The sequence below is a fragment of the Rosa rugosa genome, chromosome 1 (assembly GCF_958449725.1).
Source record: "Rosa rugosa chromosome 1, drRosRugo1.1, whole genome shotgun sequence".
In the NCBI taxonomy this organism is placed as follows: Eukaryota; Viridiplantae; Streptophyta; class Magnoliopsida; order Rosales; family Rosaceae; genus Rosa; species Rosa rugosa.
In genome coordinates this window covers 18,678,025-18,798,021 of record NC_084820.1, presented here as the reverse complement: position 1 = coordinate 18,798,021, position 119,997 = coordinate 18,678,025, and the positions used below count along the sequence as shown (strand labels likewise).

At 37.9% G+C, this 119,997-nt stretch overlaps 7 protein-coding genes and 5 long non-coding RNA genes across 17 annotated transcripts; 7 read left to right on the top strand and 5 right to left on the bottom strand.

Moving 5' to 3' along the window:
• Positions 1 to 13,045: 13,045 nt before the first annotated feature.
• LOC133722415 (uncharacterized) lies at positions 13,046 to 19,685 on the top strand. Its single transcript, XR_009852725.1, has 6 exons — positions 13,046 to 13,387; positions 13,912 to 13,972; positions 15,017 to 16,358; positions 16,641 to 16,712; positions 19,041 to 19,088; positions 19,218 to 19,685. It is a non-coding gene; the product is annotated as an uncharacterized LOC133722415 (long non-coding RNA).
• A 549-nt stretch (positions 19,686 to 20,234) lies between these two features.
• On the bottom strand, positions 20,235 to 20,703 carry LOC133718474 (uncharacterized). Its single transcript, XM_062145354.1, has 2 exons — positions 20,459 to 20,703; positions 20,235 to 20,394 (listed from the first exon to the last, which is right to left on the bottom strand). Exons 1-2 carry the CDS (start codon positions 20,701 to 20,703, stop codon positions 20,235 to 20,237), a joined length of 405 nt encoding a protein of 134 aa, XP_062001338.1.
• A 2,374-nt stretch (positions 20,704 to 23,077) lies between these two features.
• LOC133727483 (EPIDERMAL PATTERNING FACTOR-like protein 2) lies at positions 23,078 to 24,226 on the bottom strand. Its single transcript, XM_062155060.1, has 2 exons — positions 23,828 to 24,226; positions 23,078 to 23,568 (listed from the first exon to the last, which is right to left on the bottom strand). The coding sequence occupies exons 1-2, from the start codon at positions 23,939 to 23,941 to the stop codon at positions 23,314 to 23,316; spliced, it is 369 nt and encodes a 122-aa protein (XP_062011044.1). The 5' UTR covers positions 23,942 to 24,226; the 3' UTR covers positions 23,078 to 23,313.
• A 23,859-nt stretch (positions 24,227 to 48,085) lies between these two features.
• Positions 48,086 to 50,953, top strand: LOC133722412 (ubiquitin-conjugating enzyme E2 1-like). Its single transcript, XM_062149311.1, has 6 exons — positions 48,086 to 48,508; positions 48,591 to 48,675; positions 48,760 to 48,852; positions 50,388 to 50,476; positions 50,549 to 50,634; positions 50,739 to 50,953. Exons 1-6 carry the CDS (start codon positions 48,440 to 48,442, stop codon positions 50,776 to 50,778), a joined length of 462 nt encoding a protein of 153 aa, XP_062005295.1. The 5' UTR covers positions 48,086 to 48,439; the 3' UTR covers positions 50,779 to 50,953.
• A 2,618-nt stretch (positions 50,954 to 53,571) lies between these two features.
• LOC133715090 (uncharacterized) lies at positions 53,572 to 54,630 on the bottom strand. Its single transcript, XR_009848941.1, has 3 exons — positions 54,546 to 54,630; positions 54,354 to 54,381; positions 53,572 to 54,252 (listed from the first exon to the last, which is right to left on the bottom strand). It is a non-coding gene; the product is annotated as an uncharacterized LOC133715090 (long non-coding RNA).
• Positions 54,631 to 56,911: 2,281 nt separating this feature from the next.
• LOC133727482 (uncharacterized) lies at positions 56,912 to 61,900 on the top strand. The gene is made up of 2 exons (XM_062155059.1): positions 56,912 to 59,461; positions 59,552 to 61,900. The coding sequence occupies exons 1-2, from the start codon at positions 57,801 to 57,803 to the stop codon at positions 59,877 to 59,879; spliced, it is 1,989 nt and encodes a 662-aa protein (XP_062011043.1). The 5' UTR covers positions 56,912 to 57,800; the 3' UTR covers positions 59,880 to 61,900.
• Positions 61,901 to 63,537: 1,637 nt separating this feature from the next.
• LOC133727481 (uncharacterized) lies at positions 63,538 to 67,173 on the top strand. The gene is made up of 5 exons (XR_009855201.1): positions 63,538 to 64,123; positions 64,281 to 64,410; positions 64,547 to 64,590; positions 66,430 to 66,489; positions 66,585 to 67,173. It is a non-coding gene; the product is annotated as an uncharacterized LOC133727481 (long non-coding RNA).
• Positions 67,174 to 77,366: 10,193 nt separating this feature from the next.
• On the top strand, positions 77,367 to 79,101 carry LOC133722404 (probable xyloglucan endotransglucosylase/hydrolase protein 6). Its single transcript, XM_062149301.1, has 4 exons — positions 77,367 to 77,637; positions 77,718 to 77,818; positions 77,924 to 78,120; positions 78,317 to 79,101. The coding sequence occupies exons 1-4, from the start codon at positions 77,451 to 77,453 to the stop codon at positions 78,705 to 78,707; spliced, it is 876 nt and encodes a 291-aa protein (XP_062005285.1). The 5' UTR covers positions 77,367 to 77,450; the 3' UTR covers positions 78,708 to 79,101.
• A 1,627-nt stretch (positions 79,102 to 80,728) lies between these two features.
• LOC133727480 (uncharacterized) lies at positions 80,729 to 84,933 on the bottom strand. 5 transcript variants are annotated; one of them, XM_062155058.1, is made up of 12 exons: positions 84,799 to 84,871; positions 84,575 to 84,649; positions 84,407 to 84,478; positions 83,925 to 83,995; positions 82,992 to 83,070; positions 82,835 to 82,909; positions 82,628 to 82,742; positions 82,488 to 82,545; positions 82,329 to 82,400; positions 81,719 to 81,849; positions 81,485 to 81,647; positions 80,729 to 81,032 (listed from the first exon to the last, which is right to left on the bottom strand). In XM_062155058.1, the coding sequence occupies exons 5-12, from the start codon at positions 83,043 to 83,045 to the stop codon at positions 80,954 to 80,956; spliced, it is 747 nt and encodes a 248-aa protein (XP_062011042.1). In that variant the 5' UTR covers positions 83,046 to 83,070; positions 83,925 to 83,995; positions 84,407 to 84,478; positions 84,575 to 84,649; positions 84,799 to 84,871; the 3' UTR covers positions 80,729 to 80,953. The 5 variants fall into 5 exon arrangements, with proteins under 5 accessions (XP_062011042.1, XP_062011038.1, XP_062011040.1 ...); XM_062155054.1 differs by lacking the exon at positions 84,575 to 84,649 and having other exon boundaries at positions 84,799 to 84,933; XM_062155056.1 differs by lacking the exon at positions 84,575 to 84,649 and having other exon boundaries at positions 81,524 to 81,647; positions 84,799 to 84,933.
• A 10,728-nt stretch (positions 84,934 to 95,661) lies between these two features.
• On the top strand, positions 95,662 to 98,341 carry LOC133727478 (uncharacterized). 2 transcript variants are annotated; one of them, XR_009855199.1, is made up of 6 exons: positions 95,662 to 95,950; positions 96,044 to 96,085; positions 96,330 to 96,407; positions 96,884 to 96,992; positions 97,105 to 97,163; positions 97,358 to 98,341. It is a non-coding gene; the product is annotated as an uncharacterized LOC133727478 (long non-coding RNA). The 2 variants fall into 2 exon arrangements; XR_009855198.1 differs by having other exon boundaries at positions 95,664 to 96,085.
• A 160-nt stretch (positions 98,342 to 98,501) lies between these two features.
• Positions 98,502 to 100,027, top strand: LOC133737831 (uncharacterized). The gene is made up of 4 exons (XR_009859897.1): positions 98,502 to 98,601; positions 99,126 to 99,281; positions 99,525 to 99,605; positions 99,844 to 100,027. It is a non-coding gene; the product is annotated as an uncharacterized LOC133737831 (long non-coding RNA).
• A 17,948-nt stretch (positions 100,028 to 117,975) lies between these two features.
• On the bottom strand, positions 117,976 to 119,649 carry LOC133727476 (homeobox-leucine zipper protein HAT22-like). The gene is made up of 3 exons (XM_062155053.1): positions 119,035 to 119,649; positions 118,854 to 118,933; positions 117,976 to 118,551 (listed from the first exon to the last, which is right to left on the bottom strand). Exons 1-3 carry the CDS (start codon positions 119,488 to 119,490, stop codon positions 118,254 to 118,256), a joined length of 834 nt encoding a protein of 277 aa, XP_062011037.1. The 5' UTR covers positions 119,491 to 119,649; the 3' UTR covers positions 117,976 to 118,253.
• Between the last annotated feature and the right edge of the window lie 348 nt (positions 119,650 to 119,997).

The following is a 119,997-nucleotide window of genomic DNA, read 5'->3' as shown; positions in this document are numbered from 1 at the left end:
ATGCATTTATGAAGATAATGCAGCTTGTATTGAGCAAATGAAATTAGGTTTCATCAAGGGCGACAACACCAAGCATATATCGCCTAAGTTCTTTTACAATCAGCAACAACATGCACTTCTAAATATTGAAGTGAACCAAATCCTATCAGAGGATAATGTAGCGGACTTATTTACTAAATTGTTACCTAAATCCACTTTCGAGAAACATGTGAAGAGCATCGGATTAAGAAAGTTCTCTGAACTCCAATGATTGTTGCAATTAGGGGGAGATATTGACATCAAGGGGAGTTATGATGTCTACATGTTTGATCTCGAAGAGTGAATGACGTGTTGTGCTCTTTTTGTCCTTCGATCAGGGTTATTTTTGTCCCACAGGGTTTTTGTTACCTGGCAAGGTTTTTAGTGAGGCAACGATCAAAGCGTCATCACCAAGTTTGAGCGGCACAAGGGGGAGTGTTGAAGGATGTCGACATTATGTGTGCCTCTACAAACTAGGGTTTAGAGTTGTAATGGAAAAGGTTCTAGGTATTCAATTGTATTCGGATTCTATTACCTTTTGTGTACCTTGTAACTCCCTATATAAAGGGCTCCTATTATCAATAATATACACACAATTACAATTCTCTACAACAGAAGGGAATATGTTCATTTATCTAAATTTGAGCTACATTAACGCCATTTACCCAAACCTTATAAGATTGCCCACTTACCCAACAAATTACATATTTTTTCTCTTAATACCCAATTGAGTTATTTTTTATAGAAAATTACTCATAAGTGTCATTTTGAAACTTTAATTAGCCATAAGGACACCTTATTTTTCTTGTACATATAAGGCCACTTGCATCTTCAAAATAATTTGTTCTCTGACGATTTTGCCCTTCTACCTAAGAAAACCAATCGATGATATCTCAGTTTACTTAATTTCTCCATCTTCTCTCTCTCTCTCTCTCTGCGACTCTCCCAGGGAAGCGCTCTTTCTTCCTCTTCGTCCTCTGATGAACCATTCGTCACTTTTGTTTCTCTAGCTTCCGACAACGGCGGTCAAGATGACTACGGCCTTCATCAACCCTAGCTATGACCTGAACGGCGAGAGATCTCGGCGTTCCAAGCACGACGACCACTTGTCTAATTGAAGCATCTCGAGGTCCCTCTCACGTCGCCGTCGATCGATTTTCCAATCAATTGCATCGACGCGTTACATGATCGGCCGAAACCATCACCGCAGCGTTTTCGTCTTCAAGGCCCCGACCTTGACTGCTTCGTCTTTGATGCGTTTCTCTTTTTTTATTTTGTTTGAAATTAATTTTGTTTCAATTCAAAACATGAGCTTTGGAACTAATATAGAATTTAGATTGGATTCATTTCATTAAAAGTGCAATTGGATGTGTTGTAAAGTTGATATGGATCATCATAAAGCCAATTGATTATGTTTAAATTGCGACTCATTCCCCTGTGTTTGGTTTGTGATTTTCATTTTGGTTCTGCTGCTTTGGTCATAGAGTTATTTTGTGATTTTTGTTTGGGTTATTATCACAAATGGTACCTGAACTATACCTCAAGTTTATTGATGGTACCTGAACTTCAATTTTGATCACAACCAGTACCCGAACTTTTCTATTTCAATTTAAATGGTACCTAGAGCCACCTCCGGTCACTATTCCAACTAAAAACGGCATGGGAGGCGATCATAGTGATGATTTTTAATGATTTCAAGGGTTGCGATCATATATAGTGATGATTTTTTGGTAATAGACTTGCCTTGAACTTGTTTTTTTTGTTTTTTATTTTTTTAGATTTGGGTTTTTTGGCCGGAATAGTGACCGAAGGTGGCCTTAGGTACCATTTAAAATGAAATCGAAAAGTTCAGGTACTGGTTGTGATCAAAATTGAAGTTCAGGTACCATCGATAAAATAGAGGAAAAGTTCATGTATCATTTGTGATAATAACCCTTTTCGTTTTGATATCCTGCAGAAAAAGATACTGATCCTCTCTAAAAATGTTACTGGAATAGTTCTGATAAGCTACTATTACTATAAGACGAACCTATTATGCATTATTTGTTGGTTTATCTGTTTTTTTTTTCTTCTGGATAATTGATATACTACAAAATATCTACTGCTACAGTTTTGAAATGCTGCTGTCATGCTTTCCACAAGCTACTATCATTAGCAAACAAAGCTATTGTGCATTACTTATCAGTTACACTGTGTTTTCATTCATATCAAAACTAAAAGCTATCTGATTGATAGAGATAGGTGTTGCTGTCTTCATTCCTCATTATAATACTAATCTTTATCATATCTTTGTTCTTCCATTATTTCTTCGTTGTTGAATGCACTTAGTAGCTTTGTATAACTATCATAGTGACTTTATTCTGTTCTGCTAGTTTTTTTCCAATATGATTCCAGTAGCTTTTGTTTATTCTCTTAAGCTTCTATTGTGAAGTCTCCATTGATTAGAAGGCCATCTGCCAGGTCAAAATTTGTTCGGATGAAGTCTATTGCAGAAGGTGGCAAGACGAGGCCTATCAAGGGTGGTCGGTGTGGTGAGTAGGGGCTCCACAACAAGGCAACATGTCTGGTGCAAATCTGAAAGCTGACACTAGTACATGAACAGATGCGTAGCTTGCTAAAACATTGAGAGTGGCTTTTGACAATATTGGGAGTTTTTTTTTTTTTTTTTGAAATAGGACCAATACGGCTGCCCTCAAGCCTTGATCATTAATGAAACCACAGAATACATGGGGGGGGACATTATGCCTGAACCCCGATATACAATAAGCATCAAGAGAAAATCCTGAGATAATAACCGGTATCTCAACTAAACATATGTATTCTAACAAGCGCCAACTAGCGAAGAGTGCACTGCTGGCTACTCTATTCGCTTTACAATTGTGGCGACACACCAGAAAGATAATGCTCACGCGGAGCCATAATTTACTAATACTATCAGCTTTCCCACTATGTTGCCACCGGAAAAACAATCCAGTAGCACTTAGTTTCATCCTGCCATTGGGAGGTTGCGACCATTTCACAATGCAAGGAACTCACCGCCTAACCAGAGCAGACAAGGCACACAAAGTGCGCAGTCCGGGACAAAGCCCACGTCGCCCTACCACAATAGGGTAGGGACTTATTGCCGGCATAAAGCCACAATCTACTAAAAGTAAAAACCAAAATACATAAAAAACAGTAAAATAACTAACAGCCCAATTTGGGCCTGATAGGAGCATAATTATGCGATATTAATAGCGTTAATCTCTATAATTTCTTTGTTAGTTTAGTGTATTTTCTCGTTATTTACGTTGTTTATTTGTTTTATAGGTATTTTGGAGCAAAGAAGGAGAAAAGAAGTAAAAGAGGGATTGAAAGGCAAAATCGGGAAATCTGCCTGTGCAGATCAGTTAACTTCGACAGAGCACTGAGACCAGATCAGAACGATCCAGATGATGATCTTTATATTTATAGAAAGCCCCGGATGTCTAGTTTCCAGATCTTTTTACGGTTCGTCAATATCATTTTTCTAGAGGAAGTTATGACCGATTTAGTACAAGAAGGTCAGGCTGCGCGTGAATCTGAGGTTGGACGGGAATTTATGTTTCGAAGCCCAAATCACACCGAAAAGCCCGAGGACGAGTTTGTGCTTCATATATCAGCTCAATATAGACAAATGGCATGATTTGAATGGTTGGAATGAGTCATCAAGTTCAAGAGCCAATAGGAAAACTCCACCTAAGCACGCTAACCCTAATTCTTTTAAGTTTTGGATTTCCTACACAACAAGAAAGATGGAGGCAACCTCTAACCATATAAAAGGAGATGAGTCTGCAGCAGCTCTCGCTCTCTCTCTTCCTCCCCCTTCTTTAGTTTGTTTTATTTCTTCCATGTTTAATTAGTTTTTATTAGTTAGGGGGTTGCTTGAAGCCCCTAGACATGAACTACAAGATGATTTGACTTTTGATTTTATTTTCTTTTAATTCAAGATGAGACTTTTGTTTACTGCTTTTCCATTGATGAATTTTTGCTTGTATGCTTTGAGTGCACGCTTAGTATGCATGTTAGGGTTCTACCGCTTTGATTGTTTGATGCCTGTGTCAATAGTTGGACTCCTCAAACCTTCTAGAGAAGCAGTTGTTAGTTTTCACTATCAAGTAAACTAAGTCCTAGGTTTAGCAAGGCGCTAAGTTTATTGCGATGCCTAGTGATGTCTCAAACTCTTTAGACCTTAATGATCTCTGCATGTTTAATCTAATAAGCGTACCTTTAGGTTGCATTGCTTGGGAATAGTCTAGGTGTAGAGCACTTCCTGCCTAGCGTACGAAGTAAGAAAGGGTAATAGGTTGTGTTCAAGCGTACCGAGCCAACCTGAGCATCTTCATCTAGATTAATTGAATTAGGATTGAACAAATTATCTTGTGTGTGATTGTCCGGGGTGGATGCATCTTCCCTAACTATCTTTATCATATTGTTTTCAAACCATCTTAAAATCTGTTTTCGTTACTTTCTGTCCTCTATATTTTTATAATTATTTTATATAGTAAACGATATCCGAATAATACCAAATTTTGTGTGCAAGACGCCCTGTGTGTCTAGTGTATCTCTGTAAATTTTCGTAATTTTCTGAGTAGTTTAGATTAGGTTTTTAATTAGGTTTTCGACTGCTGTTCGCTAGGAACAGTGGTCACTTTTGTGACATTGTTTTGAGTAGTTATAACCTTAGTCCTCTGCGGGAAAGACCCTTGTTTACCCTTGCTACAATTGACAATCTTAAGTGTGAATAAGGAAAATCAATAGCTTATAAATTCAGCTATCAATTTTTGGCGCCGTGTCGCCGGGGACTTTTGTGTTTTAATTACTTGTGTTTTTGTTTTCTGTTTTTGATTGTTTTTGTATCTTACTAATTTTTATTTTTTTATTTTTTTATTTTTTTATTTTCTTTGTTTCAGATGTGGCATCGAGATTATGAAGCATGTTCCATATGCTCCCTGGTTGGGCATTCAACGGAGACATGTCCAAACATGCAATATCAAAGTTGCTTTGATCAAAGTAGCATGTTTGGAGGATATCAAGCGAACCAAGGGCATTGGAATGATCAATATGCGCCTCCATATAATCCGGCATGGAATTATCCTCCATACTTTGAGTGGAATGGCTACTCAAATATCCAACAAGGATCCTTTAATGATTTTGAAGCTTCTTCATTATCATACCATGTTATCAATCGCCAACACCTCAAGGTGACTCTCTTGAAGATTTAGTTACTTCTATGACTAAAAATGTTTCTTCCTTTTCGCAGAATGTTTCTTCCTTTTCCCAGATTGTGGATTCTTGTATCCAAGACATGAAAACTTGTAGGCAGAATATTAACGAATCTGTTGAGAACATTGGGCAACATGTGGAGACAATTTTGGCATGCTTGAATCAAGAGCCAAAGGAGCAAGAACCAAGTCAAGAAGTTTCCACGAATGAGGATGATGATTGGCCGGCAGTTGATGAGATTTTAGAGACCATGGTACCGCAAGAGCACCCTCCTACACCTATGACAACTCTATGGGAGCCCCCTACAGCTACAACCTTGCTTCAACCTCATGATGCACCACTTGAATTAATATTTGATGAGGATGAAAGCTTGGATTTGGATGAGCCCCATGAAGAGAAACTCAAGGCCACGACTTGTGAGGATTATGCAGTACGGTATACAATTGAGCTTGAAGCCTGTGCCTATAGTGATGATGATGAGGATTCTTTCAATGAGGAACTTCAAATTGAGTTTAATGACAATGTGTTCCACATGCCGGAAGCAATCACAATACATCATGAGGTTCAAGAAAATTACAAGGATGACATAGGTGATTGCTTAGAGAAGGAGACCATCAAAGCTCCTACATTTAGGCCTCTACTTCTAGCACCTGGTAGACCACCTGATTATTCCTTGCCACATTCAATCTCTACGCATGTTCCTTCTCTCCACAGCGCTCTTGCCTTTGTCGATCATGTGGAGATGGTGATCTATGAGCATCTGAAATCTAATGAGGAGATCCTTCTATCCATGCTTGGTGGATTTAAGAAGAGAAGGAGACAATGGAAGAAGAGAAAGAAAAAGAAGAGCATCAAATCATATCTTTCCATTGCTCCTAAGATACCCAAGTTGCTGTCAAGAGACCATGAAACGTCGCTAAAGAGAGTAAAGCATTTGGTGGAACCAAGACCTAAACCTCCTGATTACTCTTGATGAAGAGTTGCTATGTCAGGCTGAAGACGTTAAACCAAGCGCTTCTTGGGAGGCAACCCAATTAATGGAGGAAGAAGATTGCGGCATTCAAAACTTCTAATCATAAGAGACGCTCTCTTTATTCCTTTTCTTCTCAATCTTTGCTTCATATTTGTTCGTTTTTATGCTTTTGATTTGTGTGCAGGTCATATAGTTGAGGAAAGTTTGAGGAAAATCACTTTTGAGCAAAACAGTTTTTCTGCCTCGCGGATCAGTTCACTTTGAACGGCTGCCGTTTTTAGTTCCGATGGAACCAGGAGACGTGCCATATATTCATCGAAAGCTCTCTGAGTCTAGTTTCTGTACGATTTTACAGAACTGGATTCGGAGTTCTGCTGCGTTCCCAGTTCCACTTTGAGTACCGAAAGGTCAGTCCAGCAAAACAGGGACCTGCGCAAATTTGCGACCTTTTGGAGTCCATATAGCACGGAGCTTCCATTGTGGAAGTCAAGGCCTTGTGCCTTGCAGATGGTGTCTAACTTTGGTCTTCTCCAAAGGTCGTGAGCAGCTGGAGGTCTACAAGGGGGAGCTTTTCTATAACCTTTCTTATCTTCCTACTTGCCCTCTTTTGGATTTTCTTTCTCTATGCTTACCTGGTGCATTGTGCGTTATATTGCCATACATTGAGGACAATGTCTAGTTTCAGTGTGGGGGAGGGAAATACAAATTTGTCAATTTGTTTTTGAGTCATTCTTTGTTTAAAAAAATAAAAAATAAAAAAAATAAAAAATAAAATAAAAAAAGAGTCTAGTTTTAGGTTTTATTTTTCTTTGAGTCTTAGGAGTCTTCCAACTCTATGATGAGCATGAACTTTCGGATTTATATTTTGGTCACAAAAGGATTGCAGGCATGTGTTAGATTCTTGATTTCAAATAATTGTTAATAGATTTTGATGATTATTGTGCTTGATTTTTATACATTGATGGTTGGATTAATGTAACACTTGAGAATTGATGGATGCATGCTATGACAGGTTAAACTTGATTTAAACCCTTGTGAGCTTTTGAGCCTGTTTATGTGCTATTTCTTTTCTGAGTGCTTAGTATAGAATCATCTTATTTTCTTGACGAGGATTTTGCATGATCTCATCTTTTATTCATCTTGGTTGAGACTCGGATTCGACTTGCATATTTTATAAGGACAAATGCTAGAACTTGCCCCAAAGCCTCTTGAAGCGTATGGTTGAATTGCATGATGGATGGGAAGGGATAAAGGCACTAGGATTACCACCATAGCCAAATTAACCTGTGTCCCTTTTATGCACACAAGATGTGCAATCCCCTAGTTAACCCCCTTGAGCCTACATTAAGCCTTTTTGTTTCATCACCCATGAATTCCTTAACCCTAAGCTTAGTATAGATATATCCTTACCCTATCCTAAGGAAGTAGTGGAGCAAATATTTTGAGAGATGTACTTATGTTCAAGGTACTTTTGTAAGCAAGCGTGGGGGAGTTCATTGTACATCGATCCAAGGAAAAAAAAAGTATGTGTTTATGGCTGTTGAAAAAAAAAACAGAGAAAAAAATATGTGATAGCCGAAAAAGAAAAAGAAAGAGAAAGAATGCTTGAAAAGAAAAATCAAAAGAATCGAAAAGCAAAATACTTCCTTGGATTTGATACATTCATGTTGTATCTGTTGAGGTTATAATGAAGCAAAGGCCCAAAAAGATGACATCTGGCCTTGGAAAAAAAAATTCTTGCTTCATGTTCGAAGATTGATTACCTTGAAGAGTTTCAAGATTCTTTTATCTCTTATGTTCTTCTAGTGCTCCACTAGGTTCTTTAGGATCTTTGAATTTCCTATCCTTTCTTTCTTCTAACCTTAACCCTTGGCCCCATTACAACCCTGAATAAAGACCTTGTTGATCTTTGAAGTTGTGCATTCGATTTGTGGAGACTTGTGTGGAGGGGTGAGCATATGGTGTCACTGGCCTTTCGTCCGAGTTTTGGCATTCCAATCATGGGATCATATGTAAAAAAAAAAAAAAATCAGAAAAAGCCTTTCTTTCTTGTTATCATATGTGAGCTATTTGTTTGTCTTATTACATCATTCCTCTCACATATAACTTGAGTGAAATATATGCTAATACATCAAGTCAGAAAATCATGAGTGAAAAGAAATTGAGAGCATCTTTGTGAGAAATTGAGTTGACGCTTGTTTGACACATGAATAAGTTGGTTCTCCTTTGTTGCACTAGTTTGATTGCCCATGTATTATAACTTTAGCACTATCGTTATCAAAATAAATTAGCTTTTAAGTGAGGTTATGAATTCTGACATGTGAGTGTGTGAATTTTGTTGACCATACTTGTGGGCATTATAAGTTCTCTGAGATGTTTGGAAGACATTAGGTCCGTGTCTTTTGTTCTAGTTAGTTCTTTGTTTGCTAGGGACTAGCAAAGCTTAAGTGTGGGGGTATTTGATAGGAGCATAATTATGCGATATTAATAGCGTTAATCTCTATACTTTCTTTGTTAGTTTAGTGTATTTTCTCGTTATTTACGTTGTTTATTTGTTTTATAGGTATTTTGGAGCAAAGAAGGAGAAAAGAAGTAAAAGAGGGATTGAAAGGCAAAATCGGGAAATCTGCCTGTGCAGATCAGTTAACTTCGACAGAGCACTGAGACCAGCTCAGAACGATCCAGATGATGATCTTTATATTTATAGAAAGCCCCGGATGTCTAGTTTCCAGATCTTTTTACGGTTCGTCAATATCATTTTTCTAGAGGAAGTTATGACCGATTTAGTACAAGAAGGTCAGGCTGCGCGTGAATCTGAGGTTGGACGGGAATTTATGTTTCGAAGCCCAAATCACACCGAAAAGCCCGAGGACGAGTTTGTGCTTCATATATCAGCTCAATATAGACAAATGGCATGATTTGAATGGTTGGAATGAGTCATCAAGTTCAAGAGCCAATAGGAAAACTCCACCTAAGCACGCTAACCCTAATTCTTTTAAGTTTTGGATTTCCTACACAACAAGAAAGATGGAGGCAACCTCTAACCATATAAAAGGAGATGAGTCTGCAGCAGCTCTCGCTCTCTCTCTTCCTCCCCCTTCTTTAGTTTGTTTTATTTCTTCCATGTTTAATTAGTTTTTATTAGTTAGGGGGTTGCTTGAAGCCCCTAGACATGAACTACAAGATGATTTGACTTTTGATTTTATTTTCTTTTAATTCAAGATGAGACTTTTGTTTACTGCTTTTCCATTGATGAATTTTTGCTTGTATGCTTTGAGTGCACGCTTAGTATGCATGTTAGGGTTCTACCGCTTTGATTGTTTGATGCCTGTGTCAATAGTTGGACTCCTCAAACCTTCTAGAGAAGCAGTTGTTAGTTTTCACTATCAAGTAAACTAAGTCCTAGGTTTAGCAAGGCGCTAAGTTTATTGCGATGCCTAGTGATGTCTCAAACTCTTTAGACCTTAATGATCTCTGCATGTTTAATCTAATAAGCGTACCTTTAGGTTGCATTGCTTGGGAATAGTCTAGGTGTAGAGCACTTCCTGCCTAGCGTACGAAGTAAGAAAGGGTAATAGGTTGTGTTCAAGCGTACCGAGCCAACCTGAGCATCTTCATCTAGATTAATTGAATTAGGATTGAACAAATTATCTTGTGTGTGATTGTCCGGGGTGGATGCATCTTCCCTAACTATCTTTATCATATTGTTTTCAAACCATCTTAAAATCTGTTTTCGTTACTTTCTGTCCTCTATATTTTTATAATTATTTTATATAGTAAACGATATCCGAATAATACCAAATTTTGTGTGCAAGACGCCCTGTGTGTCTAGTGTATCTCTGTAAATTTTCGTAATTTTCTGAGTAGTTTAGATTAGGTTTTTAATTAGGTTTTCGACTGCTGTTCGCTAGGAACAGTGGTCACTTTTGTGACATTGTTTTGAGTAGTTATAACCTTAGTCCTCTGCGGGAAAGACCCTTGTTTACCCTTGCTACAATTGACAATCTTAAGTGTGAATAAGGAAAATCAATAGCTTATAAATTCAGCTATCAATTTTTGAAAATCTGAGTCCAGGTCCACAGTCTAACCAAAAGAGTGAGGAGGGAACAACCCATTGGCCCAGCCCATATTGATGTCGTCACCACTACAAAACACCTACACCGTTGTCGGACAACCACCTCCAGCGCACCACCACCAACATAGCGCACCCAATCAGATATGCAGCATCCCACTCCAACCATAGCCACTGGCGAATCAACAACCAGAACCATAGCCACAGTATTACAATCTCCATACCAGATCAAGTTGGAAACCAGATCCGAATCCAGTGGCCTTAGCAAAACTAACGTGAGTGCAACGCGGTCACGCTGCCCTTCCGCCGTCATGCCTACACCGCACGACCATCGAGAACATCAAGTCTGATACCAGACTCCACCCCCCACCTCGAACCGATCTGATACAACCACCAACGCACGCCCACAAACGCCATTGTGGCGAGTTAACGGTGAACCGATACGGCTACGCCATGCCGCCCCGAAACCCACAACATCCAGTTTAGATCCATGAACCTATCAAGCAGATCCCGAGAACCACACCAGGCTAAGAGAGCAACGAACTGACGACAGCCCGTCCGACGACGACATCCAAGGGATGCGCAGCCGGACAGAAGAAGGGGGGAAATTAAGGCTTTCAGGCGCGTGTAGGCGCGTTCTCTAGACTAAGGTTTTCTAGGGAAATTTTTTGGTATGGGGAGTATTTTTGTTTACAGCAATGGGAGTAGTTTTTACATCAGTAATAGCTTTTACTATATTGGAATTTTTTTACAATGGAAACAGCTTCTGCAATAACTTTCAAGATTGATGTTGAACTTTGGTGTTTAACTTTGTCAGAATTCCAGTAGTTTCAATTTGTTGAGAATCTTATTGGATGTCTAAGCTTTTTTTTTTTTTTTTTTTTTTAAATAGCAGAGGCACCAATCTAGCTAGGTGCCTCGTTTATATTATTAATAGGGATGTCTAAGCTTTTAAGTTCATTACATTTTTACAATTTTTGCTTTACCTATTTTTATTATGTTTTTAAGTTACACAATGGTTATGTAAGATTGGAGTTGCATTTTGCCCTTTTCATTAGTCTGATTCATGGAAATAGCAGACATAAATGTGCCAAACTGCCCATAGCAAGAACAGTTACAAAATGAAGTTGGAAAATGACATTCATGTTAAAGATGAAAATTAATGCTGAAAATATCAAAATAGACATCATTTTCCATCAAATATCAAAGCTGAGAATTAAACATAAAGCTACTATCAAAACTTCATCCATAAAGCTACTATCAAAACTTCATCAAGCCACTGTCAATACTTCAAAATACTATTGTCACCAGTAAATTTTTCATCAAATATCAAAGCTGGAAATAAAACAATCATAAAGCTACGATCAACACATGATCGAAAATGCTACTTTCATAGACTAAAAAATCTACTGTCACCGCTACATGAAGCTACCGGTCTAATTATCATCTAATGCCTCTTGCCGCTCCTTGTTCTTTTACTGGCATAAATGAACTCCTTGTCTTCAGTAGACTTGCTTTTTTATGCTTGATTCGATTGATAGAGAAATTCAGTCTTCCAGCTTGCTTCCTCCCTTTCCTCTTCAAGGTCTTCTTCTTCAAGGAATTGGAAAACTACTGCCAATTAATATAAAAGCTATTGTTAATGAGCACTAAAGCTACTGACATATTCAGCATTAATTAGGAATGCTGCTCCTATGAAACACAAAAGTTACTCCTATATATTAAGAATGCTACTCTCAAAGGCTCAGAAAAGTACTACCAAACTAATCATATCAACTATTAGAAAAGCATAACAACAATTAAATGCATGTCATGCAACTAAAGTACTAAGAAGTATGAATGCTGCAAGAATAACAATTATGTAGTACACTAGTACTCATCATAAGCATTTGTATCCAACAATATCTTCCCAAGCATTCGTGCTACAGTAATAGCAAACAATGAAAAGCATGATGACCGAAGCTTTGCGGCAACCAAGGAACACAAGCTACTCCCTGGGATTAACAAAGCTATTCCAACGATTGAGAAAGCTGCTACTATGAAACAGAAGTTGAAAGCTACTCCTAGAGACTGACAAACCTAGCACCAAACAACATGAAAGCTACTCCCAAACTGAGAATGCTACTCCATATGAGTAAGGAAGCTACTGCCCAGCAACACAAAAGCTACTCCTAGAGACATGGAAGGCTACTACGAATAACTCAAAAAGATACTAGCAACAAGCATGAAAGCTACTGCTGATATGAAAGTGAAAAATTTGAAAGCTCTACAAAACATTAAAGCGACTACGAAACAGAAAGATATTGTAGATGAAGCATAAATCTATTGTTAGAGAACACTAAAGGTACTAATACAAAACTATAAACCTCTTGCTAAACACAAAAGCTGGTAATCGTTTTAAAAGGTGTAAAAGTTACTGTTGTAACGTCCCGTATCTCAATTTACCTGTTTACTAGTCATTTGGACGGTAAACGACCTTTACTTTCACTTTTACTTTCGGTTTAGTGCTTTTAGTGGCCCTAAAAATTGACTTTTTGTTCGGGTCAAAATTTGAGAAAATGTTCTTCATGAAAGTTGTAGGGGACGTTAAACCGAGCGCGTACATATGTGGTACGTAAAAATCGGAGCTCGTATGCAAAAGTTATAAGCGAAAATGTGAAAATTACTGTTCATGGTAAGTAGTATATATTTGAATTTTTCACTGTGGCCGGTAACTTTTTCTTTTTTTCTTTCTCTTCCCCCGCGTGTTCTCTCTCTCGTCCCCGAGCTCTTGCTCTCTCTCTCTCACCTCTGCAACTCCGGTTGCTTTCTCTTTCCGGCCACCAAAAAGCGTAAAACCGGTGGCTACGGACTCGTCTCGACCTCCTCTTGGTGCCTGCGGTGATGGCTCATGGCGGCTTGGCCGGAAAATGACGCATCGAGCTGTGGAAGTTTCACTGTAGCAGAAGTGGTCAACGCGAGTTTCTCCCGATTCCGGCCACCTCCGGCGACTAACCATAATCATTTGGAAGCGCCTTGCGATGTAGATGATGCTCCCCAAATATTTTGCAGCGATTTGAAGCGTGGAGGAAGAATTGAAGGTTTGAAATTCTTGCACTATTCACGGTTTCGGGTTCAATGTTTACCTTAATTGTTGAACTAGTTCTAGACGTTTTCTGGCTTAGTGGTAGTTGAATAAAACGTTGGGTCCGTTGAGTAGGTGCTGCTGCCAAAGTTTGGTGGCCAACGGAGCTGGTGGCGGTGGCGGCGGCGCCGCCACTGTGGGCGGCGGTAGCGGCGGCTAGGGTAGCTTTTTAATTTCTTTTTCTGGCTAGTTAAATTCTATAATTATCATAGAGCTTGTATGTGAAGTTTGGTGAATTTTGGAGGAGTTTGGAATTGTTTGTGAATTTCCGAAGTTTGAAGTTTTGTGATGGAATTGTGGGAAATCCGGCCGTTGGATTTCCCTCGTTTTCATTGTGGAATATGTAGATTGAGGAATTGGTGTTGTGGAAGAGATTTGGGTGGAATTTGAGAAGTATTGGAGATAGAGATTTTCGGGTTTCGTTTAGGTTCGTATTTATTTTATTCGAATTGCCGTTTACGGAAATATAATTGTGTACAGGGCAATGTTGCGAGCTACGGCTAGATGAATGAACTCGTTTGCGTGGTCGCCCATTAGTACTGTGAGTGGACTTTTATTTTCAAATAAGTGATGCATGCATTTATTTATTAAAGTATGCTTTATTTAATTAACATATTATTTTCCGAGCATCTGAATTGATTTTGGAATTTGATTTCAATTTATCTCGTGGATTTGCTTTCAATAATGATTTTCATGAAGTAATTATGATTTATACCGGTTGTGAATTTTGATTATTAATTTGTTATGCTCGGATTCGAATTTATAATTGATGTTGAATTTGGACGAATTATTTTTCCGAGGTGATTTCCGGAATTAATTATATTTCTATTCGTTGTTTTGAGATTTCTGGAAAGCTTTTCGAAATGGGATTTCGATGCAGTTATTTCTTATTTATCTATAGACTTTCGGTTTTGGCATTGGGAATGCCTTGTTGATGATCTAATTATTTTCTTAGCGTGTGGGACACGCTGTTGATTTATACGACGTTTTACGAGAATTTCCGGGTACGGTTGGGAATCGTACCCGTGTTTTCTTTATTCGTGGGACATGGGGAAGCCTTAAGGATTTATTGGATTTTATTAGTTTTTACCCGCCATACCTGGGTCGTCATATTTATTGCTAGCTAGCCTATTAGTACTCCTCCCTGCTTACTATGTGTTTGTGGGTGAGTAAGAGCAGAGCATGGGATGCTCCAAAGTGTGGGACACTCCGACCCGAGCCTGGGAGGCTCCCTTCTTTCGTATGGTGAAACTTCTTCCCCATATTTTATCGTTGCTTGACTAGCAGGGCTAGTCCGATTTTCACTGTAGCCAGCGGGGCTGGTCTTATCTTTTTGAGAAACGAGATTTCGGTTTTACGATATATTTTTCGAATGTTGTGACTAGCGAGGCTAGTCGGTTTATCGTTTTGAAATTCTTGGTTTTAAAGCTAAATGTGTTTTACCATTTGTGCATGCATCGAGTTTTTAAAGGAATAAATGTGGGAAAGTATGAAATCCTTCTTATTTTAAATTGTTTATTTTTGTCCACTCACGCTAACGTTTTTCGTCTACTTTCCCCTGGGCCTTTCGGTTTCTAATGCCCAGTTTGCAGGCGCTATTAGTTGAGGTCGGGCGTACATGGATCGAGGCATAGTTGACGAATAGCTTCCGCGCTTCTTTGTTTGGCTCTGATCTATTGTGGGTTACTATTTTGGGTAGTCCTCTTTAGGGGTGACTCAACCAGTTCTCGGTAGAGTTATCTCTAAGGTGGGCCCCGCAGGGCCACCTCGGATTTCAGGGTGAAATTCGGGGCGGGTCCTGTCAACTGTACACATATGAAAGCTATTACCAAGCAATCTTAAAGCTACTACAAAGCATGAATGAAAAGCTATTACCAAAATCAACTGACACATATGTAAATGCTACTATAATACTATTTAGAACTTTTTTAGACAAATATATAGCAATAGAATTGCATATTTCAGTGTCAAGGACGCTTACGAAGCCGAATTAATATAAGAGAGGTGTTGATTCAAAAATGCTCAACTGATTCTTCGACTGATTTCTTTGATTCTTCATTCCTGCTTCTTCGCTACTAAGACACGGGCCGACCGTCGACGAGTCTTCGAAATCATCGTCGGAGACTCGCCTCTTCTGCGAGGCTCGGTAGCGACTCGATTGTCGGCAACGCCGAGGTCCTATCAAATTTCCATTCTAGAGAGAGAGAGAGAGAGGCGGTTTCTCATTCAAAATGACCTAGAACGTGAAATTGGGTTTGTTTAAAGACCAGTGGCATAGTTGTAATTTCTTTTATTTTTAATGTTTAAAATTTAACCCTATTCTGTATCTGGTGGCCTTATGAAGGAAGAAAATATTTGGTGGCCCTTAGGCTAAAATAACTCCTCAAAATGCACTTATATGTAATATTTTTGTTTATTGGTGTCCTATAGCCAAATTTGTAGTAGTGCGTGTATTAGTTGGCCTTTTTTTTTTTGTGCCTATATTGCGTTTTAGGCGGAATGTTTTTTCAAAAACCATCTTCATGTCCGATCTTCGAGAGAAAAATCTCTTTATAGAGACCATGGTTCGAGCACAAGTAAGCCATATGCTTCCGAATCCCGATTTGCTCATTTAAAAATGTCCTTTTCGTGGTTCATCCTAAACCATTTATAGAGGTATCCAATTGGGTTACAAACGATACATCCAGCCGGGGCACAGGCCAAGTAGATCCCCTAATGATTCTGGTAGGGCAAGCCCAAGCCGGAGCAACGTCAGAGACGTAGAAAAAAGCAAGAAAGTAGAAATAGATCCATTGAAACTGATCCTTTGTTTTTTGTTTTCATCTTAGGGTCTTAATGCATCTTTTCTTTTTAAAACCCAATAAATTTTATTGGAGGGCAATAAAACCGGATGCACCGAATATCGTGAGGCGGATGAACCAACCCAGGTAAATCTTCTGGGATTTTTGTCAATTATCCTCCTTTTCTGGGTCTTGATTTCTTCTTTGTTTTGATTTGGCTTCAGTTTCTTTTTTTAACTTTTGAATTAGTTTTTCGAATCTGGAATTTTACATGTTCCTATTTGTGCAATTGAACAATCATTAGTTGTTTCTTTGATTATGAAAGTAGAGATATTAGTTTGTGTATGTATTTGTTTCTAAGATATTCCTCAGCTCCCTCTCACTATCTTCCCTAAATGGGTAAGAATTGTTTTAAATTTATATTTTCAGTGTTCAACGGGATTGACCATGATGGCAACAAAATCAGAGACAAGGTCGGCATCAAGTACGTACAAATTATAGGTACTTGAACAGATTGTTCTAATGTTTACTGTCAAGTAGTCAAAGGGTTGTAGTGTCTTGCTTTGAAGATGAAATCATACTCTTTTGTTAAGCCAAATTATTTTAAGGCCAGTTGAGTATTGCTTCTTGGGTACATTTATATCCCACGTAAAACTCAATTTACTTGAAAGCTCCGATATGTACCCAATGATGAGTTATGCTTTTGATTTGTTGGAAGATGCATGGATCCTTCAATCATGTTCTAAACCCTGTTTTACGGATTTTGTAGCTATGGATTTTATGTGGATATTTTTGCCTAGATTTTATCATTGATCTGTTGGTTTAAAGTTGCATTGATATGAAAGGGAGGAAACAATTTAATTGTCATTGTGTTATTGTGAAATTGTGGAGAAGCACATTTTAGTTTATTACATGCTTAGCTTTTGGTTCTAATTTATTTAAGCAACAGAAAAAAGCGTGGAAGTAGGATTCTTTTGGAGTTGATTGATTAACATAGTTGCAGATACAAGGATTGGCATGGCCGGACTCCTTTTTGTGTCATTGTTATATGAGTTTAGGGTTGGCCAAATTATTTTAAGGCCAGTTGAGTATTGCTTCTTGGGTACATTTATATCCATTTGTTTTTGTGACAGCATGACCAATTACATGTGTTCATCAAAATAACTATAAATTTACAATGTCAAATGCTCAAATGTTTGAATCAAAACACTCTGATTTCAACCAAACAAACCAACAATTAGACAAAAATTCAGCCAAAATTGTCTGAAACCAAGAACTAGTCAATCCCACAGCTCAAGAATGTTGCATTTGCCTCTTCAATGCGTAATCTGCCGCCTATATGGCTTATCCTCCACCGTCTTCACAAAAAAAAGTCAATTCCTCCGTGAATCACCAAGGCAAATCATCAAACCATTTTGAATAACTTGCACAGCCACACTAACAAAACTAAAAATGTCAAGTACTGGCATATTTTACAAATAATCCTATTATATTCAAGCATTTCCTTGATTTCAATAATCCATTTAGGACTCTATGAATATGAATAATAAATTAACAGTACCTTCTCCTTTTATTGTTGAGCGGCGATCCATCAGTGTTATCCTTCTCCGACTCAGTGCAGCCGTTTGAATTCGAATCCACGTAGGCCGGAGATTCCGTCGAAGGCGAGTCCATGAGTACATCCGCCAAAAAAACTCTCATAGTACTCCTTAGGTGGCTCCTCCGAAGCCACCTTGCTTCCGTCATCGTCTTTCATCAGCATCTCCTCAACCTCGCCGATCCACGTGTCAATCGATCCCGTCTCCGGGTTGGCCAGAGCATCCTCCACTGTTGATGACGACAATGAAGAAGGCGAAGCCCTAGTTGCCGCCGTGACGGCCGGGTTCTCCAACTCTTGCAACAATTCTAACCCATTCGCATCGTCGAATACGAAATCCCAATCGATCTGGCCTACCTATATGGCTCCATTGAGACCGAATTGAGATTTGAATTCGAGAGAGAGAGAGAGAGAGAGAGAGAGAGAGAGAGAGAGAGAGAGAGAGAGAGAGAGAGAGAGAGAGAGAGAGAGAGAGAGAGAGAGAGAGAGAGAGAGAGAGAGAGAGAGAGAGAGATCGAATCTTTGTCAGAGTTCGGGTTGGTGAAGGCTGGGTCCGATCTGAGAGACAGCGGCGAGGCTGGTGGTCGCCGGAATTGGAGGCGAAGACCAAGACCTGAAGATCTGTGATCGAGGAGAAGGATAGAGAGAGAGAGAGAGACTGTGATCGAGGAGAGAGATAGATCGCGATCGATGTAAGGCTGATGGACTTTGGGTTTATTAGGTAGAAGGGTAAAATTGTGAAGAACGAAATAATTTGTGAATGCAGGTGGCCTTATTTGTACAAGAAAATTTAGGTGGCCTTGTGGCTAATATAATTCTCAAAATGACACTTATGTGTAATTTTCTATTGTTATATATATATATATATATATATATATATATATATATATAACTATATTTATATTTGAATTACATAAGTCTTTGCATTATATTCTCCTTTCTCTGTTATTGTTAGCTTCAGGACTCTTCCTATGCAGACTTCTCCTTCTATTGCAAGTGTACAAGGTATAAGTGATATGTCTTAACTGATAACAATATAATGAATATATTGTACGTCATCTTTACGTAATTGTATAGATAGAGTTGATCAGTTATATAGATAGACTTTAGAGTTTGATTGTATCTGCTGCTATATGTAATATATATATAATTCTTTTACTTCACAAATTCTTCAGTTATGAAGTACAGAAAAAATGGTGTATGAAGTTATTGGTTCATTGTACTTGTTACAGGGTAAGAGACCAATGAAGGAGGAGATCTGCCATTGCTTTATGTTGAAGGTATTACTCCTCCCTGCTCCAAATGTGTGTTTTCTATTACAATTGAACTGAGTACATACTACATAATAGTTTGCTTGAAGAAAATGTTGTAGGAATGTCATAACATGTTTTGTGGTTTGTTCATTTCAGTTAATGACCAGGTGGCCTTGTCAGAAATGGATTCTGTTTTGAAGCAGACTCTGAACCGGGAATGATCATTCACCCAAACAAATGGAATGCACAATCTCAAATTAAAAGGTAGGAATGTCAATTTTTTGATAACTAGGTTATTGCAAGTTACTATGTTTGTTCATTGATATGTATTTGAGTATGAAATTGTTGAATTGGCAAGGGACCAACCGAAGCCTAGTGACTATCTAATGAAACTGTGAAGAAGTTGAGAAGTTTCACGAAGTAACTGCTGAAGACCTTGACACAAAAATATCTTGCAGATTTTCTTTATTGAGTTGATACTAGTGAAAGAAATGCAGGTATAGGCTTGTAAGTTGCAATAGGTTTCTTTATTAGGTAATGCAATATGTTGTAGAAGTAATTGTAACAAATTGTAGATTTTGATTGAATGCGATGATGTATACATTTGTAGACAGCATTCATATATTCAGCTATTTGATGGTTTTTATTAATATTATTATAATTTTTTTTTAATAATGTGGTATTCGAAGACACAGTTCTAATGGATGGTTAGTAATTGGTGTATAACTAAAGTTGGCAGCTGTCATATCAGCTGACATGACAACATTTTGTCTATGTTGAAAACTTGGGCACTGTTTGTATTTTGGTGCTCTATGCTGCAAAGGAAACCCCAGCAATCACCACTGTCATGCTATTGGTGGCTGCATAGTGGCTAATGAAGATTTTGGTGGCCTTTGTGAACAATAAGCACCTTTATTGGAGGGTGTCCTATAAGCATAATTCTAGTAGTGACGCGGGAGCATGTGTTAAGAGGGCTAGGCTAGTATATATATATAAGAGATTATGTAATTACCTTTGCAGGTTGATTTGCGGGTTACTAGTTTACTACTGCATGCAAGGCTGTGACACCTTTGACCCCCTCGAAAGAAAGAGATGCTGGAGACTACAAGAACCAATTTTTGGAAACCCCTTGCTAACAGCTAAGAACAAAGGAGATTGTTTGGCGTTATTGTTTTAACAGCTCAATTCAGGATCAGCATCCATTAACAGAATGACAACACCATGGTGCCCGCTTTTAACAGCAACATGCAAAGCTGTATCTTTTTCCGAATTAGTCATTCGAAGTAACTCTTTATAAGCTTCAGCATCGGCTGGTCTGGTCTCCTGCTGCATCCTGCATCAGTCTGTAACCTTCTTGCGTGATCGATGAGGAACCCAACTAGTTTAACACAACATACCCTAGCAGCAATATGTGCATGGGAGTATCACCTCTGGTGTTGGTGGCCCAAAACAACGGAGATTGAATCTGATTTGGGAATTCCTTGAAGAACTGTGTTTGCTTGAACTGAGCAGCTATGTGAAGAACATTGTTGTTTTTAGGGGTCTTCTGAAAGAGAATATCAACTGATCTATCCCCATCTCTAACTTCTTTGAGAAAACAAAGATCACCAGATTTCACTGCCTCATACAGCGAAGGATCCATGGCATTGAACTCTATATCTCAACTTCAGTGGAGGACTGTGTGAACAATTTTCAATTGTTGATCTCGAATTTGAATAATTTCTCTGAGGTTAAGGGGGGAAGTGTACGCATCACATAGGTTTGCCGTTTGTGTATATTAACATTTTTTGCAATTAGAGCCTTCTTCAACTTACTTAATAAGGTTGCACTTCATATTCGAAACTTGCGATGTTCATGTACTATCACATACATTTAAGACTAGTTTTGAATTTATTCTGGTGATGCTCACTCAATACCTTACTGAATTGGCAAGCATCACCTTGTTAGTAGCTCTTATTTCACATTGTTGCTATAGTTGATCGAGCTATCTCTTTAAAAAATAAAATCAAAAACAAAGTAAATTGAAGGGAGATTTTTATTGATCAAATTATTCGTCGGTGTCCTTTTTTTATATTTTTGTAGGAGAATTTTACCAACAAATAATTATGCGGCAAACACGTTTTTCTTTTTAATTGATTTTTTTATGAGAAGTCAACGAACTGCGATGTGACTTTTCTCATTTTACTTCTTGAAAAACTCTTCTATGTATGGATGGTACAAGTGAACCAGAAAATTTAACAGATCTCAACTATTGATATTTATATGCAATCTTTTTTTAATAATAATAAAATGTACTTAATGTTATCCAACTGTCCATTCTAATTTGTGCAAATGCACGTTGGTGCACTGAATACTCTCTCTTAATTCTTTACTAGATTTTTAATGACAAAAATTCTTCGCCATGTATTGATATTGTAGGGTCTTCGCACAAAAATTAATATATTGAACTAAGTAATTGGAGGGAGCCCTTCTAATGAGGACCATTAAAATGTAAACTAGTTGACTTTCTAATCAACGGTTTGGAGACCCACTTTTCGATTACATTACAGCAAATCAACCGTTGGATGTTTATCTATACATAAGTAGATCACTTCTAAAAATTTTCTTCCAAATTGCTAATCGTTAAGGTACCGAACTAGATCAAATTAATATACTAACCAAATCTGTCAAACATGAACCGTTCATGTTCATAACTAATAAATCACGATTATGAATGTCTTAATGATTTTCAATTTGATTAAAAAATTACATAAACAATATATACATAAACATATAAACATCTAACAGTTGATTTATGAAAATGTAATCGAAAAGTGAGTCTAACACAAAAGTTCTCATTTTAGTAGTTCTCATTAGAATAGCATATTAGTTGGATTTTGCTCTAGATTGCTTGCACATTAATATCTGGGAAGTATAAAAACTACTAAACTAGGATGGGTAAAGACATTGCTTATTGAAAATAGGCATATAATAGCTTTGCTTAATTTAGCAAACCTTTGATTGATAAGAATAATCAGTCACCAGGTTCAATAACATCAAACCACAGTGTTAGTGACAACTGACAACATTGACGTCTGTTACTGAATACACTGCTTTTTACACAAAGTTGCTTTGGATTTGATCACTCAGCTGGTGCAAACTTCGAGCAGACCTTAACGGTGGCTGTTAACCCTGTACTCTATCAGATTCCGGTTCACAGACTCTCCCCATCTCTGTCAAACAGCACCCATACAAACCAGTACTGTTTGTCCTTGGCCAAGGGATGGAGAAGTTTCAATGCTATTTGTTATTTGTGGCTGAGGAAAAAAAAAATAGAATGCACAAAAAACTGGAGAGAAATAGGCATGGAGAATCAGAATCTGTTGCTTTCACTGTCCCCAGCCTCTGCTCATTTCAGTTTTGCAGGTCCTGGACTTTCGAACCAACATTCCCATTTTAGACTCAGGAATTTAGCTTCACTCCCGCACGTGACTTCTTTACTCAAGTGAGAAAGCGGAGCCTCTGTAATGGTTTAGAGTGGTGTAAAATTCAATCGTTATCCAGTTATATACTAATAGTTATCAAAACGGTTCACATCGAGCTTCATTGAAGGCTTGAAGCGCTTATAGAATTCTAAAGATTTCCAGGGCTATCAATTCAACAGAAAGCTTATTCGCCGCCCAAAATTTGTATTGAACATGATGAAAAACTTGAGCAGTGACGTAAAAGTCGTTAAGATAAAGAAGGGATAAAGTAGCTAGCTAGCCTACTATTGGTAACTGTAAAATGGTTATTTGGTTACGTTATCTATCTTTCTCAATGGGATTCTTGTCTTGGGAAAACGGAACGGTGGCGTGGTGAACAGGTTATAAGTCTCACAGACTACAAGATTTCATACCAAGTATTGTCCGTCATCTACTTTCTCAGTGAGCTGTGAAATCCCTTCATCACAAAAACAAAGGCTAATAATTGTCACTTTCCAAAACACACAAATCAAGAAATAGATGACATCAAAAAGGAATCCAAACAAAATCAGGTTCCAAGCAAATAAGCAATAATATTTGCTCTAGTATATTATACATGATAATCACTAATATTACAGAAGAAGCATTAGAGGTTAATAGGCTAGCTAGCTGGATTGCATGGATTCAAGAACCAAAATTTAATTAATCTTTGCTACTAGTATCAACCATTTACAATATCCAATAATGGGTATGCTCCAAATCCACCAAAAAATCAAGTGGTAATAGTGAAGATGATGAATCAATCTTGATCAGGGGTTGAAGATGATGGTGCCACATTTGCATTTCCAACTCATGGGCTTGTAGTTGCTTGAATACTCGCCTCCTCTGGCATATGCAATGTTGGTTACAACTGATGAAGAGTTCCTTTTACCTGGTTTGGCTTGAAAATTGTTAGGAACTTGAATTGCCTCACAAGGGCCACATGAGCTGCACCTTCCTTCACACCTTGGAGGCCTTGAACCAATTTGTGCTCTCAGTCTTGCCTTATTGTCTTCATTCACTGTCTATTGAAAACATACAAACACAAAATAAATACACATTATCCGAAAAGTTTGCCAATTCCATGATGTTGTTGAATATGAGTGTTAAACGCATTTTCAATCTCGATTTGGTTTCGGTATTCAAGTGATTTCCAATTATATGGTTTATAAATGCATTCAACACCGATGTTTGCATAACATAGTAGACAAAGTCTAGAAGTTGAATGCAAAACAGAAACTAAAGAGTAGAGTAGTAGGAAGATTGACATTAATAAACACACACCTGGGAAGTGTCATCCTTCTTGAGAAGTACTCTGCTTTCAGCCATGAATCTTATCTGGGTAGAGCTCAAAATCATCAGAAAGATGATAGAACTGGTGGTGTAGCGAAAACCCATTTGAGAGAATTGAGAGATGGACTAAATGGAAGTGTGTCTGTGTTGCCAAATATAACTGGGGATTGAATTATATTGTAAAGAAACCAAGAGAGGGAGTCAAATCAGTAACAGAATGATTGACATATATATACAGTATGATTTTTCTTCAGTGGGATTTTTGAGGTGATGGAACGTGGACAAATGAGAAATGCAGAGGCAAAAGCAAAAGCAAAAGGAGGGAGGTATTTTCAAAAAGGGAACAACTCGAACCTCGATTAGAGAATTAGAGAGAGAGTAGAGTCCCAAACAGCAAAACAAGAGATGGGATAAAAAGGACAAGGAACCCAAACAGCAAAAGGCCACAGAGGAAAATTAACCCCACAAGATATGGGGATGATGATGGGGATCAGTGCCAAGGCTAAAAGACATGCATTTACAGCTGTGGAGTTTTGGGTTTTCGCTTTCCCTTTGAGATCTTTATAATTTCTGGAAAAATATTTGAATTTGGTGTTTTGGGATTTCTTGTGGAGTTTGGTCTGAGCAGTCCTGCATAATCAGACGCCATATCCATATGTCTATATGGTCGGTGAGGAAAAAGAGAGGACATGCATTGTACTCTCAATCATGATAGTGTAATCACATTCACATGTCATGCAACCAGATCGAAAAAAGAGTTGTGTTTTCATTCGTATCATGTAATTATTGTTATAGAATACTTCCTGACTAGGGCAATTTTTGGGATTGTTTTGTTTTTGGCCACTAAAAATAATAACATCATCACATACTAAATCTCGTATTAAAAGTTACTCACATTTCATCAACTTTGTGAATTAGGTGTTGCGTATTTTATATGGAAAATATAAACATTAGAGTGAGGGTTATACAAAAATTAAGTATAATTCTGAGAGAGAAGATAATCCACGATGCTTAACAAAAGAAGGAAAATTGATATTCAGAAAAGCAAACATAGATAAAGGACACAAGAGTAAGTCTCATGTATACTATTCATGAGCCTTGATTTAGAATTGAGACATTTGCTTTTAAAAATGGTAATATTTAAACACCCTTTTGTCTTTGCAGTCTCATGATGCACTTTAAGCCTTTTAGATTAGGCTAAGTGGTGAGGGACGGTGGAGAGCAAGTTGAGCTAATTAGTGAATCGATCACCTCTATTGTAACCAAAAAAATTCTTACAAACTAATGTACACACTACACATAATGGTTGCAGTAAATTTAAATTTTTCTATCAAATTTATAGTGCAAAAAGTTTATTCCTACATCCAATCATAATTACGATTGAAAAAATTTTTAAATTCGATATAATTATGAACACTATACATTTATAGAATTTTTTTTTTTTCTTAAGGTGCATATATGCATGAGTTAAATGTAAAGACAGTGATAATATATATTATATATAGAATATATAAAATATATATTAGAAAAAAAGTTAGGTGCTCAAAGGAATAATAGGGATTATGTTCCATTAATTCTTACGAGCATAATAGGAAAATGATTGTTGGCCCAATAAGGCCTAAGATTTGTGGCCTCAATCCTAAGTGTCATGCTATGTTACCTACATACATCACATATTTGCCAAATCATGTAATTCTTAAGAAAAAGACTATCTTATCATTCCAAAATCTAATGGCTCTAAATTATTTTGGCTTTCTTCTAAAAAAAAAAAAATTTATTTTGGCTTTTTTTTTCTTCTCATTTTTCCTTTTAATTAATTAATTTATTTTTTAAATGAAAATTGATAGCATTAAGATCAATAGCCGGCAAACTGCCAATGTCTAGAGTTTAACTGTACTTATAATTAGATAGCCGGCAAGAAAATCTGGAAACTCTATTCTAAGCAAAACAGACTCATTACAACTCGATAATAAGCTCGCTAAAATTAGCGACTTTATAAACAAAATCATTTACTAGCATCCCCATTGGCCAAGCGCGCAATTGCGGTACCAACAAAAAGCCACTTCCTAGCAAACAAATAGGAGCACCTCCTTATTCATAAGCCACTATAAAATACAACGTTAATCTTATTTCAGATAATTACCAACTTCCGTAGCAGCCATGATCCGAAATTGATTGGTTCTGGACCATATACCGACCAAATTACCCAATAAGGTCCACATCTTAGGCTAGGCCCTCCCTCATCATTAAGTGATTTATGAGGGTGGCAAGACACCCTCCTTGAAGGCCCACAAAATAGAGCCCATCAGCCCAAGTTGGAGCCTAGGCCCAAAGTCTCAAGCCCAAACCCAAGCAAAGTGGGCAGAAGCCCTAAACATCTTCTGCCATGCCATCGCCGCCACCGGCAAGCTTTCTGGCGGCCGACCATTCCAGCTGGATATCAGGTCGTCAATGCCGCCTTTTTGCTCACCAATCACTGAAGCCCACCGGCCAAAGCCTTACAAACCAGAACCTCGACTCAAACAAAGCACCCGGAGAACACCGCCGCCGACGCTTCAAACAAAACCCAATTCACAGCCGGCTAGACCAAGGAGTCAAGCCTAGCCCCGCCTCCAAACCTGCTGCAGCTTCTATTCCAGGTCCTATTCGAGAAAACCAACAGCGCCACGAAAAGGATGCACCTGCACCTGTTCCACTTCCCGATCTATCAATCTCTCTCCACCAACCGAAAAACTACTCTAATCCAGCTTCTGCTACCAGGATACCCGCAACGACATGAATCTCACCGCACTAGATCCTTTGGTCTGGCAAGGGTCGCCGCCGCACTCTTCTCTTCTCAAACCTTAGAGCGGGTTTGCTCCTATTTTTATTGTTATCTGGGATGAAAATTTAATTTTTTCTTTTCATTGCACTCATGCTTAGATTTAAACAACAATTTTTTTTTTCTTCAATCAAGAATAGAAACATTTTCATGTAATTCAGTCAATAGATTTGCACATATATTCGATCGATAGATTTGAATAAGACATGTACGTACGTATATGAATTCGAACTTTCTTGGGTTCCTATAAATTTTGAATATATAATTTGAAAAGGGCTTGTTATTCACATACCCATTCTCTATTCACACACCCCTTTTATTTTTCTATTACTTTAATTCAATTTTTTTTTTTACAAATTACCTTGACTACCCTCCCTTGCAATTATGTTTCCTTTTCTTTTTTCTATTTGGCAAGTCAATCATCCTCAAATCCTAAACCCTAATTTTCCCTCATAGGACTTCAAAACTCTTTTTGATTCCCTATTTTCTTTTCCATCAAAATCTTCTGTAGCATAGTCATTATATCTCTCTCTAATGTGATGCTTTGAAGTTTAATCATGGCAAAACAAGCAAACTTAGACCCATGTTTCGAGAAAATGTTAAATCTGATTTGCAATGGAGACATGAAATGAACTATAGTCTTATTTAATTATTTTGTATTTGCAAGATTGTTGTACGGTTTTGCAGTCAACAATAATCTGTATTATTTTTCCGTGTTCTTTTAAGATTGGAAACAAAGGTTCCAAAGTCTTTTTTTAGATTCCTCAGGATATCGCAAACTATAGTAACTATAGTGTTGTAGTATAAAGTACTGGTGCTATCATGAAATTTTGCTGATGTTATCATTCTACATGATTTAGAAAATGTTGACTAACATTGTTGACAATTGTATGTTCTATCTTTTTTTTTTTTTTTGAGGGAAATGGAATCAGGTTCCAATATATTACGACGTCACTGCGTCAAGCTAGAGGGTTTCAAGAAACCACTCATAATACAAGTACCAGCACAATACAAATTGCAAAAAGCAGCCCAAAACTCCTAACCAAAAACTAAAAACCTAAAGGAACTGCAAGGGAAAAACTTCCTAATCTTACACCATCCAAGAATGAGAACATTCAAGAAACAGATATAGGACTAGGAAATGAAACCAAACCAAACTACAAAAGAAAAAAGCAAAAAAATAAATCACCCTACACCTATCCAACCCAAAATCAGAGCAACCAACTTGACAAGCGTTGACGCCTAAGACCTTCGTGGTGTACATCGTCACTCATCAAACAGCAACCAGCAACGATTAAGGGTAGAATAGGGTAAAAGCCGAGCAAAGCTCAATTATTCAAAACAAAAAAAGAGCCATGCCATCCTCCACCAGCCCAAACCAAATCGGCCCAAAAGAAAAGGAAAGGAACAAGGTTAGCCCAGCTAGGCAACAGCCCAGCCAGACATAGGCCCACGACCCATAACCCATCTTCCTCCCTTCTTCCTTCAGTGGGATCAGATTGGAGCCACCAGGGGGTGGCGCTCCATCACTTCTCAGGCGGCCTGCCTCGGCTCTCCACCATCGTGATCTGGAGAGAAACTCCTGACCTGATCCGCTGCTCCTCTACGGCTCGCCTCAGAACCACCGATCACAAATCAGAAACCGGACGACGCTCCTGGACCCCGACCTAGAACGCCACCGCCGACCACCTTAGAGGAACACAGTCCCCTCTGCAAACCTCGTCAGAGCCTTATGAAGCCGCCGCCGAATCCCAAGATCAAGCTTTGGCACCTAGACGACTCTGAACAGATCCACCACCGTGATCAACCACGTCTTCGTCACTTATTGCAACTCTCGCTGCCCTCGTTCGTCGCCGCGCCGTCACCTAGCTGCCCTCACGCTAGCTGGAGCCTCACCGATGCTTGGTCTGGGGAACCTGCGTTCGCCGCCGCCAACGTGCAATACCCTAGGTTTTGAGCTACGAGGTCGCTCTGAAGACTTTGGAGGCCTCCCTCTCTCTCTTCTATCATATTTTGATTATTCTGGCCTTTGCATAATACATTCTTATTATTTTTGATTGCAAGATTAGCAATCACATACACATCACTATGACACTGTATATATGGCTATGAATTTTTGGCTAGTTGACTATAAGATGCATTGATTTCACTACCAGCAAAATGAGCAACCCACACTGATTTTATACACACTGACCTTCACACTGATAAAACATCCGTGGGATTTGATTTGTACATACAGATATCAGTGTGAATTGATTAACTGGACCCTACATAAGCACATGTTCACACTATTACCTACCGAAATCTGTGTGAAATAAATTTCTCACAGATATCTGTGCACATGTTCACACTATTACCTACCGAAATCTGTGTGAAATAAATTTCTCACAGATAGCTGTGTGTCCCACGTATTCATTAGATACTGACATCTGTGAGAAATGTATTACACACGGATAATTGTGAGTGATAACAAAAATATAATTTATTAAATAATTTTATATTCACAGACATCAGTGATAAAAGTTTTATACACGGATATTTGTGACTAGTAATAAAAATATAATTTATTTACTAATTTTAGACTCATAGATATCTGTGACTAAGGTTTTTACACACAGATATTTGTGAATAATAAATTAGTTTTTATATTCTGATTTCAATTAGCCACAAAAATCTGTGATTTAGAATACTCACAAATATCCGTATGTTCTTCTCAAAAAAAAAAAAATATATCCGTATGTAAAATTTTATCGATATATGTGAAAACATAGATGCACACAGACATCTGTATAAATTAGAATTTATTTATAGTACAAGAAATATAATATAGTATAAAATAAAATGTAGACTCACAAATATCTGTGACAATAACTACCTCACACATATATCTGTGTATGCAGTGTTTGTATGTCATACAGTCATCTGTGTGAGTTAGAGTTAATAAAATGTTTATCTCGAAAAAGAAGATGCATATTTCATTATTGTTTGTTTACTATAATTTCACTACATCATTGTTTTTTACGGAAGACCCATAAGACCAGAAGACCACCAGCTTCCTTCTCGGAAGAAACCTCTAGAAAAACTTGAAAATTAGATCCACTTCACTCCCTTTCTTTGCTAAGCTCCTCAAGGTCATCATCCTCGGCAACAGCGGGGTTGGGAAGACTTCTGTGATGAATCAATATGTTAATAAGAAGTTCAGCAATCAATACAAGGCGACTATTGGAGCCGATTTCTTGACGAAAGAAGTGCAGTTCGAAGATAGGCTCTTCACCTTACAGATCTGGGATACCGCTGGTCAAGAACGGTTTCAAAGCCTTGGTGTAGCATTTTTTCGCGGTGCTGATTGCTGTGTTCTTGTTTATGACATTAATTCAATGAAATCTTTTGATAACCTGATTTCAATCAACAACAAGAGAGCATTTTGAATCTCAGATTTTCTTTTTAGTTTCAAGGATGGCTTATGATGACCGCTCAGATCTAGTCCATCTGCGTTCTGCCAACCTGCCATAGCTCAAGGAAAAGGTGCGTTCCTCTCGCTCTCTCTAATTCTCTGTAATTTGTCTCTAATTTTGACTAATAATATTTGGGTATTGGATTTTGGTTACTTAAAAGAGATTCTGGCTTTTGGGTTTTGTTGCAGAAAGTTGAGATTGAAGAGGGTTGTGAGAGTTCCAGCAAATAAGCGTTGCTTTTTGAAGAAGTTGAGACAGAAATCCCAAAGGTATAACTGTATAAGTTTGGTCCCTTTCAATAGAAATTGATAATCGCATTACAGAAACTCCCAAAGGTATAAGTGTTATGGTTTGTGACTCTGTTTTGTTATATTCAACAGGTGCCCAGTTCATTAATGGCTTTATCTTTGAGCTTTCTACATGGAAATCGTTTCCATCAATGGCAGAACCCACCGAACGCAGAATGAAATATTATCACTAAAATAATTTTGCAATTAAAAATTACAAAAGCTAAAATAATACAAGAATTAAAAATAACTTAATTCTGTTATATGAATGTGGTGGGCCCCCCGTAACAATTCACACGGATTCTAATTTCTTTACGGAGAGACCAGTATTTTGCCTACAGTAATGGGTCCCACATAAAAATCCACACTGATTTTTCTATCAGTGGGGAGAGACCAAATGCCACCCCCCTCAAATGGGACAGAAATTAAATCTGTGAGTGTAGGGTGGCTATTGGCCTTCTCACACGGATTTCAGTGACTTTTGGAGGTTATATTCACTGATTCTAATCAGTGTATAGTTAATTTTGCTAGTAGTGTTTCATGCTGATTAGTGCTATTTTGCAACATTTGAGATATAATTGCCTATGATCTACTTATTACATATTGGAAGTAATGTTCCAAAGTTTAGTGTGTTTTTTTTTTTTTTTCAGCTTAATGTTAAAAAAAATGCACGGGAGGGTAGTTAGGGTAATTTGTAAAGAAAAATTGAATTAAAGTATTAAAAAAGTAAATGGGGTGTGTGAATACATGCATGTGAAAAATACATTTTCATATGATTATAAATATTCTTTTGTTCATTTTTTTCTCCTTCTGTTTATTATTATTTTTGTTTGTTTTTTCCCCTTATATTTAGATTATAGATGATAAGTAATGGCTGCTACTAACATGAAATATTTTCTTACCTCTTAATTTGGACATATGAATTTTTCATATTCAATTTATTAGTGCTATTTATTTGGATGACATTAATCAATATTTGGAAGGAAAAGTTAATGCCTATTTCTTGACACACCTAATTCAATATATTAATTCTATTTGGAATGAAAAATTATAGTAAAGAATTTAATCAAATGAAGAAAAATATTGGTCAAAGAATCTGTAGACATATCCCTTAAATTAATACATAACTAGCATTTCTCCACACATGCTTTGCATGTGCAAGTTATTAAGAAAAAAAAATAGTTGGTTATTGCAGAGAAAAGTGGGTAGTGGGTACTTTTTTAAAATTTTTTTTAATAAAAATACATTTTGTAAATGTCTTAATTATCCTTGTGATTTAATTAATTCTCAAAGTTTATTAATATTCTAGGGTCAATTCTGTCAAGATTTTAGATTTCGACTAACGAAGCCTCTTCTCTTAATAATAGTATAGATTAATAGCTGATATTTTTTCTCGTCAACTAAATTTAATTAATGTCAATGATTCACCCCCTAACATCTAAAATGAAATATAAAATAATAAAGTCGGTGTTGCCATGGTATGATGTGACAAGATATATTATGTGGAATTGAAAATAAAATTTGTATTTGCTTACATGACATGACGCCTAGAATTTGATACCACAAATCTTAGGCCTCATTGAGACCCCTTATCATTTCCCGGGAATCATAAAACTATATGTTGCTTGAAAGTGAAATGAAATGAGGAGTTCAACAAAGAAGCATTTGGGAAACTAACCAAAACTAGATCTGGTCCACATGGATAATATGATTTGTGATTCATATTGCAATCCACTTTTGGAAATGAAGAACTAATTAGTCTAATCATTTGTTTTCTGCAATGGAATATTTAAGTATCCAACAAATTCATTGAAAGAAACAGCTGATAGGACTTGCGGCTTCCAATGCCATACAATAGAGGAGAAACCATAATGGGAGTGGCTCAGAACAGATTTTATGTTCACAAAATTGATCTTTAATCCTGATTTTGTACACATTCAGATACCCAAACTGGAGCTTGCTTCCAATTTTCTCTCTCTTTGAAACTCACTCCGTGCCCTTGAGAGTCGGTGGCACTGCTCACCCTTTATGGGTGCTTCCCTGAGCTATGTCTCAGTTTCCCTAAGCTATGTCTCAAATCTGGGGCTTCTGCCTCTTGTTTCTTCTCTTTTTTTCTCCTTCGGTCTCCCTCCCTTCTCCTTCCATCTTGCCCCAATTTTCTTTCTGAACTTTAGCCCCAAATTTGCTTTAACCCATTCCTCACCACCCATCACTTTCTTTTACCCACCATCTCTCATCTCCAGATCTTGTTGCCTGGATTTCTTCTATTCCATTTCAAATCGGTACCATGGCTTGATTCTTGCAGTGGCTTCTCTCAAACGCGATTTCTCGCGTCTCAATCGGAAGATAGGTAGAGCTTTGGCTCGGGTGCATGCACCACCTCCTTCTATGTTCTATTTTCGGGGTCTCTTGGCTCCTCCTGATCTAGGTTTCGTTTGCCTAGATTTGTTCTCTAAGTTGTGGCTGCAAATCTCATGTTATGGTTCAAATTTGTACTGTGGGGAAGAGGATATATCTGTGTTTAGATCCTCTTTTTTCTTATGTTTTTCCATTTTCAGGGTTATTTTGATCGGCCTTTGGTGTAGGGGTCTCCTTACAAGCTGCAATTTTGGAGTTCCATGTACGAATTCAGCTACGACGGCCATGGTGGACGTTGGTGGAGCTGGATTTGTGGCGGCTGAAGAAGATCTGGGCTTTGTTTCTTTATTTCCTTCTTTTTTTCTTTTGCTTTAGGTTTTCAACTGTTCTTTCTTTTCTTTTGATTTCTCTAGTCTTGCTTGTTATGGCAGTTGACTATGTGAATCATGCTTTGCAGACTTCGTCTGTATTGGGCTGTGTCCCTTGTACTGTTGTTTGGCCTTGGCCGGGCCTTGTTAATTGATGCTACCTTCGACCAAAAAAAAAAAAATCCTGATTTTGTACCGAACGCAGCCATTGATGTGGCATTAGTTTGTTCACTATTGAAACAAAGTGATTTTTATGCATAAATTGGGGACAATATACTTTAATTTGAATTTCTTAATCTTTTACATATGAAATAAATGCCAACACACCAAATCCAAACTGAAGCCTAATCGTTCAGTTGTTTATACATAATGGACCTTATGGAATCCCAAAGAGCCCCAGATTTGTTCTTTTGGGAGATGAGCTCAACCTGCAGGGCTTGAGACCTAATAACATCGTTTCTAATAGCCACCAGTTGATCTTATAAAGGGTCTAGCTGTTTGAGGTTGTCGTCCAGCTCTTGATCCAACTTAGCTTTAGCCTCTTCTTCAAGCAACAGTTCTTGCCTGAGCAACATAATCCTCTCTGCATGTTGATGTGAACTTTGTGCTTGCTGAACACATATCTTGGCAAGAGACTCAAATGAGTTGGCAATAGAGGCTTCTTGATCATGTTTATCTTTCTGTGCAGCCAAATCTGCAGTTATGGTACAACAACGCTGATTAGAGCCACAAAGCTCTACCAATAGCGCATCAAGTCCCTGGACAACCCCAGCAGAAAGCACTTGCTGCTTGACTAAGAGTGTACATGCAGAATGAAATCTGGACTCTAGATCATGATCATGGTCAACCACTTCATCTATAGGCTTTTTGATCAATTCCAGGAGGGTGGCCTTAGCTGCTGCAACCTCTGGTGAGTGTGGACTAGAACTAGAAGGGGACCTGAGCAGCTCAAGTGCAGCTTGCAGCCTTTGTTGAGCAGCGGTCAGAGGAAGTACTGCCTGAATTGCAAAACAAGAAGCGATTAAGGATTGATCGGAAATGGCAAGTGGTACAGAACTTTTGATAGTGGATTATTTTTTAATGCGGCAAACTCACTTTCGGAAGAACAGTAATGGGATTTGAGGGTTCTTGCAAGTCTCCCTCTTTCTAAAATCTCTCTCTTTGCTGAAATGCAACATTTGGCTCCATCTGAGGAACCGCGAGTGGAAATTTACTCTGCAGAAAAATAAGGAGGTGGTTAACTGGTTCATAAATGCATAGAGGACAATGAACTTGGAGATGCTGAAAATTACCAGACCAAACTTAACTTCATTCTCCTTCTCTTTCTCCTCTGGATCTTTAGCCTCTTCCTCATGGATGGGACTGCCTGGAAAATCATCTCTAATCTCTGAAGCCTGATCCTCTCTCAGTTCTGAAATTTGAATTTCAGGAGCAGTAGTTTCAGTGATTTGAGGTTCATAGGCATCCTCTGGATACTTTTGCTTTCCCTGCATGAAAAGGAAAAGGATGCGTGATTGTTAGTAATAAATATAAAATAAATAATATAAAAAAGAAAGCCGTTAATGGAATAGAAGTTATCTCAGCCTCCTTCTGAGGCTCAGAGGGGTCTGCTTCTGTGTCTCTGGCCTGACTCTACAAAGTATCAAAATTGGGCCTGCTAAACGGAAAAGGAAAAATAAGAGTGGAGGTGCAAAGTGCGAACTATTACCTGATCTGTTTCAACTAGCTCAAAACGCTCAGGAGGAGGCATGTCCACAAAAGTAGCAGACTGCCAGAAGTAGTAGTAGGTAAGTAACAGGTGGTAGGTATATAAGTTTAAATCTGAACGTATGCATATATATGATCATTGTGCTCAATATAAGAATACATAAATTTACCTGGAGCTGCAGCCATTAATTGTTGAAGACAATAGTTTGAACTTGTGAGCTGGTGTACTTGGTTTGTTCTCCTCTGAGCTATCCTTTAGTGAGAGTCTCCAATGGGCAGAGATTATTAATTCTCAATTGATGGTTGTTTTTTTGATAGCTAGAGCAGGGACCAAGTAGTCCTATATATAAGCTTTGGTTTAGGCTCCTTCCCATAAAGGTTTTCCTAAATCTATTAGCAATAGGACATTATTCCTGATTCATGTACAGATTCTTTATTGAACCTAATGTATTGAGGAATGGCCAATTATGTAAGTTTCTCTCAATAAGCTAGGAATCCTAATTGAAAGATCACTGTCAAGTCCAATTGCTTATTCTGCACTTAAGAGCAACAAGTTGTTGTGACTTCAGCTAACATTGACAAGTCCACTGAATCTTACAGTCTCCCACTTGGACTATCAATGTTCAATACAACAAGAATGTTACTAAAATCAGATATAGCAATTTATGAAGTGCGCGCTGGACTAACCATGAACTCCAATTTATTCCTAAGCTCAGTCAACCTGCAATTGACTTCAACAGACTATGAGAAAACTAATGCTTAATCCAAGCATTAGCACCTCAAAATCATGAAGAAGCAATCACAGATCACAGGAGCTATCTTTACGTACATGAAAATATATTTGAATGAAACTATGACAATATGAATGAGGTCCTTCTGTAGGATTCAATAGCAGAATCAAAAGCATAAAATTTTGCTTACTGATATAAAATTAAGTTCCTGTTGTCTGTAGATCTGCAACTGATATTCAATCATTCTTGAAATATTTCTGAATTTCAAGCTCAATAATGTATGCAGACTTGCTTATGATGAGAACTTTAAACAAACAAACTTCAAAATAAATTTTACTTGGAGCAAATTTAAGTTTTCAGCTACTAAAACATAAATTCAAAACTGTGTTTAAAATACTCCCACTCATTCTGCCAAGTCTAGACTTTCCAGGACACCCATATTTTTGACATGTACCTGAAAAGGTGCTACTGCAATGGCCTTTGTGAGAGGGTCTGCAAGCTGAGCTAGAGTGCCAATTTTAATTACCTCAATTTCATTGTTCCTTACACTCTCTCTGACTGCATAGTACTTCACATCTATATTCCTTGAGGCTGTAGACCTTTTATTGTTTTTAGCAAAGAACACTGCAGCTGCATTGTCACAGTAAAGCTTTAGTGGCCTTTCAACTGAATCTACCACCTTTATTTCATTCATAAAATTTCTCAACCATAGAGCTTGACCAGTAGCATCATGAATAGCCACATATTCAGCCTGCATAGTTGAAGTGGCTGTTAGAGACTGTTTAACACTTCTCCAAGATATTGCACCTCCTGCCAACATATAGATATACCCTGAGGAAGATTTCAAGTCATCGATGCAACCTTTGTAATCAGAATCTGTGTATCCAATGACCTCAAGGTCCTGATCTTCAATTCTTCTATATACCAGCATATAATCCTTTGTTTTCTGTAAATACCTGAGTACCTTCTTGCCAGCAACCCAATGATCATTCCCAGGATTGGACTGATATCTTGCCAATACCCCAACTGAAAAGGCAATGTCTGGCCTTGTGCACACTTGAGCATACATTAAGCTCCCAACCAGTCTTGCATATGGTCTCTTGTCCATCTCTTTTCTTTCTAATGAGTTTTTAGGACATTGCCCTGAGTGTAATCTATCCCCTTTTGACATTGGCGATTCACCAACTTTACATGTTTCCATTGCAAACCTCTTAAGCACTCTGTCAATGTAGTTTCTTTGACATAATCCCAAGGCTTTTCTGTTTCTATCTCTCTTAATCTCTATACCAAGTACAAATGCAGCTTCACCCATATCTTTCATATCAAAATTTTTCAAAAGAAAATTCTTTGTTTCTTTTAACATATTCACATCACTACTTGCCAACAAGATATCATCAACGTATAAGATCAAGAAAGTGAACCTGCTCCCACTGATTTTCATATATATGCATTCATCTACTTTATTTTCCTCAAAACCAAATGAAGTAATTACTGAATCAAATTTGAGGTACCACTGTCTAGAAGCCTGTTTTAAACCATAAATAGATTTCTTAAGTTTACATACCTTGTCAGTATCTTCCTCAGCAACAAAACCCTCGGGCTGCACCATGTATATCTCTTCATCAAGATTTCCATTCAGAAAAGCTGTCTTGACGTCCATTTGATGCAGCTCAAGATCAAAGTGAGCTACTAAGGCCATTAATATCCTGAAGGCATCTTTAGTTGACACTGGTGAGAATGTCTCTGTGTAGTCAATTCCTTCTTTTTGAGTGAAACCTTTGGCAACCAGCCTTGCCTTGTGTCTTTCTATGTTTCCTTTTGAATCTTTTTTGGTCTTGAATACCCATTTGCATCCCACTGGTTTGTATCCTTCTGGCTTGTCAACCAAATCCCACACTTTGTTTACTTCCATTGACTTCAACTCAGCTTTCATAGCCTCTATCCATTTATCTGCATATGATGACTGCAATGCTTGAGAATAAGTGACTGGATCTTCTTCTTCTCCAAAATCAAAGTCTGTCTCCGTCAGAAAAGTTGTTTCATAATAATCTGGAATAGCCGATCTTCTTTCCCTTTGTGATCTTCTTAACTGTATTGGTTCCACTTCCTGAGGTTGCTGAACAATAACATTATTTTGTTGAGGCTCATCTTGTTGTTCTTGATGTTGTGCAGCTTCATTATGTTCAAATTGTGGTTGAATGTCATCATGCTGAATTGTAGGTGTTTCTGCTGGAGGCACAACATTATGCATAGCTGGTATTTCAATATGATCTGCCACTTCAGTGCTTATTCCTTCATTGCTGCTGTAAACTAACCACTCAAAGGTATCATTAGTACTAGTTTCATCAGTTTCTTCAAATTCAATGATATCTGCAGTGTCTGAACCATCTAATTCTCCAATAAAAATAGCTCTATTGGTTTCTAAGATCCTTGTGCTGCCATGAGGACTATAAAACCTGTACCCTTTAGATTTGTTCAAGTAACCAATAAAATAAACACTCGAGGTTCTGGAATCCAATTTTTGTTGCTGAGGGTTGTAGATCCTTGCTTCTGCTCTGCAGCCCCATACATGGAAGTGATGCAGACTAGGCTTCTTGTTGAACCATAACTCAAAAGGTGTTTTATTCTCGACTGATTTGCTAGGGGTTCTATTACAGACATAGTTAGCCGTCTTCAGTGCTTCCCCCCATAAATATCTCGGCAAACCAGACTTACAGATCATACTCCTCACCATATTTATCAAAGTTCTATTCCTCCTCTCTGCGACTCCATTCTGCTGTGGGGTTCCTGGTGTGGTGTACTGAGCCTTGATTCCACATTCTTGAAGATAGAGAGCAAAGGGACCCTTGTTTTGCCCTGATTCAGTGTACCTGCCATAGAATTCTCCACCTCTATCTGATCTAACAACTTTAATAACCTTGTTCAGCTGTTTCTCTACCTCTGCTTTAAAAATTTTAAAAACTTCTAGAGCTTTTGATTTTTCAGAAATAAGAAAAATTTGACAGTATCTCGAGAAGTCATCAATAAAAGTAATGAAGTATTGATTGCCACAGATGGTTTTATGAGGAAAAGGACCACAAATGTCAGTGTGAATAAGTTCTAATAGCTCTTGACTTCTAATTGACCCTTTCTTCCTAAGATTGGTGGTTTTACCCTTAAGACATTCTATACAAACTCCAAAATCAGAAAAGTCTAAAGAAGGTAAAACATTTTGTTTGATTAAAATTTTCAGCCTTTCTTCCGAAATATGTCCCAAACGTTTATGCCAAAGAAAAGCAGATTTTTCATTCAGTCTAGGCCTTTTAAAACCAACAGATTTTTCAGTCAAAAATACTTCAACAGAATTTCTGCAATTCATATGCCAATAACCATCAATTAAAGAAGCATCACCAATAAACTCAGAATTTTTGAAGAAATCTAAACCTTTATTATTGCCTGTAAAAGTACAACCATTGTTTTTGACTAAAAGAGAGCCTGAAATAAGGTTTCTTTGCATAGAAGGAATGCAAAACACATTTTCCAAATCTAAAGAAAAACCAGTAGTAAAAACAAGTCTAACAACTCCTATGGCCTTGACTGCTACTCTGTTCCCATTCCCCGAGCTAATCCTAGCTTCATCCTTGTTTGGAATCCTCTTTCTTAGAAAACCCTGCATAGATGTAATAACATGAATTGGAGATGCAGTATCAAACCACCAAGAGCTACTAGACACACTGACAGTTTTTGACTCTAAATGAAAAACAGTTTTATTTTGAAAACTGAAATTATTACCTTTCTTACTCATCCAGTCCTTAAAACCTCTGCAATCTTTCTTAACATGCCCTAGCTTACGGCAGAAGAAACACTTAACTGAACTTGACTTATGATTCTTAAAGTTGTTAGATCCCTGAGTTGCTTCACTTTGTGTTTTTGAGGTAGATGGTGCAGAATATCGAGGCTTGAAGGCTTTCTTCTTGAACTGTGGCTTGTTGACCAGATTGACAACCACCCCTTTTCTCTTCTTAATCCTATCTTCCTCTTGCACACACATTGAAATTAATTCATTCACACTCCATTTTTCTTTCTGTGTGTTGTAACTGCATTCTAGCTGAGAATATTGAGAGGGTAAGGAGTTCAGGATTAGGTGAACTAAAAAAGGATCATCAATGGTGACACCTAAAGCCTTAAGTTTTGCTGCAGTTTCTGTACCCTTCAGAATGTATTCCTTGATACTTCCTACTCCATCAAACTTCATACCAGTAAGAGCATTCATTAATGCCCCAGTTTCAGCCTTATCAGACACTTGATATTTCTCTTCAATATTTTTAAAATACTCCCTTGCTAGCTTCGCATCTGGGATACCTCCCTTTACAGCTTCTGACATGGACCTTTTCATGATAACTAGGGCCATTCTGTTATGTTTATGCCACTGAGCATATTTATCTTTTGTTTCCCTAGTACTGGTAGGTGTTAACTCAGCTGGGGGGTCTTCATGCAGGACATGCTCATAGTCACTGTATCCTAGGCATAATTCTAGGTCTTGTTTCCATCTCTTAAAGTTTGAACCATTAAGAGTTTCCATTTGGTTGCAATTAAAAAGCATGTTCATAGCTGAAAATTTCAGAGGTTACATTAGTAAGCAATGCATTTAGTTAACTGGAGAGGCAATGAATGAAGTGCCTATATGAATGCTGAACGTGTCATGCTTTACCTAGAGTGGCAAAAAGACTTTTGACACTTATTTTGCCTTAATCATATACCCAAAATCTAAGAAACTCAGCTGTGTAGGTATCTTGAACATGTTAACACCTAGAGTGGCAAGAAAACAGTTCATGTTACCTTCTTAAGGCAAGTTTTTAGACTTTGTTATATGCTGACATTGATCTCAGAAGCTCTACTCATTTATACCTCCTGTATGGAGCAAGGATTCAAGCTACTAAAATCAATGTCACAAGCTGTTGATCCAATACTAATGTTTTAGTATAAGTCTTTCACAAGGGACTGCTATCGACAATACTATCTGCAAAAGACTTAAACCAAAACTGAATCAAGACATTTTAAGTGTTTTGATTAAGTTTTATGCGTTGTGCTTTATAGTATTTTCAGAACATAAGGGAGACAAAATACTCACAGCAAAACAATATCAATGTTAACACATCAAAACACAAAAAACACAAAAACACAACCAAAACACAATTCAAATAGCATCCTGCAAACATTCATATTTATGGGCCTCAACAAGGCTATTTGAATTTAAATTTCTGCAAGAAAACAAAATTGGAGCATATGTGAGGAACACGTACCTGGGATTGAGAATTTATATGAAGGTTTGATCACTGATTCAATCCGAAAGCAAAATAGAAGATGCAAAAGCTCCTTGATTAAGAATTCAACAAGCTGTAGAGAAATATAGGCGGAATTCTCTTGTTGAAGGTTTAATCGAGCAACTCTAGCATCTGGAGAAATACCCAGATTTGGGGCTGACCGTTGAAGAAGCAACGGTATGTTTGTCTATTTTCTATTTATATGCAAGCTTTCGGGTTGTAGGAATGGGCTGGGTTCATGTATTGGCCCTGGATCAAAATAATCCAAATTCTCTCCCCCTTTGGTGTGTGGTTTTAAAACAAAACGCATTCCTCTTTTTTTTTTTTTTTTTTTTTTTTTTTTTGAGAAAAATTCCTTAGGCTCCGATTTTGTAAATGTTGTGTCAAATAAGTTTTTGCAAAAGTTGATTCTTACTTGAGCACAAAGGCTCTGATACCAAATATAAGTTTAAATCTGAACGTATGCATATATATGATCATTGTGCTCAATATAAGAATACATAAATTTACCTGGAGCTGCAGCCATTGTTGAAGACAATAGTTTGAACTTGTGAGCTGGTGTACTTGGTTTGTTCTCCTCTGAGCTATCCTTTAGTGAGAGTCTCCAATGGGCAGAGATTATTAATTCTCAATTGATGGTTGTTTTTTTGATAGCTAGAGCAGGGACCAAGTAGTCCTATATATAAGCTTTGGTTTAGGCTCCTTCCCATAAAGGTTTTCCTAAATCTATTAGCAATAGGACATTATTCCTGATTCATGTACAGATTCTTTATTGAACCTAATGTATTGAGGAATGGCCAATTATGTAAGTTTCTCTCAATAAGCTAGGAATCCTAATTGAAAGATCACTGTCAAGTCCAATTGCTTATTCTGCACTTAAGAGCAACAAGTTGTTGTGACTTCAGCTAACATTGACAAGTCCACTGAATCTTACAAGGTATACATGAAAACTCAAAAGATTGGGGATTAAGAGAGATTTTTGGTCAATCTAGAACTTACTCAACTTACCATTCCATCATGGTTGTTGTCATCATCATCATCATCTTCACCCTCCTCCTTGACTTCTATTGTAACTACGATCTCTCTGGTTTTGATTCGCTTCGGAGTACCCCATCAGGAGAAATCTTCAACTCGACAGGGCAGTCACTTACTATTATAGTTTCTAGGACTGGGAATTTGGCAATGCAATGGGCTGAGCAAAAGCCTTACAGACTTGGTAGAGAAGAAAGTTCCAAATATAGCATCCCACCGAAATTAATTTCATTTTCTGCACCATGATCTCCATTGCTTACCACGATCACTATCAGTCTTTCGCAGTTCTTAACTTCCATTCTTCTAAGTTGCAGTGAACTTTCTGCTACTGAGTAAGTTGTCAAATATTTCAGTTCATGACAGCCAATCACTTGCTGAGTTGTAAGCTTCCCGAAGGACACTGCAGATAACCCTATGTCTTTAACCTGCCACAGTCCACCACCTCTATAATTTCCAATTTTGGGAAAACCAGGCCAGCTGGTTCAGCGCCAGCTGTTGATACTATCTCTTCCACAGTTTCACATCTGGATATCTGAAGATGTTTGAGTTGTAGAAGAGATCTAGCCATTGATGAAGATAATAAGAATCTTGAACCACCACATTGATACAGGGACAAGCTCCTTAAGTTGGGCAACATAACCTGCATGCACAATCCATCTTTAGGAATTTAATATTAATGTAAGTGTTAATATTAGACTAGTTAGCTATATATGTTCCAAATATAGCCATTATTTCATTTAATTGTGGTGGAAATCACCAAATAAGTTGTAGATCAATTAAGGAATGCACACTTATAAGCATTGATATGCCTGTTTAGACAGAACAACTAAATATATTTCACTGATCAGTAGGATCTCATAACATACACAACCAATGACTCGAATGAATTCTACAGAAACTATTAACTATGGGTAACAATTTATGATGACATAAAAGCAAGTCAAAAGTAAACCGAAGAACATACCTTCCCATTCATGAAATGTTGCACCACACTATCCACCTGGTTCTCCAAAATGATTTCCTTGGACCCGGCATAAGCACTGTTTTGGACATGCAGATGTTTGAGTTGTTGAAAATCCTCATTATCAAAATGATTGACAATATCACCAACACCCTCCAACAAATCCAAGTGGCAATCGTCAGATCTCTTCAGCAGTATTTCTAGATCCTGGTGCAATTGGTCATTGTTTGGAGTGAGCTTGAGTTTCAAAGTATTGAAGGTTTCATCCACATTGTGCCATGTCCACTCATCACCAATTATTATGTGGTACCTTTTTAACTTACTGGACAAGATGTTCGCTGGAAGCATGTTGCCATCTGGAATATGTATGTCCAATGCTGTCAACAAATTAGAGAAGAAACAGAGAAGGACATCACTCTTGGAAAAACTACTATTACTTGCCTTTTTCGATCGACGGAAGCAGATTTAGACTAAGCATGGCTGCTGTGGCATTATGACAACCTTAACACACAAGTAATTGTAGTCTTAAATGTAGAAAGTAATATATATGAAAAACCCTGTTTGTATTATAAAGCAAAATTAGGACAAAAGAACTAAAGAAAAAACCCCATGAACTTGGATAAACAATCTCAAATTCACAGTTACGAATCTTTCAAGGAGAAAATGAGAACTAGAAAACGAGGGATCTATATCTAAAACATAAACTCAAATGGGAACTAATTACTCCCAAGTGCAAACCCCAAAAATCACTTCTGTGATCCTCAATCACGTCTTCTAGGGTCTTCAAAGTCTCAGCATTACCAGAAGTCACTATAGGAGACTCTGTAATTTTGGCTCTCTCATTTTTGAAGCGACCAATCTTCAAATCATGATCCTTTAGCTGCGAATCAACTTGATATATCTCCCCCTCCAGCAATTGTTGCTCTCTTTTCAGTTTAAAGAGACCAAAAACAAAATGAACAAGTGCAATAACATTGCATGTCTTTTAAATTTGAAGGATTTTGGTGTGAAAATAGAACATGACAGTTGAATTTGTATTAGATAATAGGAAAGAAAATTGCAAGAGAATGTTAGTAAGACATTTTACCAAAATAAATGTGAATTTAAAGAATAAAAATGGAAAAGGGTGTGTGAATAAAGATTTAAGGTGTGTTAATAACAACATTCTTATGACTTATCCATTTGTAATTTGACTCGATGCAAATTTGCTAATTATAATAGTGCCTCTTAACTTTCCTAATTAATTTTTTGGCATCACCAATTTACCTTTCAATATGTAATGGAAGTATTCATAGGACAATTGGACAAAACAAAACCCGATAAACTTGTTTTATTATTATTATTTTTTTTTGAATAATGGGTATTTGGACCAAGGAGGCAATCTACCGGTCCAGGAACATTATGAAAATGAATCATTTGTGGCATGCAGGAATCCAACTAACATATGGGTCTCCGAATGCCAGTTACAACGTGAGAGCAGTTAAACCTCGCAGGCCCAAGATTTTTCACCTTGAATGCCCATAGGCATCTGGCAATCGGGGTTCATGATGATCCAGACTCTCAGGAAACTTACACCTTCACTAACGTCACATGAGTCCCTCAAGACCCCTATACTCAGCAACCTACCAATGAAAAACTTGTGAATGTTGGAGCTCAAACTTGAGTGAGGGTTTCTGTAACGCCCCGATTTTTTAAACAACATTAAAAATCAATATATAATTATACATGCGTGATGGTTCAGCTATCAATACAAAATACCTGGAAAACTTTTTCTTTTTAAACCAAGTACATCCTGATGCCCTGAACCTACTATGTCAATATATACTCGCTCTGCAGAGTCTCGCTCCGCAGAGTCATATATTACACAAGTTTACGAATTAAATTGTCACAACAAAATAATAAGTAAATGCTCCTCAGAGCTTACTACAAAACGGAAGTCTTAACAACGGTAAAGTCACAAAATTGGCTTTCTACCGTAAAACTGTCAATCCAATGTTTCAACTTCAGCCACGATTTCCCTGACCTGCAGGATTAACCCATACACCATCAAATAGTGTACCGAGTTGTCACACAACAAATCCGATAAGCTTAAGAAAGTTTGTATGAGTAAACTCAAAAACCGCAAAGCAGAAACATATTCTTAAGTCACCTCAACCTAAACAATAATAAGCACCGCTCACAACTACAACCCTCAATTTCATAACCTTCCATATCATGCTTACGTAAGTCAACTCGTGACTAAAACCACATGCTCATATTCTCAACCTAGCTTCCAATTACACAAATTTCAGTTAAACAAAACCTCCTTAAGTAATGTTTGGAACCATTTTATCGTACTACGGCGAATTACAAAATCACATTCCATTCCTCCCTACCGAAAGCCTTTGTCGTCAACGTGACATCAAAGGTGAAAACAATGAAATCACCTTCCTATCCTCCCCACAGGGAACACTCGTCACCACTATGGCTCCTCAAATCATTCAAACCCTCAACGGTAAAACCAAGAAGAAACAAGGCAATCACAAATCAAACAAAGGTAAATCAATTCATAGTAACTCATGCGTATAGTTTTAGTTCAGGAGGTTACATTAAAACAAACAATTCAAATCATAGAAATCATCACACAGATTTCACCAGTCATCACTCAGATATTTCCACATTCTTCACACAAAAATCATCACAAAGATCATCACACTGATTTCACCAAATCATTACACAGATATTCCTACACAAGCTTTACACAAAAATCATGATTTTTGTGTAAAGCTTGTGTAGGAATATCTGTGTAATGATTTGGTGAAATCAGTGTGATGATCTTTGTGATGATTTCTGTGTGAAGAATGATTCATCACACTGATTTTTTGATCATCAGAATGATTCATCACACTGATTTCACCGATCATTACACATATATTCCTACACAAGCTTTACACAACAATCATCACAAGGATTCATCACACTGATTTCACCGATCATTACATAGATATTCCTACATAAGCTTTACATGACAATCTTCACAAAGATTCATCATACTGATTTCACCGATCATTACACAGATATTCCTACACAAGCTACCATATCTTAAATCACAATTTAAGATAGTCATACTATAGCTAGACCCATGGTATCTCAACAAATGAATTTCTATTATCACAACTCAATACACAATTTCACTATTTCCAAACGATAATGAACTCAATACGTTATATGTTGCCCATATCACAACAATTGCACCAATACATATATATTTCACGTAAATATATAAATATATATATATATATATACGTAGTCATCCACTCAGGAGTGTCACTAATACCAACTATAGTCACAGTTAAACCATAATTCCAAGACAATATGGTAACTTATTCATAACGAATATTGTGAGATTTACTCACCTCTGAATCCTGCTGTGCCTTCACACGCTAACCAAGACAAGCACAATCACTGCAATGTGCTCAACACAAGTCTGATAAGTACCTAAACACATACGATCTCGATTCAATGCACGAATCACAAAGTGATTAAAGTTCGAAACCCCCGTTTTGAACTAAAATCCCCAAAAGTAACGCCAATCGAGGCGAAACCTCATCCAAAACCACCCAAAGTCTCTGGAACACTTCTACAATCGCTATATCAAAACCAGAAGTCGATCGAACAACCAAATCCACACGGATCAAAAACTAAACAATCTGAAATCACAAAAACCTTAACACAAGAAATTACATATTATATATCGAAATGCTCATATCGACGAGTAGATGATAAATAACACAAGAAACTGCTCCTTACATGGCCGAAACGCCATCATAGCACCGCCACAGGCGGTTGCACAACCACCACCGGCCAAAACTTAAAACCACATTAATCCAACAGTCTAAAATGTCAAGAATACCAAGTAGATCAACTTTAATACCTGGGTTCAAGCCAACTAAGCCTAGATAGCCGCTGATCACCGTCACAAGCTCCCACGCACTGTTCATCGTGAGTTGACTTTGCTCCGGTGTGAATCGTCCAAAACCACCACCAAAGGTCGAAAGAGGAAGCTCCTACGAGAAGAACAAGCCTAGTTTGAAGCTCTGCCGTCCCCGGAGTTGGGATTTTCGGTCGGGTCCGATCTATCCTAACTTTGCCGCTTCGATCTGCCGTGCACGATGCAAATCGTCGTAAGCGACCACCGTAGGGAGGACCGGGATGAGGAGGCGAAAAGGTCTGTGCTAGTGGAGATCGCCGGAAAAATCGAGTCTGGTTTACAGGTTTGGGTCGGGTCGGCCGGAAGTTGAGAGAGAATAGGTTTAAAGAAATTTTCTGGAAACAGACGAAAATGGAAAGTGATTTCTATTTCCGGAAATCCTCTATTTATAGTAATTTCCAAAATTAGTAGAAAGTTCTATTGACCATAACTTTCTCGTATGAACTCCGATTTCTGCGTTCCACATGTCTACGAAAGTCGTAGAGACTCGTATAGATGCGCTCTACGACTTTCGTGAAGGAAGTTTTTGGAGAACCCAACGTATAAAAAGTCAACCTTCACGCCCCCCCTAAATGACGCTTCCTGAATAATTATTCATTTGAAAATAATTCCACTCCATTCCTGAACCACGTACTTGTACCAACAACCACAGAATTAATTCCGAAAAATTCTCGGAAAATAATTACGAATTTTTGAGGTATTACAGTTTCATTCAAGCAAGTACCTTATCACTCTGCCAACTTTCATTAATTGGCACCCCTTAAACTTGTTAAAATCAACTAATTGAGTCTACTTGCAATAAGGTTTTAAAAAGAACTTTCAATTCATTCATATGGTTTGATTTTATTACAAGCTAAGAGTAAATGGAAACAGATACAAACAGAGTCTTGCTAAGGAACAATATTATGCAATTGTGAGGCTAAATTTCATTTCAGCCATATGTACTAAATTTAAACAAAGAGTAGGTCTTTACGAAAACATATACAAAGTGGGAATTCATGATATTTGACCTTATTGGTCAACAAAATGTATTTTCTTTCTTCAGCAAACGGGTATCGAATCGAATTCGTGGTTAGATAACCGGGTTGTCAGCCAGCCCAACTTAAATTATTAGGCCCAAACCCAGTAAATTCAGATGGTAATACTAGCCCAAATGTCCATACTCCAGTTCTGTACCGACACTATGAATTCTTTTACCGCCAAAACCGCAAGCATTTACCCACCAAAAACCCAAACCAGGGGGCTCAAAACACAAAGAGCCCACCGCTAAGGTTGACTCCACCAGCAAACAAATCTGGAAGAGGAATAGAATTTTACAGGTAGCAAAAGAAACACAGAGACAAACAGAGTCGGGTTTCCATTCCTTCCTTTCTTCTTTGTCAGATTTCCGCCAAAACGGGTTTAAGATTCCAAACCCCTTTCGTTCTCATCCACCACCACCTCCACTCACCCATCCCCACCTTTTAAACTATAAACCAAAAAGAAAAAGGCCAAAATCCAAATCCGCGTTTTCTTCGCTCTTTGGCTTTATTATATATACTCCGCCAGATTGGTTTTGGGTTTCCAGAACAACAAGATCAACAACCCATCAAGCCTCCCTCTCTGCTATTATGGGATCGTCCTCTGCTCAGCTCCGGCTCATGTCCGATCTCAAAACCATCATAAACGAGCCTCCGGAGGTAAATAAGCAAATACCCTTTTCGTATCGGATTCAAATTCACGAGAAACTCCGATCTGAAGTTTAATTGATTTGGTTATTAGGGTTGCAGCGCAAGTCCTACGTCCGATGATAACCTGTTCGTGTGGAGCGCGACCATATTTGGGCCCGATGAGACCCCTTGGGAAGGTAGATCTGTTCCATGTTTTGTTCTTTCTTTAACTATAACTGAAAAGATTTGGTTTTTGATGTGGGATTGGAAATTCAATTCAGGTGGTGTTTTCAGTTTGCGGTTGACCTTCAGTGAGCGCTATCCGGAAAAGCCGCCGCGTGTCCGGTTCACGTCCGAGATATTCCATCCAAATGGTAAGTTTCGTTTGATCACTCATCTATTAACGAGTTCTTTGCTGTCTGTGTGTTTCCAGTTTCCAGTTGAGTTTGAGATTTGATGCGGATGGAATTGTGTTAGTGTTGTTAGTTTTAGAGTTCACCATTAGCAACTTAGCAGCATATGATTATCGGAGAATCTATCTGCCTCTAGAGTTTGAAGTGGTGAAGTGTTAGTGTTGCTAGTTAACTGATGTGTGGGAATGGGTATCGAAGGCTTCATATGAGTATTAACCTAGAGTCTCTTACAAACAAAGCTTTGATATCATGTTAGGTAAACCATCATATCCCAAAAACACTTAGAGCTGTATGGGTACGAGCCAAATATATTTTGAACTAACACTAGTTAGGAACCTAGTTTGATTGAATTGGAGTCGATTAAAGTTGAAATCATAGTCCTTTTCAGGAGACAAGCTATTCTTCAAGGCATTTCAAGTACTCGTTTTGAAATTACATGTTATAAAACAGGATCTTGATTTACATATCCGTGTTCTCAGTGTTGAAAATGCATTTAAATATGTATGCTTAATGTAGGCTGAGATCATATCATCAGTTCATCACCAGTCCAATTGTCCAAAGACCATTGGAATTTGTTATCCTTGATTTCCTATGAAGTCCTTGGAGGTGCTGTTAAAATTAGTGTACTTAGTATTGCTAAGATGAAGTATACGGCTAGTCTTTACAGTTTTAATCTAGATTTGATATACAGCTTCTACTGCATTAATATCATTTCCACCCTCTTATTTAGTTATGTACATTTTCATAGATGCTTAGGGAGATGAGGCCTAATTTTATGAATTGAAACTGCATAACTTCCTAAAAATGGGCATAATGATGTTGCTGTTTGAGTCGTTCGCAGTATATACCCACGCATTTCTATCAGTAAATTGTGATAAGTACATTCTGTAGGCAGTATTTTTAGTTAGTTTGTGGCAAAGTATTGCTCGTGTCATTGTAGCAAGCAGAATGGTTGTAGTAGGTTAGAAATATGATATATAGCTGTATTTTTTAACAATTCAATCTATACTTTAGAATTTGTTTTTGGTTGTAAATGGGGAAGGTGTGGACTGAGTGGAAAAAGGTGTTGTTCCGACTGTCCTGCTGCAGTTCATTCTATTGCAAACTTTTCATCTGAAAAGAAGGGATTCAGGGTTTTGTGCTGTAAATGTGATGGGAATGGGGGTTGGAAGAGAAAAGGATTGGAGTGATTGAGACGACAGTGGGTTGATTGTGAGTGGAAAGGTAAGAGAAAATAATAAACCAATTTGCAGTTCAACTATTGAACTATGATGTGTGTAATGACCACATCATCTTGGCTTTTCAAAATTTTGTTAAACATGGTTACAAATAGTTGAAAGTCTTTCTAATAAATTTGTCCATGTAGTATGAAGTCTCGACTTCAAAGTTTGTACTCTGCTTGCAGTTGTGGCTGACAGAAATACTTCTCATTTTTTTCTTTTATTTGTTCCAAAAACAGAAGAAACAATTACTCATCACTTATGTGGCTTGTGCAGTTTACCATGATGGTGCACTGTGCATGGATATAATTCAGGATGCATGGTCACCCTGCCACAACGTATCGACAATTTTAACATCTGTTCAAGTAATTTTCTAACCTCAAACCCCTTTTCTCCACCATTCATTGTTGATTTGCTGAGTTAACAAATTGCTGCAGTCACTTCTCACTGATCCAAATCCTTCAAGTCCTGCAAACCCTGAGGCTGCTCAAATGTATCAGCATGACATAAAAGCTTACAACAAGTGTGTACACTAATTAATATCATTAGGCCTTTTTATTTGTTTTTCTGAAAGTATTATCTCTCCACTTTTGTCTATTAAGCTGACTTCTCTGTGGGAATTTGTAGGAGGGTACGCCGCTGTGCTCGTGATTCCATCGAGTCTTAGTATCTGTTTGCAATTTGCCTATGATATTTTATTATTTTTTAACTTCTGGTTTAGGAGAAGGCTTTAGTTTGGCTTTATGCCCATCTGCAGCTAAGTGTATCTCCCTCTTCTTCTGAAATGTAATCACATAGACAAGTTATGTCAATATTACACACAAAAACATGATTCGATTTCATTTGTGGAACTCAAAAGAGTTCCAGAGATAATAATGCAATCACCAAATGTTGGGGTACGAAGAAAGTACATCTCAGCTTATAAATCGTACCAGGACCAAACTTCTGATTTGCATGATACCACAAATCAGTAATTACTAATTTATAGAAAGGTTTATTCTACTGGGATAATTACACCCTTGTAGTTTGTAATGATAGGATGCGCTGTCCTTTTAGATCTATAAGAGTGGAAATAATGAACGTCTGGAGCATCTGCTACTGTGAGATTCAAATATGAACGTCTCGTTGGATTCTGTCGTGTCTGTGGGATGATGGAGCATCCACGGTCTGGTTGTACTGGAGCCCCAGAGGCAGTGGTGGTCTCAGTCGGCCATAACCCTAACCCTAACTTGGCTAGGGTTTCATCATCTGATAGTCAGCAAGCTCCGAGCCTTGCAGAGGCGTTGGCTCAATCTCCAGCACTAAATTTGTTCTCTGCTATGCATAGATCACTTCATATTCCGGGTATCTCTGGATCGGCCTTCGCTGCTCAGTTGGCCAAGCTTCCAGCTCCAGTCACTGTACCTAGCATGAGGCCCATGCAGGTTGATGATCAAGCCGATAATTCCATCACAGGGAAGAAAAGATCTGCAGCGGTGACTTTGGTACAATATTCAAAGCGCAAGCGGACTGATGTTGTGCCCCCTCCAACTGCTTCGGTTGTGTTGGATTTTGAGCCGGAACTAGCTCTGAAGACCACTAATGGCATTATTCTGGTGTCCCCTGCTAAGAAGGCAAAGGTTGGGCGCCCCCCCCCCCCCCCCCCCCCCCCGGGCCGGAAGAACAACCCTAAACCTGCTAGCTTGAAGCCCTGGAAACTGATAACTGAGGCATCCAAACCTCGGCGGAAGAGGACTTTCAAGGCAATTGAACTCTCTCCTTCATTCGGAGAAGGTCGAATGGAAGCGGTCCCTGAAGCAACTCCAAAAAATGTGGAGGTGATGCCGTCCTCCAGCAACGCTCCTGAGCCTAAGGACAGCACTCTCAAGAGTGCCCTAAAGTAGGGTGTTTTTGGGAACATGAATAAATTGGGATGACTTCTTGATGTTTTGTCGGAGGTCTTCCTAGTAGTGTCGGATTTTTCTGCAGCATTTGAGCTTCATCTCATGGTTACATTATGTTTGTGTAGTCTAGGGCTTTAGATTACTCATTCATGGCTCTTTTCTGTCGTTGCCCGGAGTCCGGGTGAGTCATATTTGTAATGTTTCCTACTTTACTATTAATGGACTGACACCCCACGCGTTCAAAAAAAAAAAAGAGTGGAAATAATGAAGCTACTTGCATAATTATTCTCCACCATTCGATTTGAATCTATAGTCGGTTGAGTATAATTGAATGAGAAGTCAATCAGTACCTGAATTGGACTACATAGTTGAGCACATATAATGATTTTCAATTAAGCTAAAATATGTGGAAGCCTAAACTTGAGTAATTTGTTACTCTATCTGTCAAAATAGGATCGCAAAGTGAAAGGGCCCTTGCTATCTAAGGCTATCTCCAATAGAAGGTTCAAAGTCCATGTTTTAGACCATGGTTGAGCAAAACTCATCTCCAATCATAGATTGGGTCTATTACAAAAATGCTTCATGTAGGTCTAAAGTCCATTTCTTGGTCTAAATATAGACCACTATTTAGACCACCAAAGCTGGCCCACTTCAAGTTTCAAGTTGCATGATTGCATAATTGATCGAAAACTCAATTTGAGTTTTTCCAACCCGCCAACAGTTTTTTAGGCAACATTTCTTAGTGACTCTTGCTTGGTATTCCATGCTTCATTGCTTGGTATTCCATGCTTGATCACTTAGTGACTCTTTAGGCAACATTTCACTAGATGTTCCCAAACCTGCAAACAGAATAAGCAAAATTCAAGGTTATGAAGGATTTAATCAGGTAAAATAAATGTCTGGTCATGGGGAGAGGATCTGAAAACCTAGTTTTTCACTCATTTCTAAGTAATCAAAATTGCAAAAGCATTAAGATATGTCAACCAAAAAAATTGAAAACCCAGAAAACAAAAAGTTAGGGAAGTGTCATAACTAGCTGCTATCTTATCAAAGTTGGGATCCTCTCTTGAGGGAATAATACCATATCTAGCTCGAGTAGGAAAATATCTGAAGTAAGGAAAATATATTACAACTAAGCATTAACTGAAAACATATACTTTACTTCACCAAAAGAACATAATTCAACCCAGAAAAAGTTCACACTTGACAGCAGCAAAAATGGTATCAGAAGCTCCTAACAAGGCATTATTATAATGCTTCTGGGTGAAAAGACCTCCTAGCAAAATTTACAAGTCTACAACTCATTTATTAATACTCAGAACCTAGGACCTAAACCTTTACCTGCCCTCCCCACCAACTACCCACAACTCACCATCAGACCCACTAAACTATCTACCAAAGCCTTGATCAACCAAAAGTACCTAAGCAACCAAAATTAATAGAATCTAGTTCGATGTTATCAAATTCAATTTTCTCTATTGAATTATAATAACCAGCTGTTTGAAATTGCTCATCTAGAAATGTAATTACCAGGTGCAAAGTTAAAAGACTCCAACCACAGACAAAATCACAACCAAAGAATGTCAAATATGAGTACACTGCAAACTCACCCTGTAACAAGCTGAAAGTAAAGAGTTTATCTTTGATACTGTTGGGTCCATGGATTGCATGTCAACTATGTATCTTATATGCAGATGACTCACTGCTACTCTTGATTTCTCCAATGCTTCTGAGTTAGTACTACATTTCTTTAGCTTGCTCAGCAAGGCGACCTTCTTTTGGTACTCAAATTTCATGAGCTCACCTGCCTACCCAATAATAGTCAATCCCAAATAAGATCGAGTACACAGCTAGCTGATATATAGTAAAATAAATAACACACTAATCTGAAGTGTCAAAATGGTATATCTAGTTCTGTAATCTGAGGTTGCTGTGTATGACATTGATACTAGTATGACAAGAGACCGCAATCAACAAGAGCAAACAATTACGGAGACAATTTGACAAGTTAGAGTCATTTAATTATATGAAAGTGCAAATGAATTCCTCTAACCAATTTGACTACCGTACCTTGCTTCCAAGTTCTGCAACCAACCGATAGAAGGTAAGATAACTAAAAGAAAGTATACACCAAGAGATCTTTCCTCACCTTCTGTATATGAATTCTTTGTAATTCTTCTCCACAGATGTTCTGCAACCATATCACAAATCTGCATTCTAAATCTCATTCAATCAGATATCCCTGAATCTCCACCCATCTATAATTCAATTTTCGATCAATTACCAAACCCTTAAAATTGAAGACCCAAAATTCACAGGACCCAAACAGAAAACAAAGAATTTAGTCACAGTGACTCACCATTAACGCCATTAACTGAGAAGGAAGCCTGTTGTAAGCATATAAACCAAGATCAGAAACCTTGAAAACCAAGATCAACTTGCCCACCATTCACATGCTCTCAAATCTCAATCCCCAAGACCCAAGATTGAAATTAATCTAATCTCTGTTGACCAATTCATAATATACAGAGAAACAAATGAAGTTACTGACCTGCTTCAAGCTACAGAAACCTTCATCGGCAGAGAACAAAGAATCGAATGTCTTGACCAGCGCGAAAACAAGCATGAAGTCTCCTTTGCAAAACCCAAAACCTAAAACTCAACACAAGCCCAAAACCTTCCAAATCAATCACAAAACAATGAGAAGAATCGAGAGAGAGCAAACTAGAGATGGAGAATGCCTAGAAAGCTCAGAACATGAATGGCAATTACATGGTCACAAACCCAGCAAGCTCGAACTTGCCCAGAAAGCTCAATGAATGAAGAATGCTTGTTTCTCGAAAACCCTTGAAAGAAAACTAAGCAGATCGGTGAATTAAGAACTCGCAAATCCTTCGAAGCCATGATTTGAACACATTCGTGAATTACCTATGACACAAAAGCTCACAAATCCCTCGAACTCCGATTCCGTTCACCATCTTCGAGCAGAGGAGCTAGTACGAGGCGGAGAAGGAGGAGGAGGAGGATCGAGTTTTGGTCGGAGGCAGAGAATGAAGAGGATGAGGGTTCTGGTCGGAGGCGGAGGAGGAGAGGAAAGGGAGGTTGGGTGCTAGTCGAATAGTTGGGGCCTCAGAAGTCAATTTTAGCCGTCCAAATATGTCGAAGTGTGGGAAACAAATTTTCATGTCCCGCATTTCTTGAAATTTTTTAAACTTAGCCGCTCTACGTTTTCACAAAAATTTGAATAAAAGTTTAGTCACCGGCTATTTTAAAAATCGATGTCAGTTATATGCATACAAATCAGAATTTAAGGAATTGATGTTAATGATATTTTTTTACATCGCGTGAATTCCTCACCGATGTAATTGTCGTGATGTCTAAGAGTAAAATTCTAGTAGTGTACGAGCATTTGGTTGTTTTTATTTTGTATTCATTCATGAATTAGACAACACATAAATAAAGTTGTGTTGTTTGTTTTGGTACGTATTAAATTTGAGCTGAGCGAGTAAGGAGGGAAAGTTCCAGCCTATATGCAAATACTTTGACAATTTTGGCTCTAGGTTAGGCATTACTCATTCATACAACACAAATAAGTCATTTGGTTGTGGGATCATCAATTACCAGATATATTTCAATCAAAAGTTATAGGTCTTGAGGGGGAATGAGTGCTATTTTGGGGCAAATATAGGCACGTCCAAACATTTCCCTCTTGATCGTACAACACAAAGTCAAAAACTGTTGTATGATATTTTGCACTCTACTCTCATACAACAGATATAACTATTCTGTTGTACTATGTAGTATCAATTTAAAGCTAAATTTGAGTCAAGCTAGGAGGAAAATCTGCCGCTATTTTTTTTTTCATTCACACAACAAATTATTCTTGTAAGTGATATGCAATGATCTTCTAGCTAAAAACTTCATAATTTTAACAGCCTTATACAACGTAAGTTTTGTAAACGTGTTGTATGATTCACTTTCCCTCATCACACAACAATTTTTTTTTTTTTGTGTAAAAAGTGTTGTATGTTAAGGTTATTGGCCTAGTGTGGAAAAATTATAGACCTTACTATTTATATGAATAGTAACTTTCAAAGGTCTAAAATTTTAGACCTGCACGATTGGAGATGGCCTAAGGAGCCGTATTAGTCTTATACAATTTCTCCTTTCAAGAAAAGTGAAGATGTTCTCGCCTCAACCCACTTGCAATATGAATTTATCATCAAAATCTGCATCTTTAGGTTTCATATGATTATTTTTGCAAAATATCAGCTAAATTAGAAATCATTTTGTCCAAAACTAGGATTAAAATGAAGATTATAATAATCAAATGACTAAACAATCTCCAATTTGAATAATCTTTTATAGTAAAAAATGATCCCAGAACGATTTGATATGACCTCAAAGATACACACACACGTGTGTGTGTGTGTGTGTTAGACATGTCTATCTCGATTCTCGAATGGGTGATTTCATGATTCGGCTAGCTAATCTGGTTTGAGGCTTAGACCACTCTCATGAGTTAGGCTAGCTTTAGGGCAAGTGCAAGTACATACAGCTAATACTGGTGATTAATATGGAGAGCATGAACCTAACAATCCCAGTATCAAAGCCCTATTAGAGTTAGGGTGGTTATCCCATGCACATCATAATAATTAATGGAAAATTAATTAGAACATGTAGCTAGCTGCAGCTGTTTCTTTAAGGAAATGTTGATGATCGAGCTAGCTAGCGACTTGTTGCTAGCTTTCAAGTCGCTAGCTTTCTTATGATCTTATCCATATTTGTACGAACAGATGATCTAATATTAAATAGCAGACAATTAACAGAGAATATTAAGCTGCAGCCTCACAAAGCACAAATGGCTCATATCGTTCTTATCCGTGACTATATTATATGTGGGGTGTCCTTGCATGCTCTTCAAAAATATCGAAAGATTTAATGAATTAGAGAGTCGTCTCTAGATATTATATGGATATACTGTAGGTACAACTCTTGTACCTGTCGTATTGGCATTCCCATACAAAGAGTCCCTTTATGTGGAGTCAGTTTTTAGGAAGTGGTTTTGGGCTTTATGGAATTATATTCTTAAAAGATTTTATCTGATAAATAAAAGGGTAGTTTTTAAGTCCTAGGTATTCTAGGATTTTGTGGATATCTTGGAATAAAAGCTCTTTCCTAATACAAGTCGAATTAGGGTAAATATTGGCTTTATTGAGTAGTTGCCACAGGCCTATTAGATGAGCTGAAGAAATACACGGTCTAAAGCATACATTCAAAAACGCAAGAATTTGTGATAGGGTCTTGCATGTTTGTTTGAGTTTGTGCCTTCACAAAGAGTCAAAACACTTGGTCCATGTATAAGTGTTTGTGATCATAGTTTCATATGCATAATACTCTCTCGAGATCAGTAGAGCGACTGTGAAGAAAGAAGAACAAGATTTGAAGATCGTTCAAGTGAAGGAGTTCTTGAAGGAAGACAAACTTTGTATTAGATTTTGTGTGAATCTTATAGCCGAGCTAGTGCTATTCAAAGTTTGTAAAAGAACATATCCTTTTCAATATGATGATCTTTATTTTGGGTTCTCAAGAGTAAGAGCCCCGCAGTGTTTTTAATCTCATACTTGAGGTTTTCACTGCGTAACCAAAATCTGGTGTTTAGTTTGTTATTTTGGTTTCTGCTGCCCAGTAAGGATTGATCAGTGTACTGCAATCCTCGTTTTCCAGAAAATCATATTCTGTCCTTGTATTTTCACTTGGCATCATAGCAGGTTCTAAAGCTTTTTTAGTTGATCCGTGGTCAAGGATGGAACGTGAATATAACAGAGCCTCTAGTTCTATAAATTGGCCGCCTTTGTTTGATGGTGAAGACTATTCACAATGGAAGATTATGATGGGGGCTTTTCTCTACTCTCAAGATGAAAACATGTGGAATATAGTTGAGAATGGATGGGAACATCCAACCAAGGCAGAAGATTCAAAGAAAGTAGAAGGGTCCTCTGCAAGGGTTCTCAAACCTAGGAAGGAATGGACAGAAGAAGAAGTTCGTGATAGAACTTGTGACTTTAAGGCAAGGAATTCACTATTCACAGCTTTGTCCAAGAAGGAGAGGATGAGAATTAGCCACTGTGACACAGCCAAACAAGCTTGGGATCTACTTCAGGTTACTTATGAGGGAAACAAGAAGGTTAGAGGTCAGAAGCTTCAAAGACTCGTATTGGAATTTGAGAACATGACCATGGGGGAAGATGAATCAATTGATGATTTTCACGCTCGACTTCTCAATGTGACAAACCAATGCCGTAGCCTTGATGATCCATTTGAGGAGCATCGAATAGTCAAGAAATTTCTCAGAGCTCTTCCTTCAAAATTTCAAGCCAAGCAAATTGCCATAGAGGAGACTCAAGACCTGGACACCTATTCTCTTGACGAACTGATAGGTAATCTCAAAACCTTTGAGATGAGGATCAAGCCCGAGAAAAAGGTAAAAAATATTGCTTTCTCTTCTGTTAAAAAGAAAGATTATATTGTTGATGATTCTGTGGATTTAGCTTTGTTGACAAAAGAGTTCAAAATTTTTTTTAAAAACAAATCATTTGGAAACTCTTCGAAAATTTTGCCTAACAAACCTAAATGCTTTGAGTGTGGTGGAATTGGTCACCTTGCTGCCGATTGTGGCAATAAAAGGTATAATTTGCGTGGAAACAAGGCTCTAAAATCTACTTGGAGTGATAGTGATGAAGGCTCTCAATCTGAGAATGAAGAGGTAAATCTTGCTCTTACTTCTTCACTTAATATTGATTTTTCTGATGGTTCTGACTTGGAAGATGATACTCTTGATGAAGAAACAAATGAAAAGTGTAAGCAATTGTATAATGCTTCCAAAATTGTTCTTCGAAAAAATAAAAAACTTGAAGAAAAAATTGAATCTTTAAGAGAAGAAAAAGAAAAAATTGAGCTACAATTTGAAACTTCTGTAAAAGAATGGAATGTTGAGCGTACTAACCTTGTTGATAAGATAAAAGTTTTGCAGGATGAGGTTAAATCTGAAGTTGGGGACAAGGAACATGGTGATGTCGTTAATAAAATTAAAGTTTTGCAGGTTGAAGTCAAGGCTCAATCCACTTTGAATGTTTCACTAACCCTTGAAAATGAGAAATTGCAGGATGAGTTGTTTAAAGTCAAGGAAAGCTTCAACAAATTCTCCATAGGGTCTGAAAAGGTCTCCAAGATGATAGGATTTGGTAAAACTCACGGCAACAAAGAAGGGTTAGGGTTTGAAGGTGAGTCGTGCAAGCCTTTGACCTTTGTAAAAGGTGTGGAAGGTGAAAATCCGCTGCGTCAATCACATGCTTCAGAAGACATTGATTCTGGTCCCAAATTGCCCAAAAGACCAGAATGTAAATTGGACCTTCAAACCTATAAAAAGGTTGCTCAAGTAAGTCCTGACAAACTTTGTCAGCCCAGGTATATTCATAACTCCAAAAACTTTGTTCCTACTTGTCATTATTGTGGAAAATTAGGACACATACGTCCTAGGTGCAATATGCTTCGCAGGGTTACTCAAAATCAGAGGAAAACGATGGGTATTAACTCACATGCCTCGCTGCAAGCTGAGTTGAAAGAGGGTCTGAATCTGATCGCCAGGATTGCAAAGCTGGCTTCAATCCCCGTGAATCTGGAACCAAAAATGAAGCAGAAGCAAATATGGATTAAAAAAGGTTCAAATAATCGTTTTTCTACTCATATGGATAATCTTGATAATATGTTTGAGCATGCTTTTGTTCCTACTGATCACAAATTGGCTAATTTGTTTACTAGGCCTTTAGACATACCTCAATTTGAATCACTTAGAAGCACCGTTGGTGGATGCTCTAAGTATTGATACTCTCACTTCATTTGATCCATTTTGCATGCATTCATGGTGTATGTCTTCATGATAGTATAGGTGCATTTTCTTTATGTCTCTGCATTGTTAGGTTCAGTTTCTGGAAATTTAGAATTGAAAAATAGTGGTTTGTATCCCCGAGTGTTTGACAGATTATTTTGAACTTAGATTGACAAGGGCCATACTCTTTTCTTTAAATCTGTGTGCAATAAGGTGCCTAGCACGTTTTGAACTTGTCCTTACGTCACTCTGTAATTGTGAGCTTGAACAACATATTCTCTACAATCTTGAAACCTCACATGCACACATACTCTAAGTGGTGGTAAGTCTTAATTGATGGTTGGCTTGTTCTCATTGCTCATGTACGAAATTACTCTTGTTGGTTGCTCCTTGATATAAAAAAAAAAAAAAAAAAATGTAGTTGGTTAATGGAGCATGGCCAGACTATTCCCAAAGTAAACAGGCCTCGGTCGTGACGAACGATATGAGGATTGGGAAGAAACGGGAATGGTTTGGTCACCCCGGTGGATTGTGAAACTATTGACTCGAGTAGATGTGCTCTTTGGGATGTCCTTGTTACATCTAGTACCCTAAAGTCATCTGACTTGGGAGCTGCTAGCATAATACTCGTTCCATGGGTCGTAGTCTTCTTGAGCAAAAATGTTACTTTGTGTGAAAGGCAAAAAGAAAAAATTCAAAATCATGCCCACACGGTGTTATAAGGGGGAATAAAGTTTATGTGCTTAGATGTGTTTCGTATGTGAGCTTTGCTTTTCAGGTTTCCACAAATATTACACACCCCATCTTGAGATATGTTCACTCTTCACAACAAGAGGTACAGAATACTCGACCACACTCTATCTTACCTTGTGATTGTCGGAATCAATTCACTCGTGTGAACTTATTTTGTTGCACTCTTGTTTATGGTTAAGTGGTATTGCTCTTGTTGGAAAAGCTATGCAAATTAAATCTGTTCTTAGCATTTGGATACAACCCACTCATTGTGTGTTTGCATTTCATTCTTGCATCTCTCATAACATGATCACACTTAGGGGGAGTATTAATACTTGGCCTATCTTCCTCTGATTGATTCGCCTTGGGCTAGTGTCTACTGTGCCCCATCTCTTTGTGATCCTCCTTCTACATTGCTTCCACTACGTAAGTTGCCTTTGTCATTCCTATTCAAAAAGGGGGAGAAATATATGATGTTAAATGTGTTGTGTGATCTGTTGGATTTACATGCTGTGTTTAATCAGTGGTATCATTATTCTATCTTGTGTATTTTCACAATGTGTGTGTGATAAGTGTTTCAGGATTGACAGGTGTGTTCACAAGGGAAAGTTCTCAAGTACCTGTTGAGGGGGAGTTTTCATACGGTAAAGTTGTTTTGTATAGGAATGCCAAAGGGGGAGATTGTAGGTACAACTCTTGTACCTGTCGTATTGGCATTCCCATACAAAGAGTCCCTTTATGTGGAGTCAGTTTTTAGGAAGTGGTTTTGGGCTTTATGGAATTATATTCTTAAAAGATTTTATCTGATAAATAAAAGGGTAGTTTTTAAGTCCTAGGTATTCTAGGATTTTGTGGATATCTTGGAATAAAAGCTCTTTCCTAATACAAGTCGAATTAGGGTAAATATTGGCTTTATTGAGTAGTTGCCGCAGGCCTATTAGATGAGCTGAAGAAATACACAGTCTAAAGCATACATTCAAAAACGCAAGAATTTGTGATAGGGTCTTGCATGTTTGTTTGAGTTTGTGCCTTCACAAAGAGTCAAAACACTTGGTCCATGTATAAGTGTTTGTGATCATAGTTTCATATGCATAATACTCTCTCGAGATCAGTAGAGCGACTGTGAAGAAAGAAGAACAAGATTTGAAGATCGTTCAAGTGAAGGAGTTCTTGAAGGAAGACAAACTTTGTATTAGATTTTGTGTGAATCTTATAGCCGAGCTAGTGCTATTCAAAGTTTGTAAAAGAACATATCCTTTTCAATATGATGATCTTTATTTTGGGTTCTCAAGAGTAAGAGCCCCGCAGTGTTTTTAATCTCATACTTGAGGTTTTCACTGCGTAACCAAAATCTGGTGTTTAGTTTGTTATTTTGGTTTCTGCTGCCCAGTAAGGATTGATCAGTGCACTGCAATCCTCGTTTTCCAGAAAATCATATTCTATCCTTGTATTTTCATATACACAATGTAAATACTTCAAGTTGCAAATTCTGCAGGCTCCATCGTATTTAAGGAATCAATCACTCTCATAATGAGAAAGCAATACGTGGACCGGAACAATACTTTATGTGGATAATTTATATTGAGTGATGTAAAATACGTTTGTTGGGTATTTGGGTACATAGCTGAACTGATTCTCATATCATAATAAAGTCATTTAGACATTCTGAACGTTCATGTAGTTGTCTGAAAGTAACACATACGTTCATAATAAAATTTGCTTCCTTGAGCACACGATGAAAACTAATTCGATCAAAAGATGATATATAGCTAGAAAGCTCCAAATTAAGATCTCGAAATATTGTGTTAAATGTAAGTTGAGGTGGAGGTAGGAGGGAAGAAAGTATTTTTTTGAGGGGAACGGAATCAGGTTCCATTAAATAACGACGTCACTGCGTCAAGCTAGAGGGTTTCAGAGAAACCACTCATAATACAAGTACAAGCACAATATTGACTGTCAGAGCAGCCAAACACACCTAACCAAAAACTAAAAGCCTAAAGGAACTGCAAGGAAAAAAGAAACTCCAAAACCCTACATATAGCGGAGCTCACTTATTCGAAAAAAAAAAAAAAACACCATACGCGTACACAATCTTCAATCAAAGCACTGAGTATTTTGATCAAGGGCACTTTGATTAAATTCAAAACGAATAGTACATACATATTCCAAATAGCTATTTTTGCTTCTTATATGTATAATTCATTGCATGTAATCAAAATTCAAAAGGTGCAACAAAGTTGGGGAAGACTATTTGCATGCACTATGCCAAAAAATGAATCAGACGACACACTTCCAACAACAGCAAAAAATTTAACTGTCGTCTGATATAATCAGACGACAGCAAGAATTATTCTGTTGTCTAAATTTTCGATTCAGTCGACAGTTATTACATTGCTGTTGTTCAATTGTCATTCAGACAATGGTTATATTTTGATGTTGTCTGAGTGAGTTATTTCAGACAACAGTTATTACATTGACTGTTGTGCAATTACTATATAGACAATTGTGGTATTTTGATGTTGTCTGACCAATCTAATTCAGACAACAGTTGTTTTTTTGTGCTTTATTATGTTGTGTAACTCTCTTTCAGACAATGGCAACAGACAATAGTTATCTATTGATATTTTACTGTTGTGCAATTTGTATTTAGACAATGGTTGATTTTTGATGTTGTCTGACTGATTTTACTCAGACAACAATTATTTAGTGCTACTTTATTCTGTTGTGCAAGTCTCCTTTAGACAATGGCTTCCGACAACAGTTATTTATTGATGTTTTAATCTGTTGTGCGACTTTACTTCAGACAATGACTATGAATTTATGTTGTCTGAGTTCCACACTTAGCCAAAACTCAATTTTTTTGGCTCTCGCTTTCGACTTTGCCCGCCCATTTTTTGGCCAAAATTTAAACTCCTGGCTTTTCATTTTGGGAAAGAAAAAATAAATGTTCAGATCGATTCAACCTCTCTCTCTTCTCTAGGAGGCCCAGCTCCCCAACTCTCTCTCTATCTCTCTCTCTCTCATCACATACACACACAACCTGACCCTAGTTTTAGACTCCAGCGTCTCCAACCCCGACCTCAGCTTCTTCTCCAACCAGACCCTCGCCCCCGACCTCAGCTCCTTCTCCGACTTGAGCGGCCTGGAGCTCCTTCTCTGATCTGTCCACGAGGTCATTCTCCGACCTGAGCTCGTTCTCCAGGTTCAGCTCTTTCTCTCTCGCTCTTCCCTGAAACCCTAGTGCTCTCCTCCTTCCTCTGCTGCTCTCTTTCCACAGCTAATGTCTCTCCCTTGTTAACGGCCTTCGTCCCCTCACCGGCGCCATCGCCTCTGCTGGTGCTTCTCGTCCAACGGCACCACGTCCTTGCTTCGAGATCCGAACCCCAACTGGTCCAACCGTCCTCCATGGAATCTATCCTTCTCGATTGGTGCGACTTCGAGCACCAAACGCCGGCGGCGGAGGAACCGAATACAACCTACATCAGGTACTCTGGGTTTGCAGATTCAAGGTTCTTCCTGCTCTCTCTCCGTCTCTTTCGATTTTTATTTCTTTTCAGAGTCTCTGAAATATTTTGTTCAAGATCTTAGTATTCATTAATTTGTTTGTGATTGTTAGTGACACTGATATTGTTCTTTGTTTGATTTGAATTGACTGGGTTTACTTAGGTCTCTTTGATTTGGAGAAATGGAGGCCACGATGCCCATTTGCAAGACTGTTACTCCAACTCACCAGAGAGGCTTTATTAGAAGAAGAGCTACTGAACGTGGAGGTTGAAATTCAAATTAAGCGTCCAAGGTGCTTATTATCCTCCGCCATCTTTCTTCTTCTTCTTCTTCAGCTCTGAAACTCTTTTATCTGTTTCATTTTGCTATTCTAGTTTGGGCTCATTATTAACCTAAAACCTAATTTCGTGGCGATTGTGATAAATCAGAATGATCAGTTTCGGTTGCCGGGAGCTACGGCTCCAAAGGCCAGGTCTCCATCTCTCTCTCTCTGGTTCATCAATTTATATCTACTTAGATTCTATTGTTTGTGTTTGAAAGAAAAATGGTCCAAGTAATAGTATTGTCATGAAATTGTAATTATTGTTAATTTTCATTGCTTCTTTTAACAATTGGTGCAAGGTGATGAGTCTTTGTGTGATTTTTTGTTTTGTTTTGGTTGGGAATCTAGGATATTGCTTAGGTACACTTGGTAGTGTGAGATTTTTAGATCTGCAAGATGCAAACTTGAGTTAATTTAGGGTTCTTGCACTTCAAATATGGTTCACTACCTTGAGCTTAACAGTTGCAACTTTCACATTTCCCTGAGATATCAGATGCTGCTATGGTCAGTTTCGACTTCTGAAATGAATGTACGAGAAACAACAACAGTTTAGGAAGAGTATACTTTTGAGTAGATGTTATGCTCAGTAAAAACATAGTCAAGCAAAGAAGGTTGTTACTTGCTGCCTCTAGAGGATCTCTATATACAAGTAAACAACATTGCAACATGTAAAATTTGATTCCTTCATATATCAGACGCTATGGTTAGTCAAACTGATGGTCCCTTAAGGACTCAAATTGACTTGTTAAATGAATTATTTATGAGATACAACTTTAGTTTTCACCACTCGTTTGTTAACAGTGAAGAAGAGGATAGTTAGAAATAGGTTACCAGTGTTTCCATTGGACCTTTATCTTGTGCATTTTGATATCTGTAGTGTTCTTAAACTCTTGAAGCTTCTTAAGCTTGCACTTGAGAACTGCCATTTAAACTTTAAAACTAATCGAACAGTAATATTTGCATGATTGTACTGTTGCTCAAAGCAATTAGGTTGGTGGGCCATAAGAGCTTGTTTAGACTTGTGAAATGATGTATGAGAAAATTTTAGTTTCTTCTGCAGATCATTTACATAGAAGACGGATAGAGGATAGTTACAAATAGGTGGCTAAAGTTTCAGCTTGGTTTGGAAAAAGACTAGGTTCAAGTAAGAGACTTGTACTCATCAGGTTCAGCTAGTTTCTTCTTGCATGCTGATTATCAGGGGATGTGTTTGAACTCTAAATACAACTGCTGTGTTGTTCTTTAGATTTTTAAAAATGAACAAAGAATTGGTTGGGTCAGTTGCACTGTTATCACAATAGATGAGGCAGTATTGTAATTTGTTCTTATGTTTAGTTAGGTTGCTTGCTGTAGAAAATGGTTTGCTACTTTTATCATCATATGATCTTGGGATTGACTGATTTGGCCTTTTAAGATTGAAAGAAAGCTAATAGAAAATGAAAGCTCTTACTGCTGAAGTAATTTCTACTTGGTCACAACTTGACATTAAGTTGTTGGCTGGTGCTCAAATTAGGAAATCATTTGTACCTTGACTAGAATTGATGAGGAAGTTAAGGAAAGTTAACCTGCTTTCACTGAAGTAAACAAAGATTAGCTTATAGGCCATCATTATAGGAAAGAAACTACAAATGCACTGCCACTTTTATTTAGTCATTAGGAGATTTAAGTGTCAGTCAATGAGGTAGTGTCATTGTGTTTATTTTAGTCGTCAGTGCAGTTGTAAAACAATTTCTTTAGTTATAAAAGTCGGTTCTGTACACAAACATAATATTGACTCTGAAATTTTGGAGCCTTCTCTAAATGTTGAATATGTCGATGAGTTTGTTTTTTGGTACCTTTGATGGTTTTGTGATTATGTTATATTACATGGGTTATGCTGCCTTTATACTTTCCTCTAACATGAGTGGTGTTTTTAGATGATTTGTTCAGTTGTGCAAGCAAATTGTTTGTTTTTTTAATGACTTAGACCAAACTTTAATTTTCTTGCAGTTTGTACATGGAAAAGAAAATCTGTATCTAACTTCTTTCCCTGCCAAGAACAAATCCGAGGTTAGCAGTCGGATAAGCGCTAATTAGTTGCCAAATTTTGACATATTCAGCTACTTAAATTGCTACTGTGTGTTTGTTCTGTTATTGTTGCCCAGGCACAGATGTGCGAGTCTACAAGTATCTCAGGATTATGCACCCCCAGCCTGAAGTCCCACTTTGCCTATCAGGTCATGGCATCCACAGAAGCAGCAGCATTAGCCTCATCGCCAAAGCCAAATAACACCATTGATTTGGAAAATGAAAAATGGAATAACCCTTCACCAAGAATGTTGGATGCAACTAACAGTTGTAAACTGATTTTCATAGTCTTGCTTTTGGTTAGATTTCTGCTCAGTCAGGCCTATTATAGTTTGTAGAGTCATCCACTATTGTTGTGCAGGGACATATGTGTGAAGTGATGGCAAAAATCATGGAAGTCTAGGTTGCTAGAGCTATTGTTAGCATGGTTGGCCAGTTTGGTATTGAGTTCTACTCTGCATATCTTGTTGCTGAGAAGGAAGAGGAAGGAACTGTATAGAGGAAGTTGATGGAGAGAAGCAAATGGACAAGTACAATATGTTTCTGGCCTTGATGTTTTTGGCCTTTATGTTTAGGTAGGATTAGTATGTTGATGTTGGGATGATGATGTAATGAACTGGTTTTGAATGATCAATCAATGGATGTGTTTTCGAATGTGTTAGTCAATTGGTTTTAGTAATATGTCTTGTGACTCTCTCTCATGCCATTTCATTCCAAATAGAAATTGTTGTCTAACAATGGAACATCATAAAATGGAATTCAAAAACTGTTGTATGAACAATTTAACTACAATACTTTTCAAACACTTTAAATTGTCCAACGAAAAAAGACACAACAATAAAGTACCATGTTCTGTAGTATCAAACCCAAACACATAATGCTTTCTACAAACTTCTGTTGTTTTGCTTCAATTCACACAACAGCGTTATCTCAAAAAACTGATGTAGAACATTTAAAGGGACAACAGTTTCTACACAACTGATCTTGTTAAACTTTGCTTCAAAAGTTACTTTCCATGAGATTGCTGCCGACTTAATATGACTTGCACAACGGACTCTACACAGTCGTATGTCGTCCTTTTTGGTATTCAGACAACATGCATATTAATGCTAGCGCTTGTCCAAATTGGATTCAGACAACAGTTTCGCGATGTCGTCTGATACATGCATCAGATGGCAGGAGTATTAACAACAGCAATATTCACTATCAGACGACAGTGAAAAACTGTCGTCTGATTCGTTTTTTGGCATAGTGATGTCATTAGGAGCCCTATTAGATAAGTGTTAATGTTGTTGGTTAGTCAAATCTAGACGCCCCAATACCGGCAAAACTAGATCATATCGTAAGGCTGTTTCACTACCTAAAGACAAGGATCAAAATAATACAATGTTTGATGTGATTTTCTTTGAGATATATACCAAGATAGCTACTTTTAGTTGCTAATCCATTCCATTATTTAATTGACTTTGTCAGCCTCCAAAGACCATAATTATTAGCTAAAGAAGTTGTTTCGGACAAAACTTGATAAATTGACTTTGGTTGGAAATTTAATTGATCTTATTGTGAATAGTCTAGTTCTCGGGTATTGATACTATATATTGTGATGCATGTTACCATTTTAATCTAGTAACCGACAGTAACGTGCGTAATGGGATTTAAGTCTTGTAATCATCTTTTCAGATACATGTCGGTGAAAGAGACTGGACCTATTGATGAAGAAATCAGGCTAAGAAAAATTCAAACATGCCTCTTTTTGTTGAAGTTCGAATCCAACCCGAAATAAATTACTGACATGCATGTTCAACTTCTAAAACTTCACTGAAGAATCAATCATATCAAAAATCAATAAATTACTACAGAAATAATTAATGTTATAATATTATATGTAAATTAAAAGTGAATACCTAAAATTTGAACGGTGTGAATTATTGAAAAGAAGTTATATAGTTTGTCTTGAATGCAATTTCTCAAATTAAAAAAAAAAAATATATATATATATAGTGCTTCTCTGCTAAGGATCTCTGCATATATTAAACTATATGGATTTCAGTGAGTCTATCACGTTTCGATCGCATATTCACATCTCGACCGTTCAGTTTTTAGGTATATATGAGTAGATCATCTCTGCAAATTTTTAGCCAAATTGATAATCATTAAGGCATTCAAACTGCGATTTACAATTATGAACACAAACGATTCAAGTTGAACAGATTCGGTTCGTTCATTGATTTAATATAGTTCGATACCTTAATGATATATGCCAAACATGTATACCAAACATGTTTGATTTAATATACCAAACATGAATGCCAAACATGTTTGATTTAATATACCAAACATGAAGACCCGATCATCCACCGGGAGAAATCCCTCAAATCCAGTAACAGAAGAACTCTTTGATATTTGCCCAGGTGCTCCCAGAAATACAGTCAAAACAGAGTCATCAACACCAGTCAAACAAGAGTCATCATCTAGTCTAGTCCCATATGCTGGGCACCCACCACTTCCACTGCCACCCAATAACAGATTCAATACCATTGGTAGCACCCTTGGTATTAATCGTCCTAACTACCAGTCAGCCCTAGTCAACCAATATGACCCATTCAAATCTGATTCACAAACAAATTACAAAAAAACCTCTCCCTATTTTCAGCGCACTAGTCACAATCTTTTCTATGTTGAACCAACCATGAGTCACCTCAAAAATCCAATGTCCTTAGTTAAAACTTATTACCCTCCTGATTTTCACTTCCTACCTAGTCACCCTACCAAGTCATTAAAATTTTATAGAGATATTCTCTTTGAAACCAAATCAGTCACAATTAAGCCTATTCCTGACACAAAGGATCCAACCAAAATCCTATACCATTCCCTATACATAGTCCGCCTTATTTCTCTTTCCCAATAGGGTGATCCTCCGTACACCTACCACAAATTGGGAGACCTATCATTTAATTATTATGATTATGAAGAAGCCTGGAATACAATCTTTCTTCACCAAACTGACGATTTCAGTCATTCCTAGTTCTTAAATTTTGATAAAGTATTCAATAGACAATTCCCCATGTGGTTCCTTGGTTGGTGGAGGGCTCATGGCCGGATGCCCATTTGATATCCTTCCACAAGAAATAAAAAATACAATCACCTGTTTTTCAACAGTCATGAATTTCACAAACTATGAGTTAAATTTCCCAGTCACACTACATTTTATGGCCAAATACAAGCTCCCATGGATCTTCAAATGACATTATGAACTAAAAGACGATGTAGTTTCAAGACATTTACTAGTCAAATGGTGGGATAAATTCAAATCCGAAAGAATTATCTCCCAATTTAATGAAGAATTTCTAGTTACTCCATCACAACCCCTTCAGTCAAGATCTCCAGTCACTCCAATGCCATCTCAATTGGCATCTACTTCCCAGTCTCAACCACAATCCCTCAAGTTACAGTCCTCTTCCAAGTCCAAGGGGAAAGCAAAATCAGCAAAATCAGATGCATCCTCCAAGTCAGAAGAATTAAAAGAGTTAGCCAAAAAACTCTCAGAACAAGCGGCTAATCTCAATAATGATGAAGATGAATATGAAGATGAAGAAGAAATCTCTTCCCGATCCTCATCCTCATCTTGCAGTCATCCAGGCACTCCCGGTAAACCACTCAAATGGGCCGATTACCAAGATAGTCAAGATCCATATGCAGAATTTGAGTAAACCCACTATCAAGACAGTCCACTATTCATGAATATTAACTTTTACTATTCACTCACGAGGCAAAAACACAGCTAATCGTGTTGCTTCCTGTTTTTGGCCTATTCTCAGTAAAAGTAGATTCCCTGCCCGAAGATTGCGGGCGTCAAGTGCTATATAAGGAGGATCCCTCCTTCAGTAACACCAAGTTCCATTTTTTCATTTCCTCTCTAGTTTTGGCTGAGCAACTCATGTGTTGAGTAGTCTCTGCCTTTACCTTTCCTTCCTCCATTGTAATCACTATCAAACCTTCATGCATACTTGGTTTTGAAGTAGTAAGTTTTTATGTTTTGTAATTTGGTTTTGTAATTTAATTTTCAGTTAAAAGTCAATTTTATTATCAGTAATTATCAGTTATTTTATGCTTTCTATCATTATCAGTTATTTTCCACTTCCCCTCGGTTTATATATATATATATATATATATATATATATATATATATATATATATATATATATATATATATATACAGTCCGGCTACGGTGTGGACGTCCGTACCGTGCGGACGGTACGGATTTCCCATTTCCCCCTACTTTCCGATCACATTTTCACACAAACGGTTGATACGCTAAAAACAAGCACGCAATTTAACCCTGCAAGATGTAGTCGTTAGCAATATAGAGTAAGCAGGAATCGTTCAAGCCGGGGATTGAGGGTAACTTTATAATTCACACAAAAGAAAACTAAACTAAACTAAACCAACACATAAAAAAAAGAATAACAAAAATCTGAACTAAACTAAAGAAAACGTCAAACACTAGAAAAGAAGAAAGAAAGATGGAGGGTCAGAGAGGGGATAGAAGAGGGCACTGCAATCCTAAGTTAAACAGATTTGGGGTTTTTAAGTTTCTACGAAAATAAAAGGAAAATAAGAAAGCAAAAACGATTTTGAGTTTAAGGTTTGAAAGATATGGATGAAGATGTTAGGAACTCGGAAATCCACCACCAAAATATGCTTGAGACAAATTTATCATCCTAGTTTCAATTACTAAGTCGTGAAAAAGGTTTCAATCAAGAACAAACCATGAATGCATGCATAAGTTCTTATTACTTCCCTAGATTACTTAAGCAAGATGAACGCACCATTACTAAGCCTTTAGAATAAACAATCAAGGTATAGAACGCTATCCTATCAACAATTCATTCTAAGCATTAATCACATGTGGAAGTTTGATCGAAACAAGTATGCAAAACTAGTGTGGAACGCCTACCTAGCATGCAATCCTTTTTATTTGGTTTCACCTATTGTCCTATAAGTTTTACTACCATTGAAATAAGCATTATTAACCGTTTAGGAGATTAAAATACCTATTTCTAGCCCCACTCACATGATCATAATATTTTATGTGCGCATTCATAAAACATAAACATGCAAGAGTTATCTGTAAACCAAAACCAAATAAACAATTTCACCACAAAGCAATCACGAAACTAGGAATCAAAATATTGTCAAAAACATATCTTAGGGGCTTCAAACCTCGCCCCTAACAAAAGTAGATTAGCCACACATTGTCTCAAAATTCACAACTAGAAACATATAAGTTTGAATTACAAGAAAATAAAAACCGTAAAGGAGAGAAGATGAGAGCCACGAATTCACTTTTAGGCAGCCTTGAACGCAAGAACTCCCCTCAAGATGGTACACGGCAAGGCTTGATGAAGATGGATGATGGTGTGCACGGTTCTTGCTCTTGGAGGACTTGGGAATTTCAAGACTTTGTGTGCTAGGGTTTAGGGCAGAAGATGGCACTGTAGGGTGGTAGTTTGCAACGTGTTCTGCTGCTCTATATATATGTGGAGCACCCTCAAGTTTCCTTTTCCAATTCTGCTTTGAAAACCTCCCCTAGTTGCTTAAGGATTACTCTGATTGGTGCACAATTAAATGATTTCCAAGGCTTAATAATCTTCCCAAATTCTTGATGAATCATTCTAGGACTCTCCTTCATATTTGCAGCAGCAATATCCTTCCAAAAATGCCCAAGAAATCCGTCCATAGAAGATATCTGCCAAACTGTCCTGTTTTGATTAGGATTCAATTTCTGACTCTGAAGCTTCCTTCTTGGACAAGGAACGACTTCGTCTTGACAAGTTTCTGGATGGTTCTTGACTCCCACGTGTTCTATGACATCATATCTTCTAGATTGATCAACAACTTTCTAGAAAAACTCCAATTAAATCGCCGGAAAAGATCTCCCAAAAAGTTTCGTGAAAAGCTGACAGTTTCTGACTTATCGGGAACCTTACTTTGAATTTGATTTCCTGCTGCCTCGTTGATGCTTCTGACCAGTTCTTTGGCTCTAGTTAAAGTTTAACATCATGTCTTCAAATATTGCTGGCCCTTTCTGCAAAGTTGCAGCTGGAATGTTGCAAGAATTGCTCCTCAAAACCGTTCCCAGAAAGCTGATTCTGAAACTGCAGTTTTCTGCTTTGCAGCAACTGTTTTGCACAATGATTTCCGTGGACTTCCCTTGTAGTTTCTGGCTAAAAGGTTGATCAAAATTAGTCCTCTGCATCAGTACTTCATGTTCCATGGCTTCGTTTCTCCCTTTGAGCTTCTATTTCTCTTGAATCACTCCACGAACTACCTAAAAAGAAAACAAAGTTAAAACTGACTTTTTAAAGGAAATAGCTAAGAAAAGTGTAGAAGATTGCACATTATATTTGTCGCATTTATGCTCCTATCAACGGTTCCGGTTCGACAGATTCGGTTCGTTCGTGTAAATTGCAGTTTTGGATGCCTTAACGATCACCAAATTGGCTGAAATTTTCAGAGATGATCTATACATTAGGACCTAAAAACTGATCTATATATATATATATATATATATATATATATATATATATATATAGAGGATTTTTCTCAGGTGCGGACGTCCGTATCGAAATTTCGGTACGGATTTCCTGTTTTCGACTACTTTCCGGCTACATTTTTACATCTTAACCGTTCAGTTTTTAGGCCCTAGTGTATAGATCACCTCTATAAAATTTCAGCCAATTTAGTGATCGTTAAGGCATCCAAAACTGCATTTTACACGAATGGACCGAATCTGTCAAACCGGAACCGTTCGTATTTATAATGGTAAATTGCAGTTTTGGATGCCTTAACGATCACTAAATTGGCTGAAATTTTGCAAAGGTGATCTATACACTAGGACCTAAAAACTGAACGGTTAAGATGTAAAAATGTGGCCGGAAAGTGGTCGAAAACAGGAAATCCGTACCGTCCGCTCGGTACGGACGTCCGCACCTGAGACGGACTGTATATATATATATATATATATATATATATATATATATATATATATATATATATATATATATATATATATATATATATCTCTTAATGGGTGGTCCCCTTTTATATCCTTGATGGCAAAAGTTGCATGTCACAAGATAATTACATCCCTAGGCAGGGAAAAAGAATGTAATTATTTTCTATTTGTATCCTCCTCCGAAATGATAAAGAAATTAATGCACTCGCTCATATAATGCAGACACTACACACCAAACTATTGTTTTCCTACACAAGCACAGGTGAAATGTCAACCATCTTATAGCCCAAAATTGTTTGGTAGCACAAGAGAGGTTGTGATTTGTGATCCATCACAGCATTCTATTCGATGTCTATCTATCTATACACTGAAAACGACCATTCACATATGCAATGGCTTTTCTCATACAGTGGCTTTCCATATAATCTGTTTTAATTTTGGTGGGTGTTTACCTTCTTATTCTCATTACCTGAGATGCCAACTTGAAGTAATCGATAAATCTGTTAATTGCAAGACTACTCTCACTCTTCAGTTTTATCTTTGATCGGATAAAATATATTAATTTTATAGTGCAGACACGAAATATACTTAAGAGCAGGGGCGTATCACTATCCACGTTGGTCCAAAAAACTTCTAATATATTACCGATTATATGTACAAAAATTTCACAAAGCCATAAATGGTTCAGTTGGCAAAGTGACATGTTATATCACTTGTGACATTGGTTCAAATCCTCTTACAGACATTTTGTGCCTGTTTCTTTTGCTTTTTCCTCATTTACTTCTCCCCCATTGTTTTTTTTTTAATTAAATACAACAACTAGTCGATAGGAAAAAAAAAATCTTATAAACAAGCCTTAGATTAGCCCACCCCAAATTTACATCCTGGATCTACTGCTTAACAGTGCAAACAACAACCATATATAACCTTAGCCTTTTATCGAAATCATCGACCAAAAAAAAAAATATATATATATATGTGTGTGTTGAATACGTTTTTAAGAAAGTAGGTTTTGAATTTGATGCAAGTTATCTTTTTCATTATGCATACTTTAGAAAGTAGGTTTTGAATTTGATGTGAGTTATCTTTTTCATCATTACATTTCGTTTTCAAGTTAAAATGTAGGTCAAGATGGCTTGAATGCATGAGGGTCATACCAGTTGTGCAGCTGAACTGTGTGATATTAAAAGTTAATCAAGACAGCACCATCAAGTAGTTCTATGATCTTCTTCATCATCCTCATGTGAAGCGAGTTGCGTGATTTAGTTTTGTAAGTGATTAGCTCTGATAGGTACTCTACGAAAACGATGAGCAATAATAATTATGGAAACACACGTTGGTAACCTGAGATTTCAGACCATGCATATATGCCCTCGTGAATTTTGTAGTTGTCAAATTAGGGTAAAGTTGTAGACTTGTAGCATACAATCGTTTTCGCTGACTTCCAAAATTTTACCATACTGTTTTTGCCTAGAGCTAAAACCTCCTTCTTTTTTCTTGTTCTTACGTTTTCCTTTTTGTTCCCATTCATATAACCAGAATTTATATATTGAATAATCTTTTTCTTGATTGTGTCCTTGGTCACTTATTCATTAAAAATAAAAATATAAGGGATAATGAAATATCTATACTTCCAGCATTAGATATTTAGATATTATAAGAAAATTTTAGACCGTATCATCTAAATATCAATTAAGTTTTTCTTCTAACCACAAAACCACCTTAATTATCAGACTGGAAAGTGTGCTATACTACAGCAACGCTCTTACAAGATCTCATGTTTATAGTTGGAAGGATTAAAATTTCTCCCATTCATGTAGATTTACCCTAAAGAGTAAATAATGCAAGCAAAAAGAGAGAGAATCCACGATCCACCTTCGTATTTGGTAGAATAGGAATTAATTTCTGTAGCTCTACCACTCGTTCCCCCTGACACAGCCTGAGCACCACATGATTATGTTTTTCATCTACATTAAATTCCGAGTTACTATTTTTCTAGAATCCGATCGACTTTTGGATAAATAGGTTTGGAACTTGGGAGTTGGGACTAAAGAGAAGACGAAGTTTTAGACGTAGGACCGCAAAGAAGAAAAGTGATTTGTGTGTCCTCTAGTGCTACAATTGTCATTCACTAATAGGAAGATTTCTGTTCAGTCCTAATCTCGCACATAATTTTCCGAAACCCTACTATTTTGGCGGCCACCACATATCCAGAACCACAAATGCTTTTAATTGGTGCTTGATTTGCCACGAGTGCACATAATCTCCAAATCGTACGTTGCATGCAGTTTCAGAAGGTCGTGATGAGGTTTAGGGATTATGTCAGTCCATCAAACTCACCTCTAACACGTCGGTGAGGTCTGATGTTGTTTGAGTACGACGCAGATTTAGATATTTTTTATGCATACGGTGCCATAATCTTACCGAAGACCTTCCGATCATTACGACTCATCATGTCGATGTATACAGATTCATATAATGGGCGTTTGATCTTAGGTTGAGGGTTTTTTTTTTTTTTTTTTTTTGAAAAAATGGCTGGTACGGCTGCCCTCAAGTCTTGATTAATGAAACTGCAGAATACAAGGGGGATGTAGAGCCTGAACCCTGATTACAATATCCTGAAATAATACCAGACGTCTCCACAAAATCTATGTATTCTAACAAGCATCAATTAGCAAAGAGTGCACGAATGACTACTCCATTTGCTTTGACATAGCGGTGACATACCGGAAATTAATGTTTTAGGTTGTGGAATTCTGTCCAATTATATAGTTACTTCTTTTTTAAGTATTTGACAAGATGAAAATGAGCTTTAAATTGTGCTTAAGAACGATCACAGGCTGTAATGTGAGAGCAACATCAAATTGGGGTCCATACTAGAACAACTAGCTAGCCATCAGCAATTCAATATCAATCAACTTCTGTTGGCTGTATACATGCACTGATATATACATATAGGACGAATTTTCGATTGGATTGCTAGCATTAACTTTAGGGCTATAGTTGACCAATAACCTAACCGGCTAGGGCTATATATGCAACAGTGATTGGGGATGATAGCCTAGGCCATGGAGTTGGGCTTACTTACCCGCATGATCTTATATTCTTATAGCAATATTCCCCACTATCCTCCTGTAAAATCACAGTCACCCATTCTCAAAAAAAAAAAAAAAATCACAATCACCAACCTTCCTCACTATTCTTTTAAGAATGTCATAAGTAATATGCATTATGGATAACGGTTTGATATCTGAATCACCAAAGAGTTGGCCTTCAACATTCAATCACACTAATTATGGTTTGGCCACTCAAATGGATACATCGATAGGGTCTCTGAGGTTTTATCTATACAAATTAAAGTCCTATTAGCAAAACACAATTATTGTAGATTATCAAGACATATTCGAGGTAAGGATATATATGGACTCTAATCAATCTTTTTCTCACTATTTTTGGGCGCGATTGCGTTTTGCCTCGAGTAATGTTAAGTTCTTATGAGGAATATATTGTGTTTGGTTAAGTTGTTTATATGGATCCTAATGTCTATCGAGTTACACAACTCCAACAACTTATAATGTAAAGACAAAAATAATAATAATTTAAGTCTAACTAAAGTGAGCTATCGATAAAGAAGTAGCGCGAAAGAAGAATACAAACTGTTGGGTAGGGCCTAACCAAAGCCATAGCCTAGCTTGCGATGAGCTGGATGGAAAGCAAAGCTAGTGATGATGATGGCCCCCTTTCCATTAGGAAGCAGCAACAGTCTTAATCACTAATCTCTCCTCGATCATCACTCTCCCAACTATATGCATACATGTATAAATAGCCGACACCTTCTCATCTATATCACACATTCATGCAAATTAATCCCATAATAACTTGGTATAGAGTAGTACTCTCATTTTCTGAGACAGAATCATAGCCATGTATCCCTCTATGAGGAGTAGTGTTACTGCTACTATTTCCCTTTGTTTCCTTTCACTATTTTCCCTCTCAGCCTTTGCACGACCAGCCACTTTTCTTCAGGACTTCCAAGTCACATGGTCAGATTCTCATATCAGGCAAATCGATGGAGGGAGGGCCATCCAACTCGTTCTTGACCAAAACTCTGGTAAGATACTTTTCAGGTCAACTTGATATATTATTTTTTATTATTAATAATATTATTAATTTTCCCTAACAACATTTCAGGTTGTGGCTTTTCCTCCAAACACAAGTACTTGTTTGGCCGTGTGAGCATGAAGATCAAGCTCATTCCCGGTGACTCTGCCGGAACTGTCACCGCTTTCTATGTAAGTATATTCCCCTTATCAAAATCCAAATGAAATTCTGGGTTTTCTTGGGCTTTTTTAATTTAACTTTTCCTTATTTGTTGTCACTGTGTTTGTTATTGGCAGATGAACTCGGACACAGATACAGTACGTGATGAGCTTGATTTTGAGTTCTTGGGGAACAGGACTGGACAGCCTTACACAGTCCAGACCAATATCTATGCTCATGGACAGGGTAACAGGGAGCAAAGGGTGAACCTCTGGTTTGACCCTGCTGCAGATTTCCACACTTACACAATTCTCTGGAACCATCACCATATTGTGTAAGCTAACAAGAACCGACAAATGGTTTCTTATTAGATATCTGACCTGTTAAATTCTAAATGAAGACCACGCAGTCTAGCAGATGTGAGAGTGCGTGGCAAGAGAAAATTACCACATTATAGATGGTAAAATTTTGTTTTTGTTTTTTAATTTCTGGTTATCTAAGTGGTCTCCACGTCATTTTTGGTGGTGCAGCTTCTATGTAGATGATGTGCCTATCAGGCTGTACAAGAACAATGAAGCTAAAGGAATCCCATACCCAAAGCTCCAACCCATGGGGGTGTTCTCAACATTGTGGGAAGCTGATGATTGGGCAACAAGAGGAGGGCTTGAGAAGATAAACTGGAGCAAAGCCCCGTTCTTTGCTTATTACAAGGACTTTGATATCGAAGGATGCTCTGTGCCAGGACCAGCTAATTGTGCCTCAAGCACTAATAACTGGTGGGAAGGCACTGCTTACCAAGCACTCAATGCCCTTGAATATAGAAGATACAAGTGGGTTCGTATGAACCACATGATCTACGATTACTGCTCCGACAGATCCCGGTACCCAAAACCCCCACCCGAGTGTGTCGCCGGCCTCTAAATTGCGGCCAGTTACCTATTATCAACCTATTCATACTGATTCTGGGTGAAGAGGTCCAGAATATTACATGTTGTCATACAAGGCCAAAAATTTCCGATGTGGGCCTCTTCTATGAGAAGAACATATGCGTGAATTAAAAAGTCGATGCTTAAGCGACGTAAGGCGTCCTTTTACTCTAGTAAGCAATAAGAGCCATGCATAGTAAAAGGGTGTATAGGGGAATATGGAAATTGTTGTTGCGTGTATATGTGGATGAAGAAGGCCCAATGAGGCAATAAGTCTGTTTTACAAGTGAGCAAATGTCAATTCCTACTTGTGTCTGTATCCAGCTCCCATTATTGTACCAATAAAGCTCTCCTGCGTTATTGTGAAAAGGATATACTTTTGAACTCTATTATCAATTTTCAAATGTGAAGCAAAAATCTCCTTGTCTTCAACTGCTAAAAAGGAAGAAATCGGTCCATTCTGACACGAGCCAAGAAAAAGGAAGAAAAGAGTGGAAGCAAACAATTCGAGGTTGATTTGATTCAGTAGCTAGCATTGTTTTTCTATACTAGCTAGTCAGAGTCTGGATTGAACCATAAATATGTAATGTATGGTCTCTATTTCCTTTAGTTTCTTCTCCTATCTTAACGTTTCATAAATCATAAACAATGATCCATCCAACCCTGAAACCTGTGGTCCCAGGTTAACGGAGGTCGATGTCAATTGTTGCATGCACTAGTGTGATTCGTATGAATTTATGCAAGATAGTTTTAGATTTGTAACCGTAATAAGAGAGGTAGAAACATGGTTGTATGTTGAGGAAACGTCAATTAAGAACAACGTGGTCTCGTAAACAATAAGTGAAACTCGTTTCACTTGATTAACATCTAGTCATTGTAGTGCTCCGAGTATCCAGCTCATTGCAGTCACTCAGTGACAAGAATTCTCTAATGCAGGATGGAAAACGTAGACTTCATACAAGATGTGAGGCAGCATCCGAACGTTACAAATTTGAATCGTACTAATTTTTTCAAGTATTGTCTAAATGAGTCAGTATTGCATATCCCATATATTATCTCCTACTCTTTGTGCAAGTGAAATAGAGCAATAATATAATGAATCTGGAGTGCAAATAACTTCTGAGAGAGTGAACATCATCCTCAAGAAATTTATTTATATGATATAAATTTGTAACTGAGTGCAGTGCATTCAACTCGAAGAGCGAAACTCACAAACAGTTAAGTTTTACACCCACGGCTCTGAAAGCAATGCGCCGGGTGTGAAGGAGTTTTTTCATGTCGGGTATATTGAATGAAATCCAAGCATCTCATAATGACATTGGCAGCCCTAAATAACTAGGGACCTCCCATCCAACAGGGTCGATAAGAGCCATTAAACTGAGGGACCCTAATTACTGAGATGGTTAGACTTTGACAAAGGTCCATTCTGTGTTGCAGAGACCACCATAATTCAGAAAACCATGGAGTGAAATCTGCTTGGGAATTGGTATAGCACAGTTCACTGACTTGGTTAGCATTAGGTCCACAACAATAATTTGCCAATGTACCTCGGGAAAAATGTGGTTGGCTCCATTCTCCAATGGTTCAACTTCAACTCAATGGTTTATGGTCTACTGGTCTGCTTGTCTGTACCAATATAAAGGTCCTTGGGCACAAGACTTTGAGCCATACACAGATTAATGCAGTGGCAACAAAAGGTCCATATGACATATTAATTTATCACGAGGGTAAACTCCAAATCACTCTTTGGATGTAACCTCAAATGTGAATCATGCAACCATTAAAGCCACCATGCCAATGGAAGATAAGATTTAGACAGAACATATAGTGGATTGAAAACAACTTCTCAACATTTGATAGGTCCTAGACTTATGAGGCAACAGAGTACTACAAATGATTTGTGTATGAAGCTTGGATGAGATACAGTGCTAAAATGATTTGAGGACTAGACTTAATCGGCTGTAAACTACTAATGAGCTGTAGATAGTAAAGGAACACATAAAAGAGCAGGGAGAGTGAGGAGCAGAAAAGGTTATTAGTTGTAGCATTGGCAAAACCAAAGTTCAATCTTCGATAAGAAGTAAAAGTAGGATTTTCCAGGATTTAGTCTTTACATTTCCTTAGTGCTACAAAGTTTACCGTAAAAAGGACATTAATCCAAGTATGAGCAAGGAATTGACCACCTCTTGACTTTAAGGACACATCAGAAGATCCTTGATTAGCAGGTCTGGAAGACCCAGCTTACTTCTTCACACTATTGATTTTCACTGCAACTGGTTCTGAACAGTATGGACAACTTCCAAATAAAACATCAAATGACCTGTAATGCAAGTACAAAAAATAAATAAATAAAATAAAATCATTTAGTAACCATAAAAGGAATCCTATGTTCACCACTATAGGTTATGACTTGACATGACTGACAGATGCAGCCCAAACAATTCTCAATGTCAATATTTTCAAATCATTACACTAATTGTCATGGTCACTTGAAGAGATTGTTTGAAGCAGCTAGAGGAGTAATGGAGGCAGTACTAATGAGAACAGGTTAAGAAGCTATTCTATATGTCCCTTACAGTTCCTTTTAGGATACCTGTATGTTTTTCCTTTATGATATTGTGGAAAACTGGAAATGCACCAAGTCATTGAATGTTAATGTCAAGTTCAAGCCATGACTCAAGAGTATACTAGATAATTATACATTCTAAACCTACAGTTTCTGTTACAAAATATCAAAGGCAAGTAAAGTTATAATATATTCAGTGCAATAACCAGTGGAAAGATGACAGTGATACAAGAGCCTTAACATACTGCCTTGTTGTGGTAATGGAACGCAGCCAGTCCACGAGACATATGCTATGAAAAGCCCTCTTGCAGCTGGTATTATCGCATATATAGTCAGTCCCAGTTCCACTCTTACCCCTGAGCTCATCATCTACATGAACATTGCATATGTCAGTGACTGAAAATTTTAGTAAACATCTAAGAAAGTATTTACAGAATTACCAACTGGAAGACTCGGAGCATAACAAATTCCGCATTCCACTTGCTGATCATTCTTCTCAACATCTGCAGGCTTTGGCAGCTGAGTCTCCAGAAGAGTTTCGAGATTAACGAGAAATTCTTTGTCTTTTACCCTATGAAATTAGAGTAAGCAAATGACAGTTAAACATATATCAATTGGCTAAACATGTATCAGTTGAGCAAATGAAAAGGTTAATCATGTATCAGTGAAGCAAATGAAAAAAGTTGAGCACTCATTGAAGACCATTGAAAAATTTCTCCTCATAACTTTGAAAGAGAACAGCATTCTAACAAACTGATCCCTAATCTAGAAAAGTTATTTTGATTCCGAACCTCTAGCCTGAAGCTGATGGACAGCTCCTTCCTGAAGAAAAATACGTAAAAATTGTACTTGAACAATAAAACCTGAGAAGCAGCCGTAAAAATCAAATGTACAAGCGCTTTTTTTGTGCAAAAGGATGATTCTAAAGTAACAACACCAGAAAATTTATACACTACCTTGACAATACAGTACCAAAGACAGAATACATTTCCAAGGGAAACTATATTTAATTATTTTTGTTTCAAAACACAAATGAAAGGGATAATATACCATCTTTTGCTATTTCTCTGCCATCTGTCTCTCAAAAGGTTCACGATTTGACCTGTACCAATAAAACGACACCTAATACAACTTCATATCACAATGGAATGAAAAGAAAAGGCTACAGAAGGTGGCAGCACTAGTAACTGACTTGAGCTGAAATCTCACTCTGGTAAAGATCTAGGATCAGTGGCATTAATAGACAACATGACGAAACAATCATTTCCTGAAAAGCAAATACCACAGAAGAGTTAACATCAACAGACAGAAGGAAAAAGACTATCCATATTACAAACAAGATGACTCACCTATAATGACTTGGCGATTGGATACAGCAGGAGAAGCTTGTTTAGGTTCAACAACACATAGGGACCTATCAATATCATCCAAAGTAGACCAAAATGTCTGAAGCTTCTCCAGATGCTGAATACAAAAAGAAATTGTGGATATCCTTTGCAGAAGCGACAATCAACTGATACAGCATCTCAAATGAATTTTCAGAGAAAAATAAATACCTTTCTAAACTGCTGAACCACATCTTTCAATCTTGAGTTTGATGACCATTTTAAATTAAACAAATAAGGTACATCCTGTGGACGAACCTTGGATATTATTTATACCTCAAATGAAAGAAAAAAAAATTAAACATCAAAGATATTAAAGAAGACATACTGCCGAAATTGAAGGAGGATAGGTAGGATGGGTTTTATCCAACTGAATTTCCATAACATGCACTCTGCCCTTACTATCTCTGATAATTAAATTCACAAAAGATATAGTCCATGAATTATTAAGACCGCATGACAATGTCAGCAACAGTAAAAATGTCAGCAACAATAAATGAATGCCACATTGATTTTTTTTTTTTTTTTTCAAAAAGAACAAAAAGAGAAGAATGCAATGATCTAGTAATCACACAATCAAACAGAAACGTTTACAACACAAATGATTGCAACAACAGCCTTAATGGTTTTTTATCATTCTATTAAAAGGTAGACTAATATTTCAAGTTGATACTTGACAAGTTAAACAAATTAAACTTCATGACTTAATACTCCACAAGCACCTAGCATAGCAGTTTAGCATTTCCTGAAATTTAATATGATTTATGAATGAGGATTTAGGACTATTGAAGGACATAACTTTAGACACAATCAAGCAGGCAAAGCTTGTGGACAAAGACAAACCTAGTTCTGAACTAAGTAACCCAGGAAATTACCCAACACTTGCACCCAATCCGATAGAGAGGGTTTAGTCTAATTGATACTAACTAGATTTCCAGTCCATGACATATATACATTCTTGCAACTTCTTACAAATAGACATTAGTACAATGTGTTTACAGCATTAACAATTTATTGGGAGCATAAGGTATGTTTGGTTGCAATATTTTATTTCTCACAAATAGAATTTCCACAACCTTCCGATATTCAAAATCAGTATAACTAGTCTGTCAGCAAATATCCTTGGCCATTTTAGAAGAGTTATTTTAAATACTTGAGACAAAAACTAAAATTTAAACACCAACGAATTCTTTTTTCTTTTCAACACATGATAAGTGAACCAGAAACCATTAGTAAGTATATCACAATCACAAACACTTACAAGACCCGAAAGCTGAGAGATGTTAGATCTCCACCAAATCTCACAAGATTCTCCCACCCAACTTCCTCTATCTACATTCACATAATCATCAAGTCAAGGCTCCAACCAAGCAAGTATTACTAGCTGTTGTAAAGCTGTTGTGCTAATGCTAAAAACGATGCTTAAGCTACAAGCTCTTGTAGAGTTATTAACCAATAACTAACACCTTTATGTAATTGCTTTTAAATTTCTATAGATGCAAAAACTGTTTGATCCTTGGATTGAACATAATACAACCCTATAAAACTCATTTGGGGTAACAATATTTTCGAATTCTTGGACATTAAAAAAAGAGAAACCTGAAGATGCTGAAGCAGAAGTGATAGTTCTACTTCTACAGCACAAGTAAAATCATACTTTGTTGGGGATGATTCCGACCAAAGATGCTACATTTATAGACATTTTCGACAAAATTTAACAGACGATGATGAGTTCACATTCACCTCAGAGTAGACTGCACGGTAAAAGGTAGAGGCTTTGGCCAGCTCTCTGCATCTACTCTCTTCACTACATTCCTGCGCTTCAGCAGTTTGGTATACATCACTCCATGCACCAACATATACATAATACATAGAATAATATACCGAATATTGGGTTCAATTGACGAATACATTATCTTAATTTTGGGTTTGTTACGATTATAATGCCCGATCCAAGTTCATCAACTATAACAAACAGCCACATTTCTGTAAAAAGACAAAAAAATTAATGACAAGGAATATGATGCAAACATTTGGAGTTTCAGCAAAACTTGGTGGACTCTTTTCTTATTCCTCTTCAGACAACTGGACATACCCATAAACCAAAAATGGAGAAGAAGAAGTAGGAGACTTACCATTTGGTTCGACCTCTGGAGTCGTCGTCGTAGGGCAGTAAAGGTCGAGTCTTTACACAGTTCATATAGTTCATACGAATGACCTTGCTCACAATTCGTTGATTAAGCCTTGCCCATCAACCAGATTGATTCCGGGCCTATCAAGCTAATTTGGTTTTCCAGTGGGCTTATTTGCTAGTATGATTATACATTTATACTTCGAGGCTAATAGGCTCATCGGCCGCAGCCCAATGACCCAGCGGACTAGGCAAATTCTCGGTTCCTATCTCAACTTCATACTGTTCTGCTCGGATAGGGTAGAGGTAGCAAACGGGCCGGGCCGGCCTATTTTAAGCTGGTCCATTCGTGCTTCGTGCTTCCCGCCATGTTCGAGCCGGCCCATTTATTATCGTACTCGGGCTCAAGCCAGTCCATTTATTTGAACGTTAAGCTCGGCCCGACCAGACCCAAGGCCTGAGCCCATATCTTGTCGGCCCAATAAAAAGACCATGCTCGGGCTATTTCAAAATTAGGAGTGATTTTAAAATTTTTATTTGAGATTTTTATTTTTTTATTTGTAATCAAAAATTAATTTTAGGGGAAATTACTGGTCACTCCCTCAACTTTTGGGGCATCGACAGTTCAGTCCCTCGTATCATAATTTTAACAAGTAGCTCCTCAGAGATTCAAATCTTGCACAATGTGGTCCAAAATGACTATTTTACCCCTCGATTCCTTCTTTCTTTCTTTTTTTTGTCTCTCTCCCCCCCCCCTTCTCTCCTCGATCTGTTCTTCATCTTAACCATTTTACCCAGACATAAAAAAATCGTGAGAGAGAAGTGATCTAATTGACTGTCCACAACCAACATGAACCCAGTCAATTAGATCCCTGATTCAAACTTCAACCACCAACACATATACCTGAAAACAACACATATATCAGTTTTGGGGGTTTTGCCATAGTCCTTTCTGCTACCCACGATGTCGGCCACCTCCTTCCAGTGCTTCTGCTTCCGGTTCCCTCTGCTCAGCTTCCATTCCGACTTCTGCAAATTCATCGTCTCAAATTGTTCATATTGCGCGTGACCACAAACAAATTCAAATGCAATCAACTCTAACCTTTAAACTCACAATCCACAACGTCAAAAACAAAATAAGTAAATCGAAACTGCAATCAACTTGAAAGATGAACTATATAGTCTTCGACTACACAAATACAAAGTGTTGATGAGAAATTTTACCATGGTGGTCGAGTGGTATAGGAAAGCCGGTTCTCAAATCTGAACGACGAAGCTGAGAATCTCATCGGTAATTCCCGGCACGGAACCGCCACTGTCGTCTTCTAAAGCTCTGTTCCGAACTGGCATCAAGTTCGAAGTCAATTTGGTGTTCCGGCGACGGAGAGAAACGAGAGGCCTGTCTTGAAGCTCCCCGCCCAATTCAGTGAGATCGTTTCGGACTCCCAAGAGCGCCGACGACAGCGAAGGCAGTGGAGAATCGGAGAAGGGAAGGGAGGATGATGACGGCGGAAAGTCCAACGAGGCCACAAGCAAGGCCAGAGGACAAGTGAGCATATCCATCAAACAGGTAATAAGATTTAGCCTTTGGATTGATCCTGGTGCTGATAATCACAGCTATGATGAGGCTGCAGATCCCAAGCACTCCAGTCATGACCACCGGAACGATTGATTTCGTGGGTATGGATATATTTTCTGGGTAAAATGGTTAAGATGAAGAACAGATCGAGGAGAGAAGGGGGGGGGGGGGGGGAGAGACAAAAAAAAAAAAGGAATCGAGGGGTAAAATAGTCATTTTGGACCACATTGTGCAAGATTTGAATGTCTGAGGAGCTACTTGTTAAAATTATGATACGAGGGACTGAACTGTCGACGCCCCAAAAATTGAGGGAGTGACCAGTAATTTCCCCTTTATTTAACTACTTAAAAAAATTAAATAAATAAAACTCAAACAGTTTTTCTAATCTTATTTCTTAAATTAGTTTTTTAATGATTTTTATATTCTAGTTCTTCGTGAGTGACTCTGTTAGCAATCTCCCGTAATAATTATAAGTTGTGGTGTATGTTTTCACCGACTCTCGTAAGAGAGGTGTTGTGACGGCTGCTAGTCTCGACAAGCGGCGGCGCTATAACTATGACCGGGAAGGATGCTGCTTTATCTCTCTCTAGTCTAAACATCAGAGATGACGACGAGTTTGCTCGGAGGGGTCTCTCAGTTTTTGCTGTTCTCTTGGGCTACGTGGGCAGTGGCAGAGACCGCTAGATTGATCCAAGTTTGGATAAGATGTTTGTTGATGGGTGGCAAGTTGTGATGACATCAGGCTTGAGGGCTGCGTTTGGAGGAGGATTTGGAAGCGACGCTGACTTTGGTGATGGGGTAGCATTTTGGCTTCAAGGTCTAGCTTCGGCGTATATGTTAGTGCTACTTAGCATCGTCTTTGATGGCGACGAGGACATGGGGGTCTGTGATGGTGGTTGGATTGATGGCGACGGTCTTTCTTGGGTGGGATCTGTTTCTCTTGCTGTCAAGGCAGGTGGCGGCGGGGCAGTGGCGGCGCTGAGCGTGCTTGGGATCTGGCCAGCGATGCAAGCGCTGGGACGGGCTGGTGGTCTTGTTGCTTCCGGTGGCGTCTGTTACAGTGGTGGCAGCTAGGTTTTTGACGACAGCTAAGAGGTAGCCTTGGTGGAGTCTGCTAGGGTTTCTCCAACTTGGGCTTATTGGGCTCATAAGTGGTTGTTGGGCTTCTTATTTTTTAATTTTTATTTGGGCTAAATACTAGTTAGTACCCTGTGGTTTAGATCCAAAATTAATTCAGTCCCTGGACTTCTAATTTCATCAAAAACACCCCTGCACTTTCAATTTTGATCTAATAGGTCCAATTTGTTAATATTCTGTTATGGGTTCAAGTTATAGTTGGATTATTTGTTGAAAAACTATTTATTTTTAATAGTAGGACTCAATCCTAAATTGACTATGCAGACCACCTCGACACCACATCATAAAATATAGGCCATATATGAGCCACATTAACAAGTTAAATAACTCAATTGTCGGAAAACTAACAAATTGGACCTATTATATCAAAATTGAAAGTGCAGGGGTGTTTTTGATGAAATTGGAAGTTCAAGGACTGAATTGATTTTGGACCTAAACCACAGGGTAGTAATTTGTATTTAGCCCTTTTTATTTGGTCATTATTCCTCTTTTGTTTAAGGGGAATATGATTAAGTATTTCTAGGTTTTTATTGAGTCGCAAGAACGGGTACTCGGTTGGTACCTTTATTTTATTTCTTCTAAGTACTTAGGTTTTTGTCAGAATAATGGTATGTGGATTTCCTAAAATGTAAGTGTACTCTGGGTATGTGAGACAAATATGTAGAATAGGATGTCAGTGTGTCCTAAAGGACGGCTATTCTGTCGACCCCATAGAGGTGTGTTATTTGGTATTGCTTGCTGAATTATAAAATCGGGTTGACCTCTTCGATTAAAAAAAAATGATTTTTGTATTCTACTATAAGAAATAAAGAAAGAAAACACAAAATTCAAAAGATTTAGTATCATTTTTTTTTCTAAATTCTACAATAATTATATTGTGAGATTAATCTTCTTCCTTTTTTTTTTTTTGAATAAAGGGCTGGTGGCTGCCCTCATGTTTTGATTAATGAAACTGTCGAATACAAGGGGGGACATTGAGCCTAAACCCCTGATTACAATAAGCATCTAAAGAACGTCCTGAAATAATATCAAAAGTCTTTACCAAATAAATGTATTCAACTAGACATCAACTAGCAAAGAGTGCTCTACTATCTACTCTATTTGCTTTGACATAGCGGTGACATAACGGAAAGATAACTCGATATGTAACTCGATTACAACGTAGCTTAATTACCAGATGCACAGCTTTCCTACTATGTTGCCACCGGAGGATAAATCCAACGACACTTAGCTTCACCCTGCTACTAGGCGGTAGCCACCATTTGACGAAGCAAGGAACTCGATTAATCTTCTTTAATAAACATATATTTAATATGACTAATTTCAGTTTACCCCCCTGAGGTTAGGGGTCGTCATCATGTTAGTCCCTCTAGTTTCAATTTAATCAGTAACACCCTTGTACTCTCCAAATTCATCAGTCGTGTCCAATTTTTGGACTTCCGTCCAAATTGGATGTTAAATCTGTTATGTGGGCCCCTTTTATGGGGAAAAATGGTAATTTTGAGCTCCAAATTATATAAAAAAAAAAAATTCCTTTTTTTTTAATTTTGTCTTCAACCTATACACCACAAGTTATAATAGGTTTATAAAAACAAAAGAAATACTCTAGGTGGTTACAAAGTCGCTCGCTGGTCTACGATATTTGTGATATATCTCTGATAAAGTGAAGAATTTTAGGATATATCTATAAAATATAATAGCTTATATTTTAGGATATATCCCCAATAAAGTGAAGAATTTTAGGATATATCCCCAATAAAGTGAAGAAATATCTGTAAAATATGATTAAAAAAATAAATACAGATATTTCTTCACTTTATTGGGGATATATCCTAAAATTCTTCGCTTTATCGGAGATATATCACAAATATTGTAGACCAACGAGCGAAAAATTTTAGGATATATCCCCAATAAAGTGAAGAAATATCTGTATTTATTTTTTTAATCATATTTTACAGATATTTCTTCACTTTATTGGGGATTTATCCTATTATTCTTCACTTTATAAACCTATTATATTTTATAGATATATTTTACAGATATATCCTAAAATTTTTCGCTTTATCGGAGATATATCACATATATCGTAGACCAGCGAATGACTTTTTAACCACCTAGAGTATTTTTTTTTTGTTTTTATAAACCTTTTATAACTTGTGGTGTATAGGTTGAAGACAAAATTTATAAATAAATAATAAAAAAAATGAAGAAACAAGAGAAAAAAAACGAAGAAACACCTAGGGTATTTTTTTTGTTTTTATAAACCTATTATAACTTGTGGTGTATAGGTTGAAGACAAAATTTATAATAATAAAAAAAATAAAAAAGAAGAAACAAGAAAAAAAAAAACAGAAAAAAAAAAAAAAACATAATTTTTTTTTATTATTTATAATTTGGAGCTCAAAATTACCATTTTACCCACTACATGGGGGCTGCATAACAGATTTAACAGCCAATTTGGACGGAGGTCCAAAAATTGGACACTGCTGATGAATTTGGAGAGTACAAGGGTGTTACTGATTAAATTGAAACTAAATGGACTAACATGATGACGACCCCTAACCTCAGGGGGGTAAACTGAAATTAGTCCTATTTAATATTTAGGAAAAAAAAATACTCATGTTAAAACAAGGATATAATGTTTTATTCACAATTTTGTCAACAATAGTGGAATTGTCAAGAAATTTTGAATAGAGAGGTCTAATCTTCAAATCTCATTATTTTAAATTTAAAAAAAAATTAAAATAGGAAAAAAAAATATATGTTTATAACAGGTCGGCCGGCAACATGTCATGCTCGGGCCGGCCCACGGGATAATATACCTTGGCCCAGCCTGGCCCGCTAGAATAGGTCATGCTGACCCGGCCCACCCTTAATCGTGCTTAGGCCGACAATGCCGGACTCGTGTCGTGTTCGGGCTTAGCGGCCTGTTTGCCACCTTTAGGATGTGGAGGTTTTTTTTTTCCTTCTTGAGATTATCACTTTTTTTTTTATCAATGATGAGGTAGTGAGTCACTTCGGTTATATTAACGAGTTAGTAACAAACTCACCCAATTAGTATTCGGCCCGAGGTGTACAAGGATATCCCAGCAAATGCAAACTAATCCCCTTTCGCAAGCACACGAATCCAAAATCTCATCCAACTGCTAGTCACAAACTGGTGGGAGTTGACATTCTGCACTTGCATAGTAGATATAAAACTTTTTGGTCTAAACCCTAAAGGATATAGTATTATCTTTCTAGGTCCAATCCGGCTCGGACATGCATGTGTGCCTAAATTTTTCTCTTATTTGCATTTCAACAGTATAATTCCATTATCTAGCCGTTGAAAAATTAAATCAACATTCAATGCTCATCTATATAAAGAAATCAATATAAATAGAAATTATTTAGTCATGTAATTGCATTAAATTAATGCTGCAAACAAAAATAGTTTAATTATAAATGGAATTGTTCAAGTAAATCCAGAATATGTGTCTGACCCAAACTCGAGGTTACTTGCTCTAGTTCAAATAGGGTTTATATTAGAGATATTCTCGGAGAATCTTAGGAGATATCCAATCAATGTACGATTATGTTTCCATGTACAACTCTATCTCTATGCTTGTAATCCTCTATATAAAGAGGCCCCTATTATCAATGAAAGTACGACTCAATTCTCTCTCAATTCAGTTTTCCTTAAACACGTTATCAGCACGAAGCCCTAACCCTGAAACAAATAGCCAAACCCTGATTCAAGAAGCTAAAAACCTTAAATCCAAATACAAAACCTTGAAGCCTTTTCTGCCTCCACCTCACACCTTGAAGAACTCGATTCCAGGAGTCCAGAACCGGCAGCGGCACCCCAATAACCAGCCGGAAACCTATCGAACCGGCCACCGGAAGCTCCATACAACTCGCAGCAAATATTTCACCGGTTCACCATCTTTCGGACCTCCAATTTCCACCAAATTTTGGTAGCAGAAGCCCGTTGATATGAGGTTTCAGGAACCGGAAGAAAAAGTCCAAAAACCGGCCCAAAAAGACGTGAACCGGCCACCTGAGCAGCTGCATCTTGAATCGGCAGAAAAGAAGAAAAGAAAAGAAAAAAAAAGGAGGAAGGAGAAGCTGCAGCCCAGAGGCCCAAGTCGAGCCAGAGCCGTAGCCCAAGAGCCCAAGCCCAAGCCTAAGCCGCAGCCTAAGCCACTGACGTCATCTCAGCCACGTCAGCTACGCCGCGTCATCAGACAGTCAGCAGCCACGTCAGCGGATTTGCCACATCAGCAACTCGGTCAACCCTCCGATCAACACAGGTCAACGACTTCCGGCGACTTTTCCAACCACTTTTCGGCAGATTTCCAGCAACTTTTTTTGGCCAAATTTTCCTGCGACCTATTTCGAGGTATTTTTTACTAAACATTCCAGTTTTTTTAGAGTTTTTAAATTCAATTTCTCTTCTTTTTCGGGGACTTGCAACCTCCCTTCTTCTACCTCCTTTCTTTATCATAGGGGAGACCAAATTAAGCCGAACTGTGGGGGTTCGTGCTCACTCCAAGCTTGGAGCTTGTAGAGTTCTCCAAACTTAGAGTTTGTTTAGATAAAACGATCGACCGTAAACATCATTGTTTCGATCTAATTCAACCCCTCTTGGAAGCGACTACGATCAGAAATTTTATTTGTTTTCGTGGTAGCCTTTTTCGCTCCAAAACTAACCCTAATTTCTTGTTCTATTTCAGGATGAGTAACCTGAACAAATTGGACTTTGCTTCATTGGGAACAACTGGCTCTGAATATCACAGGTGGGTTCGTGATCTCCGCCAGCATCTCAAGGCCGATGGAATCCTGGATACGATTCTCGAGCCTAGCCAGGACGTGCTAACTATTGAGCAAGCTCAACCTTTGGAAGCAAATAGAGCAGCCTTAGAGGAAAATAAGGCGAAAGCCATCATCCTAATGACTCGTCATATGGATGATTCGCTCCAGTACGAGTGTATGAATGAAGAAGACCCCAGAAGGCTGTGGGTCTCACTCGAAGATAGATTTGGCAACGTCCGTGACTCCCTGCTTCCTGACCTAGAAGTGAGATGGCATAGCCTCCGCTTCTGTGATTTCAAGTCAGTTCTTGACTACAACTCGGAAGAACTTCGCATTAAATCCTTAATGGAATTTTGTGGTAAAGAGATCACAGATGCGATGTTGATTGAGAAGACTCTCTCTACCATCCTAGTCTCTGCATTGATGGTTGCTAAGAACTATCGAATCGATGTTGCTGCAGGATGGATCACAAGGTTTCATGAGCTCATTGGAGCTATGAATGTTGCTGAAAAGCATGACAACATACTTGTGAAGAACTATAATTCGAGATCCGTGGAAATAGAGCATATTCCAGAATCCAATTATAGTCGCGCCCCTAAGAGAAGGCGCCAAGAGCGAAACCCTAACCTTAGGGATACTTCTGGATGTTCTGGTCCATATAATCGCTCTACTTGGGAAGGTAACCGCCAATATAGGCGAACACGGAACCGAAGAGGTCAACGTGGAAAGAGAGAGAGAGGCAACGCCTCTGGCCATGTTGGTGGCGCCACCAACACTAAGAGCCATCTAAATGACGCTTTCAAAGCGCCTCAATCAATGGAGTTTGAGCAAAGAGATGTATGTTCTCGATGTGGAGTGTCTGATCATTGGGCACACATTTGTAGAGCTCGTGAAAAACTTGTCACCGCCTACAAAGCATATTGTGAAGCAAGAGAAGCTCACTATATGGAACAAGAAGATCAAGAAGATGATCTAGAGTGAAGGGTTGAAGACTACAAATCTGGCTGGGATCAATAGATCGCCAATTCTGTTTAAGTCTTTATTTTTCCAAGAGACAATGATGTAACTCCGTTGGCTTATGAATAAAATTTTGAGTTCTTTATGACTCCATTTTGATTCTGAGCACATGACTTTTGTGACTACGATGGCTGGGCCCAGTATTAATTCAAGGACATGGAATAGCCCAAGTTCCACTTGCCAAATGATACCTTAATTACTGTCACAGAAACTCTCTACGCTCCTAGGGTCAATCGCACCTATGAATAGCTAACGGATTCCATGCGAAAACGCATGTAGAGAACGAAAATGAGTTCCTTTACAATACCTCTAATGATTGCAAACAAAGACGCATCTTAGAGAAGTTTATGTGTCTCTCTTGTGGATTCTATGTCACTATTCAAGCTATTAATCCAATAAAGTTATGAGAGAAGATCTCTTGGATTTAGACACATATTAGCTTTGTCACGACATGATAGATCATCCTAGTCATGATATGATGATCCGTCTATTAAAGACTTCACATGGACATCATTTCTTTCGAGCGAAACGAAGCATGCATCAAAGTTGATTTCTGATTTGTGTGCTTAAATGCAACTTACGCGCAATAAGGGCACGGTCATCAAAGAAGTGGGAAATATTTAAACCCGAAATTATCGTACCACGGGGATTGAAAAGCTAACTCCAATCCTTGGTTATGCCGATTACTAAGTCACCAACAATTTAACAAACAAAACTTAAAAATAGCACCAAGCTATTTACATGCCCGGCTCGGAACAACCAAGCCTAAAATTGGTCAAGAGAACCACAAATAAATGCGGAAGCTCACAACCGAGTGGTATGGACAATGAAAGTGGTTTGTAAAAATTGATTTTTTTAATTGCGAAAAATAAAATTGACAATTAAAAATTAAAGTAGCTAATAAAACTTGAGATAATAGAAACTAATCAAGAAATGGAAATTAGGTCACTAGGGTATCCTCCTAGCCAAATTTAATGCACAAATATATTTCGACAATGGTCATGCAATTCATAGTGGCATCAAGAACCGTACCCAAGGCTTTTCAAGGCTCATGGGTCATTAGATTCCTTAAAAGGTATTCCTACTCCGGATCATGGGTCGTAGAAACTCAATTGGGACAATCTAGAGCCTTGTTAGGGCATTTAGTTACACCAAAAGGCGAAGAGTCCTAGAATCAAGGTTCTCAAGCTAGCCAATACGGCAATCGAAATTGGTATTGTAACTAACCATGTTCTAAACAAGTGTCTTAGCCATAAATTAGAGAAGTGATTAGGTCCCCTAATTTGTTCTAGACATGCTCATCTACACATTCAAGAGTTAATCAAGCTCCTAAGCATGCATCTAAGCCAAATATTATAGAATAGAACATATGCCAAACACGAAATTGAAAACCCTTAAATCAAAACATATTTATTACATTAAATCCATGCTAGGGCTCAAATCCTAGTTTCCTAAATAGACTACTCACAACCCATCCACAAATCAACAACAATATTCATCAATTAAAGAGGTAAAGGTGAAGAGGAGTGGAAAGTAACAAGAACAAGTCACAAATTGCTATGGAGCAATTATGACAAGCCTTGATTTATGGCTTCCCACTATACCCAATCTCAAGTCTTGATGTAGATGAGATCCCTTGAAGCTCCTTGAAATCTATTTGAGAAATTGATGAGGATTTGATGAAATCTTGGTGAGGTGAATCTTGGTGAAGAGGAATATGGATCTTGGTGAGGTGATGGTGGATCTTGGTGAGGTGATGGTGGATCTTGGTGAGGAGGAAAATGAATCTTAGTGAGGAGGTGAAAATATGAGAAGGAGGAAAAATGGTGGTGTGGTGGAGTGTGGTCTGTTGGAGAAGAAGAGAGAAGAAGGGATGGGATGGGTCTGGTGGTGTGTGCGGCAGAAAGGGAAGAAGAATCTGATAATTGATGGTTGGGTGAGAGAGTATATATGGGTGGGTCGGCTGAAGGGGAAGAAGGGATAATTTACTATATATAAAACGTCGGTTAACTGTTCATAAGCCTTTTGACTGTTCATAAGCCGTTTACTGTTCATAGCCGAGCCAAATTCTCGGGAAGCCTCCATCCAAATCAAGGTTCCACTGTTAACTGACAACTTTAGAGTCGGTGATCAAGAACAAGAACAGTGACAACTTGGTGAGACTTTAGTTCTTTCAAATTGATGTCAACATCATCGTTATTATCATCTATTAGTCATATACCCAAACTGATTTCGTTGTACTTCTTCTTCTTGCAGTCAACATCAAAGTCCAAGCAATCAATTAGAAAAAACGAGGATGGGTCACTTTCAGTTTTTTTTTTTTTTTTCTGCAGAAGGTAGATAGCATCGTAAGGGCTTGGAAACACCACAATAGTAATCTGCACAAATGGTGTCTCTGATTTTCTAAACTGTTTGTTTTGTTTTGACAGACGATCACATTCGACGAGCCTCAAGACGAGCTCGAGTCCACTTTATCCAACGCTATTTACAATCTAGACACGTCGATGATTAAGAAGAAGAACGACTGAGAGAGAGAGAGAGAGAGAGAGCAATAGCCTGTGTTTGTTTGGTTTGTACGAATAGATAGACCGATCAAAGGGAAATTCTCTGCTCATCATCTGAATACGGGGTCATCAAAACCCAATTTTCATCTTATTTTTTGAGATTTCGTTCCCACCTTTACTTCTTTTCTGATTCATTTTTTCTTATATTGCTTTTGCAGGGAAGTTTGAGTATCTTAGAGGCAAAGGTTGCGAATTTGTAGGTATGGTTTTCCCAATTTTGCTGATTTTTTTGCCCTTGCTACTCTTTTGGTGATATTGATATGAGTTTGAGTACGGGGTCAATTGGGTTGTGAATATTGTTATGCATGTTTCAGGAAGATTACATCTTTTTTTAGAAAAAAAAAAATTTCTATTTGTGTTCCAATGGTTAGCAACAGTAGAGGTGACAAGTTTTTGGGGTTTTGTTTCTGGGATTCATCTCTGAGATTTATGACATGGTTTCAGGTAATTGGGTTTTGATAATGTTATGGGCTCAAGCAGGGTTGATGAGGATGCTGAACCTGTTTTAAAATATGGACACAGGTAGAAGCCTGCTGCTTTTAATATCTACAATTTAAGGTCTTCAATAATGATGGACCCATTTTTGACTCAGCATGTATTCAACTCCCCAACAGAAAGTAACAGTTGCATCTATTTGCATCTATTTTCATCTATTTCCTAAACCCTAATGCAAAGTTTACCGAGTACCTATTTTCATACAAGTGTTTACCAAACACATATTTGTATGCCCAATTGATCAATGTATATTATGGGATAGCAAGTATAACTGATAGGGTGTTCCTAACAAGAAAGTGATATCAACTTTATAGTCAAGGATGTTTTTGTTAATACATTCATGTTCTGCTTGATCTATTTAGAACAGTGAAGTTTCCTCATAATAAAGCTTTGCTGTCATTTGTTTTGCAAGCAATCACATTTGTTAAGGTTGTTGGTAGTGGAAAAGCCAGCAAGGAAGTGTTCAACTGTCTGTTGATTGTTTAATATATACATGTTATCAGATTGACCGAATGGGGAGAAATGATACAGCTGTGGAAGAGGAAGTTAGATATCGGTTTAGTATTGTCATTTGCACTACAGGAAATCATTCATACAAGACAATGCTCAGAGGTAATTCATGAAATTCGCCTCTTTAGGTAGTTGCTAATAGTAGTGTATTATATAGTTGATACTTATGAATCTTGGAATACTAAACAGTACTTCATTATTCATTTCTGTGCAGAGATTCACCCTTAATATTTGAACTCGAGGCTACTTTGAATTGGCAAGGCTCCTTTGCAGGTAAACTTTCTTGATGAACATAATATGATTTGATAGTGACCTGATAAACTTATTTTTTGTGATTACTGCTAAATGAAATGACAAGTATTCACACGGTTATCTTAAAGCAAAAGAGATGCGCATTGCATGTATCACTCATATTTCTAGCTGGATATTGTCCTGGCTGTAAGTTATTATTTCATTTCTTTTCTCAGGTGAAATTAGCAAGAAATTTTTTTAAAGGATGAAAGACCTGTAGATTTGGAAGGTACTTGGATGAGCCAGTCAGAATTGTCAGGAAGCTGTTGCAGCCTGGGGTCTATCTGAAATTGATTGATTTGTGTCTTGAAGGTAAGCAATCACTTTACCCTATTCTAAAATTGTGTACAATGAAAGGTCGTTGCTTTAATTTCATTACTTCTTCATAGTTTCTGCTAAAACCGAATGATTAGTACATTATCAGCCTATTGTTTTCTTATTATTATCTCCTTTGTACATCCTCTTTTTGGATTTCAACTACTTTTCCATTCCTATTATTGTTAGTATTTGGATTGAACAGGGACAAAATTTACTCTTCGAACGATATGATCTGTTTGCTTTCCTCATTATAGATGTGTATACCAATTTAGACTTGGAAGAATAAACATCTGATAGCTTTGTTTTCTGTAATGATTAAATGAAGAACATCCTCTTTGAATTGCATCATTGATTGATTGATGGGTTGAATACTTTTTGGTATAATTCAAATATCTTAACTACTATTTAGAAGTGCCTCAGCATTTTTTTTTTCCTTTAATGGCATTTATAGATAGTAGGGTCTAGCTTTTTGTTTATTCATGTTGACATATTGGGTTTGGAATGAAGTAGTTTTCTTCCTTTCTTTATTTTTGGTGGTATTTGGGTCTTGGCTAGATGGTTATATATGTAATAGAGCTTGGTAGCTGAAAATATCTTCGGGTACTATTAGAAATATACTGATTTGATAATGGTTATTTGTTTATGTGTTCTTGGGTTGTTTGTTCGAGTCTGTGATGGGCATTGAAGGAAACTAACAATGTGCGGTGGTATGTGACAACTAACTGTGTGCTAAAATTTTGACTCAGCCGGGCAGGTCTTTGTGGTTCCAAGGGGACTCCCATGCCTCTGCGACTTTGAACAGTCACTTGCCTGTGTCTTTTGTCCTCCCTTTTTATGTTTTCTTGGACTTGGCTTTTGTTGTGTGAAGTTTGTGTGATAATCTTCAAACATAGTGCTGGAAATCTAGGGTTGTCAGTCTTGCCATTCTTCTGTGTTATTATACGAGTCTGCTTCTGCATCTGTTCATCAACTTTACATATTTTTTCTCTCTCTGTGGCAACAGGGGGGACTGGAACCAATCAACTTAGCGGTTGAAAATGAAATCCATCGTCCAGTTTGTGGTCGAGCTGGAAGTGTTAATGCCATAGGAAATTATGCTCCGGTAAATTCACATTTACATATCATTTGGTTTCTTACTTAAATTTTACCACATTGGTTTTGCCTATTGCTGCACTATAGTCAATTTGTATTCTGTGACTGTTTTTTAATTTATTGCCTTAACTGCGTTCATAGCATTATATAAAGTTAGTTTGAGTGTTTCCTTTTTCGAGATAGAGAGAATTTGTGTTTGCATAATAAGCAAAGTAGCAAGCAGAACAAATAATTTCAATTGTACAATATGTGAATGACAATGTTCTGTGATCTCTCTTAATGTATTCTTAATTCACATAGCTGCTTTGCTTCTAATGCCTGTCTGTATGATATGATGCTATTAGTATTTGGTATATATAAAAGAAAAGAACTACGCTTCTTTCAATCTCTTAAATTGATTAACTATCCACCCGCTGGACAACTTTTACGGAGTCTCTGACCTCATTATTGGTTCTAGATAAACCATGAATAATGTATTGTGTTATGATTGGATATGAAGATTATTTCATGAGTCACCTGATTTCACTTTTGCAGACTTACATTCCAGGAGTCCTAGCTGACCGTGAATGAGCTTAAAGGTTTAGACCAATTGATGTGAAATTGGCAAGATTTTTAGTACTTTTGCAGGGATTTTCTTCTTGAATTGTTCCCCACAATGTCGTAACCACCAACCTAAGCGCTCACTTATTGGTAATATACCCGCAGCATCGCGCGGGCTCTTTCATAAAATCAAATTAAGGTTTTCTTTTTCTTTTTGTCTGGGACATTTCCATAAATTCTCACTGAATGGTTTTTGACTACAACCCACAAAATTAGGCCATTTAAGTTCATCTTTTATTCCTATGCATTCATGATTTGGAATGAATGCGTTTTGAAATCAATGATTCTATATTATCATACCAATTACTTAACCTCAATGCAATTTTTTACCAGACTGACTTCAACTGAATCATATCATTCACGAGGCATCAGGCAAGCTATGGTGCTGCATTTCCTGACTCCCCACATTTCTTGGTAAGTATTAACACTTGCTCTATCATTTTTGGTAAGAAGAAGAGAAAAGCTGATGCATGTAGGACATGGATTCCACTTATGGTAATGTACTCCTTCATCTCATACCCTAGCATTATAATTCTGTAGTAGCAATCAAAGAAGACAATGCTCTAGCTCTTGCTATAATTCCATATTAGATCGAGAAAAATTTGTCAAATATGCATTGTGGAATTTAATCACCAACCATTTTACCTTGCAGGGACTAAGATTGGTACAACTTTAAAAATGGCAATGATGCACTGAACCTCAGGAGTGATCCAAGATTTTGGTCAATTTTTGGAAGAAGTGGCTGCTAAATTTCAATTATCTAAAATTCTGCTCTTTACTGAGTTTTTTCTTTCTACTTATTGTGTATTAGTACATTAACATGTGAATGAAAATAATTTGGCATTAAGTTTCAATTTGAATGGAGATCAAACAAATGACATCCCCTGTTACTGAGGTCTACTTTAGCTTAATCAAGGCTTATAATTCATTGAAAACACTAAATCCCGCAGCAAAGCGCGGGTAAAATTTCTAGTTGAAATTAATATAGGGTTGTGTGGTGTAGGGCTGGAAGGAAGAGAGAAGAATTGGGACACATGGCAGAATGTGATAGGAAGAGAGGAAAAAGAAAAGAAAACAAAAAGAAAAAGGAATAAAAGGAAGAAGGAAGTGCACGTGGGAGTGGGGGGGGGGGGGGGAGGGGGAGGATTTCTGATGCTGACGTCATCATGACGTCAGCAAAGTCATTATTTATTTTTTTTAAATAATTTTTTTTTCTTTCTTCTTCTTTCTCTCTTCTCAATGCACTTTCGCATATACTATCGGAGACAATTGGATTCCACTCCCTCGATGGTGTTGACCATGGTTGACCCGCATTGACAATTTCGTCCTTTTGTCGGAAACTCCATTTTGCTCCAATGCAAACTATTTTCCCGCCAATTTCTTCATGTTTCCGCAACTCCACTTATTTGCTACAAGATAAATAAAATTGGATTAATTACATTATAATTGGCTCAAGGATTAGCTTATTTCTAGTGTTTTGGATACAATTACATGCATAAAAATGCGTGTAATCAATTTCTGGACTAAGTGTGACCGACGCAGCTGCCTAGGGCACCGCCTCCGTCCACCACCAGCCTAGGGCTGGTGCAGTCCCTATCCATGACGCCATGGATGGCGTCCATCATGGTGATGGCGCCCTAGGTGATGCTGCAATCACCAACTTGCTTCAAAGAGCGTTTCAGACGCTCAGGCTCAACCAAAATTCTCATTGGTTGCTTCTAAAGCCTCTCGCTCGTTTTACAAAGCCCGTTCCTTAGGGACATTAGGACTGAGACCGTCCTATGCAAAGGATATGAAAATATTATGTTCTTACATAGAATCCATAGGGATTCTATGGACTGATTCAACCAACTTGCGGACGTTTAAAATATCTCATGATATTGGTTGATACGCAAACACGCTGGTCACGTGTTTTGCCATTGTCCACTTGTAATGCTGCTTATGCTACACTCTTACAAATATCATATGACAACAGGCTCACTCCCCGGATCATCCTATTCCGTCAATTGGACTTGACGATGCTAGCTAGCGAGTTTACATCGAAGACTTTCGATGGTTATTGCATTGGAACTGATGTTGGACATCACATTCCCACGAACACACTCAAATGGTCTCGCAGAAACGACTACGATGGTAGTCCGGACATTGGTAATGCGCACTAATTTCCTTATATCCGCTTAGGGTGATGCAATATCGCATGCAGCTATGCTAATTCGTCTACGACCCACCGCCACTCAACCTACCTCAGCGTTACACCTAGTGACTGGGTACAAGTATCGTACTTACTCATATTTGAGTGTGCCAATTGCGCCGCCACAGCGCTCTATAATGGGTCCTCACAGACGAATGGGCAACTATGTTGGATTTGAGACTCCAACAATCGTCCGCCACTTCATGCCCTTGCTAGGAGATCTCCTTACCGCGAGATTTACGGATGTCACTTTGATGAGACAGTCTTCCCATCGTTAGGGGGAGATAAGAACACAGATGTTCAGCAGGAACGACAGGAATTGTCGTGGTCTGTCCCCACTATGTCTCATCTCAATCCCTACTAAAGTGACGAGATCACACAAATATGCTGCAAAAATGCCTGCAATGAAGGACGTCCCTACGAGACGATGTAGCGCCACCCTACACAGAGGTAGGCATGGCGCCAATGCCAAAGAGAGTTCGAAGGATACTTTGGCACATTCCAATCCTTTGATCATCGACACTCAAAATCCGTCTCATGAGAATCTTCCGGGTTATGGTTATCATTGGGGGACGCCTTAACGTCAGAACCTATTTCTGAGAATATAGAGCTCTATGAAAATTACACTTGTGTACATGAGACGTGGGATAGAAACTCCATCATAATTGATAATGTAGTTGCGCATGAGTTTGTTGAGTCCGATGATATCGAACCACACTCCGTTGATGAATGAATGCCAACGTAGAGAGATTTGGCCTAAATGGAAAGATGCGATCCAGGTTAAGTTGGATTCTCTAACGAAGAGGAAGGTTTTCGAGCTAGTAATGTCAACACCTCCTAACATAAAACCTATTGACTAATAGGTCTTCGTTAGAAAGCACGATGAGAAAAAGAGATGGCAATCTCGCCTTATGGCGCAAGGCTTCCCACAAAACGCCTTGGAATCGACTACGATGAGACATATTCTCTCGTAATGGATGTCATTGCACTCCACTACCTTGTCAGTTTGGTAGTTTCTGAATAACTGAACATGCAGCTTACAAATGTGGTCACTACGTATGTATATGGGGATCTAGATACGGAATATACATGAAGGTTCATGGTGAACTTCATTTACCCAAGTCAAGTGGCTCTAGACCACGGAGCGCGTTTACAATAAGATTGGAACGCTCACTAAAGTGACTACTTGATTGGGAAGGGATATGCCCACGCGTTTCCATAACAATTTTCGGATTCTATCGTGGTTCATGTTGGACATGATCTTCATTAGAAGCCCTTAAAGAGTTAAGGAAAATGGCTGAACACTTCAAAATCCGATTTTGAGATGAAGGATTATGGGAGAACACGATTATGTCTCGGTTTGGAACTTGAGCATCGTGTCGATAGATGCTTAGGCATTTTGACAAGATCAAGCCTTCAAACACCCCCATGATCGTCTGTAGTCTTGATCCTGAAAAGGATCCTCTTCATCGAAAGGATCTTGACGAAGATGTGCTAGAGGCAGAAGTGCCTTACTTAGTACAATAGGCGCATTATTGTACTTAGCTAAATGCACAAGACCGGACATCTCATTTGCAGTAAGCTTGTTAGCTAAGATATAGCTTTGCGCCAACGCGACGCCATTAGGATTGGTGTAAAAGATATCTTTCAGTACTTGAGATGTACGATTGATATGGGCTTGTTCTATCCCTACAGAGAGATGATGGATTCAGACCTATCACACACCAGGAACGCTGCCAACACTGGCCTGCATCCTCTATCCACATCCCAAAACGACATGTGTTTTGGAAGGTTTTGCTGATGTTGGGTATCTCTCTGACCCACATAAAGGTCATTCCTAAACTGGTTAAGTGTTCACCATAGGAAAAGACCGTGATATCTTGGAGGTCTACAGAACAGACCCTAGTCGCTATATCTTCGAACAATGCAGAGATTATTGCTCTTCACAAAGTGGATCGTGAATGTATATGGATTGGATCCATAATTACACATGTTCGAAACAATTGTGGTTTGAAGTCGACCACAGATGAGCCTACGAGCATATAGGATAATGCTGCTTGTTTTGAAGCAAGGCTACATCAAAAGCAACCACACCAAATATAATCAGCAACAACAAACTCTCCTCAAGATCAAAGTGAACTAGGTTCAATTTGAGGACAGTGTGGCAGGCTTGCTCACTAAGTCATTGTCTAAATTCCACTTTCGAGAAACATGTTGGTAGCATCGTTTGTTGAAGTTATCCGAACTCCAATGACCGTAGTCGTCAGGGAGGTGTCTACAAGTATGGTCTCGAAACGTGAAGGGTGTGTTATGCTCTTTTTCCCCTTCGACCGAGGTTATTTTTGTCCCACTGGATTATTGTTACTCGGCAAGGTTTTTAATGAGGCAACGAGAGGAGCACCACGTTTAGGCAACACAAGGGGGAGTGTTCAAGTAAATCCAGAATATGTGTCTGGCCCAAACTCGAGGTTACTTGCTCTAGTTAAAATAGGGTTTATATTAGAGATATTCTCGGAGAATCTTAGGAGATATCCAATCAATGTACGATTATGTTTCCATGTACAACTCTATCTCTATGCTTGTAATCCTCTATATAAAGAGACCCCTATTATCAATGAAAGTACGACTCAATTCTCTCTCAATTCAGTTTTCCTTAAACAGGAATCTATTTCTCTTCTTTTTCTTCTTTTTTTAGGAAGAATGTCAAACATTGTATTTAATAAAGGCAACATTACGATAATGACCCATCCATCTGGGGCTGTCACAAAAGATACCGCTAAAATGTAATACTACCTCACCTACTGAAATTTTTGGTGAGCGAGCAACAAACTAATAAGATACTGATGATAAATTGATAGTTTGTTAGAAGGCTCGATGACCTCCTTAGACCAATAAAGTCCCAGAATACTTTGTTAGTATTGATCCCAAGAAAAAAAAAAAAATATATATATATATATATATAGGGCCCTTCCACTAAGGGATCCATTTTTTTTTGTCTTTTCTAGGGATAGGTATTAGACAAACTTTTCGATTACATTTCGGCATCTCAACCGTACAGTTTTTAGGTCCTAATGTGTAGATCATTTATGCAAATTTTCAGCCAAATCGATGAGCGTTAAGATATCAAACTAGATTAAATCAATGGACGAACCAAATCTGTCAAACCTGAACCGTTCATACTTATAATTTTAAATCGCAGTTTTGAATGCCTTAACGACAATCAATTTGGCTGAAAATTTGCAGAAGTGATCTACACATTAGGACCTAAAAAGGGAATGGTTAAGATGCCAAAATATGATTGAAAAGTTGGTCTAATGCCCTATCACTATAAAAGACCAAAAAAATGGGATCCCTCACTAGAAGGGCCATGTGTGTGTGTGTGTATACCGAAGTCGAAGAGACGACCCGAATCCTTTGGTTTAATGCAAAAACCACATGTATCCCAGGTTAAGATCTAAATATTTGCAGGCTCAAAAATGACCCAAACTTCCTAGTCCAACTCAAAAAAGATGAGTTAGAGCTAAGGTTGTCAATTCTGACACGACTCAAAATCCGTACGAAATAAAACGGATTGAACCCACACGAATAAAAAGCGGGTCAGTCGTGGGTCGACCCGCCATGACCCATTTAATAAATGAGTCGGCCACAGGTCAATCCGCCAACACGAAGTGAACCCGTATAACCCGACTATGCTATACTTCTTCTTGAAATTTTGGACGTTGGGAGTAATTGATCATAGGATTAGACAATTTGAAATATTTTGATTTATTTATTGGATTTAATTATTTATGAATTATATATAATTATTTATATTATTCGTCTTGTGGAGTTTTTAGTGAATTTAATCAATTTATGCATTTTTTTAGTTAAATATAGGGCTGGGCACGGGCTGAAATTATGGTAATCCCGATCCCGGGCCCGAAATTATAAGTCGGGACGGGCCGGGTCGGAAATGGACTTTTTGAGATTTGATACTGACGGTACCGAACCCAATCAGTAACGGACTGGGCCCGGGCCCAATCCGGGACAGACCCAGAAAAAAAAAATCGAAGTTGCCGAGTGCAAACTACACTTCTGGTTCTTGTTCTCCTATACAAAAGTTTGATCCACCAAACTGCACCAACTACGTTACACCCAATAAACCCATAACCAAAATTCCACTACCCTAAACACAAAAAGAAATTCCTTTATCTTCAAAATCACAGCAGATGAACCAAAACCCAGAATCACCAAAGGCATAGATCAATCGAAAAAATATAGAAAGACATAAACCATCACAATCCAATTATAAACCAAACATTCTAATTTTTCCATTCAACTTTTAGAAATCTAAGTCTCAAGAAAAGAAAGAAAATATAAAATTACCCTGCAAATACTATTTTCCTCATTGAACATGCAGAAATTGACAAACCCAGATCTTCAAAAAGATCATCAAAATTGATGAGAACAAGTCTGGGCAGCGTTTCATGTGGGTAGTGCGGCGACGGTGGTGCTACCTCAGTAGACTGAAGATGGTGCGGTGGTGATGTCCAGAGTGCCAAGACAAACTATAAAAGAGGCTGAATAAAGGGTTAGAAAAAGAGGGAGGAGAGTGAACAGAGAGGGAGAAAGAGGTGAAGAACACAGAGAGAGAGAGAGAGAGAGAGTTGTATGTAAGAGACAGAAAGTGGGGGAGGGGACCGCATAAGAAGATAAGAAAGCTATATATATATATATATATATATATATATATATATATATATATATATATATATATATATATCTCATGTATATAAATCGGTACGGGCCGGGCCCAGTTGGGATTTCAAACATTAATACCGAAGCCCATCCCGTTTTGTTCGGTACGGTACGGGCCGGGCCAAATAGTGATTTTTATATTTTTGATACCGTCCCGTCCCTCTTATTTTCGGTACGGGTTCGGGACGGGTCGGGTATTTCGGTTTTACCTGCCCAGCCCTAGTTAAATGGGTTGCATTGTTAACTCTTAAATGAGTCATTTTGTCTAACACGATACGACCCATTTATTAAATGGGTTAAGCGGGTTGGAAACAGGTAACCCGTTTAATAAATAGGTTGGGTTTAGGTTTAAATTTTTGACACAATTATTAAATAGGTTGGGTTTGGATTTATATCTTGTGACACGACAAATACTTTGACCCGACACGAACCCAACCCAACACGACCCATTGACAGCCCTAGCTAGAGCCAAACTCCAATTAGGATTGTTTCGTCTAGCCAAATACCGCTAATATTGCCGCTAGTATTGCAAACAATCCAAGATGACCTCAGTCTAGCAGAAAACCGAAGTCCCTCGAGAAGACCACAACCACCAACGCCATCAATGGCAGAATCAAGAATGAGATACCACTCCAACCCAATCAAACTCCCAGCATCGATACAACCCACTTTTATATCGAAAGCTTGATGCAGCAAGGCAGAAAGCGAGCAGTCAGATGATAACTCTAGTAGGGAAGACCTTTGAAACCTCTAGCACTATCTCGATAGGATTACATCTCCGCCATGACCGTAGCTAGAATCACCATCACTAATCCATCTCCAATAGCTTATAACCAAGTCTCGTCACCACAGATCGCTGCCTCATCGAAACTCGAGTTGAGATCTGTGATGGTCGAATAGATGAGAAGAAGAGTGGGTAGACAAAAATCTACATAGATTTTCATGAGGAGACGGTACCGAAGACAATGTTCCAGCAAACCACCACTCTTTATAACGATGATCAATCAATTTTCCGGTTAGGAAAAAATCCTAGCAGAGCAAAAAATCATTTATCCTTGAATGATATGTACTTCATTGGTCTTTGTATCTATTTCTTTTTAGGGGAAATTACTGGTCACACCCTGTACTTTGGTTGCGTCGACAGTTCAGTCCCTGCTATTCCAATTTTAACAGATTACTCCTCGCACATTCAAATTTCGCCCAATTTGGTTCAAACTGACCATTCTATCCCTCACCTTTTTTTTTTAATTTTTTTTATTCTTCAATCTTTTTTCTTTATTATTTTTTCTGCTTCTCTCTCACTCTCTCTCTCCCCCTCTCCTAAAAACAGAGTAGCCAATTTGGGACCAGTTCAGTCGCAAGACCAAAACTGAGCATCACCACCACCACCAAGCTCTATCTCTCTCTCTCTCTCTCCTGCAATCTTTTCTTCCTCTTGTTCCTTTACCCAAACACCTAGCTCATCAAAAGCCTTTTCTTCTCTTTTTCAGGCCACCATAAATACCACCCATTCCTTCTCTTCCCTACATTCCTTCGGCGATTAGATTGCGAAAATCTCAGGAAACCCAAAAACCAGAGTCTCCTTGCTGATGGTTCAATGCTCTGGGAAGTCCACGCGGACTGCCTTGATCCCCGTCGCGGGGGATATCGGCGCACAGCGTTAAGGGGGGTGGTAGGTTGCAATCCAGAAGCCGTTGCTGGAGGCGACGACGGAGGACTTTGTGAACTAGCAGGTGGTCGGCGACGGCGGCGAGGGGGAGTTGGTGATGGAGGCTAGCAAGCCGATGCTGAGGATTGGGATTGGTTTATTAATCTCAGTGCTTCAGATTGATTGTTTTCGGGTAATTTTGGGTCTCAGAGAAAGAATTGGGGTTTTGTGAGTCTGTGAAATGTGGAATCGCTGTTTTGGGTGTTGGGATTTGTGGGTTTTGTGAGGATTTTGGTGGTGGTGAAGGTAGGGATCTGGGGGATGTGCAAGTGGTGTTTGCGGAAATGGTGACGATATAGGTGGTGACCAGGAACTCACCCTAGAAAAAGTCTTGGGTAGGGGCTGCCACGTGGTGGGGCCGTGCGGCCCTCCAATCAAAATTCTCAAACTTTTCTCTCTTTTCCGAAACTGTCCCTGATTTTTAATATGCAATACCCAAAATACCCCCCTGCTTGGGGTATGATTGGCCCGCCCCACTGCCACGTGGTGCGGGTGCCGTACGTAAGACCTTCTCCTCACCCTAATCCCACCACCATCTCCAGAATTGGGATTTGTGTGTGTTGCTGGTGATAGCAATTCGAAAAGCAACAAGGCTTTGGATTAGAGAGAGTCATCCTGGGAACCTGTATTTACGAAGCTTGTGGGAAATATTGTTGCCATATTAGGCTTGAAAATGAAGAGGATGAGGAGATTAGAGAGAGACAGAGAGACCAAGAGAGAGGAGAAGGAAAAAAAAAAAAAAAAAAAAAAAGTAAGTGAGGCGTAAAATAGTCATTTTGGACTAAATTGGGCGAAATTCGAATATGCAAGGAGTAATCTGTTAAAATTGGAATAGCAGGGACTGAACTGTCAATGCACCCAAAGTACAGGGAGTTACCAGTAATTTCCCCTTCTTTTTATTAGAACAAACAATCATTTTTCCAAGAGAAAGAGTAAACAAAAAAATTCCCATGCGTCATTTGGCTACACGCCTTTGGGCTGCCATCGTCAGACGGACCGGTCTAACATGTGAGGGGAGCGGCGGGGTTGATAGGCGTGAACGAGATCATGATTAGGTTGGTCGTTGGACGGCTTGGGGTCTCCAACTAGATAGTTTTCAATCTGATTTGTGTGGTGGGTTAGAGATCTACATGTCAAAGGACAATGAAGCTGGTGGTTGAAATTATTTATTGTTTGGCGAGAGTTGGTGGCAGGTTGGCTGGGCAGGTAGAGACGACTACTGTCGAGAACAGATGCTCTTGCATCGAGGAATGAGATTGCAGTCTCAGATCATAGGTGGACGAGGAATCGACCCAAATTTAGATTTGTCCTAGTCTTTTGGGCTATAATGTTGTGGACGATGGTCGTTGTTGGTTGCCTGAAAAGGGGCGGTGGTGTAAGGCTAGTGGTAGCGCAAATTCAGTGGCGATGCCATTGGTTGTCTTGCTTGGGGCCTGTGGGGTCTCCTTTGGTGGGCTGGGTTATGGTCTTGGGCCATGTCTTAGGGTCGTTGTTGGGATGCTTGCAAGTTTGTTAAAATAATCTTACGGTAGGTCTAGGTGGGTTTTGTCCCGGTCTACGCACTATGTGTATCTTGTTTGGTCTAGATAGAAAAGTTTAATATTTGTTTAGTCTGCAGCTGTTGATGCCTACAAGTTGATCTCAATTATCTAGTCAATTTGATTCCTAGTTTGGAACTCATTCCAGTTTATTAGGTTGCGTTTTTCTTGTGGGTTTGTTTTAATGGAAACGAGCTCAGTAGACTTAATGATCAATATTTATTAATTCTTTTGTTTGCTTGGATCATTAAGACATGATCTGAGTTATGGAGTTGATTTATTTGCCATTTCTGGCCTTATTTTAATTACAGGGGCCTTGACCCAATGTCCAAATTTGAGTTGGGTATTAGGTCAAGATACTCTCACTTAATCTAGTAAGAGAGATTGATCAAAAAAAAAAAAAAAAATCTAGTAAGAGATTTTTATTCTCACTCTAAATGGAACAAAAAGTCGATTTTGGGCTCTGATTAATTAAAAAATTACACAACGCCATTCCCTCTCTCTTTTCTAACTCTCATATATCTCTCTCCTCTCTCTCAGCATCGGTGTGTCTCCTCTTCGAGCGACGCCGACGAGGTCCAAACCCTAAAGTCGACGACCTTTACCTCTTTGTCTTGATCCTCCGATCTCCGCCCCACATTCGACGTCCGAGACGCTGACCTCCGCGCCTTCTAAGCCGGATTTCTCTAGCTCCGGTGCTGACTTTGAGCTCTGACGAATCCGGTAACAATGACATTGATGCATCGGGTGGGTTCCTTGGTTTGGGTCCGCCGCTGAAACGGGTACCCTGATCTAAAGTTTGCTACTTTTCGTAGGTAAAATTCACTTTATGATTGTATTTTCTGGTGATATGTTATTGTTAACTATTCCTTGCTTGTTAGATTTGAGCAATTTGAGTCGAATTGCATGCACTGGTGCCCTATTATAAGGGTTAATGTGAATCATATTTCTGCGTGCTAAAGTTTGGTTTTGCTTAGTTGTTGTGGTGCAGACAAATTCAGATGGGTGTAGAGGCAGCAGGCTATGAGATGCCCACACCTGTCCAGATGCAAGTGATTCCGACTGCTTTGGGTTGCAATTCCATTAATGCGTAGGTCCACCAGATTGGTAGGGCATCTAAATTGGGAGAAGAGGGTAAAGCAATTGTGTTTGTATGTCAGGAGAATAAGAACTTGTTTCCAAAATTGGTTGAAATTTTAAGATTTTCTTGTGCAGCTATACCTAGGGAGCTTGTTAAATCATGGTATACGACATGCCCATACTCCATTGGCCGAGGCAAGAAGAAAAGAAAGCATGATTAAATGAGTAATGAACTAATGATCTGTTTTGTAGCTCAATGTTTATGTTGTAGTCTCTTCCCATATATTTTTCTCTTCCATCGGTGCCTAGAAGATTTCAAGTGATGTTTACAGAGTTATGTTCAGGAGCTTGTAAATATGTATGGGAATGCTAAAGATGACAGCACAAGGAAGGCAGCTTTGAAAGCTATTTTGCTCTTTCACAATCAGATCAAGCTCTGATGGTGAGCTACATATATTACATTACTATTAAAGGTCTATCAGGGAGCAATAAAGGTCTAATTGGGGGCAATCAATATTTTGAATTGATGTAATCTTTTTTTTTTTTTTCTTAATTAAAGTTTTATTTGTCTAATTTTAGGGAGATTAGTTCCCATTCAGGTGATCGAAATGTCTATTAGGGGGCAATAAAAGTCTATTGGAGGGCAATACAGGTTTATGGAAGGGGGCGATAAACCTCTCCGGCCCCCTATGAGATCTCTGACGACCTTTCTGGGGAATTCCGGCGAGGTTACATAAACTTTTATTACCCCTCAATAGAGGTTTATTGCCCCTCTATAATAGAAGGCAATAGAGAATTATTGGAGGAAAATAAAGGTCTATTTGGAGGCAATAAACCTTTCCGGCGACTTACGAGATCTCCAACGACTTCTTTGGGGACCTCCAGCGAGGTTTTCAGAGAAGTCCGGTGGGTGGCAGCCGGTGACCGGATTCGGGCGGCTAGCGATGGGAGTTCGGCGAAATCTCCAATGGCTTCTTTCTGTTCCATTCTCTCTCTCTCTCTCTCTCTCTCTCTCTCTCTCTATGTAACAAAAGAGTGAGGACAAAATAGTCTCCAAAAAAAAAAAACTTAATTGGGTATTAAGGAAGACCTTATTAGAGTTTGCATGGGTAAGTGGTAAAAAAAATAAGTGGGTGGTGTAAGGGGGAAAAATCCCTAGAATTAGGGTAAATGGTCAAAAACCCTTAATTATATTATTCTTTTGTTAAAAAAAAAATTCTATTTCTATTTATCAAGATGCACTCCCAATGTTTAATTAAATTGTCCTTACGTTTGTGAAATGAGTCAAATAAAGAATAAACAGCAAATTTCATATGTCAACAATGTCAACAAATGAGTCTTACTAGCTACGTGGTAGTAACAAAACCATTGACCATATCACTTTTGGGACGATCGTTGTAAATGAGGGGTTACGGCACCAGAAGAATAATTTCAAAATGTCGTCAATATGACGAAAATTCTAAACCCTAGCCGCTTCGGCATTGGGTCCCAACATCGGTGTATGTCGCCAACCCTAAGCGGAATAATCCTCTCCACAACGCATAGCTTATGCGTAGCCTTCCAACGTCAACCATTTTTGACGAATACCCGATCAGATCTGCAACATTCAAGGTTGCGAATGGTCTTGCACCTCACAGAGAACATCTCTTCCCGCAGGGAGTTCATGAAGGAGAATGACTGGAGGGCGGTTGTGAGCTGGAAAATTCGACCAACGAGGCGCCACCTCAAGGTCTTGTGTGGATGTGGTGATCCTGATGACTCACTGGCTATTCTGACTGTCGCTGGGTGGAGATTGAGGCTTGGGTCACAGAGGACGACCGTCTCTGGTTGGTTTGTGATGCAGGAATGGCTTAGGTCGGATGTCCAACGCAAAGTACAGTAGGATATTCGATCGAAGAAAGCGACAACAATGAGATACTCGAACCTCCGTTCTGAAAGGATTACAGAGATGATTGTCATGCACCGTTCTGCAAGTGCGACGATGGAGTAGAGTTCGGTGGTGGGGAAAACAGGTCACGCCGAAGAGGCAATCTGGTTTGAGGACTTGGCTTCGAGAAGTTCTATAGTCAGGGTACGATGGACGACAGCGATATCAGCCGTGATGGGCAAAGAGGCAGTGGGGGTGCCCAGATCATTTTGGGGTCCCAAATGGAATTGGTGGCCCGAGTTAGGCTAAGTGCTGAAATCAAAGGGATTTGGGGTGTTCAAAGCTGATAGAAGTACCCTTTGGTTTTGGGCTCTTTGGTGGACCAAACTGATGGGTTTAGGTTCTTCAGGATTTCGTCTTTGGGATCCAGGAGGATCGACTCAGAAAATCACATTTACATTCCTTCCAAACCTTCTAGCCCAAGTGTTAAGGGTAAGGAGAACATTTAAGTTTAGTTTTTAGTTTCTGAACTTAGCCTACTTATTATGCTTTGTTTTCATAGTTCTTAGGCTCGCTTTAAAATAAGTAAGCACTAATTGTCTAATCGGTGGTGTTAGCATACCACTTCCTAAAGTTGATAAGGGAATGTATGTATCCGTGTCATTCTGGCTTGCGATGAATGAAATTGATTCCTTTAATTAAAAAAAAACTACGTGGTGGTAACTCTGATTGCCAGAAAATCAAGTGTATGAGATTTAAAAAAAATAAATTAATTAAAAAAAAAAAATTTGTAATGATAATATAGACAACAACAAATATGTAAAACGCAAGTATGTCCGGAACTGGGTGTGTTATATATTCACTATCAACCTCAACTATTAAATCCAGGTTACGACTTGGTCGGCTTCCACATCTAGAACAGAACCAATTTCTGGCTATCCATATTGAAACATGTTGCCAAACTCTCATCCTCATTTAGCTACACATGTTCACCTGCTCAGTCAAACCCTATTTTCCATTTTTCTGTCTTCTGGTTCAGGAACCAAACAAAGTCTACTCACGAGTCGCAAGAACAGCACGTAAATACGTAATGCCCTAGCTAGCTAGCTTACTGAGAACAAAGCTAACTCAACCCAAAGACCAAGTCTGGTCTCAGTTTGTTTACCAGTCAAATTCTCGAGGTTTATTTCATCTGTTTGAAACATGACTAGGTAACTGCCTCAGTTGCGGCACAGAGCCACAGATGACTCATTCACACGTGTACATACAACTTAGTCACAAGCAGCCCATGAATCACAATCCATGATTGATGATGATTCATCGAACCTAATTTTCCTTTTCTTTTTCGTTGCTGCTGAATCATATGATTGGCACCATTATTCAAATACGTAGTTCGTGGTTGCTACCGTAAGCATGTTTAAGCTTGTTATTGGTATGAAACATATAGATCACCCTAGAGATAGTTGCTGTCGAGGATGACTCATAAGACTGTGTAATAAAGTATTAGCTTGATTAAGTGAAGAAAAAGACAATGTAATACATACAAAAATAATTGATCAATCTAATTCTTAGGCCTAGAAACGAGGTGTTAACTTGTTTGTGTCTCATGGCATAAATTAAACCTAGAAATAAAACACGTACGACTCATTTCGTTCTCATATATTATACACGTATTGTGGAAATGTTTACAATGGTGATCACATTTTTTGGTTGTTTCTAGACTTAAACAGTTTCATGATACAAAGCTAATTAAACAAGTATATATTTTGAGCATGCATATTTGAGATTCCCTTCTCGAATTTTTTTCTCTAAAAACCAAATTTGATAAAACAAATGAAATAGATAACGCTATTTTTATTGCACATTGATATGATTATAATAACAATCATATAGCTCTTCCATTTCTTTTCTCTTTTTTTTGGTCAAATATAGCTCTTCCATTTCAGATTTTGAAGTTAGAATGGTCATTCTTGTTACTATTTAAGCAAAGTATGTTACTTTTCTCAATTCTATCACACCCTCTCTCTCATTTTTCATTTCTTAATTTATATTAAAGGATTGAATTCTTGACTGACCTAATTTTCTCTCGCTCATTAGTCTTAAGTCTTAACCTATAGATTCTTAAAACTTAAAAGCTTTCTCCAAAGTGATTCAACATTTAATAATCGACTTTACATATAATAAAACTAATATATTTTTTTGTACGTATACATTCCTCATACATGAGCGATGCAAATAATATATAACGTAGAACTAAAAGTAGAATTATTAAAATTATCTAAAATTCTATTCTAATTATCTCAATCTAAACAGAACAGCCGACAAAGTATCCAATAGAAGACATGTGTTTTCTGGTCCCATTTGTTTATACACTTACGTATGTGCACACGTAGATTGGAATCTATAATTAGGGTAAGATTAAGCAATAAGCTAGCATCAACCTTTATTAAAAGCCTGCACGACCCTACACTTTTTGCCTTGAAAATTATTTTTTGCATAAATAAAAGGTTGTGTCTCCTTATTATCTCCTGGTCACTAGACAACAAATAATTCTCCTAAAATAGTATTTGACAAGTCCAAAGATATCCTAATATAGCAAAAAGATTTGGGGGGGGGGGGGGGGGGGGGGCTGAAGAACAAACGCAAATAGTCCGTATAGGACTATAGGCAAATAGCTTTCAAAGTTCTTTGGCAATCAAAATAATAATTATTCAAGGTTGGAATTCAAAGGGATGGTTGAAGGGAGTTTCATATATGAATATGATGATGATCGTGACAGAAAATCTGGGTGATGAAAGTGATGATGAGACCATAAGACAAAGGGGTTTTTCTCCCCGAAAGTGCACTCTTTTCCTGGAAAGTTCCCCTCATGATTTATTTGGTCCATACTCCACACCATCCATTATGAGTGATGTGTGGACTATTTCGGAACAATCGAACAACCTTTCTCATTGTTCATGATTGCGTCTCATTAACGTAAACAGGTCATTTTGCTAGCTTCCCTTCAATCAAGATCAATTGTTCATGTAAATATAGGTAACTCCTCTCACGGATTTAATTTAAAAGTGTCACCGAAGATAATCACTTTCGTTGAAATTTTTTTTCTAAATTATTTAAATGATCATATATTGCTTTTTTTTTATTACGTGGAATATGAAAATAGCATGTGTGTTGGTTGAAACTTACGCATCATCTAGTGTTTAAAGTGTTATATTTTAATAACTTTAGATATCTATCGATAATTAATATTTAAGGTGATATTGAAAAAACATCGATTTATAATATTGGTAAGTAATGGTACTTATAAATAGCCTTAGAAGATCTTTTGAAAGTTGTTCAAATATCCATCAAGTTAAAAAAAATTAATATAAAAAAAGAAGGAAAATTTCTATAAACTTTTAGTTCTAGACATATATAAAACCTTGTTTTGTGGTTTTAAATATTGTTTAAGAGCATCTTTAATAATGCTAGTCATTTTTGAGTCAAATTTTAGCCAAAATAGCTAAAAAGTCATTTTAGCCAGCCACTTTAGAAATATGTCTTCATCAATGCTCTCTATTTTAGCTAGTTTTGAATTTATATTATTTTTTAAATAAAGATTAAGTAGTTTAAAATGTATTTATAAATTATATAAAATAACTTAAAATGAATGTTTTAAATTATAGAGAGATTCATCTCGCTCTCTATATTTAGGAGTGAGATAGCTAAAAGTTATAATAGAGAGTCACTCAAGAGTCTGGTGCAGCTACTTAAAGAAGAGCATATTTAGCAATGCTAGCCATTTTTTAGTTAAATTTTAGCTAAAATAGCTAGAAAGTTATTTTGGCTAGCCACTTTAGAAATACGTCTGTATCAATGCTCTCTATTTTAACTAATTTTAAATTTATATTATTTTTTAAATGATGATTAAAGAGTTTAAATGTATTTATAAATTACATAAAATAACTTAAAATGAATGTTTTAAATTATGGAGAGACTCATCTCGCTCTTTATATTTAGGAGCGAGATAGCTAAAAGTTATAATAAAGAGCCACTTAGGAGTCTGGTGCAGCTACTTAAATAAAAGCATATTTAGCAATGCTAGCCATTTTTTTAGTTAAATTTTAGCAAAAATAGCTAGAAAGTCATTTTGGCTAGCCACTTTAGAAATACGTCTGTATCAATGCTCTCTATTTTAGCTAATTTTAAATTTATATTCTTTTTTAAATGATGATTAAAGAGTTTAAATGTATTTATAACTTACATAAAATAACTTAAAATGAATGTTTTAAATTATAGAAAGTCTCATCTCGCTCTCTATATTTAGGAGCGAGATAGCTAAAAGTTATAATGAAGAGCCACTTAGGAGTCTGGTGCAGCTGCTAAAATAGATAAAAAGCTAAACATGCTCTCCAAAATAGCTAAGGAGCTAAAATAGAGAGTCTGCTGAATATGCTTTAAGACCTCTTATGAAGTTCATAGATTAGTCTGTTTTCATTGAAAGTACAAAAACTCTTCGTTTTCATTCGAAGTTAGATGAGATGTGTAAAGTCAATCGATGAAATTAGGGAAGGGTTAAAGGAAACTACCGTCGACCTAATATGTGTTCCATTATTGTAAAGGTTTTTTTCGACTAGTTCATTAGTGTAAAGGTGAGAATATGTATATATATATGGCTTTTTCCAAGATGGGGTTTTAAGAATTTTAACCAATGGTGCGTCGGGGCCCCATTTTCATCGATTTGGAGAAGAAGGCTTGTCTGACTTTGATACAAAATCTCATGATAAGATTTTGTGAAAGAAAGGAGAGAAAGAGGAAGAGAAGATCACGTGGGATGCGGCCCCACTGGTCCTCTCAAAGCCATAGCATGTCACGTGACCATAATCCCCTCACTATCTTCTATTCCCTATTATTATTTGTTCTGACTGAATCATCATCTATTCTTTTCTTTCTCCTCACGCTTTCTCTCCACCCATTTTAGTAGTAGTAGTTTTAGTAGGAGTAGACCCTCCCTCCCTCACCCTCTATCTGTCCCCAAGCAACTGAATTAGAGACAGAAACATGTGAGCTAACGTCCCATTTCTTAATCCCACACTTCTTGTGCAATCATCAACTCTCCAATTATATTGTTTCTTTGGTCAAACATGTCATAATTTGATTGAAGAAGATATATACTAATATCCTAATAACAACTTTAACCGCCCTTAATTCTTTGTTGATTTTCATCCACCAGGACGAACAGTTAAAAAGCACCTTAGGCGGGCTGTAAATTAAGACGTGATAAGCTTAAGTTCACATGATTTGGAGAGTGATTGGTGGGATTGGAACAATACAAAACACTTGAGCTAGTTTCACGGTTATTGTTTCTTCATTGTGAGGTACATGTGAGGCTTCTGTGGTAGATATTTTTCATATTCAAATAATGAATTATCCAGATACCTGACTGTTGCTTGGTCCAGATGATTGAATCCCATATGATATTGCACTAGAAGATATCTATTGCACGTATTATTAGTACGTACAAGGCAACTTCTATCATTCATTTCAACCGAGTCATGCATGAGTACCTCTTGTCGTTTGTCTCGACTTTATATATGAAAATTATCATATGCTCTTTCAGGTTCACAAATTATCATATGCTCTTTATAACGTGAGCTTTGCATAATAAAATCAATTCCAGTATAAGAAACTTACAAAAAATAAACAGTATTATTCCCTTCATATATATTGTTCAACGATTTACAAACATATTAAATAAAAGCTCAAAAAAAGTAAAGGTAATTGATCGTAATTACTATCATTTCTACAAATTAATTACAATAAACCCTTTGACTACAAGCCCTTAACCAAAAGAAAAATAGGGGTTATGGGAGGGGGGTTGGATATCTCTTTTTTTTCCTTATCTAATTCATTATCCTAATTAATAAAGTATTTAATTAATTAATACTCTAATCATAATTAATTAACAAGCTGCAGAAGAATTGGTGAAGGGATTATAGAAGTGAGGCTTTGTATGAGCAATTGAAAACGGGCTCTTATTTGAATTAGCACCTTCGCTTCCCACGCCTCCGATCCTTTCACAGGAAGGACACATGGTGAGAGTCGCCGCCGGCATGTGCATGAACAACGGTTGTTGTTGGCTGAGTTTCAGTGCCTTGAGTTCTTGTACCTCTTTCTGTAGCCTCCGGTTCTCATCTGTCAGAGTCTCACAGCATTTCTTCAAGAACTCACAGTCCACCTCAGTTTGCTTAAGCTTTGTCCTGAAACCAAGTAACCAGAAAACATCTTATTAGTTTTTAACCTCCAACCATATAGGTTTGTTCTTTTTATGCCGGCCAAAAGTTGGTTAGTCGGTCGATATAAAACTGTAAAAAATCATAATCACACAGGATTCACCTGCTTCACCCCATATTGGGATGCGTGGTTCACACAAAAATACCCATAATTGGGTTGTTTTTTTCTTCCTCTTTATTTAAAAGAAATCAGTAATGGATTTTTGCCAGAAAAATCTATAATCTGAGTTGTGTTTTTGAAGGTGATCAGGGATGAGAATTTTAATTACCTGGCCCTCCTGTTTTGGAACCAAACTTCTACTTGTCGAGGCCTCAAACTTAACTGCCTGGCTAAAGCTTGCTTTTGCTTCTGTAATTAAACCGAGTAATAACAATATTAGTATTAGTTTTTATAGAAACAAATGAAAATTGATGGAGACGGAGATAAAGAGAGGGAGAGAGATGAATTACAGGATTGAGAGTGCTGTGTTGTTTGAAGCTTTCTTCTAAGAGCGCAGATTGTTCTTTGCTGAGCCTGAGCTTCTTTCTTGCATTAGGACCATCTTCATCTTCATCACTAATCACTCTGGAAGAGACCTTCTCAACCTCAACCTCCTCACTGCTGAGGTCTCTCTCCCTCTTGACCACTCTACCACTGGAGAAGGAATTAGAAACTGCGCTATGACTATTATGAGGAGACCCTTGCCTATACAAATCAAGACTATTCCCTTGATGATCATCCTCATGAAAACTATTTCCAAAGAGACCCAAAGTTAAAGATGGCTCAAAGGAATTAGGCTTCTTGAGCATGGGATTCATCTGATGGTGAGCCTTTTGTGAAGTAGGACTGGTGCTCTCTTGGGAAGCTGTGAGACCTAAACCTAAGACAAGGCCTGTGTTACAAGCATGAGGATCATCAAAACCCATTTGGAAGCTAGAAGATATATGTTTCTTTCTTTTGCTTTGTTGTGTGGAAATGGAGAATTAGGGGAGGTTGAAGTCAATATATATATGGTTTTGAAGTTATGTGAAGGGAGGAGAGCTTGAAGCAAACAGAGAATTAGGAATGAGACTTTTGGGTGGGTGGGTGGGTGGCTATGATTATTAATCAAACCAAAGAATGAGTATAGAAACGAATCTGAGGCATTGGGAAATTATGAAGGTACCTCAACCTCCCTATCCCTCTCTACATAGGTTGACCATTTGAGCCCCACTACCATATTATACACAAATAATAAACAAACAAACAATGACAATCCCTCTCTCATATCATATGGTAGAATATCATGGCAGTGGGAAACACATCAAGAAGATGATTCGCTTGAGCTTGGCCACCCATTAACATGCCAAATTTAACTATTACTACCGCTTTAAATTTCTTTTCATGTATAAATATATATTGGTTCCTGCCCTTTATATGTATCAATTATTGGG

Excerpts from the sequence above, each read along its gene's own strand:
- LOC133718474 (XM_062145354.1), bottom strand. The coding sequence starts at position 20,703 with ATGGATCCTTCGCTGTATGAGGCAGTGAAATCTGGTGATCTTTGTTTT. Across the intron at positions 20,395-20,458 it reads ATGCACATATTGCTGCTAGG|GATGCAGCAGGAGACCAGAC; the intron begins GTATGTTGTGTT and ends AGACTGATGCAG.
- LOC133727483 (XM_062155060.1), bottom strand. The coding sequence starts at position 23,941 with ATGGGTTTTCGCTACACCACCAGTTCTATCATCTTTCTGATGATTTTG. Across the intron at positions 23,569-23,827 it reads AGAAGGATGACACTTCCCAG|ACAGTGAATGAAGACAATAA; the intron begins GTGTGTGTTTAT and ends TGTTTTCAATAG.
- LOC133722404 (XM_062149301.1), top strand. The coding sequence starts at position 77,451 with ATGTATCCCTCTATGAGGAGTAGTGTTACTGCTACTATTTCCCTTTGT. Across the intron at positions 77,819-77,923 it reads GAACTGTCACCGCTTTCTAT|ATGAACTCGGACACAGATAC; the intron begins GTAAGTATATTC and ends TGTTATTGGCAG. Across the intron at positions 78,121-78,316 it reads TGGAACCATCACCATATTGT|CTTCTATGTAGATGATGTGC; the intron begins GTAAGCTAACAA and ends TTGGTGGTGCAG.
- LOC133727476 (XM_062155053.1), bottom strand. The coding sequence starts at position 119,490 with ATGGGTTTTGATGATCCTCATGCTTGTAACACAGGCCTTGTCTTAGGT. Across the intron at positions 118,934-119,034 it reads AACACAGCACTCTCAATCCT|AAGCAAAAGCAAGCTTTAGC; the intron begins GTAATTCATCTC and ends GTTTAATTACAG. Across the intron at positions 118,552-118,853 it reads TTCCAAAACAGGAGGGCCAG|GACAAAGCTTAAGCAAACTG; the intron begins GTAATTAAAATT and ends ACTTGGTTTCAG.
- LOC133722412 (XM_062149311.1), top strand. The coding sequence starts at position 48,440 with ATGGGATCGTCCTCTGCTCAGCTCCGGCTCATGTCCGATCTCAAAACC. Across the intron at positions 50,477-50,548 it reads CAATTTTAACATCTGTTCAA|TCACTTCTCACTGATCCAAA; the intron begins GTAATTTTCTAA and ends AAATTGCTGCAG. Across the intron at positions 50,635-50,738 it reads GACATAAAAGCTTACAACAA|GAGGGTACGCCGCTGTGCTC; the intron begins GTGTGTACACTA and ends GGGAATTTGTAG.
- LOC133727482 (XM_062155059.1), top strand. The coding sequence starts at position 57,801 with ATGGAACGTGAATATAACAGAGCCTCTAGTTCTATAAATTGGCCGCCT. Across the intron at positions 59,462-59,551 it reads GACAAACTTTGTCAGCCCAG|GGTTACTCAAAATCAGAGGA; the intron begins GTATATTCATAA and ends TATGCTTCGCAG.
- LOC133727480 (XM_062155054.1), bottom strand. Across the intron at positions 82,743-82,834 it reads TGGTTCAGCAGTTTAGAAAG|CATCTGGAGAAGCTTCAGAC; the intron begins GTATTTATTTTT and ends TTTTGTATTCAG. Across the intron at positions 82,401-82,487 it reads GATCCTAGATCTTTACCAGA|GTGTCGTTTTATTGGTACAG; the intron begins GTGAGATTTCAG and ends AAGTTGTATTAG.